Consider the following 113,728-nt stretch of genomic DNA (forward strand, 5'->3'; position numbering starts at 1 on the left):
GAGGGAAGTGGACCAGATTTTGGGTAAAGCTGTTTTTATAGCGTTTTAGTTTTTGAAAAATATTTTACCCTTTTTTCCTCCTCAATTTCAAATGAGTTGTTTTAGTTAACTTCTGGATATTTGCATTTCAGTTAGGATTGGCTAGAAAAATAAACTTTCAAGAATCCTTGAATTTATTAACAAATTTAATACAAGCAAACAAGTCAGCAGATTCAGAGCAAGCAGAGAAAAAAAGAGAGATAACTTAGAAGCCCCTACATGTTAATCCTACAGTTGCATTCTCTTAATTCAGCTCTAAGGAAACAAGCTTAGAGAGTTTAAATAATTCCCATAACGGCCATACATTATCCTTAGTGTAATTTGCCAATTATTTTTTAAATGTGCATGAGAAAGGATGATACATTTCAAATGTATAGCTGCCTCAAGCACCAGAGGGCTTGGCATTCTTTAGAAGTTGAAGATCCCATTGCATTTCTTATCAGTCTCTCAAGAGCAAAGAAAAGTCCATAAATTTTGTCAAAAGCGTAACAAGTGTACCTGGCACAGAATTCATCTTTTTATACTTGGCAGATGGCCTTTGTCCTAGTTGTCTAACCTTGGTCAAAGTTGTCTAACTTTTTTTGTGTGTGTGTGTCCCCGGTTGCACAGAAATTTTCTTGAGACTGGCCGGTGCCTCAGTGGTAATCTTCCTTGTCTGTGACCGTTTTATCCTTACATGGGAGATGTTTTCTTTGGAGACTGGAGTCCCTCATAGATGGCAGTGACCTTCCTAGTGGCATTTATTATTATTCTTATTTTGTTGTTGTTGTTTTTGTTTAGATACAAGGTCTCACTCTGTTGCCCAGGCTGGAGTGCAGTGGTGCAATCATAGCTCACGACAGCCTTGAACTCCTGGGCAAAGTGATCCTCTTACCGCAGCCTCCTGAGTAGCTGGGGAGACAGGCGTGCATCACCACACCTGGCTAATTTCTAAAGAAATATTTTTAGAGATAGGGTCTTGTTATGTTGCCCAGGCTGGTATGAAAATCCTGGTTTCATGTGTTTCTCTCATCTCAGCCTTCCAACTGGCTGGGATTACAGGCACAAGCCACCATGCCTGGTCCTAGTGGCTTTAATTGTCCACTAGAATCAGTTTATTTACCAAAGATTTACCCAAGTCATATGAAATTTTTAAAATGTGGGTTAACTACTATTTTTCTGATAAATTACTTAAATGCTTAAATTTTTTCTTTAAGTCAATTAAATAGAGCTCTTTCATATATTTTGGTAGAAAATATTATATACATATAAGATATAGACACAAGAACATACAGACAACACAAAAAGATATTTTCCCTTTAAAATTTTAGTCATGATACATTAAAACAGTAATATACTGTGCCATTTAGAATGTTTATTTTTTCTCTTGGAAGATGTTCAGAAACAAGCAGGGAAAACAAATAAAAGAGCCAAATTATTTACAGTTGCATGTAACCAAACTGACATGAAACCAAATGAAGCGTGCTCACAAAAATTTTAAGCCAGGCTTGCAGAGCAAACAAAATATAAAACCATGTTTGCAGAAAAACCAAAGCAAATTCACTAGAAAATACATGCCTCACAGAACGTAAGTTCTGTAGGAACCAGAGTAGTCTCCAAAAGAACACTTGGCCTTATACCAGAAGAGGCTTTCCAGAAAAGACAAAAAGTCTTTTGTAGTCCCACAAGCGTTGCAAGGTCATTAATTTAAGGTGGCCTTATAGCCAAACCCAGATCCTGAATAAAGTCAAAAGAACTTACCGAACAAAGGACATCTGAGAATCTAAGCGAAGATTCACTAGAGCAGAAAAGGAAGGCCATAGAAGCATGGGCTCAAAAGGGGTCAACGTTGGTATCTCACTAGGCTCCAGGAGATGCTGGCCCATTTGAGGTCAGCTGACTTCAGTCTCACTTCTTGACACAAACTTTATGTCAACCTAAATAGCAGACACAGAGAGAAGATGTCTAAAAGAAAATTGTATTTATTCAGGAATGAGTATTGCAATGGGAATATAGTGGGTGTATTCAGGGAGGTAAAGAAAGACAAGGACTTTTAAAGGAGAAATGAGGAGGGTTACATGAGTTGTTTGAAACAATTATCTTTGACTGCAAGGATCAGTAACAAAGGTGGTAGTAGTTCAAGGTTGGACAGCCAGTTGCTGGGCAGCTGTCCTAACCAAAGTATTTTTGTGTGTGTAAGGTTGTGGTGGCCTTTGTGCAAGATTGTGATTTTTTCAGTCTTTTGTGCAAAAGTTCCTCTTATCAGGCATATGTGCATGAGAACCTTCTTTTCATGACCTTCCCTGGTTCCATTTGTCCTGCTATAGTGACACCAGTCTTTTAGTCCATACATTTGACTTCATGGGGAGCTTGCTATAATCAGTTGAATGAAAGAAACATGTGGACCTGGTTTATAGGTAATTCTTCATAATATTCTAGCATCACCTAAAACTGGACAACTGGCACACTGTAGCCTCATGCTGTGGTGGCCCCAAAGGAGAGTGGTAAAAGAAAATATTCCCATTTGTTAGAATTTTGAGTAGTGTACTTCAGTTTTTTGTTTTTTGTTTTTTGTTTTTCCCCAGAAGGAAAGATGCCAGGGGAACGAATAGTTTTGCTAGATGGTCATGGACTTCAAATAAGCATGATTGATAATTGGTGACAAGGCAAATTGACAATGGTGTGTGAGTGGACTACTTTTAATGAGCAGAGTATAAAATTACTTGTGTCCTATTTAATTGTCAATAATGAGCAACCTCATAAGAAGATGAGCTTAAAAATCAGGTGATCAAGATGGTACATTCTGTGAATGTTCTTCAAGATTTTTCTCTAGCCAACCATGTCCATTCTCAGTGGGTGCATGAACAGTGTAGTCATGGTGGAGGAAATGGAGCTTATTAGTTCAGTACTATGAAATTCCATTCACTGAATCCAATCTGGCTACAATCACATTTATATGGCCAATCTATCAAAAATACAGACTAACACTGGACTTCAGATAGGCACTGTTCTTCAAAGGGGACTACCAATCTCCTGCTGGAATTTGATTACACCGAACCACTTTCATCATGAAGGAGACAGCACTTTGTTTTCAATGGAAAAAACAATTACTCTAGATAGGAATTTGCCTTTCCTGTTCCAATGCTTCTGATAAAAGCATCACCTGTGGACTTTACAAAATGTTTTATTCTCTCCTATGGAATTCCACCCAGCATTGCTTGTGACCAGGGTAGTCATTTTTCAAAAAATGAATTGCGTTTATTGGGCTCATGTTCATAGAATTCACTAAACTTACCATGATTCCTGTTAACAGTTCCATTTCAGTAGTGGGACATGCCTCAATTCTCAGAGTCCTACCATCTCTGATTTGTCTTCCCATGTTTGTGTACCTAATTCCTACTTTAAAATGTCCTTGTCCCTAAAATCCTAGTGATTCCACTTTCCTGATTGAACCCTGACTGATATTGAACCATTTCTGCTCCTTTTCAGACACTACCCCTCTCTCTCAACCATAATCACTTTCCTAACTTCTATCGTTGTTGACTACTTTTCCTTTTGTATATCTTTATATATATGAAATCATACTGTATATATCCTTTTGTGCCTCTGTTTTGCTCAACATTATGTTTGTGAGATTGAACTATGCTGCTGTTTTATAGCAATTGTTTACTTACTTCGTTACTGTAGGGCAAGTATAGGCACACTACATCCCATGGGTGAAATCTTGTATATATTTTGGGTGTGTGTGTGTGTGTGTGTGTGTTTCTGCTTCCTAGAAGTGGAATTTCTGTGTCATGGAGAATGCATAAATTTATCTCTAGCAGATACTGTGAAACATTTTCCAAAGTGATTGTACCAATTTACATTTTTACAAGGACTGTGGTAGAGTTCCATCTGCTTCATGTCCTTGCCAATGCTTGGTGTTGTCAGATGTAAATTGTTTTAAAATTATTTTTTAAATTCATCATTCTAACATTTTAAAAGAAATAGAGTATAATGCTACTCTAGGGGCACTAGAGTAGCTACTCCAACTCCAGGGATTGGAGTGGAGGGATTGGGACATATTGGTCAAAAGATATAACATGTCAGTTAGATATGAGTCTAAATTAGTCATTCTTGTGTGTCGATAGAGTTGTCTCATTGAGGGTTTAATTTATACTGCTGTAATGACTAATGAAGTTGAGCAAACAGAGCATGTATCTGAAGCCTTGTTGTACATTTGTATATTCTTCTTTGTATAGTGCTTACTTAGTCAAGTGATTTGTTGATTTGTCTATTTGGTTGTCAGTTTTATTCTTGTATTTATAGGATTTATTTATATTCTGCTTATAAGCCTTTTGACATGTGTGTGTGTATTGTGATTATCTTTTCAACTGTGGCCAGCATTTTCACTTTCCTTGTGGTACACTTGGTGAACAACCATTCTCATTTTAAGTTTCTCTATTGTATTTTTCAGTTGGTGCTTTAAAAAATCTTTGCCAACATTAGAGAAGCCCACAAAGATATTTTAGTAGCTATTTTAAAAAATCCTTTAAGATCCATATTCCATCTCATATTGATATTTACATATGAGACATGCTAAAGGTCAAGATGAATTATTTTTCCATTGAAGAATATACAAAGGACCTATCCTCACTTCTTAAGAGATTTCTCTATTTCAGTTATTATCTTTGTCAAATACCAAATGACTAGATATATGTAAATCTGTTTCTGAACTTTCTGTTATCTTCCATTAGTCTATTCATATTGCATATATAACACACTGTTTTAATTACTACAAATACATAAAAAGTCTTGATGTCTTATTGCATAAACCTACCTCTTTCTATTCTCTTTTGATGCTTTGGTTATTCTTGACTGTTGCTTTTCTTTACAGATTTTAGACTCGGCTTGCTAGTTTTCACCAAAAAATTGCTAAGAATTTTATTAAATATATAGATTATTCAAAGGAGCACTGATAGCTTTATAACATTGAATTTTCCAGTATATGAATAGCACCACGTATTTTAAATTTTCATTGAAGTATAAATAGATGTAGAAAAATGTATATGTCATATGTGTCATGATTGTTTAATTTTCAACACACTCAAAATACCAGCATCTGTATCAAGAAACTGCACATAACCAGCATGTGGTAGCCATGAAAATGTACTTCACAAATATTTTAATGCAAGTAACCAAAGACCCCTATTGTTGTGTTTTGAGGTAAATCCTGTGTTAGAACCAAGACCAGATTTTCTGGGGGCTGCTGCTCCCAATCAATGTCTGAGAGCAGTAAGGATTTTAAGGTAGACCTGTTCAGGGAGACATGGATCTTCTCTGTTGGGTAGATAAGATTGTGAATACCTGACTTTAATGGCTTTTTCTTTAATGTAACTTTTCTTTCTTTTGTTTGAGATTTAGTCTCACTCTGTCACGCAGGCTGGAGTGCAGTGGCGTGGTATCAGCTCACTGCAACCTCCACCTCCGGGGTTCAAAGGATTCTCCTGCCTCAGCCTCCTGAGTAGCTGGGATTACAGGCACACCACCACACCCAGCTAATCTTTGTATTTTTAGTAGAGACAGGGTTTCAGCATGTTGGCCAGATTGGTCTTGAATTCGTGACCTCAGGTGATCTATCCGCCTCAGCCTCCCAAATTGCTGGGGTTACAGGTGTAAGCCACTGCACCCAGCCTAATGTAACTTTTCTTAGGCTGTATGGAAGTCCAGAATGATTGTATCCAATCTTCCTTTGTTGTTGTTGTTGTTGTTGTTGAGACAGGGTCTCACTCTGTCACCCAGGCTGAAGTGCAATAGCACAATCTTGGCTCACTGCAACCTCTGCCTCCCCTGCTCAAGTGATCCTCCAGCCTCTGCCTCCCAAGTAGCAGGGACTACAGGCACGTGCTACCACACCCAGTTAGTTTTTGTATTTTTTTGTAGAGACAGAGTCTCACTTTGTTCCCTAGGCTGCCTTTTGTTCTTTACTCAGTGTTAGATTTACGTCGTGGTCTGGCAATTAATTCTTCCAGCTTCTCTCCTGTTTTCTCTCACAGTCATTTCCCCTAATAAAATTCTGACACAACTAATCCTGCCTTTGCATTTTTTTTCTTTTTCTTTCTTTCTTTCTTTCTTTCTTTTTTTTTTTTTTTTTTTGAGATGGAGTTTCATTCTTGTTGCCCAGGCTGGAGTGCAATGGCGAGGTCTCGGCTCACCACAAACTCGGCCACCCATGTTCAAGCGATTCTCCTACCTCTGCCTACTGAGTATCTGGGATTACAGACATGTACCACCACGCCCGGCTAATTTTGTATTTTTCGTAGAGATGGGGTTTCTCCATGTTGGTCAGGGTGGTCTGGAACTCCCGACCTCAGATGATCCCGCCCACCTTGGCCTCCAAAAGCGCTGGGATTACAGGCGTGAGCCACTTCACCTGGCTGCATTTTTATTTCTAAGAGGACGTGCATTAGCACGTCACCCTAAAAACGTTCATGCCCAATTCAAATCCCTACTTTTCTCTGAAGGTAGGCACTATTCTGATTTATAATAGCATAGATTTACTTTGCTGTTTTTTATACTTCATATAAATAGAAAAATAAAATACGTACAATTTTGTGTTTTCTTTATTTGTCCACATTATGTCCATGACATTTATCCATACTGTTGGAAGTGAATGTAACTGGTTTACTCTCATTAATGTGTATTATTTTAATGTATAAATATCACATAACTTATTAATTCATTTAATTGTTGATAGATTTTGTGTAGTTTCTTGTCCTTGGTTATTAAAATCAGTGCTTGTAGGCTGGGCCTGGTGGCTCATGCCTGTAATCCCAGAGCTTTGGGAGGCCGAGGTGGGCGGATCACAAGTGTTTGGATCACAAATTTAGGAGTTCCGGATCATCCTGGCCAACATGGTGAAACCCCATCTCTAGCAAAAATACAAAAATTAGCTTGACTTGGTGGCATGTGCCTAGAATTCTAGCTACTCAGGAGGCTGAGGCAGGAGAATTGCTTGAACGCGGGAGACAGAAGTTGCAGTGAGCTGAGATCGCACCACTGCACTCCAGCCTGGGCGACAGTGCAAGGTTTCATCTAAAAAAAAAAAGATACATAAATAAAAAATGATTAAAATAAAATAGTGTTTGTATAAACATAAAAAGACATGTCTTTTGCTGAACATATGAATCTCCTTCTATTGATAATATATATATATAAGCATGGATCTAAGGGTTATACGACAGTTTTAGTAATAGCACTAAAAGTTTTAGTAGTAGCATTAAAACTACTCAGCTTCAGTAATTACTGCAAAACTTTATTGCAAAGTGGTTGTATAAAACTACACTCCTACACAATCCAAGTATTTGCATTTTTGTCAACCTTTCTTTGACTAATTCCTAATTTTTTTTTTTTTTTTTGAGACAGAGTCTTGCTCTGTTGCCCAGGCTGGAGTGCAGTGGCGCGATCTCGGCTCACTGCAAGATCCGCCTCCCGGGTTCACGCCATTCTCCTGCCTCAGCCTCCTGAGTAGCTGAGACTAGAGGTGCCTGCCACCACGCCCGGCTAATTTTTTTTGTATTTTTAATAGAGATGGGGTTTCACCATGTTAGCCAGGATGGTCTCGATCTCCTGACCTCGTGATCCGCCTAATTCTTAATTTTAACCTTTCTGGTTGGAATGTAGTGGAGTTCTCACAATATTTTGAGTTTCTTTGATGACTCAGGAACATGAATATCTTTTTATTTGATTTTTGAGTATTTTTGTCATCTTTTCTGAACTATCTGTTCAGTTATTTTTACATTTTTCTTATCTGTTTGCCTGACTTTTTCTTATAGATTTTAGGATTTACGTATTCTTTATATTCTTTATATGCTCAGGATATGAATCTTTTGTCACATACATGGTTTACAAATTTTCTCAATTTGAGAATTACCTTTTCATTTTCTCATTGCTGCCTTAATTAAGAGAAATTCTTCATTTTTAAAATAGTCTAAGTCAACTAATTTTTTAAAAATTGTGGATTATTTTGGTCTCATATAATAATTTTTTCTACTTCAAGGCAACAAACAGGTTCTTTTGTTTCCCTCAGTGTCATTGCTTTACTTTCCAAAATTAGATCTACAGTTTTTCTGAAAGTTGTATTTGTGAATTCTGTGAAGTACAGACGAATATATATTTTCTCATGTGGGTATCTAATTGATGAAGAAGCACATATTATTTTATTTTATTGAGACAGAATCTCGCTCTGTCCCCCAGGCTCACTGCAGGCTCCCCCTCCCGGGTTCATGCCATTCTCCTGCGTCAGCCTCCCAAGTAGCTGTGACTACAGGCGCCTGCCACCACGCTTGGCTAATTTTTTGTATTTTTAGTAGAGATGGGGTTTCACCGTGTTCACCAGGATGGTCTCGATCTCCTGATCTCGTGATCTGCCCACCTTGGCCTCCCAAAGTGCTGGGATTACAGGCGTGAGCCACCGCGCCCGGCCAGAAGCACATATTAAAAAGAACTTTTAAAATGTGTACAGCAGCATATCCTTTTCACAAATGAAATGACAGTATTTACTTTGATCTACACTCTATTCTCTTCCTTTATCTATATATCTTTAAGCAAATGCCACACTGATATTGTAGCTTTATAATATGATTTAATATCTCATAAAGTAAGTCTTCCATTTTGTTATTCTTTCACATTATCCTGACTATTCTTAGTTCTCAGATTTTACTCCAAATTTTTTAATATTTGTACCAATTTCCAGAAAAATTCTAGTATTTTTATTGGGTTTGCATTGATACGATGGATTACTTTGGGGAAGAATATTGACATGTTTAAAATATTAAATTGTCTATCCATGAATATGATTATTATAATTATTTTTAAGGTTTTTTTTGTATATGCAGGAAAATAAAAGCAGATCCTTACCTAATAATATTTACATAGATAGACTTCAGAAGGATTAAAGGGCCTAAATAGCAAAGGTAAATTTAGAAAGTTAATTTTTTTAATGTAGGAGAATATTCTTGAAACCTAGGAATTTCAAAAGCACAGAAATTAAGGAAAATGCTTATCAAATTTATTTCCTCAAAATTAAGGATGTTTATTCAATGTGAGACACAGCATGTGAATATTAAAATCAAGTACAGGTGCCAAGACAATTCAATGAAAAAAGAACAGTCTCTTCAACAAATGGTGAATGGTGCTGAGAAAATTGGATGTGCACATGAAAAAGAGCGAAGCTGGACCCCATACTTTACATCATATACAAAAATTAAAGTGGGTAAAAGGCCTAAATGTAAGAGCTAAAACTATAAGCAACTAGATGAAATCATAGGTATAAATCTTCATGACCTTGAAATAGGCAATGGTTTCTTAGATATGACATCAAAAGCTCAAGGAACAACAAAATATAAATGAATGAATTGGAACTCATCAAAATGAAAAACTTTTGTGCATCAATGGATACCATCAAGAAACTGAAGACACCAACATAATGGGTGAATATATTTGTAAATCATATATCTGATAAGGGACTTGTAGCTAGAATGTATAAAGAACACTTGCAATTCAACACTTTAGAAAGACAGATAACCCAATTAAACAATGGGCCAAAGTATCTGAATAGACATTTTTCAAAAGAAGACATACAAATGGCCAATAGGCACATGAAAAGATGGTCAATGTCATAAGTCATTAGGGAAATGCAAATCAAACCCACAATGAGATATTACTTATCCACCAGATTGGTTGCAGTAAAAAAGACAGGTAATAAAAGGGTTGCCAAGAGAGTGGAGAAATTGGAACCCTCATACATTGTTGGTGGGAATGTAAAATGGTGCAATTTATTTGGCAAACAGTCTGGCAGTTTCTCAAGGGTTTAAACATAGAGTTATTATATTACTCAGCATTCCACTCCTAGATATACAACCAAGAGAAATTAAAACCTATGTCTACATATAAGCTTGTACATAAATGTTGAAAGCAACATTATTCATTAGAGCCAAATGTGGAAACAATCCAAAATATCCATTAATGAATAAATAAGATGTTGTGTATTCATCCAATGGCACATTATGTAGCCATGAAAAGAAATGAATAACTGATTCATGCACCAACATGGATGACCCTTCAACATGTTATGCTAAGTAAAGAAAGTTTGTTTCAAAAGACCACATATTGTGTGAGTACACTGACAGAAAATGTTCAAAATATGTATATCTACAGAAAGTAGATTAGTGATTGCCTAGGGCTGAGGAGTTTGGGAAAAATTGGAAGTGACCGTTAATGGGTATCAGGTATCTTTTTGAGATTATATAAATGTCCTAAAAATTGATTGCAGTGATAGTTGCACAACTCTGTGGATATAATAAAATTCATTTAATTGTGCTCTTTAAATGGGTAAACTGTATAGTATTTCAATTATATCTCAATAAAGTTTCTATAAGAAATATCAAAAAATACCAAGTAGCAGGTATTGCTATGTCTCAAATGCATAAGGTATTAATATTCATGGTATATAATCCAAATGAACAAGGAAAATATAGCACCCGTAACCGAAGAAAAGGGCATAAATATACAGTTTACAGAATAGGCTGTAAAGTATTTTGAAAAAATGCTCAAACTTATTAGAAATCAGATAAACTTAATTAAAAATAGTGAAATGCCAGTATGTGTTTAATCGAGTGGCAAGACATAGGATGACTGATCATGGCAAATGATGATATGGAAATGGGTGGTTACACAACAAACTCTATTCAGTGCTCATGAGAATGTGGAATGGTTTAACCATTCAGGAGAGCAATATAGCTATTAATATTATTCGTAAATGTGTAAGTATATGACTGCTATGAACCAACAACTGCACTTATGGATATGTGTCCTAAATAAATTGTCACACATTTCTATGAAGATGTATAGTGATGTTCCTAGCATTATTATTGCCACTGACAATCCAGGTTTCTGTCATGGAATAGTAAATAGATAAAATATTTTGGGTGTAGACAATTAGTCCTATAAAATAGGTTAATGTATGCTAGAAACATGAATGAATCTTTAAAACATACTGCTGAGTTTCAAAAGTCTTGACATTTATTTTTATGACATAATACCACTTATATAAACTAAAACTGTGCACACATAACCACATCACATGCACTTTGCACAAAACACACACAAAGAGAAACACAACAAACAAAATATGGGGCTGGGGGAGGAAATGAAAGTGTTCCATAGGGGAAAGAAAGGAATAAATAAATAATAAAATTATTTTGACCAAGTTGCTAGATATAAGGTTCAGTACAATTTATTTAGAAGTGGTGATATTCAGCATCTTTTCCCATTCTCATTCTCAGAGATAAATTTTCAACATTTTGTTAATTGTTGTGTATGTTTTAGTTTTAAGTGGGAATTTATATTTCTCAAATGTATCATCATAATGTTCCTCATAATATTCTCTTAATATATTTAGTGATGTTCCCTTTTACTTCTGAAATTGGTAATATGTCATTTCTGTCTTTTTTGTTTACTGTCACTGGACTTTGTCAATTTTATTGTTCTATTTATAGAATGATCATTTTGCTTTTTAAGATCCATTCCATTTCGTGTTCTATTTCATGCATTTCCTATTATCTTGATCATTTCGTTCCATCTACCCACTGTGGTTTTGATATTTGTTTACTGAATTCCTGAGATGAATGTTTTTATTTTTTTGTTCAGCTTTTCTCCTGTTTTAGGATAGATGCTCCTCAACTTACAATGGGCTTACATTCGGATGAACCGTAATTTGAAAGTATCCCAAGTCGAAAATGCATTTAATACACACAATCTACCAAACATCATAGCTTAGGCTAGCCTGCCTTAAAGGTGCTCACGACATTTACATTAGCCCCGAGTTGGGCAAGATTTTTTTTGTTTCGTTTTGTTTTGAGAGGGAGTCGCTCTGTTGCCCAGGCTGGAGTGCAATGGCTCTATCTTGGCTCCCTGCAACAGCCGCCTCGCACTTTCAGGCGATTCTCCTGCCTCAGCCTCCGGAGTAGCTGGAATTACCGATGCACACCACCATGCCTGACTCATTTTCATAGTTTTAGTAGAGACAGGGTTTCGCTATATTGGCCAGGCTGGTCTCAAACTCCTCCCCTCAGATGATCCAAGGGCAACGTTATCTAACAAAAAGAAGCTTATTTCATAACAAGTGTTGAATATCATATAATGTATTGAATAGGTATTGAAAGAGAAAAACAGAAGGGTTGTATAGGTACTGTACTGAATGTGTATTGCTTTCACCCCATCATGAAGTCGAAAAATCTTAAGTGAACCATTGTTAACTCCAGGACCTGTATATGATTTCAAGGCTTTCTGTGTTTCCTTCTAATTATGTATTAAAAGCTCTCCTGTTAATAAGTGTTTTTCTCCTTATGAGTCTGTCAATTTTTCTTTATAAAGTTTGCTTTGTATTATGTACGGCTGTTATAGTTAATAGAAAATTTTCATTATTATGAATTGTTTCTTTGTATATCTTAAAATGTTCTTTTCTTCAAGGACTATTGTACTTTGTCCAATATTAATATATTTTAAAATTAGAGAAAGAATATGAGGCCTAGGACGACAGTCTCTTTCTCTATTAGAAAATTTTATTTGTTTATGTCAGGTACCTGCAAACACTAACAGAAAAGGTTTACTTTAATCTATTTTCAGGTACGAATGTGATTTCAAGTTTTGCTTTAGTCCCCTAGTGAAGACGATCTATTTGCCTTTTATCTTTATTCCTGTAGTGTAGCTCTTTGGGTTTTACTAGGTACCCTTCTCCCGATCCGTAACTTCTTCCCCGAGGCCCTTGAACAACAGAATACCACCAAGACAGATACTTCCACTCTAAATTGCAAATCTTGGCTAAGATTCGCTCTGGCTTTCTAGGATACCCGGAAGCTCAGGTTACTCGGAAGTATTTCCGCTCCAAGGGGCGGAACTATGGCCGTTTTCCCCCTGGGGCATTCTGGGAAGTGTAGTCAGGGGTCCGCGTAGCCTGGGGCACTTCCGCTTTCGGATGGCCGAGCTAGGGAATTGTGGGAAGTGGTCCAGGGTTTCTCTTTAGTTGCTGGAAGGCTTTTTCGCTCTAAGAGGGCTCAAGGAGACAAGTGTTTGGATCCGCAGGGACCCTCCAAGTTTTCTCAACCTCGTTGGGGAGCAAGCGGGGCCCTGGGCCTCGTCTGGAGGAGGGCCTGAGAAGCTGTGGCCAGCTTCGAGGCTGGAGTTGGGAGCAGTTTGTTTTCTTTCTCCTCGGCTGAGCCTCACGTTTGGAGCAGTTCGTGCGTCCCCGGGTTGGGAGCGTCCTGGGTCGGTTGTCGCTTGGTTAGAGGGTCTCCTGGCGTTCCCCAGCCAGCCTCTCCCACCTACTGGGCAGCTCTGCCTCTTACTAGTGTTATAACGTTTTGTGAGTTAATCTTAATCTTTATGCCGTTCTCCTCATTTCTGAAGTAGAGTCATTAGTAGGAGGTCCTTATACTTTTATACGAATTATTCATTAGATGTCCAAAATAGCGTTATGTGGTAGGTACCACTACGTTCTAACAGAAAGACGAAGATAATAGACCTCTCTACACAATGTAGAAAAGAAAGCTGTCTTATTACTGAATAAGGACAACCACTGTGTAGTATTGTAGGCAATCTGAATAAAAATATTATTTAAAAATTCCGCCGTATGTGTACAGTCAAGCAGTTTTAAACTTTTTATACAGTTTTACTTTTGACTACTCTGTACATAAGTTCTCAAGATTAATGATTTTTCAATAAGAGGACTCATCATTTACTGAAAATTCTTTTATACATTTATTCTAAATTTACTTGAGAATCCAGTCTTAGTTAACTAACTTTATCCGAAGTGATAATAAAATTTCTCTTACCTCATCTGCTAGCCGATTTACAGTTTAAAGAGAGGCACCATGGTTAAACTCTTACAGTGTTAGGGACAGTGGGTTGTTATTTTCTCAGATATTTATATTCAAAAGGGACAAATCTCAGAACTTTCACAAATACTTCTATGTTGTACACCTGGCTAGAGGCTCACATAGCCTCTGACGAAATTTACATGCATATCAAAAGGTTAGAGAAAGGATTCAGAAGCACTAGGTTTCTTATGGAAATGCTCTAAGAAGAAAAGGGAAGACGAACCCTAAAACGTTCAGTTACTAAGAGAACGTCCATATGAACCCACGAATTTGAAGCCTCAAGTCTGTGTTCATATTCTCCACGCTGTACATTTTTCTTAGAACCATGCAAAATAATCTTGTATATGGTTTGTGGAAGTCTTTTTCTATCAGGTTTGGATCTGGGGCTTTAGAGTCTATGTTCTCCTTATAGAAATAATGCATGACCATTATAGAGAGATTAGAAAATACAGAAGTGTATAAAAGGAAATGAAAGTTACCCATATTCACTGCTGTATATTTAAACAATTAGCTGGGTGTGGTGTCGCATACCTATAGTCCCAGCTACTTGGGATGCTGAGGTGGGAGGATCGCTTGAGCTCAGGAGTTTGAAGCTGCAGTGAGCTACTATCACGGCACTGCACTCCAGCTTGGATGACAGCGAGACCCCATCCCTTTAACCCATAATCTCAGGATTTAGAGATAACCACTGCTAACATTTTAAATGCATTTATTCATTGGTGCCATACCACCCACATGGTATTTCTGTAATTTTTCTTATAGAAATTCCCAAACATACACATAGATAAAATAGTGTTAATGACCCCAACCCCGCCATCATTTGTCTTTAACTCTTGTAAACATTTTGCCTATCTTATTGCATCTATTACTCTTCTCCCACATATGTTTTTGGTGGGTAGAGGAGGAATTTGACTATTTAAAATCAAAACCAAATCCTAGTCAGTAGAAATTAAAAGTAACTAACATAAAGTAATTATGAATGAAGAGCAAAGGAAGCAAATAACTTCAGAGTTTTCTTTCCTGGAAACTAGGAAGAAGGTAGTTATGTGAAAAACCTAAGGGAGAGGGAAACATTGAGATTTGGAAAGGAATAGTTATGAATTTGGCTTCCTTATTTGGAATGTTTTACTTAAGGTCTTTTAGATCTGATCTGTTTCTCCCTTAGGCTGCATGTTACTTTGTTGCAGGGACTATGTCCCATTCTTTACCATGTGCTTGCACCCAGCACAAGACTGGCAAGGAGGGGTTTAGTGTTTATGGTTTGTGGAGCTGCCCAGTATCTTGAAACAGAAACCTGCAGATCATTTAGGTTGTATTTAGAATTCCCAAAATGGAGGCCGGGCGCGGTGGCTCAAGCCTGTAATCCCAGCACTTTGGGAGGCCGAGGCGGGTGGATCACGAGGTCAGGAGATCGAGACTATCCTGGCTAACATGGTGAAACCCCGTCTCTATTAAAAATACAAAAAACTAGCCGGGCGTGGTGGCGGGCGCCTGTAGTCCCAGCTACTTGAGAGGCTGAGGCGGGAGAATGGCGTGAACCCGGGAGGCGGAGTTTGCAGTGAGCCGAGATCACGCCACTGCACTCCAGCCTGGGAGACACAGCGAGACTCCGTCTCAAAAAAAAAAAAAAAAAAAAAAAAAAAAGAATTCCCAAAATGGATTTAGGAAAAAATAAAAGGAGATAATGTCAATATTAGTGACCCTTTATCTCACTTTTGGTGGGATGCACTTGCATATTCTTCTAGTTTTTTCACAGTAATCAAAAGTTGATATGTGGTTATTGATAATATTTTAATGATCAAAGCAAATTTTTGTAGAAACCTTCCATCCATAATTTATGTGTCCTGTGTTTATCACCTGAGGTTAACATTTGCTAACTTTTTATAGGGTAGTCATGAATCAGGCAGAATTTCCAATGTTTTAGGTGTATTTATTCATTTGTACCTGATATCAACCCTATTATAGTCTCCATTTTACAAATGAAGAAAAAAGGGACAGAAGAAATGGAAGCACTAGTATTTTAATCTAGGAAGCTTCATACTAAGTCTGTAATCTTGGCTACTACACACTACTTTTATTAGTTTCCAAGGCAAGAACCCACAGTAAATCTTCCTAGAGCAGGGAATATTTAAGCTATGGATGAAGACTGTCACCCAGGAGGGAAAAGAGTAGCAGATTATGACAGAAGGGACAGCAAATACAAAGAATTTGAGGCTTTTTGTAGGAGTACAAATAATCCACTATGACTGGACATGTAGAGTGGAAAGTGGATTTGAAGAGAAAAACAGCATCTGGAAAATTCCTGTTTGTGTGACTTGTTAAAGCATTTGAACCTTCTCTTAAGGGCACTGGATAGACATGCAGGTGAAAATAATCAAATTTCCATTTTAGGAGATATACTTAGCCTCTCTCTGCCTCTGGACCCCAAAGAGTAAACTAGAGGACATTACATTATTTGTCTTAAAAAAGTTGTGAAAATGGGCTAAGTGCAGTGGCTCATGCCTGTAATCCTAGCACTTTGGTAGGCTGATGTGGGTGGATCACCTGAGGTCAGGAATTCGAGACTAGTCTGGCCAAGATGGCAAAACCCCGTCTCTACTAAAAATACAAAAATTAGCTGGGCGCGGTGGTGGTGCTGGGGGGTGCCTATAACCCCAGCCACTCGCGAGGCTGAGGCAGAAGAATCGCTTGAACCCTGAGTGAGGCGGAGATTGCAGTGAGCCGAGATTGTGCCACTTCACTCCAGCCTGGGCAAAAGAGCGAAACTCCATCTAACAACAACAACAACACGAAAAAAGAAAAGAAAAAAGAAAAAAGTTGTGAAAATATAGCGAGGGTCCCAGAGTCTGAATAGTTTGGACTAGTTCCTGGCACATACTTGGTTCTTTATAAGAGATAGTTATATATAACCGAATAAAGAATATATATTTAGTAAATGAGAACTGCAAACATGTACTGTAGTGGATATGTGGATATTTTTAGGTATTGCTCTCTTCTTTCAACCCTCAATTCTTGGAAACATCAATTCCATCATACATTTAATAAGCAAATAAAGATCATGGTTTAAACACTGAAGTAATAAACTTGTTCATCTTTCAGAGTCAGAAACTCCTTGAGGAATGATTACAGTGGCCTCAGTTGCTTTGAGGAGTTGATCATACAATATGCCAAAGCTTGTGTTTTCTATGTCTAGCTATCTTCAGCAAGCAAGCTATTCTGAATTATATGACTGTGCTATTAACAAAAGTGGAAATCCACAATATATTCTGCCTTCCTTGCATTTTTTGGTTGTTCTTTCATTCTTTTTGTAACTAAAGAGTAGTTTTCCTATTAGTTGATCCTGTTAAATGTGAAAAAGGGTTTCCCCTGCCTTTTTTGGGGACGTGGTGGGTATAATTCTATTAGTACAGGATCACATGATCTGTTTCTTATAAACGTTTGTTTTATTTTTTGTTTTTCTGAGACAGAGTCTCACTCTGTCACCCAGGCTGGAGTGCAGTGGCACGATCTTGGCTCACTGCAACCTCCACCTCCCGGGTTCAAGTGTTTCTTCTGCCTCAGCCTCTCAAGTAGCTGGGACTACAGGCGCGCGCCACCACACCCGGCTAATTTTTATATTTTTAGTAGAGACAGGGTTTCATCATATTGGCCCAGGCTGGTCTCGAACTCGTGACCAAGTGATCCGCCCCCTCCAGCCCCCCAGCCTCCCAAAGTGCTGGGCTTACAGGCGTGAGCCACCGCGCCCGGCCTATAATCTTTTTTTTATTTTAGGGCTCCAATTCTTCACACATTTGCTGTTACTTTTTGTTAATAAGAAAAACCTAAATTCCACTGAAATCAGAGAACTGCTTCGGCCTGGCTAAACAGCAAGAAGCCATAAAGGGGATTCTGGATGTTGTAGTCCGGGAGCTCCGAGAATTTGGAGGTTCTTTTGTCACACTCTCGGTAACCCTCTCTCACTCGCTCTTTCTCTTCCTTTTTTGTTTGTTTGTTTGTTTGTTTGTTTGTTTTTTAAGCGCGAAGAGGGCGGCAGCTGGATGATTCTTGCTCCTGGGAATTCTGGGAAACGTATTCCAGAACTCTGTCCGGAAACAATTGGGCCTCAGGAGCGCGGGCCTTCTGGGAAGGGTAGTTCAAGAGCTCTGGGCAGGGAGAGCCACTTCCGCCCCAGAAAGCGAGGCCGCCACCATCTTTTGGGTCTGGGAGGTGAGTCAACCCGTCACCCACCACGACCCCTCTTGAACCTTTTCAGCCTCCGCTTGGGAATAGGCGCACCCCAGCCATCAGTCTTAGGATGGAGAGGTCGCGGCCGCGGCGGAGGCCGAGAGGCCGAGGGTGGAAGTTTGCTCTCCTCCTGGACTTGGCGAGCAGCGCCGCTACTTCTGTGGGTATAATAAACAGCGAGTTAACTATGATCCGCGCTCCTATTTCCTCATCTTTAAAATAGCAGTAAAGATAGTAGTTACTGGGTAGGGTTGTAATTAGAATTAAACAAGATAATACGCGTGAAACCTTAGAACAGTGGTGGCACCAGATACTGGGTTGGCTTGTGCTGGTTATACAGTGATTACCTCACAAGCGCCCTTGTTACTGGAAGCTCCAGTGAAGAGAGAAGAAAGGTCAGGGCTTTATGTCTTGACGTATCCTTCAGGAGACCGAGCTCTTTCCGAACTTTTACTGATTTTTTTTTTTTTTTAAAGGAAGGATTGAGTCCTCGGGCTCCAATGCGTGGGGATATTTACTGCCATTTATCCGGGATGGAGACTCCATCGTGCTGACAGCGTCCTTTTATTCACCGGCTCCTAATTCGCAAAGAGGAGGAAGGAGGGACTTCTTGGCTTCTCCCAGCATAGCCCCAGGTACCTGCTCTTGAACGCACTTTGTTGCTCCGTTTTCTGCCCTTTCAGTTAGTCAAGTTTCCTTCACTCAGTAAGTTACTACTGAAAAATGATGAAATATTTGTTGAATAAATGTGAGAGTGGGTAGGAAAGCTATTTGGAAATGAGTATTACCAATAACATCTTACCACTTTGATTTTAAGCCTTTCGTCTGTGGACCATAGCTATTGATGAAGTAGGTCTAGTTATTATGTTATGAGGCAATTAGGCAGAGCTTATGTTATTAAATACTTTCCCGAAGTTATTCAACTGATAGTAAGAGGTGGATTTGGGATTGAACCCAAGCATTCCTTTTCAGAGTGTGTGATCTTTTTTGTTTGTTTTTGTTTCTTCGGTTTTTGTTGTTTATTTTCTATTCCTTTTTCAGTGTCTGTGATCTTAATGATATAGTCATCTTCAGTTATCTTAAATAGTAATCCATATGGCTACAGGTGAGTCGTTGGAAATCAGCCTTGGGAATGTAGGTATAGATTTTACTGTGGAAGACCTCAAAAACTGCACTGATGAATTTTGAATTTTTTAGAAAAATCTTACAACATCTCACTTACTTAATTTCATTCCATGTCAAAATATGTCATATTCTGGTTATAGAAGTAATGAATGCTCATTATAGGATGCACTATCCAATCCAGTAGCTGTAAGCCATGTGTGCCCTAGGAGCACTTGAAATGTGTCTAGTTCAAATTGAGATGTGCTAATACACACTGGATTTCAAAAACTTTGTGCAAAAAGTGTAAGATGCCTTACTGACAATTTTTTGTATTATTTGTCAAAATGGTAATATTTTGGATTCAATGGCTTAAATAAAATATATTGTTAAAATTAACTTTGCCTATTTTTGTTTGTTTTTGTTTTGCCTTTTTTATATGTCACTGCTAGAAAATTTAAAATTACGTATGTGTCTCAGTATATTTCTATTGGACAGTGATTCAGAAAACATAAGAATAAAGAAAAAATTACTTATAATAAAACTGCTGACACTTTATAGTGTTTCTCTTTAGTATTTGATATGGATGTTTCTCAAAATAGGTTTGGTATTCTGTGTAGTTTTTTTCTTAATATATTATGAAAATTTTCTTTCTTTCTTTCTTTCTTTCTTTTTCTTTCTTTTCTCTCTCCTCTCCCTCTCCCTCTCCCTCTCCCTCTCCCCCTCCCTCTCCCCCTCCCCCTCCCCCTCCCCCTCCCCCTCCCCCTCCCCCTCCCCCTCCCCCCCTCCCCTCCCCCCTCCCCCTCCCCCTCCCCCTCCCCCTCCCCCTCCCCCTCCCCCTCCCCCTCCCCCTCCCCCTCCCCCTCCCCCTCCCCCTCCCCCTCCCCCTCCCCCTCCCCCTCCCCCTCCCCCTCCCCCTCCCCCTCCCCCTCCCCCTCCCCCTCCCCCTCCCCCTCCCCCTCCCCCTCCCTCTCCCTCTCCCTCTCCCCTTTTTTTGTGATACGGAGATTCACTCTTGTTGCCCAGGCTGGAGTGCAATGGCACAATCTCAACTCACTGCAACCTCCACCTCCCAGGTTCAAGTGATTATCCTGCATCAGCCTCTTGAGTAACTTAGGGATAGCAGGTGTGTGCCACCACCCCCAACTAATTCTTGTATTTTTGCTAGAGACAGGGTTTCACCATGTTACTCAGGCTAATCTCAACCTCCTGACCTCAGGTGATCCGTCCACTTCGGCCTCCCAAAGTGCTGGGATTATAGGCATGAGCCACTGCGCCCAGCTGAAAAATTTCAAGCATATTCAACTGTCAAATGAGTGGTGCAGTGAATCTCGTGTAACCAACACAACATTTGCTGCAGACTATCTCCACCTCCTTCCACCCCCGCTCCTTTAAAAAAAAAAAAAAAAAAAAAAAAAAACTAGATTGTCTTAAAGCAGGAGTCCCCAACCCCTGGGCAGCAGACCTGGTACTAGCCTGTGGCCTGTTAGGAACCTGATGGCACAGAAGGAGGTGATTGGGGTGGTACCACCTGAGATCTGCCTCCTGCCAGATTAGCAGGGGCATTAGATTCTCATAGGAGGGACTGCATATGCAAGGGATCTAGGTTGTGCGCTCCTTATGAGAATGTAACTAATGCCTCATGATTTGAGGTGGAACATTTCATCCCCAAACCATCTCCCCTGTCCCCATCCATGGAAAAATTGTCTTCCACGAAACTGGTCCCTGGTGCCAAAAAGGCTGCAGACGGTTGTCTTAAAGCATATACCAGACATCAGTTCAGTTTTTTTTTTTTTTTTTTTTAAATGGAGTCTCGCTCTGTTGCCCAGGCTGGAGTGCAGTGGCCCCATCTTGGTTCACTGCAACCTCCGCCTCCTGGGTTCAAGCGATTCTTCTGCCTCAGCCTCCTGAGTAGCTGGGGCCAGTTTTTTTTTCATATTTTACCATGACCTCTGAAACTGAAGCTTTATTTTGCTATTTGCTCAGTATATTATATCTTTTTTCGGTCTTTTTCTTTCAAACTTTTTGTCATTATGTTTTTGTAGTGTCTTTTAGAATATATTTATATATATATATATATTTTTTTAGTGCAGTCTGGGATAATTTGCTTTTACTATCTCTGTGTATATTTTGTTCTCCTTTCTTGTGTTTTTTTGTTCAACTTATCCCTTTTATTTGTGCTCAACTGGTCTGGGGTTTATATGGTTTTGTGTCATTCTTCTAACTTTAAAAATATTCTCTTAGCAAATACTAAATTTAATCAGCATGTGTTCTTATTCTGAAGAATATTGAGACTAAAAAAAATCTAAAAGAAGATGGGGCCAGGCACAGTGGCTCATGCCTGTAATCCCAGCACTTGACCCCAGGAGGCTGAGGCAGGTGGATCACATGAAGTCAGGAGTTTGAGACCAGCCTGGCCAGCATGGTGAAACCCCGTCTCTACTAAAAACACAAAAATTAGCCAGGCGTGGTGGCGTGTACCTGTAATCCCAGCTACTCGGGAGGCTGAGGCGGGAGAATCGCTTGAACCTGGGAGGCAGAGGTTGCAGTGAGCTGAGATCACGCCATTGCACTCCATCCTGGGTGACAAGAGCAAAACTCCGTCTCAAAAAAAAGAAAGAAAGAAAAAGAAGATGATGTACCTTTTTTTTTTTTTTAAGAAGACTAGGTTTTTATAGGTCTACTTTTTATTATAACCACCCTCAAAATTTGTCATTATAGTTCTTTGGCTTTTTTAAAACAAAGATTATATTACCAATATACTCACAAATGTTTTCTTACCATTGCTTTTTACAGTCCATCTTTTAGAGTTCACATGGTTACAAATTTTTCTTCTTTTTTTTCAGCTAAAATATTGCTTCTTTCTCATGTAAATTATCATTTAGTTGAACATAGAATTCAGGTTGACAATTTCTTTATTTTGGAGGTAATATTCATTTGTTTTAAATTTCCATTCTGTTACCCTATTTCTGTCAAGCCAATTGTTATTTCTTTTAGGTCAACTATATTTTCTTTCTAGGAGCTTTAAGGTGATTGTTGTTTCCAGTTCTTTATGTTTGTTTAGTCTTTTGAATTCCTGAGTTTTACTGTGATTTGTTTAGGAGTATGTTTATTTTTATTTATACTGTTCGGAATTTCTGTATGCGAACTTGTATCTTTTATCAATTGTGTGAAATTCTCAGCAATTGTATCTTGAAATTAAGATCTCTCAGTCATTCCCTCCATCCTGCATTCTCTTCTCCCATTCCTGTTAGACAAATATGGAACCCTCTCAATTTATCTTTCATATTTCTTGATTTTTCATTTGTATCTTTATCTTTCCCTTTGCTGTGTGTTTTTCTCTGTGCACATAAAAGAGATTTACCAATGATTGTTTCCAGGCTTAATGAAGTAAATTGACCTAGAATGATACATTTTAGAAAACTGATATCAGTGTCAGTAAAATATTACTAGCTGGGCAACAAATTAATAAAAAGAAATTTTAAGTCAGATTTTGGCTTATCAGAAATTAAAGGTGACTTTCATAGGAGAGCAATATTTGCAAGCCAAGTGTATAATGCAAAGTATCATCTGCTTTTTTTTTTTTTTTTTGAGACAGTCTCACTCTGTTGTCCAGTTTGGAGTTCATTGGCGCCATCTTGGCTCACTATAACCTCCATCTCCCAGGTTCTAGCAATTCTCGTGCCTCAGCCTTCCAAGTAGCTGGGATTACAGACGTGCACCACCACGCCTGGCTAATTTTTTATTTTTGGTAGAGATGAGGTTTTGCCATGTTGGCCAGGCTAGTCTCAAACTTCTAACCTCATGTGATCCTCCCTCCTTGGCCTCCTCAAGTGCTGGGATTACAGGCAGGAGCCATCATGCCAGGCCTCATCTGCTTTTTTGTAACTATAAGAGAAAGGGACTCCTGGTTCTTGGAACTCTCCATCTACTTATTTAGTCCTTGGAAAAACCCTATGAGGGAGGTACGATTTATGATTCTTACCATGTCCTCATTGTATACATAACAGAAGTGAGGCACAGAGAGGGTTTTTAATATCCCCAAGGTTACACAGCTGGTAAGTATCATTTCTAGGAATTAAACCCAGATACTTGACTTGAGAGCCCTCATGTTGTTACACTGCCTCTTGTTTCCTCCTGTCTCTGCCATCAGATATCCTTGTAGCAGGGATGCTGCGTTTGTGCAGACTGTTCACTGCCCAATGGCCCTGAACTATCATGCCTTTTTGTAGCTGGAATACAGTCCATGTTCTGCTTACCAAGCTGTATGTGGCTATACCTGTTTGAAGTAGGGCTATTTCTGTAATTTCCTTATATGTCCACCTGGGCTAACAGCAGGCTTGTGTCTCATGGTGTCTTTGGTCTTCCCCAGTTATGCCATCTCAGGACTATGACCTTCCCCAGAAGGAGCAGGAGAAAATGACCAAGTTTCAGGTAAGTAAAGGATTCCTTACTGTCTTTTAAGGTGTGATTTATTTCTCAAAGATTAGAGATTTATTTTTTCTCTTTCTTGGAAAGTTTAGTGGAAAACAGATCTTCAGGGCATGTTGTATGCTAACATGTATGTGTTTTGTTTGTTTCAGTTTATCACCTTTACTAATTTACAAAACAGTGTTTGAAAAAATAATAGAAGCTTTTTTTTTTTTTTTTTGAGACGGAGTCTTGCTCTGTTGCCCAGGCTGGACTGCAGTGGCCGGATCTCAGCTCACTGCAAGCTCCGCCTCCCGGGTTTACGCCATTCTCCTGCCTCAGCCTCCCGAGCAGCTGGGACTACAGGCGCCCGCCACCTCGCCCGGCTAGATTTTTGTATTTTTTTAGTAGAGACGGGGTTTCACCGTGTTAGCCAGGATGGTCTCGATCTCCTGACCTCGTGATCTGCCCGTCTCGGCCTCCCAAAGTGCTGGGATTACAGGCTTGAGCCACCGTGCCCGGCCAATAATAGAAGCTTTAATCAAAAATAATCTACAGTACTATCCTGCTTATGAACTAGCTTTTTTCATTTTCCCATGTTCCTTTTTCATAAACATTTTGCAATACTTGGGTAATTTTCAAGTGTGTATTTTCCACTTAATTGCATCACCTGCATTGTATGTGATTACATCATATGCCATTGAATTGCAGTGCCCTTAAAAAACAACAAAAAAAACTATTCCTTATTTAGCCTTTCAGATATTTTAAGAATTTTACTACTTTAAAGTAAATCCAGTGACTTTTTTTTCCTACACATAAAAACAATTCCATCAAAAGAAATTCTGATGGAATTCAATATTATTTGTCCTTAAAGTTTTAGGAACTCTGCATTGAAGAGGTTCATGTCTCAGTTTCATGTTGGTTCCCTCAGGTGTTTTGTAAACAGAACATCTAAAGAATGACATGGTGTAATTTCATTAGATGCTTTCAGAGAAGAGCTATATGTTTTTTCCTGTTTATGTTTTTATCACTCATTTATTTCTTGTATGAATTTATTTCATCAAAGTAACTACATGTACGTAAGTTTCGGGTCTAGTAGTACTTAGATGTCTTGCCAGCCCTTTCTGTCTGTCATTGCATTTTTCAGATGTGAGGATGGAGATGATTTATCTGCAGTTTAAATAGGAAGAAACAGGTTATGGGAACATTTTATGGCTGCCCCAAATTTCCCAGGTAGCTGACTCATTGGACACTGAAGCTTCCAACTATTAGGAATATCTGGCATTCTATTTTCATATAAAGGTAGACAGAACAAAAGAGTTTTCCATTCACAGACATGAGCGCATATCATAGAAGTACCTGATGTTACCTTTTTATTCTTTTGAGACAGAGTTTCATTCTTGCTACCCAGGCAGGAGAGCAACGGCATGTTCTCAGCTCACTGCAACCTCTGTTTCCCAGGTTCAAGTGATTCTCCTGCCTCAGCCTCCCAAGTAGCTGGGCTTACAGGCATGTACCACCATGCCTGGCTAATTTTTGTGTTTTTATTAGAGACGGGGTTTCACCACGTTGGCCAGGCTGGTCTCGAACTCCTGACCTCAGGTGATCCACCCACTTTGGCCTCCCAAAGTGCTAGGATTATAGGCGTGAACCAGTGCAGCTGACCCTGATGTTACCTTTTGGAGGACAGACCCCAGCAATGCCCCTCATCCAGTTTCCATCTCAATGCCTATCTCTTCTCTAGTTTTGTCTCTTAGTCATTCCATGAACGTAGATACTCAAGCACAGTTTTTATATAAATGTTTTAAATTTCCCTACAGCAAAAGCTATCAGGCAGCAAACCGGTGGCATATACGTAAACATTAGGTAAAGGTTTAATAGCTAAAATTCCTGTTAAGATTAGTAATATAGAGAAAATTCCAACTGGAATATGAGCAAAAGAAATGAGTAGGAGTGTCATAAAGAAAAGAAATTTATGAAAAAAAAGATGGTCAGTAATAAATCTGTGAAAATGTTAATAAAATAGCTTTCTATTTATATATTGGTTTTACTTACATTGTCAATGACCTTTTTAGAAAAAGGAACTGAGTCCTATTTAGCCAGGGTCTAGAGATTCAGGAATGCTTATACTGTTGCATGAAAAGTGAACTGGGAAAACCTTTGGAGAGGAAAATCTTCCATTACACTTCTAAAATTTTTAAAGTAAATATTCTGTGACTTTGCAGTTCCTTCTTCTTGACCATGATCTCTGTAAAAGGATCTTTGCAGTATTGGTTAGAGTAAAAATCTGTAATTAATTGTACTTTATTTGGATTGGTTAAAGATAAATCATCAGTTCCAAGGAATACTATTGTATGTAGTCACAAAATGGGACAAAAGAGATCATAAAGATATTCGTTGTTTGAATTTATTGAGCATGTATGGTGTGCCAGGCACTTCTAAGTGCTTTACATATATTCATTCATCTCATCCTTTCAAACACTTTATGATCTGTTTATTTTAATTTTAAACATTTATTTTTTTTAAGACACTGTCTCACCCCTGTCATCCATGCTGGAGTGCGGTGGCGCCATCTTGGCTCATTGCAACCCCCGCCTCCCAGGTTCAAGTGATTTTCCTGCCTCAGCCTCCTGAGTAGCTGGGATTACAGATGCACATCACCATGCCTGGCTAATGTTTTTGTATTTTTAGTAGAGATGGGGTTTCAGCATCTTGGCCCGGCTGGTCTCAAACTCCTGGCCTCAAGTGATTTGCCCACCTTGGCCTCCCAAAGTGCTGACATTACAGGTGTGAGCCACTGCGCCTAGCCTGAAAATGTATTTATTTTTAAAAAGTGAGACAGGCTGAAGTGCAGTGGCACAATCATGGCTCACTGCAGCCTGAAACTCGTGGGCTGAAGTGATCCTTCTGTGTCAGGCTCATACACCTTATAATTTAGATACAATGATAAAGAAGAGGAAATTGAGTTAGTGAGAGATTAAGGAATTTGCCCAAGGTCCTATAACTAGTAAAAGGCAAAACCTTGAAATTTGAACCTGGCCAGACTCCAGAGCCAGTGCTTTAAGCAGCTGTGCATCCTGTAGTAGGTGGATGTGACATGTGCCTTGAAAGCACAGGAAGAGCTATATACCCGTCCTGGGGGTTGCTGAAGGCCTGTGAGCTTTGCAAACATTAAAAACAATGATAGGGATAGGTGGGGTGGCTCACACCTGTAATCACAGCACTTTGGGAGGCCAAGAGAGCTATATACCCATCCTGGGGGTTGCTGAAGGCCTGTGAGCTTTGCAAACATTAAAAACAATGATAGGGCTAGGTGGGGTGGCTCACACCTGTAATCACAGCACTTTGGGAGGCCGAGGCGGGCAGAACATTGGAGGTCAGGAGTTTGAAACCAGCCTGGCCAACATGGTGAAACCTCGTCTCTACTAAAGAAATACAAAAATTAGCTGGGCATGGTGGTGGACGCCTGTAATCCCAGCTACTTGGGAGGCTAAGGCAGGAGAATCTCTTGAACCCAGGAGGCGGAGGTTGCAGTGAGCAGAGATCGCACCACTGCACTCCAGCATTGGTGACAGAGTGAGATTCCATCTCAAAAAAGAAAAAAAACAAAAAACACTGATAAAGTCCAGGCTTTGTGGGGACGGGCGTAGGAGATAGTGAGAGAGGGAAAAGTGTCACAACTGAAAATTGACAGATCTCTTGGAATCTGTAACAGTTTTTTTGTGGTGCTCTTTTCCTTCTTGATGCCACCCTTCTTCCAGTAGAGGTTAGTTGTAAGATTGAGGTTACATCTGTTTGATGTTGTAGGAGGCTGTGACATTCAAGGATGTGGCTGTAGTCTTCTCCAGGGAGGAACTGCGACTGCTGGATCTTACCCAGAGGAAGCTGTACCGAGATGTCATGGTGGAGAACTTCAAGAACCTGGTTGCAGTGGGTGAGGACAGGCACTGTCTGACCCTGAATTTCAGCTCCCTTGAGAATCTCTTTGCTCTCAGGTGTTCAAGGGTTTGAATCTTTTAAAACGGTTCCTTGCTCTTAAAGACGAAAGGTTTTCTAATCTCTGGGAAAACAGCATAGGTTTTTCTGGTCTTTCTGTTCAGGCAAAATTCTGTCCTTTTAAATTGCTGGTTCTCACCCACAGGTGATTTCGCCCCCAGAAGATATTTAGCAATGTCTGGAAATGGTTGTTACAACTGATGGAGGGGTGCTGTTGGCATCTTGTGGGTAGTAGCCAGGAATTCTGCTAAATCTCCTACAGTGCTCCCAAGAGAGAATTGACCAGTCCAAAATAGTAGTGCCGCAGTTGCAAAACCCTGTTTTAAATGAACCGTAAATGGACAATTTAGCTTCTATGCTTTATCTTTCAAACACCTTGTCTTTCAAATGAAACCCATCAATACATTAACTTAGTACATTATATTGGCTTTTTTTTTTTCAGTGAAATAAAACAGATAAGGATAGAAAATATCAGAGTTCCTTATCAGGAACTGCTCACATTGCATCAAAAACTGTGACAATTTTCAGTGAATGGTGTGAGATATAGTGTTGCAAACGTGATGAAAACAGACATTGGCTAAGTATAACTTGATATATATATATATACACACACACACACACATATATGTATATGAACTGGGCCACAACCTAAATTTCTTATTATAGTTCATGATCTAAAAACATCTTAAAATAAATCACTCTAGAGGTCGGGCATGGTGGCTTATGCCTTTTTTTTTTTGTTTTTTTTTTTTTTGAGACGGAGTCTCGCTCTGTAGCCCAGGCTGGAGTGCAGTGGCCGGATCTCAGCTCACTGCAAGCTCCGCCTCCCGGGTTCACGCCATTCTCCGGCCTCAGCCTCCAGAGTAGCTGGGACTACAGGCGCCCGCCACCTCGCCCGGCTAGTTTTTTGTATTTCTTAGTAGAGACGGGGTTTCACTGTGTTCGCCAGGATGGTCTCGATCTCCTGACCTCGTGATCCGCCCGTCTCGGCCTCCCAAAGTGCTGGGATTACAGGCTTGAGCCACCGCGCCCGGCCGGCTTATGCCTTTAATTGCAGCAATATGGGAGGCCAGGATGGGTGGAGCACTTGAGGTCAGGAGTTCGAGACCAGCCTGGCTAACATGGTGAAACCCTATCTCTACTAAAAATGCTAAAATTGGCCGGGCATGGTGGCAGGTGCCTGTAATCCCAACTACTCAGGAGGTTGAGGCAGGAGAATTGCTTGAACCCTGAAGGCAGAGGTTGCCGTGAGCCGAGATTGTGTCACTGCACTTTAGCTTGGGCGATGGAGTGAGACTCTGTCTCAAAATAAAAAATAAATAAATAAAATAAGTAATAAAATATCACTCTAGAGGTTGTGAGACTTATATGGTTCAGACAAAAATGTGTTTTAGTTGTGTGTTCATCTTAAATACATATAAATCTACATTTTCATAGGGCATCTTCCCTTCCAACCAGATATGGTATCCCAATTGGAAGCAGAAGAAAAGCTTTGGATGATGGAAACAGAAACCCAAAGAAGTAGGTATTCTGGTGAGAACCCTACTGTTCTTTCAGGTACTGGTTAGTCTGCATCTTACCATGTCCATTACCTCCCTGGTCCGAATGTGGTCATCTTTCACCTGGATTATAACAACAGCTTCCATGCTGGTCTCCCCACCTCCTCCCTTGTGCTCCTACAGTTTATTTTCTAAATGGTAGCCAGAGTGGTTATTTTTTTAAATATCTTTATTTTTTGAGACAGGGTCTCACCCTGTCACCCAAGCTGGAGTGCAGCAGCGTGACTGTAGCTCACTGCTGCCTCAACCTCCTGATTTCAAGCGGTTCTCCTGCCTCAGCCTCCTAAGTAGTTAGGACTATAGGTGTATATCATGACACCTGGCTAATTTTTTATTTTTTGTAGAGATGAGGTCTTGCTGTGTTGCCCAGGCTGGTCTCAAACTCCTGGACTCAAGCATTCTTCCCACCTCAGCCTCCCAAACTGCTGGGATTATAGATGTGAGCTGCCACACCTGGCCCAGAATGGTTCTTTAAAGAACACATTCGATTATGTCATTCCTCTGCTCAGAAGCCTTCACAACCTTCCCATTTCACTCAAAGTCCTTGTACTGAACTGCAAGACCCTTCCTGGTCAGATTTCACCAAGTTTCTTTTTTTTTTTTTTTTGAGACGGAGTCTTGCTCTGTCACCCAGGCTGGAGTGCAGTGGCCGGATCTCAGCTCACTGCAAGCTACGCCTCCCGGGTTTACGCCATTCTCCTGCCTCAGCCTCCCGAGTAGCTGGGACTACAGGCGCCCGCCACCGCGCCCGGCTAGTTTTTTTGTATTTTTAGTAGAGACGGGGTTTCACCGTGTTAGCCAGGATGGTCTCGATCTCCTGACCTCGTGATCCGCCCGCCTCGGCCTCCCAAAGTGCTGGGATTACAGGCTTGAGCCACCGCGCCCGGCCACCAAGTTTCTTTTTGATCTCCCATTCCTTTCCCTTTGCTTAGATCATCTCAGCCATGCTGGCCACCCTTGGAGTATTTGTTAAACCTACCAAGTTCCCTTCTGTTCCATGGCTTCTAACTAGCTCTCCTCGTTGCCTTGGTGGAGAGTCTCCCCAGCACCTTACTTATTGCACTCAAGTCATTGCTCAAATGTTGTATCATTAGAGAGGTCTTGTATGTTTAAATTTACCATTTTAATTTAAAATACCATCTTCTTTCCATTTTCTATCCCCTTACCTTTCATTTCTCTCCTCTTTGCTTTCTCTTTAATTCGCATATTCCTCAGGTCTACTTACTTAAAAATTAAAAGTAGGCTGGGTATGGTGGTGCACATCTGTAATCCTGGCTACATGGGAAGCTGAAGTGGGAGGATCACTTGAGCTGAAGAGTTCCAGACCAACCTGGGCAACACAGTGAGACTCCATCTCTACAAAAAAATAAAAAAAATTAGCCAGGCATGTTAGCATACACCTGTAGTCCCAGCTACTTAGGAGGCCGAGGCAAGAGGATCAAGTGAGCCCAGGAATTTGAAACCAACCTGGACAACATAGTGAGACCTTGTCTCACACACACACAAAATTAAAAATAAAAATTAGGTATTCCTAGATGATGTGAATTTTTTTATTTTATTTATTTATTTTTTTTGAGACCGAGTCTTGCTCTGTCACCCAGGCTAGAGTGCAGTGGTGCCTCCCGGGTTCAAGTGATTCTCCTGCCTCAGCCTCCCAAGTTGCTGGGATTACAGATGACCACCACTACGCCCAACTAATTTTTGTATTTTTAGTAGAGATGGGGTTTCACCATGTTGGCCAGGCTGGTGTCGAATGTCAGATCTGATCTACCCACTTTGGCCTCCCAAAGTGCTGGGATTACTGGCGTGAGACACCGCGGATGATGTAAATTTATATGCTCTCCCCACCCCAAAAACAAAACAAGTAAGCTTATCTATTAACATGATAGACTAGGCTCTGAATTCTGTGAGGAGTTGATGGATATAATTCATCCTCTTTGGTTCATCTCCCTTTTTAGGTCTACATGCTGCTTCATGTTTGATGTGTTTAGGAATGTTAGATATTTGCTTCACTTTACTGGGTCTCATTTTCATATGCAAACTTAACCTCGGGAATTATCCTAGGTATTGTTACTTTTCATTTTTGCATAATTTAAACAAAGTCCTTCTTTTAACAAATCTTGTAGCATTTTCTGCCACCTTATCTCAAAGGTTTTTCTTTGATACCTTCAACATGTTTCAGGATTTTGCAACCATGCTCCATGTACAAGTAATATTCTGAAACATTCTTCATAAGTCAGAGGAACACATGTTAAAGGGCTTCCCCTGCCTCCTCACCCCCGCTCCCCGAGATGTAGTTTGGCTGTGTCACCCAGGCTGGAGTGCAGTGGTGTGATCTTGGCTCACTGCAACCTTTGCCTCCTGTGTTCAAGCAGTTCTCCTACTTCAGCCTCCTGAGTAGCTGGGATTACAGGCACTTGCCACCACGCCTGGCTTGTTTTTGTATTTTTAGTAGAGATGGGGTTTCACCATGTTGGCCAGGCTGATCTCGAACTCCTGACCTCGTGGTCTGCCTGTCTCAGCCTCCCAAAGTGCTGGGATTACAGGCATGAACCATCATGCCCAGCCAAACGGTTTATTTTTATAAGAATTATTAACAAAAAACTTAAAGAGAATGGAGACAAGTAGATATCACATCCCTTTTACTCTGAGAGTTAACTCATAGATTGAGAGCACGGCAGTGTGATTAATTATTTGGGAACACTGTCTTCTAGTGGATGTCTAACATAACTCGTAATTTCTAAGACATTTTTGGATATATAAATATTCAAACCTACTAACCTTAGAAGATAAAAGCTATTCACAGCTGTTGGAATGTGTAACTACACTATCAAAAATTATCAATGGCAATATGGCAGGTATTACAGTTCATCAGTTTCCTTGTATCAGTATCAAGTTGACTTTACTCCTTGGTGAAAACTGCCTTATCCATACAGCTGACTTCCCACTTTCCCATTTTCCCTTCCCTCTAATACCCAAACAGTTATATAACTTACATACAGTAGTTCTTAAGCAGTTTTGAATTGGACATTTCCAGAAGTCCAAAGGCACTGACATACCTGTGGAGTTGAGGTGAGTCTTGATTAGGCAAAGAAAATTCCAGAATTTCTAAATTGGTTTTCCTGTGTAATTTGCATCCACATGTATTAATCTTAGCTTCCACCACAAGCAATGTGAGAAGCACTTTACATGTTGTGGTGACTTCTGGTACCAAACACCTGAAGTTAGTCTGGACTTTCAGAGTAAGGGCATAGTCTTCCACAAGACTGCTCTCTATACCAGCTCTAAGTTTAGGGATTCCCAGATAATTTTGCTCACCTCTGACCAAGTAGCTACAAATTTGAGAGTTCCATGATAATTTGTTAGAATGACTAACAGAATTCGGGAAGGTGCTGGACTTACAGTTTGTTTTTTTTTTTTTTTTGAGATGGAATCTCGCTCTGTCACCCAGGCTGGAGTGCAGTGGCACGATCCTGGCTCACTACAGCTCCGCCTCCCAGGTTCTCGCCATTCTCCTGCCTCAGCCTCCCGGGTAACTGGGACTACAGGTGCCCGCCACCACGCCTGGCTAATTTTTTGTGTTTTTTAGTAGAGACGGGGTTTCACCATGTTAGCCAGGATGGTGTCAATCTCCTGACCTTGTGATCTGCCCGCCTCGGCCTCCCAAAATTGCTGGGATTACAGGCGTGAGTCACTGCACCCGGCCTGGACTTACAGTTTTATTATAGCAAAAAAGATACACATTGGAATCAGCAAAAGGGTGAGGTGTATAGGGTGAAATCTGGGAGGGTTCCCTCTTCCCTTTTGTAAGGACTTGTGATTACTTCGGGCTGATTGGATATTCTAGGATAATCTCCTTAAGAGCTTTCATTTAATGATATCTATAAATTGCTTTTTAAAAAAATTTTTGTAGACAAAGAGTCTTGCTCTGTCGTCCAGGCTGAAGTGCAGTGGTACAATCTTGGCTCACTGCCACCTCCACCTCCTGGGATCAAGCGATTCTCACGTCTTAGCTTCCCTAGTAGCTTACAGGTGCCCACCACCACGCCAGGCTAATTGTTTTTGTATTTTTTTTTTTTTAGCAGAGACAGGGTTTCACCATGTTGTCCAGGCTGGTCTCGAACTCCTGACCTCAAGTGATCCACCCGCCTCGGCCTCCCAAAGTGCTGGGATTACAGGTGTGAGCCACCTGGCTTGTAAATTCCTTTTTGCCATGTACATTAACTATTCACAAGTTTGAGGGTTCAGGATGTGGACGTCTCTTGGGGGTCGCGTGTCATTACTCAGCCTGCCATATCCAGAAATGTGTAGATACCTGTCGATATTTTTTTTTCAGTTTGTATTATTAGAATGTAACATTTCATTTAGGCAAATTACTTGATTAGGACTTGGTAAACCACCCCCTAAACATTTTAAGCCAAAGTCTTTCATATGTTTCTAACCATGACCCTCAACATAAGTATAATTTTACATCTTGACTAAGCATAAATATGTTTATATTTATGTGTATGTTTACAAACTACTTTTATTGCTTTTAATACACTAAGCATGTTCTTATTCTGGTTTTTCTTTTTTTTTTTGGTCACAAGTTATATACTTGGTTTCATGGTGCACTAATGCATTGCAGCAATTTGAAAACCCTTGTTACAGTGGGGATAAAGCAATGAAGAAAACAAAATGCGTGTTTTTTTCCATGACCATTACATTCTAGTGGGTCTAAAGAGACAAAGGAAAAAAAAAGAAAGTATATAGTAAATCAAATAATAAGTACTGTGGGGAAAAGTCAAGCAGGGTAATCGAACTGGGAAGAGTCGAAGGTGTATGGCAGGCCAGGTGTGGTGGCTCAGCCTGTAATCCCAGCACTTTGGGAGGCCGAGGTGGGCAGATCACTTGAGGTCAGGAGTTCGAGACCAGCCTGGCCAGCATGGCAAAACACCATCTCTACTAAAAATACAAAAATTGAGGGTAGTGGCATGCTCTACATGTGGCAGTAATCCCTGCTACCTGGGAGGCCGAGGAAGAGAATCTCTTGAACCTGGGAGGTGGAGGTTGCAGTGAGCTGAGATTGTGCCACTGCACTCCAGCCTGGGCGACAGAGCGAGACTCTGTTTAAAAAAAAAAAAAAAAAAAAAAGTTTATGGTGGTACTGTTGATTTATTTTTAGATCATGTGTTATGGAAGGCATCATGGATAGAGTAACATGTAATATGTGAGCAGAGACCTGACAGGAGCAAGAGAACAAGCAAGGCTCCCTGCTTTCTGGGAGGAAGTTTCCAAGCTGAACATACCTCTCCCTCTCTTCGTCTTCTGTGTTGGCTTTGAGAGTTTGCATTATGCTCTATTTCTTTCCTCTCCGAAGTTCTCTCCTAGTTACACAAGATTAACTTTCCCTTTTCCACTTCTTGTCCAGAGACCTGGATTTCTACCAGATTTTAGAACAATGATCTTATTCCAACTGCTTTCCCAAATTTCCTGTTGGATAATAGTTTCTAACAGGATCTAAAATACTATTTTATGCCTACAGTCTGAACTTTTCTAACCTAACTGGTTATTAGAATCCCACTTATCATAAGCCTACTGAGGAAGAGGTGAGTAGGCTATTAATTGATGTTATTGTAGGTCGCAATGTGGATTGTCTTTTTGTTGCCTTGCAGCTACCTGATTTTAGCTTTTAGCTCTCATATTAAATTGTTAGACTTACGGTTCTAAATGGATCATGTTTATACTTAGTGAATGGGAGCCTGTGGACCCCATTCTTTGTTTACACCTGTATGAAAAACATGACAAAAGAATACACGATGCTGTAAGGACAAGGTCACTTTTTCCCTGGTTTATCAAGGCTTTCTCCCATGACCTAAGTGTGAAATTCTGATATTTCTGAAGAAAGCATTTACTGCTCTCATCTCTAAATATTGCCTTTTTTTTTTTTTATATATATAGGCAGCAAGCATCAAAATAAGATGGAGACGCTCCAAAAATTTTCATTAAAATACCTTTCAAATCAAGAGCTATCCTGCTGGCAAATCTGGAAACAGGTTGCAAGGGAATTAACCAGGTGTCTTCAGGGGAAGAGTTCCCAGTTACTACAAGGTGACTCTTTTCAGGTTTCTGAAAATGAGAACAATATAATGAACCCTAAAGGGATTTATATTGAAAATCAAGAGTTTTCATTTTGGAGAACCCAGCATTCTTGCAGGAATATATATCTGAGTGAGTCACAGATTCAGAGTAGAGGTAAGCAAATTAATGTGAAAAATAACCTGCATATACATGAAGACTTCATGAAAAAGTCACCATTTCATGAGCATATTAAAACTGACACAGAACCGAAACCCTGCAAAGGTAATGAATATGGCAAAATCATTAGTGATGGCATCAATCAGAAATTACCCTTAGGAGAGAAACCCCATCCATGTGGTGAGTGTGGAAGAGGCTTCAGTTATAGCCCAGGGTTTCCCCTTCATCAGAATGTTCACACAGGAGAAAAATGCCTCAGTCAAAGCTCACATCTGCAAACTCTTCAGAGAATTCACCCAGGAGAGAAACTCAATAGATGTCATGAATCTGGTGATTGCTTCAATAAGAGCTCTTTTCATTCTTACCAATCTAATCATACAGGAGAAAAGTCCTATAGATGCGACAGTTGCGGCAAAGGATTCAGTAGCAGCACGGGTCTTATCATTCATTACAGAACTCATACTGGAGAGAAACCCTATAAATGCGAGGAATGTGGTAAATGCTTCAGTCAAAGTTCAAATTTTCAGTGCCATCAGAGAGTCCACACTGAAGAAAAACCATACAAATGCGAAGAGTGTGGTAAGGGCTTCGGTTGGAGTGTTAATCTCCGTGTTCACCAGAGGGTCCACAGGGGTGAGAAACCCTATAAATGTGAGGAGTGTGGTAAGGGCTTCACTCAGGCTGCACATTTTCACATCCATCAGAGAGTGCACACTGGAGAGAAACCCTACAAATGTGATGTGTGTGGTAAGGGCTTCAGCCACAATTCACCATTAATATGCCATCGGAGAGTCCACACAGGAGAGAAACCATACAAGTGTGAGGCGTGTGGGAAAGGCTTTACCCGTAATACAGATCTGCATATTCATTTCAGAGTTCACACGGGAGAGAAACCCTATAAATGTAAGGAGTGTGGTAAGGGCTTCAGTCAGGCTTCAAATCTTCAAGTCCATCAAAATGTCCACACTGGGGAGAAACGATTCAAATGTGAAACATGTGGGAAGGGCTTCAGTCAGTCCTCAAAGCTTCAAACCCATCAGAGAGTCCACACTGGAGAGAAACCATACAGATGTGATGTGTGTGGTAAGGATTTCAGTTATAGTTCAAATCTTAAACTACACCAAGTAATTCACACCGGAGAAAAACCATATAAATGTGAGGAATGCGGGAAGGGCTTCAGTTGGAGATCAAATCTTCATGCGCATCAAAGAGTTCACTCAGGAGAGAAACCCTATAAATGTGAGCAGTGTGATAAGAGCTTCAGTCAGGCCATCGATTTCCGGGTACATCAGAGAGTCCATACTGGAGAGAAGCCATACAAATGTGGTGTCTGTGGTAAGGGTTTCAGTCAGTCCTCTGGTCTTCAATCCCATCAGAGAGTCCACACAGGGGAAAAGCCATACAAATGTGATGTGTGTGGAAAGGGCTTTAGATACAGTTCGCAGTTTATATACCATCAGAGAGGCCACACTGGAGAAAAACCTTACAAATGTGAAGAGTGTGGGAAAGGCTTTGGTAGGAGCTTGAATCTTCGCCATCATCAGAGGGTCCACACGGGAGAGAAACCCCACATATGTGAGGAGTGTGGTAAGGCCTTCAGTCTCCCCTCAAATCTTCGAGTCCACTTGGGTGTTCACACCAGGGAAAAACTCTTTAAATGTGAAGAGTGTGGTAAAGGCTTCAGTCAGAGTGCACGTCTTCAAGCCCATCAGAGAGTCCACACGGGAGAAAAACCATACAAATGTGACATATGTGATAAGGACTTCCGTCACCGTTCACGTCTTACATATCATCAGAAAGTCCATACTGGCAAAAAGCTTTAGAAATGAGAAGTGTGTTACCAGCTTTTGTCTGAATGCACCTTTTCAAGTTTTTGGAGAGTGCATGCTGGTGGTAAACCCTATAAAAGTATTGAGAGTGGAAGGGGGTTTATTCACGTTTGGAATCTTTCTAACAAATCCATCAAGATGATGACATAGAACCATGAACAGGAATAGAACTCGTATTTAGGGGAAAAATGGGGCTTGTGGCTCTCTTGGTAAGATCTAGTTAATATAAATGATCACCTTTCAATGTGAATATATGCCTGAAGATAATGTGTGGAAGGATATTTGCCATATGCTAACTGGTTTTTTGGCCAGGGAGAGTTTTGAGTTATTATTCCTTTTCTTTAATTTTAATTTTATACCTACAGTGATCATTATTTTCATGAAAGCTGTAAAGCTATGAATAATGAATAAAATTACTGACTAAAAATTTTCTGTAACTAAGGACTCATAATATGATTATTTTATATGGTACATAGATTTAAAATTAAGGAATATATCCCAGGGATGAATCTTTGATCTTCAGAAGTAAATATATGTCTGCCATAGAGGTATATTAAAGGATAGTATGGCCGGGCATGGTGGCTCATGCCTGTAATCACAGCACTTTGAGAGGCCAAGGCGGGTGGATCACGAGGTCAGGAGATCAAGACCATCCTGGCTAATATGGTGAAACCCCGTCTCTACTAAAAATACAAAAAAATTAGCCAGGCGTGGTGGCACGTGCCTGTAGTCCCAGCTACTTGGGAGGCTGAGGCAGGAGAATCGCTTGAACCCGGGAGGTGGAGGTTGCAGTGGGCCGAGATCACACGATTGCACTCCAGCCTGGTGACAGAGCGAGACTGCATCCCAAATAAATAAATAAAGGATAGTCAGTGCATCATTGTTTTAATAGCAAACAGAAATAGTTGGATTGCCAAAGTATTTTGTGCTTTACCAATCCAGCAGCACGCTATGCAGACATCAAATGGGAAAAGGTAAATTTTTAGCTGTGGATGTTGGAAGATGTTCAGAGTATATTAACTTGAAAAAAAAAATGTGAGATTTTTATGTGATCCTATTTTGTAAAAACGCATAGATGAATAAGTATTTATAGTTCTCTCTAAATAATGAGATTTTACTTTATGTATATTTTTATATTTAAACATTTTGAAATAATTTAAAACTTTCAGAAAAATTATAGAAATTATATAAAAGCTCCCATATACTCTTTACCCAGATTCACCAGTTGTTAACATGTTTGAATTATTCTCTCAATAAGTACGAGCATATCTATACCCATACTTATACATGTTATATGCATTTATACATAAAGTTTTGCCATATGAATATGTTATATCCTTCTCCCTACACTAAATACTTGTGTGCTTTCCTAAGAACAAGGATATCTACTTAGCTTTAATACAACATTCCAGTGATTTATTTACTTAGAGACAGGGTCTCATTCTGTTGTCCAGGCTGAGTGCAGGGGGGTGATTATAGCTCACCACAGCCTTGAACTCCTGGGGTCAAGCGATCCACTCCACTCAGCCTTTCAAGTAACTGGGACTGCAGGCATTGACCACCATGCCCACCTAATTTTAAAGATTTTTGTAGAGATGGGCTCTCGCTATGTTGTCTAAACTGGTGTAGAATTCTTGGGCTTAAGTGATCCTCCCACCTCAGCCTTGCAAAATGCTAGGATTATGGGCATGAGCCACTGTACCCAGAAAGAAAATTTATTATTGATACATAACACTATGTAACCTATAGACCTTATTTAAATCTTACAGTTATCCCAATAATATATTTATTGGTTTTCTGCTCTAGAGTCCAAAGATTACACATTGCATTTAGACTGCTTTAATCTGAATTGCTACCTCTTTCATTGTTTTTAATGACCTTGATATTCTTGAGATTATTTTGTAGAATGTCTCTTAATTTGGATTTGCCTGAGGTTTCCTTACAATTGGATTTGAATTACATTTTTTTCCCTGAGGACTCTAAGTGGTGTGCAGCACATCAGGAAACACGGTATGTTTGTACCTTTATGGGTTATGTTAACTTGGAACACTTGATTGGGGAGGGCCGTGCTGGGTTTTTCCACTGCGAAATTACTATTTTTTTCTTTGTAATTAATAATTACAAAGGCAACTTGTGGGGAGACACTTCCTGACTCTATAAATAACTTGTTTTTCGTAAATTTTCCTCCACTAGTTTAAGCATTCTCTAAGTCTGGCCTAAATCAGTAATTGCTCTGATGGTGTAAAAGGGTGATATATTCAACCTTCATCATTCCTCCAACACTTGTTAGACTGTTGTTCTACTCTAAGGAAGTTTCCCTTCTGTCCTGTTTGCCCGTCAGGTATTTTCAAATAAATTTGAGCACATCTACACAATACAATGTTCCAAGCTCATCTGGTATTCTTCCTGCCCCATCCATGGAATTTGCTGTTTCTTTGAGAACTCAGATTCTTCTGATTGGGGGATGGTAGTTAAACATCAAGATCTGGGTAATAGCTGTAATAGATGTGCCTTTTCTTTTTTTTTCCACTAGGGGATGAAGGAGGGGAAAGAGGTATATAGACAGGAAGAGAAGTAGAAAGGTAGAAAGAATTAATGATGAGTTCCTGCTTTTATCTCCAGTTCTTAATATCATAGTGATTTTTTTTTTCTAGCCTTACCCCTATTCTGTGTTGCATCTTCATTCTTCAAGAATCAGAAATTTGTCTCCCAGTATCATTCATATATTTACTGGGGAATGTGGACATGCATCCAACTAGAACTTGGGGGTTCTGTCTTTTGGAGAGAATGGGAATATTGGATGACTGATGCCAGAGATGATTTTTGAATGGCATAGTCTCCCAAACATTACAATTTTTCGCATTCTCAGGGTATTGACCCTTTAAACCAAATAAAATGTTCCCGTAGGATCATGAAGAAAAGTATCTGATAGAAATATCCAAAGATAGATATATTCAGATGAGAGCCTTCCAGTCAATGTTTCCTTGCAGGTACTAGCACAGTTAATGTTAAGGAATGGTTTCTTGTGAACTGTTGTGGAGCTCTCCTAGCCTGTGAGTGTCACTGATGCCACTGATGAATATTGCTTTATTTACCTCTCATTCTCTTCGTAACCTTCTCAGAGGTAGTTTGACAAAGTCTCAAACCGCATCCCTCTACTGCTTCTTGAGAGGACCAAGACATTTTAGGAGAAACTAGTGTTAAAGAGACCAAGTCAGAAGATTGGTAACAAAGTAGTATAGTATAATAGCAGACTCTCAGCCAGGCACAGTGGTTCACACCTATAGTCTCAACTACTCAAGAGGCTGAGGCGGGAGGATCACTTGAGCCCAGGAGTTTGAAGCTGCAGTGAGCTGTGATTGCACTACTGCATTGCAGCCTGGGTGACGGTGAGACCCCATCTTGAAAAAGCTGGCTGGGTGCAGTGGCTGCCGCCTTTAATCCCAGCACTTTGGCTGGCCAAAGTGGGTGGATCACCTGAGGTTAGGAGTTCCAGACCAGTCTGGCCAACATGGTAAAACCCTGTCTCTACTAAAAATACAAAAAGTTAGCCAGGCGTGGTGGTGGGCGCCTGTAATCCCAGCTATTCGGCTGAGGCAGGAGAATTGCTTAAACCCAGGAGGTGGATGTTGTAGTGAGCTGAGATCGTGCCACTGCACTCCAGCCTGGGCAACAGGAGTGAAACTCCATCTCAAAAAAAAAAAAAAAGGAAAAAAAGAAAAAGCCAACCCTGGAATTAGACTTTCTTGTTCAGTGTAGCCATTTGCTAGTTGTGTAACTGCAGACAAAATGCTTAACCTCTCTATTCCTCAATTTGCTTGTGTTGTCAATGTTTGAGGATAATATCTTTTAGTTCTGTGGTAAGGGTTAAAACTATATGCCTGGCATATAGTAAGATCTGTATAGTGTTAACTATTATTTGCAACATAGATGTCACTATTACTAGATATCTGCTAACTTATACTAGAAATGTCTAAACAAGGGATCAGTAAACTATAGCCTGCTGGCCAAATCTAGCCTGTGTTCTCTTTTTGTACAACACGAGAGCTGAGATTTTAAATGTTTAAAGAGTTAAATATTTAAAGATTTTAAATGTTTAAATGTTTAAAGAGACCATCTGTGGCCCACAAGACCCAAAACGTTACTGTCTGGCCCTTTTTAGGAAGTTTGCCATTCCCTGGTCTAAGCAAATTTTAGTTTCTCGGAAGCCTTGCTTCTGAGATGCATACGTACTACAGATATGTATTATCTCAATTCAGCACTTCTCAAGTCTTTTAGGTTTAAAGAAATGCTCAAATTGACATAAGAAAACACAAGCATATTTTTTTAGAGAAAATTAGGACCATGTATGAAGCAATGTGCTGTGTGTCCAATGTGTAGCTAATCTGCAATTCTATGAATAAATGTTATGTTTGTTTGTTTTTTTTTGTAAGTAAACTTAGGTTTTACAGGTTTAAGTACCTTCCCTAAGTCAGTCAGTAGTAAATGCCACAACCACAGTTTGAACTCAGGTCTATCTTGCTGACTTCAAAGCTACTCTTAAATGCTATCTGCATAAATTACATTGCAAGGCCAGAATGCCTAAGTTTACATTCTGTAGAGCATGCATCCCATTTCACATGAATAAAGTACAAATATAAGAATGGAATATCCTTCAAAAAGTACCAAATTTGCCTAGGAAGTGTTTTGCTCCATTTCAACTCAGGCTTTTCCTATAATAAGTTAATAATCTAAGGCAAGCTTGTCCAATTTGCAGTCCAGGACAGCTTTGAAAGTGGCCCAACACAAATTCATAAACTTTCTAAAACATGAGATTTTTTTTTTTTTTTTGAAAATTTTTAAAGCTCATCGGTTGTTTTATGTATGACCCAAGATAGTTCTTCTAGTGTGGCCCAGGGAAGCCAAAAGATTGGACACCCCCATCTAAGAGATATGTTTTGTATTTCCTACTTCCTTGATTACATTTCTGACCTTGTTGATGCCATTTTAAAGTATTTCTTCTTGTTTGATGATTGAACCAATACTGAAAAATTAACTCAAATGTTGAAAAAGCCATGTTTGAAGCTTTAACCTAGCAGCTGTAACCTAACTGAATGTACCTCTTCCAACTATAATTTTGCAGTCCACTTGAGGAAGGAATCCTTTTTAGGACTTATCTGAAACTATTTACTTGGTAGTTCCTCCACAAAATCAGGTTTATTTAAAAATATGCAGCTTTTGCCAGGCATGGTGGCTCATGCCTGTAATCCCAGCACTCTCAGAGGCTGAGGCAGGAGAATGGCTTGAGCCCTGGAGTTCAAGAGCAACATGGGCAACACAGTGAGACCCCATCTCTACAAAAAAAAATCAAAAAATTAGCCGGGCATGGTGTCACGTACCTGTAGTCCCAGCTACAGGCTGAGTGGCTGAAGTGGGAGGATTGCTAGAGCCCAGGTGGTTGAGGCTGTAGTGAGTTGTGCTGTTGCACTGCACTCCGGCCTGGGGCCCTGACTCAGAGATAATAATCATCTTAAAAATGCAGGTTTTAGGATAGCCATTTACTTGAAAATTGTAAGTTGGAGAGCCCTTCAGCAATTTATACCCATATTTCTCTTCTCTTTTTCCCTCCCCCTTTTAAGTTTTGAGGTATAATTAACATACAATAAGCTGTACATATTTAAAGTGTTCGATTTTTAAAGTTTTAATATGTGTATCTTTGAAACCATCACCACAATCAAGATAGCAAAAATACCCATCATTCTTCAAAGTCACCTCATATCTCCTTTTTAATCTCCATTCTGCTCCTCCCCAATCCCTGAGCAACCACTGATCTGCTTTCTGTCACTGTAGAGTAGTTTGCATTTCCTACTATCCTAACAAATGAAAACCATACAGTATATACTCTTTTTTTCCCTAACTTCTGGCAGAAAGAGATTCATCCTTGTTGTCTGTATATAATTAATTCTTCATTATTGATCATTACTGTAATTGTATAGATATACCACAATTTTTTTTTAATCCATCTATTGATGGGGATTTGAGTTGTTTTCAAACTTGGCTATTATAAACGCTATGACATGCTGTCAACACTTGTTTGTGTACAAGTGTTTGCATGGAGAATGTATAGTCCAGAAATATATATATATACACACCATATATAACTCTAGACTATATATTTTATCTTGGATAAATAGCTAGGAATTGGATAACTGGATCATATGGTAAGTATATGTATGACTTTTATTGTATTTTTAATTTAGTATTTTTATTTATCACAGTTATACAAATTTGGAGGAGTACCTGTGGTATTTCAGTACATGTGTACAATGTGTAATGATCAAATCGGTGTAGTTGGGATGCCCATCACCCCAAACATTGTGTTTAACTTTTTTTTTTTTTTTTTGAGATGGAGTCTCTGTCACCCAGGCTGGAGTGCAGGGTGTGGCAACCTCTGCCTGCTGGGTTCAAGCAATTATCCTGCATCAGCCTCCCAAGTAGCTGGAACTACAGGCATGCGGCACCATGCCCGGCTAATTTTTTGTATTTTTAGTAGAGACGGGGTATCACCGTGCTGGCCAGGCTAGTCTCGAACTCCAGACCTTGTGATCCACCTGCCTAGGCCTCCCAAAGTGCTGGGATTACAGCCACTGCACCCGGCCGTGTTTAACTTTTTAAGGAATTTCCACTCTTTACCAAAGTGAGTGTGCTGTTTTATGTTTTCATCAGCAGTGTACATGTTTTCTTCACATTTTCATCAAACTGTATAATGGTCGGTCTCTTTTAGCTATTCTACCCTAGTAGTATCTTACTGTGTTTTTAATTTGCATTTTTCTAAACATGTTTTGCATGTTCTGATTTTCCACTATCATATCTTTGGTAAAGTCTATTTAAATACTTTGCCCAATTTTTTTTTATTGGGTTACTTGTTTTCTTATTGAGTTTTATGGGTTCTTTGTATATTATTGATACAAGTGCTTTATCAGGTATGTGATTTGTAAAATTTTTTCACTCTGTGGTTAAGCAGAAGTTTAAAATTTTTATGAAGTCTAATTTATAATTTTCTTTGATGTATCATGCTTTTGGTGTCATATCTAAGAAACCTTTGCCTAATCCAAGGTCTCAAAGACTTTCTCCTATGTTTTCTTCTAATTTTATGAGTTTAGGTTTTACATACAGATGTATGGTCCATTTTTAATTAATACTTGCATATAATATAAAACATGTTTATTCATCTTAAAACTATGGATGTACAGTTATGCCAACACCATTTATTGAAAAAATGATCTTTTCTCCATTGAATTGACTTTGCATCTTTGTCAAAAATCAGTTGACCATATACGAGTGGGCCTATTTCTGAACTCTCTATTCTTGCTTGTTGATCTTTATGTCTGTTCACCATACACAGCCAGTTGTTCTTGATTACTAACATAGCTTTATAGTAACTCTCTCTAAATCAGGTAGCACGAGTCTTCCAACTTTGCTTTTTCAAAATTGCTTTAGCTATTCTAGTTCTTTTGCTTTTTCGTGTAAGTTGTAGAACCATCTTGTTGATTGTTTTAAAGAATATTTGCAGGGCTTTTAATGGGAAGCGTGTTAGAAGATTTGACTTCTTTAGTCTTCCAATCAGTGAACATGGCATGTCTCTTCTCTTATTTAGGTCTTTTACTTCGTCAGTGATTTGTATTTTTCAGTACACAGATATTGCCTATGTTTTGTTAGACTTGTACTTAAAAAATTCCTGAAAATTTTGTTCTATTGTAAGTTTCTATTTGTTCATAATAGTATATAGAAATGCAACTTATTTATGTTAACATTGTATGTTAACATTGCATCTCAGGACCTTTTGAAACTGATTAGTTCTGGTAACTTTTTCATTCTTTATACATAATCATGTTGTATGCAAATGGAGACAGTTATTTCTTCTTTTCCAATACGGTTTTTGTTTCTTTGCTTGTTTCCTTAAGAGCTTTTTCTGCATCTACTAAGATGATTAAAGAGTTTTCCTTCTTTAGTCTATTAATATGGTGAATTACATTCATTTTAAAATGTTTGAACAACATTGCATTCCTGAGATAAACCAATTAGTCATGGTGCAGTATTCTTTTCATATATTCTACTTGCTGGTATTTGTTGAGGAATTTTGTGTCTATGTTTATGAGGAATATTGATCTGTTGCCTTTCTTCATGCATTTTTCTAATTTTGGTAACAAGATAATGCTAGCCTTATAAAATGGAAAGTATTTTTCTCCTCTTTATTTTCTTCTTTTTCCTCAAAATGTTTGTGTGGTGTTGGTAGTTTCTTTTCCCTTAAATGTTTGATACATGTAAGAGGCCTAAGCCTGGTGGTGGTGTTTCTGGAGGTGTTTTAACTTGAATTCAATGTCATTAATAGGTATAGGAACATTCAGGATGTCTATTTCTTCTTGAATGAATTTTGGTAGGTTTTCTTTTTTAAATAAATTGTCTATTTCATCTAGATTGTCACGTATGGCATAAAGTTTTTCATAATATTTATTTTCATTTTAATGTCATTAGGATCTGGTGTGTGTGTGTGTGTGTGTGTGTCTCCCAGGCTGGAGTGCAGTGGCGTGATCTTGCACTTATTTGCAACCTTTGCCTCCCAGGCAGGTTCAAGCGATTCTCCTGCCTCAGCCTCCTGGGTAACTGAGATTACAGGCACCTGCCACAATGCCCAGCTAATTTTTGTATTTTTAGTAGACATGGGGTTTTGCCATGTTGGCCAGGCAGGTCTCAAACTCCTGACCTCAAGTGATCCACCTGCCTCAGCCTCCCAAAGTGCTGGGATTACAGGCGTGAGCCACTGCGCCTGGCCTATCATTAGGATCTGTAATCATAATACAGTCCTACAATTGGTAATTTCTGTTTTGTTTTCTTGTTCTTTTCAAAGTTTATTTTATTTTTTCACCATTGTTCCCCTTTTAGTTTGGTTGATTTCTGCTTTCTTTTTTTGTTGTTGTTTGTTTGTTTTCTTCCTTCTTGCTTAGGGGTTTTTTTTTTTTTTTCTTCTTTTTTCATAGACAGGGTCTCACTCTGTCACACAGGCTAGTCTCAAACTCCTGGGCTCAAGCAGTTCTCCTGCCTTGACCTCCCCCAAATCCTGGGATTACAGGTGTGAGCCATTGAACCCAGCTTTTTTTTAAAATTAAGTTTATTAAGCTTAAAAAAGCTTAGATAATTGATGTAAGTTCCTTCTCTTCCAATAGAAGCATTTTCATGCTGTAAATTTTTCTCTAAATGCTGCCTTAGTGGCGTTCTACAAGTTCTGATATGTTATCTTTTTATTTTTATTTGATTTAAGTTATTTTCCCTTTTCTCTTGTAACTCATGGGTTATTTTTTTCACCCATGGGTTATTTAATTTCCATGAGTATTGGGGGACTTCCCTGAGATTGGTTTGTTATTGATTCTCATTTAATTTTGTTGTGATATGAGAATATACTGTGTGTGGTTTCAATTCTTTTAAATTGGTGCAGTGAATTACATGGCCCAGAGTATGATCCATCTTGGTGTATGTTTTCTTTTTCATTGTGGCAAGATTTCATCATGACTTACAGGTTTTCTTCCTATTTGTTTTATTGATTAATGAGAATGAAGTCTCCAACTGTAATTGTGGGTTGTTTAGTCTTTGTCTTTATCAGTTTTGGCTTTGTATATTTTGAAGCTTTGTTGTTTTGTGCATACACATTTAATTTTATGTCTTTTTGGTAAATTTGCCTCTTTATTATTATTTAATGCCCCTCTTATTTCTGGTAATAATCCTTGTTTTGATGCCTACTTTGTTTGCTTTGAATATCACCACTATAGCATTTTATTCATGTTTGCCTAATAATAGTATAGCCACTCCAGCTTTAATTTGATTATTGTTGCTTTATTCTCCAATCTGATGATTTCTGTTATAATTGGTATGTTTATGACATTTATATATCATTTAGTAATTGATATGGTTAGATATAAATATGTTTTTGGTTACCTTCTGTCTTCATTTCTTTTCCTCTTGTTATACATTTTTTGCTAATTTTAAAAAATGATTTCATATTGTATCCACAATTAGCTTATTTATACAGGTTGAATATCCCTTACCCAAACTGTTTGGGATTAGGAGTGTTAGGATTTCAGATTTTTTCGGATTGTGGAATATTTGTATTGTAGTTATCAGTTGAGTATTTGCAGTCTGAACATCTGAAATCCAAAACACTCCCATCAGCATTTCCTTTGAGTTGTCATGTCAGCACTCAAAAAAATTCAGATTTTGCAGCATTTGGATGTTCAGATTGGGGTACTCAACCTGTACCTCTTTTCATAATTGTTTTAGCATTTACTGTAGAATTTACAATATACATCTATAGTTAATGACAGCCTCTCTTTAAATAATATATACCATTTTATTTATTTTATTTCACTAGGTTTTTGGGAAACAGGTGGTGTTTGGTTACATCAATAAGTTCTTTAGTGGTGATTCCTGAGATTTTGAATATGTACTACTTATACAACTGTACACTCCCAATTCCTCCCTTCAAACTTTTGTCCAGTTGTTGTCAAGCATTTGTCTTTTGCATATGCTATAAAGCCACAGTACATTGCTATTATTTTTGCTTTAGGGAGTCAAGTGTCTCTCAGAGCAATTAAAAGTTAAATTCTTAACTGCTTCTGGAAATCTTCATTACTTTACATGTTTACCAAATTTTATTTAGCATCCTTTCTGTTTGAAGAACTTTCTTTAATGTTTCTTGTATTGCTGGTTGGCTGCTACTGAATTTTCTCAGTTTTTGTCTTAAAAAGTTTTCATTATGTCTTCATTTTTGAGGGATATATTTGCTGGGTATGGAATTATGTGTTGATTTTTTTTCTTTCTATACTGTTTATATTCTAGTTTGCATAGTTTCTAATGAGAAGTGTCCTGTAATTCTCATCTTTGTTTCTTTGTATGTATTGTGTCTCCCCACCAATCCCCTGCCTTTGGCTGCCTTCAACATTTTCTCTTTATTTTGAATTTACTGCAGTTTGAATGTGATGTGTCTAGGTGTGATTGTTTTTAAACAATCTGTATTTTTAATTTTAAAAAATTAAAATAAAATAAAATTTTATTTTAAAAATACAGATACTACCATTGAAAATCCCCAGAAATATATTCATTCACCTAGAAACTCTTGTTTCTTACTACACTCTTCATGTAATAAACCAAAGGATGGAAGGGTGTATATTTTAATACATTAGAAAAAGCTCATTTGTATATCTTTTGTCTTTGGTTATATTTTGTTGTTCCGTAATGTCATTCATATTCAAATCTTTGTACTTTAATTTGCAATTAAAGATCCAATTGAGAAAAAATAAATCACACTTTCACATAGGACAGTATGCATTATTAAGAGTTTAATGTTAGGTTTTAACTTAAGTAAATATATGCTTCTTGAATTTTTCATATGCACAAAGACCCACTGAAAGTATACATGAAAAACTAACACTGGTCGGGCATGATGACTTACGCCTGTAATCCCAACACTTTGAGAAGACGAGGCAAACAGATCACTTGAGGTCAGGAGTTCGAGACGAGCCTGGGCAACATGGTGAAACTCCGTCTCTACTAAAAATACAAAAATCAGTCAGGCATGGCTGTGCACATATGTAATCCCAGCTACTTGGGAGACTGAGGCAGTAGAATCACTTGAACCCAAGAGGCAGAGGTTGCAGTGAGCCAAGATTGTGCCATTGCACTCCAGCCTGGGTGACAGAGCAAGACTCCATCTCAAAAAACCAAACCAACAAAAAAACTAACACAAAGATTACATGTGGTACATGGGCTTTTGGTATAGTCAAACAACCTTGGGTCAGAATGGGATGAGTTCTCAACGTATATTGTTTATATTATTTTAATTTTGTACCATGTAAATGTATTAGTATAGAAAAAAATTTAAAGCAAATTGCGCAGATGCATTAATGTGCCTTATTTTTTCATTTGCCTAGTTTAATTATTTGATTAGAGTCTCAGTATTATCTCATTTATAATACATATAGACAGTTACACATCCATATTTTTATATTTATACAATTTTAGAAAGTATTACATTTCCCTACAGCCTCACTCCATGGGAACAGTATTGTTAATCGGCCATTGTGTTTTGACTCACCACTGGAAAAGAAAAATTAAACACACGTTTAACAACACAGTTTTAAAACCTAACAAAGACCCAGTCCACAGACCCCATATATGTTATTTGCTGCTGCTCAGGATGGTATTTTCATCCCTGAGAGACTGCAATGCTGTTTTATTTTTTCTTGTCAATGGTTGTTTCCCTTGTCCTGCTTTCATCCAGAATAAAGTTCTTAAAAGCCTATTTCTATCATTGACTAACTCTAGCCTTCACAATGAGAACAGTGAAGATACAGTTTCTTTTTCCTGAATTCCATAATGAGAACTATCTTGTAGTTCATATTGTGGACTTTTGTTCATTTTCTTCTCTCCAGCATTAGCTCACTGATCCAATCCTCTGTTATCCCCAGTTGTCTCCATCTCCCCTGTACCCCCTAGAGTTACAGAGACCTCATTTTGCCAGGTATTTGAACTACAGGAGTTATTGCTACATTTTGCTCCCCATTCCAGTCCAATTGTACCTGACAATATTCCAATTTCAAATCCATTAAGGATAAGCTGTTTTAAGAATGGCAAAGTATAGGCTCAAAATAAAGGGATGGAGGAATATTTACCAAGCAAACAGAAAAAAAAAAAGCAGAGGTTGCAATCCTAGTCTCTGATAAAACGGACTTTAAACCAACAAAGATTAAAAAAAAAAGACAAGGTCATTACATAATGGTAAAGAGATGAATGCAACAAGAACAGCTAACTATCCTAAATATATATGCACCTAATACAGGAGCACCTAAATTCATAAGGCAAGTTCTTAGGGACCTAAAAAGAGACTTAAGACTCCCACACAATAATACTGGGATACTTTAACACCCCACTGCCAATATTAGATCAACAAGATATAAAATTAACAAGGATATTCAGGACAAACTCAGCTCTGGACCAAGTGGACCTAATAGACATCTACAGAACTCTCCATCCCAAATCAACAGAATATACATTCTTCTCAGTGCCACATAGCATGTATTCTAAAATTGACCACATAATTGGAAGTAAAACATCCCTCAGGAAATGCAAAAGAAGAGAAATCAAAACAAACAGTCTCTCAGGCCCCAGTGTAATCAAATTAGAACTCAGGATTAAGAAACTCACTCAAAACTGCACAACTACATGGAAACTGAACAACCTGCTCCTGAATGACTACTGGGTAAATAACAAAATTAGGGCAGAAATAAGTTCTTTGAAACCATTGAGAACAAAGACACAATGTACCAGAATCTCTGGGACACAGCTAAAGCAGTGTTTACAGGGAAATTTGTAGCACTAAATGCCCACAGGAGATAGCGGGAAAGATCTTAAATCGACACTGTAACATCACCATTAAAAGAACTAGAGAAGAAAGAGCAAACAAATTCAAAAGCTAGCAGAAGACAAGAAAGAACTAAGAGCAGACCTGAAGGAGACAGAGACACAAAAAACCCTTCAAAAAATCAATGAATCCAGGAGCTGGTTTTTTGAAAAGACTAACAAAGCAGACCACTAGTCAGACGAAGAAAAGAGAAGAATCAAATAGGCCCAATAAAAAATGATAAAGGGGATATCACTACTGATCCCACAGAAATACAGACTACCATCAGAGAATACTATAAAACACCTCTGTGCAAATAAACTAGAAAATTTAGAAGAAATGGATAAATTCCTGGACACATATACCCTCCCAAGACTAAACCAGGAATAAGTTGAATCCCTGAATAGACCAATAAAGAGTTCTGAAATTAAGGCAGTAATTAATAGCCTACCAACCGAAAAAAGCCCAGGACCAAATTCACAGCTGAATTCTATCAGAGGTACAAAGAGGAGCTGGTACTATTCCTTCCAAAACTATTCCAAACAATAGGAAAAGAGGGACTCCTCTATAACTCATTTTATGAGGCCAGCATCATCCTGATACCAAAACCTGGCAGAGATGAAACAAAGAAAATTTCAGGCCAGTATCTTTGATGAACATCGATGTGAAAATTCTTAATAAAATACTGGCAAAGCAAATCCAGCAGCACATCAAAAAACTTATCCACCACGATCAAGTCAGCTTCCTCCCTGGGATGTAAGGCTGGTTCAACATATGCAAATCAATAAACGTAATCCATCACATAAACAGAACCAATGACAAAAACCACATGATTATCTCAATAAATGCAGAAAAGGCCTTCAATAAAATTCAACACCCCTTCATGCTAAAAACTCTCAATAAACTAGGTATTGATGGAACGTATCTCAAAATAGAGCTATTTATGACAAACCCATAGCCAATATCATACTGAATGGGCAAAAGCTAGAAGCATTCCCTTTGAAAACTGGCATAAGACAAGGAAGCCCTCTTGCCACTCCTATTCAACATAGTATTGGACGTTCTAGCCAAGGCAATCAGGCAAGAGAAAGAAATAAAGCGTATTCAAATAGGAATAGAGGAAGCCAAATTGTCTCTATTTGCAGATGACATGATTGTATTTTTAGAAAACCCCATTATCTCAGCCCCAAATGTCCTTAAGCTCATAAGCAACTTCAGCAAAGTCTCAGGATACAAAATCAATGTGCAAAAATCACAAGCGTTCCTATACACCAATCATAGACAAACAGCCAAATCATGAGTGAATGTCCATTCACAATTACTACAAAGAGAATAAAATACCTAGGAATAAAACTTACAAGGGATATGAAGGACCACTTCAAGGAGAACTGCAAACCACTGCTCAAGGAAATAAGACAGAACACAAACAAATGGAAAAACATTCCATGCTCATGGATAGGAAGAATCAATATCGTGAAAATGGCCACTATACTGCCCAAAGTAATGTACAGATTCAATGCTATCCCCATCAAGCTGCCATTGACTTCCTTCACAGAATTAGAAAAAACTACTTTAAATTTCATATGGAACCAAAAAAGAGCCCGTATAGCCAAGACAATCCTAAGCAAAAAGGACAAAGCTGGAGGCATCACGCTACCTGACTTCAAACTATACTACAAGGTTACAGTAACCAAAACAGCATGGTACTGGTACCAAAACAGATATACAGACCAATTGAACAGAAGAGAAGCCTCAGAAATAACACCACACATCTACAACCATCTGATCTTTGACAAACCTGACAAAAACAAACAATGGGGAAAGGATTCCCTATTTAATAAATGGTGTTGGGAAAACTGGCTAGCTGTATGCAGAAAACTGAAACTGGACCTCTTCCTTATACCTCATACAAAAATTAACTCAAGATGGATTAAAGACTTAAACATAAGAACTAAAACCATAAAAACCTTAGAAGAAAACCTAGGCAATACCATTCAGGACATAGGCATGGGCAAATATTTCATGACTAAAACATGAAAAGCAGTGATAACAAAAGCCAAAGTTGGCAAATGGGATTTAATTAAAGTGCTTCTGCACAGCAAAAGAAACTATCATCAGAGTGAACAGGCAACCTACAGAATGGAAGAAAATTTTTGGAATCTATCCATCTGACAAAGAGCTAATATCCAGAATCTACAAGGAACTTAAACAAATTTACTAGGAAAAAAAAAAAATCAAAAAGTGGGCAAACAATATGAACAGACACTTCTGAAAAGAAGACATTTATGTGGCCAAGAAACATTAAAAAAGCTCATGATCACTGGTCATTAGATAAAGGCAAATCAAAGCCACAATAAGAGACCATCTCATGCCAGTTAGAATGGTGATCATCAAAAAGTCAAGAAACAATAGATGCTGGAGAGGATGTGGAGAAATAGGAATGCTTTTACACAGTTGGTGGGAGTGTAAATTAGTTCAACCATTGTGGAGGACAGTGTGGTGATTCCTCAAGGACCTAGAACCAGAAATACCCTTTGACCCAGCAGTCCCATTACTGGGTACATACCCAAAGGATTATAAATCTTTCTGCTGTAAAGACACATGCACACGTATGTTTATTGCAGCACTATTCACAATAGCAAAGGCTTGGAACCAACCCAAATGCCCATCAATCATAGACTGGATAAAGAAAATGTGGCACGTATACACCATGGAATACTATGCAGCCATAAAAAAGGATGAGTTCATGTCCTTTGCAGGGACATGGATGAAGCTGGAAACCATCATTCTCAGCAAACTAACACTGGAACAGAAAACCAAACACCACATGTTCTCACTCATAAGTGGGAGTTGAACAATGAGAACACATGGACACAGGGAGGGGAACATCACACACTGTGGCCTTTCAGGGGTTGAGGTGCTAGGGGAGGGATAGCATTAGAAGAAATACCTGATGTAGATCATGGGTTGGTGGGTGCTGCAAACCACCATGGCATGTGTATACCTATGTAACAAACCTGCACGTTCTGCACATGTATCCCATAACTTAAAGTATTTAAAAAAAAAATGGCAAAGTAATGTCAGGGAAAAGATGGATTAGGTAGCTTCAAGGGCCCATCCTTCCACAGAAACAAAACAAAAATGATCTTAAAAAACCTGTCAGATTCAATGTCATCAGAACTCTGAAAAGTAGTCCAAGGTTTACAACAACCCAGGGAATGTTGAATAGAGAAAACAGCAGCTTAAAAATAGTAGGGGAGCTTTGTGGTGCTTTCGTTTGCCCTTGATTTACTTTTCTCTGCAGCTGGGTGATGGTCTTGAAGGTGACAGCCTATATTCCCAGTGTAGGACACTGATCCCTCGCTCCAGCGGCAGTGGAGCAGACCTTGTTCTCAATTGTATTTGTCTGTTTTGAACTGTCTGAGGGCTACTTGAAGGACTGTTGCAAGTCACTTGGTTTTATCTTATCTGACTTGGAACTCTATCATGGTGGAAAAGTGGCTAATTGAAGAGTACATTCCTCTAAATCACTGAAAGGCAAATGAACAACCCACTGTCACTTAAGGTGAGAGATTACTGTTGAAGCAAACAGTATACAGGATGACAACTTGGGAGGAAAATCTGGGGAGAGAGATTCTGTGAGGAAGTAGGGTATTGAAAAGCTCTCTACATACACCAGGAAATTTAGAAAGGCACGCACATGCTCAGAGGAGAACATATGTTCAGAAATGACCTGAAAAGACTGCAGGCTTTTACCACTGACTGATATTCGGCTTAGTGCAAGCAATAAGAGAAGGCTTTGGCAGAGTTGTAAATGGCCTGGTTAAGCATTGAAAGAGGGCTCCAACACAGAGTCATTGCACAAAGAGTGGGCAAATATTTTTCCTTTTTTGTTTGTTTTTCATCCAGACATTCAAGGAAATCCCTGTTAACACAATGGGTAAAAATAAGTGAAAAGAATAGAGGCCTTAGATACCACACAATACAGGAAATGTCAGTTTTACAAAAAAAAAGTCATTTAGAAAACTCACTATTCATTTCCCGGAGCTGCCGTTACCACATGGCACAAAATTAGGTGGCTTGAACAATAAAAATTTATTTTCTCCCAGTTTTCTGCAGGTTAGACCTCCAAAATCAAAGTGTCAGAAGGGCCATGCTCTCTTTCATTACCTCTTAGTAGCTTCTGGTGGTATCCATTCATCTTTGATACTCCTTGGCTTTTAGCTGTATCACTTCAAGCTCTGCCCCTGTGGTCACATGGCATTCTCCCCATGTGTTTCTGTCTTGATATGGTATGTTACTCTTCTAATAAGGACATTGTCATACTGAATGAGGGTACACCCTAATGCCCTCATCTTGACTGCATCTTCAAAAACCCTATTTCAAAGTAAGGTCGTGTTCACAGGTTAAGACTTCTACATATCTTTTTGGGAGACACAATTAAACAGTCACTAAACAAACCATTATAATCCACAATAAGATAAAAACAAACTGAGCAGGAGGAAGAATCTGACTTTAAGAGATACCACATTATAAAACAACAACAACAACAACAAAAAACAGAGCATGCAAATAAAAAATTATGGTCCTTTCCCAGAATAAATGAACAGAAACTGTCCCCAAGGAAACATAGACACTGGACTAGACAAAGACTTTAAATAAACTGTCTTAAATGTTCTCAAAGAGCAACAGGAAACCATGAACAAAAATAATAATAAAACCAGGAGAATGATGTCTGAAAATAAGATACTGAATAGGTAGAAATTATTTAAAAACCATGAATTTTGGACCTGAAGAGTACAATAACTGAAATGAAAATTCACTAGAGGATTTCAACAGCATATTTAAGCAAGCACAAAAACCAGTGAACTAAGATAAGTAAATTGAAGTTATTCCATCTGAGGAGCAGAAGGAAAAATAAGTAGAACTAAGATATCTGTGGGATGCCATCAAGCATATCAACATATGCACAATGGGAGTCATGATAAGAGAGGAGAGAGAAAGGAGTATAAAGAATATTTGAAGAAATAATGTTCAAAAACTTCTCAAACATAAAAACGTGAGTCTACACATATAAGAAGCTCAAGGAACTCCAAGAGGAATAAATGCATAGAGATCCATACCAAGACACATTATAATCAAACCATAAAAAGACAAAGAGAGGCTCAAAATCAGCAAAAGGAAGTGACTCCTCATGTACAAAGGCTCTATAAAAGATTAATAACCCACTTTTCATCAGAAATCATGATCTCCAGGAGCCAGTATGATGACATATTTAAAGTAACGAAATAATTAAAAAAAAAAAAAAAAACAAAAAAAAACCTGTTAGCCAAGAATCCTATATCTGGCAAAACTATCCTTCGAAAATTAAGAAGAAATTAAGATATTCCTAGATAAACAAACACTGAGGGAGTTCATTGCTAGTTGGCCTGCCCTACAAGAAATACAAAATACTTCAAGCAGAAGTGAAAAGACAGTAAATAGTATCTTGAAGCCATGTAAACGAATAAAGAACACTGGTAAAGTAACTACATAGGCAAACACAAAAGCCAATATTATTGTATTATTGGCTCATAACTCCTATATGATTTAAAGAAAAATGAGTAAAATAATTATAAATCTATGTTAATGGGGCACACAATGTATAAAGATGTAATTTTTTCAAATCCTAAAGGGAGAAGGACAGATATATGGGGGCAGGATATTTTATACTGTAGAAACTAGGTTAGTATTAATTCAGACTATATTAACTTCTTTAATGTATTATAATATAGTTTGAATTAATACTATTCAACACTTTTGCATCTTTAAATTTTTTCACAGTAGTATTTGGAAAAATAGGCCAGCTGTGGTGGCTCACATCTGTTATCCCAGCACTTTGGGAGGGTGAGGCAGGAGGATTGCTTGAGGCCAGGAGTTTGAGAACAGCCTGGGAAACATAGAGAGACCCTGTCTCTACATTTTTTTTTTAATTAGCTGGGTGTGATGGCACATTTCTGTAGTCTTAACTATGCAGGAGTCTGAGGCTGGAGGACCACTTGAACCCAGGAGTTCGAGGCTGCAGTGAGTCAAGATCACACCATTGCACTACAGCCTGGGTGACAGAATGAGACCTCATTTCAAAAAAGAAAAAAGATGTTAACTGTATTCCAAGGTTAATCACTAAGAAAATAAAATATGCAGAAAAGGGAATAAGAAGAAAATTTAAATGGTACACTACAGATCAGGCATGTGATTTATGCCTGTAATCCCAGCATTTTGGGAGGGCCAAGGTGGGTGGATCACTTTAGGTCAGGAGTTTGAGACCAGCCTGCCCAACATGGTGAAACCCCATCTTTACTAAAAATACAAAAATTAACTGGGCATGGTGGTGCATGCCTGTAGTCCCAACTATTTGGGAGGCTGAGGCATGAGAATCACTTGAACTCAGGAGGCAGAGGTTGCAGTGAGCTGAGATCACACCACTGCCCTCCAGCTTGGGTGACAGTGAGACCCTGTCTCAAAATGGAAACAAAAACAAAACAGGTATGCTACAAAAACGTCAAACAGAAAAGAAGGCATTAATCGAGAGACCTAAGAACAAAAAACATAAGCCATGTAGAAAACACATCACAAAGTGAAAGAAGCAAGGCCTTTTCTAAATCAGGAATTAATTTAAATGCAAATAATTAAGCTCTCCAGTTAAAAGGCAAAAGTTGGCAGAATGGATAAAACAGCACGATCCAACTATATGCTGTCTATAAGAGACTTATTTGCAATCCAAAGACAAAAATAATGTTGAGTGAAAAAATGGAAAAAAAATTATTCCATGCAGGATGTAAAAAAAGAGAACTGAGGTGACTGTATTAATATTAGACAAAATAGACTTTAGGTAAAAACTTGACGAGAGACAAACAATGATATTATATATTGACAAAAGAGTCAATGCATCAAGAAGATATAACGGTACAGATATTACACAGCTAGTCCCCAAATATATGATGTGAAAATTGATGGAACTGAAGGGAGAAATGGATATTTCTACAATGTTTTCAGACTTCAGTGTACCACTTTCAATAATGGATAGAACAACCAGACAAAAGATCAATAAAGAATTAGAGGACTTGGAAAGACATAAACCAAACTCCTAGCAGATATATACAAAGCACCCCACCTAAAATCAGCAGAATACACATTTTTCTCAAGTGGTCATGAAACATTTTCTGGGATAGATCATACATTATGGCACAAAACAGGTCTCAATAAAAATTAAAAAAATCACGTATCAACAGAAAGATAAAGTCATATGAAATGTTCTCAGGTCACAAAAAAATGAAACGGGGAAATCAGTAATGAGAAAAACGAAAATTCACAAATGTGTGGAAATTAAACAGCACACTCATAAAAACCAATGGGGATAGAAGTTACAGGGACGTTAGAAAATACTTTGAGATGAAAACATGATTCAGAATTCCTTTGGTACTAAAATAATAACAAAATTCTGTTGAGTGAACTAAAAAAATTGTAGTAGAAAATATCGAAGACAGTTTCCTACCCATCCTATACACAATACCCACCCCCTATAACTTAAATAAAACAGAACAACTTTCTCCTTTCTAGAGAAAACCACATTGGAAAGAAAGTCTCTGCAAGAAGTCTTGATACACGTGCTTTTACAAGGCTGTTAGATATTACTTCATTTTGGATTCCACATTGACTTGATCTGTTGATGATCATTCTATTGTATTTATCATCTCAAGAGCAAGCTGAGTGGATATAAAAAAATATAAGTTGAAATAAGAGAAGAAGCATTTTCAAGATATAATTTAGGTTTTTTTTTTGCAAATTACAATACAGTTGGCCCTTGAACAACACAGGTTTAAACTGCACGGGTCCACTTACATGTGAAAAAGCTCACAGATAAGCCATGTAGCCTAGAAATATCAAACAATTAAGAAAAATGTAGGTATATCATGAATGCATAAAATATATGTAGATATTAGTCTATTTTATCATTTACTACCATAAAATATATATGAATTTATTATAAAAAGGTAAAACTTATCAAAACTTACACACACAAACACAGACTGTACATTCACAGTGAAATGTAAAACAAAGATGCAATATTAAATCAAAACTGCATAAAGTTAACTGTAGTACATGCTGCACTACTGTAATAATTTAATAGCTATCTCCTGTCACTATTGTGGTGAGCTCATGTGTGTGAATATCTGCTTAAAATTCCAAGTGATGCTAATCATCTCAAAATGAGCAGTTCATCTCTCCAGTAAATTGTATATTACAGTAAAAAGTGATCTCATGGTTTCCTCTTATTTCTTATTATGTTTAGTGCAATACCATAAATCTTGAATAATACCATGGGACCTATGTGAACTGCCACTAGTGATGTTGGAAGTGCTCCTAAGATGCATAGAAAAGTCATGACATTATAAAAGTTGGATTGCTTGATATGTACTGTAAATTGAGGTCTGAAGCTGCAGTTGCCTGCCATTTCAGAAAGTTTCTTAAACAGATGGTGTAAACTTACAGTATCAATACAGTACAGTACTGTAAATGTATTTTCTCTTTCTCTTGATTTTTTCTTCTTTTTTTATTTTTAGATGGAGTCTCGCTCTGTCACTCAGGCTGGAGTGCAGTGGCACAATATTAGCTCACTGCAACCTCTGCCTCCCGGGTTCAAGCAATTCTCCTGCCTCAGCCTCTGGAGTAGCTGGGATTACAGGCATATGCCAACAAGCCCAGGTAATTTTTGTATTTTTAGTAGAGATGGGGTTTCACCATGTTGGCCAGGCTGGTCTCAAACTGCTGACCTCGTGATCTGCCCCTCCTTGGCCACCCAAAATGCTAGGATTACAGGCATGAGCCACTGCACCTGGCTCCTCTTGATTTTCTTAGTAACATTTTCTTTTCTCTGGCTTATTTCATTGTAAGAATATAGTATATAATACATGTAACATACAAAATATGTTTTAATTGTTTATGTTATCTATAAGGATTCTGTTTAATAGTAGGCTATTAGCTGTTTTTTTGAGAGTCAAAAGTTTTACGTGCATTCTTTTTAACTTTTTTTTTTTTTTAAGGTTAGTCAAGTGAAGCAGTTGGAGTGAAGAAGGAACAAAGAAATCTGGAACTGGTTGTGATCACCAGTTGTAACACTACTGCACCCAAACCAGCCTATAGATGCATTTTTGACTGTGATGGGGGTGACTGTCCCAATCCCAGAGTTATTCAAGGGTTGACTGCATTAATTCTTCCAATCAATAAATATGGAATATCTTTCCATTTTTCTGTGTCATCTTCAATTTCTTTCATCAGTGTTTTATAGTTATCAACCTGGAGTTCTTTCACTTCCTTGGTTAAGTGTAGTCCTAGGTATAATTTTTTTGTAGTGTTTGTAAATGGAATAGTTTCTTGATTTCTTATTTTAGATAGTTCACTGTTAGCATATTTCCTTCACTTCCCTGCCAGCTCCTTTCATTTGCCAAAAATCCCTGTATTTCAAAGTGATCAATTAAACCCAACAAAAATGAGAAAATTTTGTTGTTCTGTGACCCGATCAAAGGTTACTTTTCCTTCTTGTGAGTCTTTAACATCTTTGAATTGCTCATGATAGATATCATTGTCTAGATATATCCAGGCACATGTAAAGAATGCAATAAGATAAAAAAAAAAGTTTGAGATTCTCTGTTCACCTTTCTCTCTATACAGCCACATTTACTTCATTTTTTAATTTTCTTTTTTCTTTTTTTTTTTTTGCCTCTCCACTCTTTGAAACAGCCACATTTAACTTTCCAGTCACACTTAGTTGTAGTGTCACTTTAGAAAGGAAACAAAGAAAACAGAACAGGGAAGGAACAGAAAAAGGGTCAAGCGCTAATAGCCCCTGAGAACAGTTAACTGAATCCACTTACATATTTAAAAATAAATAAATTATTTAAAGTGGCAAGGTCTGCCTTGCGGAAGATTTTAGGAAGCGTAGTGCGTGAGAACCAGGTAGCTAAGACTACTTCCGCTTGACGGGGCGGGACGGTAGCCTGTTTCCGCTCGGGCATTCTGGGAAGTGTAGTGCAGGAGTCGTTGCAACCTTGTGCACTTCCGCTGCAGGAGGGCGAGGCAGCCGTCATCAATCCCCTCTGGGAGGTGAGTCAGCGCGGAACCTCTGCATCTACAGCGAGCTTTCCTGGCCTGGGCGTGGGACTCGCAGGTGCCTGCCTTCGCCCTCAGTAAAGAGAAGCCACAGAGGGCGGGGTCGATGTTTTGCTTGCTCTTTGCTTTTAGGGCGGTGCATGGGTCTCCAATTTGGGAATGGCTCCTGGTCGCACGTCTGGTTTGAGGGTGTCCTGGGCGCTCAAGTTCCCTGGTTTTCCCCACCTTCCACACGCTCTGCCGCCCTCTGGAAATATAATCTTGGCATATAATTTCTCCGTTTCTCCTCTGTAAAGTGAATTTCATAGTAGTACCTATCTGGTAGGAGTTTCGTGAGATTTACGTAAGATAGACGTAAAAATGCTTAGGACCGATCCTGGCACACACTGAAAAGGTGGCTGGTTGTTGCCAATCTCTTATTTCTTCCCGGAGAGGAGAGGCGTTCAGTCTCTGAAAGGTTCTGTGAGCCCGCGGTGGGTTCTGAGCTCCAGGTGCAGCGCCACTCACCCTTCTCTGATCCTTGCACTCCGCGGGGCTGTTCCTGGCTTCCTAACGGGGGGAGGGGGGCGTCAATTTTCTCTCCATCTTTTTTATTTTTCCTTCTCCTTTAAGGCATGAGTGTGTCTCACCTCCATGTGGTGCCTGGGGATGTCCACTGTCATTCATCCTGGACCAGAAACACAGTTTGGATATCTTCCAACCCCCTTTCCTTCCTCAGCCCTGACTAACCGGAGGGCTGCAGAGAGGAGGGTGTCGACCCCCTGACTCTTTGTAACATTGTCCCAACGTGAGAGGACTTAATACATGCTATTGCTATTTCTGCTCAGTTGGAGAACAGATTTCCTTCACTCATTAGCGATATTATTTTTCCTGCTGGGCAAAAGCTCAAATATTTATGGAATAAACGGGAGGTTGGATTAGGCATGTGTTCATGAATGAGTAATAATTGTTAATACAATGAGTGCCAGGGTCTCTTCTATAGGCTTTACATGCATTAGTTAGCTTAATCTTCATAACAATGATAATATTATCATTCCTATTTTACAGATGACAACACTGATGGGTAAAATATTTATCTTCCCAAAGTAAAACAACAGGAAAGAGCCTGAACTGGGAGTTTGAGCTCAGGCAGAGTGGGTTCTTGAACTTTGTGCCACACTCTCCTTCAGCCCTGAGAAATGTCAGTTCCATGGGGGTGCAGTGGCTCATGCCTGTAATCCCAACACTTTGGAAGGCTGAGGCAGGAGGGTGGCTTGAGCCCAGGAGTTCAACACCAGCCTGGGCAACATAGTGAGACTCCATCTCTACAAAAAAAATTAAAAAATTAGCTGGATGTGGTGGCACACACCTGTGGTCCCAGCTACTCGGCAGGCTGAGGTAGGAGGATCGCTTGAGCCCAGGATGCAGAAGTTGCAGTGAGCTGAGATCATGCCACTGCACTCCAGCCTGGAAAAGAGAATGAAAGTGTGTCTCAAAAAAATTAAAAATAAAAATAAAAAGAGGAAAAGAAATGGTTTCACAGCTTAGGCAATGACTGGGAGATGCTCAAGAGTAATAATCAAAGAAAAAATTTTTAAAGGATTTGCAGGGAAGAACTCTGAGGAGATGACATTTGAGTAAATACCTGACACTGCTATTAAAATAAATAAATAGATAGGGTTTACATTATCCACAATCTATGACCCTTTTATGAATGATTTCACTTTTTTTTTTTTTTTTTGAGATTGAGTCTCCCTCTGTCTCCCAGGCTGGAGTGCAGTGGCACGATCTCAGCTCACTGCAACCTCCCACTCCCAGGCTCAAGCGATTCTTGTGCCTCAGCCTCCTGAGTAGCTGGGATTACAGGTGCCTGCCACCATGCCCGGCTAATTTTTATATTTTTAGGAGAGACAGGGTTTCACCATGTTGGCCAGGCTGGTCTCAAACTCCTGACCTCAAGTGATCCACCCACCTCAACCTCCTAAAGTGCTGGGATTACAGACGTGAGCCACTGCGCCCGGCTTAATGATTTCACTTTTAAGGATGACCTTGATGTTAATTGAGCAAAGCAAATGAAATTAAAAAGCAAGAAGAAATTGACAGATAAAGTTCATCTTCTCCTCCCAATTAGGAATAGCCTCAGAATTTTGTAGCTCAAGAGAATCTTGGAGATCAATTAGTACAATCCTTGTCTGTGTGTCATTCTTTGATTCTGTGTGCATCAAATACTCACTATACTCTAGGTGCTTGGGATAAAAAGATGAGTAATTGTTCATTATCTCACAGGCAAAACAGATGCTTGATTTACTAATTATACCCCAAATGCCCCAGCTACTCAGAATGCTTCCAAGAGGAGGGATTACAGAGAAGGACAGGGAAGCTGGTCCTCTCTGGAGGCAGAGTGGCAGGAGCAAAGGCACGAGAGGACTTGACAACCTAGGAATGAACAAAGTCTGGAAATTCAGGTCTAGAAAAGTGGCCCTGGTACATATAGTGAGCAGAGCTGAGCCAGGCACTCCAGACCCCATTTGCTTTTTTCTACTAAATGTTGTGAAATGTCAAGTCTTGCAAAATCCTGTTACTGAGCAGAGCAGGAGGGTGCAGGGAAATATAGGACCAGAACAAAGGGAATTGGATGTTAAGAATTGATCTCTCCCTAGCTTTGAGAAGAGAATACATTGCTCTTTTCCCTACTAGAGTGTTTCTGCCTGAAGTAGGAGGAGCCGTGAACGGGAGTAGCTATCTGTATTGAACGCTATCTTGTATATACTCACTGAAACCTCTTAATAACCCTACGAAGTAGATGCTGTTGTTGTCCTCACTTTATGGGCAAGGAAACAGGCACAAAGAGCTAGTACGTCAGAAGAGTCAATTAGGATATTAGGTTCCTCATCATCTGGCTCCAGTATCTCTCAGCAGATCATTTTCAGCAGTTCACACCCTCCAACTCCCCTTTCTCTGATCTCTAAGACATGACTCCTTCCATGTCTTCATATTTCTGATTAGAGAAGGAGACACGATTAAGAGACAGGCTCCGGACTCAGCTGGATTTAGATGCAGTCTCACCTCACCAGCTCTGTGACCTTGGGTAACTTAATCTCAGTAATCCTCAGCTTCCTCATCCACTAAATGGGAACAACAGTCATCATATGTCATCACTTACTGAGAGCTTATATAATGTGCCCGACACTGAATCAACGCTTTTCCCCACTATTTTAAAAATTGAGTCATAATTCATATACCATATAATTCACCCTTTTAAAGTGTACAATTCGGCAGCATTTAGTGTATTCACAATGTTAGGTTGTACAACCATCACTATTTTCTAATTCAAGAACATCTGTATCACCCCCAAAAGAAACCTCCTATTCCCTAGCCATCATTCTTTACTATCTCCTCTCTCAGCCTCTGGCAACTATTAATTTATTTTTTGTCTCTATGGATTAGCCTAGCCAAGACTATTTGATTTGCTCACTTAATCCCAAAAGCAACTCTGTAGATTAGGATCTATTATTAGTACTACAGTATTTTTCACTTAAGTGAGACACATACTGTCAAACTTTCATTCAAAATTAGAAAAAACAATCGCAGAGACACATTTTAAATTAGTATTTCCTTACGACAGTGAGCATGGGAAAGGGAGATACACCACTAAGACTCTCCTGTCTACATGAAGAAAATTCATAAATATTTATACCTTTTATAAAACTGAACACTGATATCAATTAAATATTACAGGACAACAAAGTAGTAAGTAATGTAGCCAATCAGAATTATAGACTTTTCAGAGGTAAAGGTGAATTTCATAAGATAAAGCATTGTACAGTCTTTGAAATCTGGATGTTATAAAAGACTCTTTTGTTGGAAATGATGGCAAAAGACATTTGTAACAACAATTTTATGATGCATAATATCATCTGCTTTTGTGCAACTACAGGGAAATCATTTATAAGAGTTTCCATCTGTTCACACATTTGACCCTTATAATAATCTTGCAAGAAAGCACTATTTTTCTCATTTGCAGGTGACGGATTTGAGGAATGGGGAGGTTAATGAGCTTAAAGAGTTAGTAGCCAAGCCAGGATTTGACCCCAGACCTTGTGACCCCAGAATCCACTTTTGTAGCAAGTACATTCTGCTGCCTTTCATTTCCCACAGTGTCCAGTATGAGAATGATAACCCTGGAAACTACAAAGGGCTCTTATGTTAGGCTTGCTACTTAGAATCGGGCAGGTTGTTTACTGCAGAAAGGCCCCTGGCTGAGCGGCTAGTGATATGTGCTGAAGAAAGGGTCTTTTTTTTTTTTTTTTTTTGAGACAAAGTTTGGCTGTATTGCCTAGGCTGGAGTACAGTGGCACCATCTTGGCTCACTGCAACCTCCACCTTCCAGGCTCGAGCCATCCTCCCACTTCAGCCTCCAGAGTAACTGGGATTACAGGTGTGTGCCACCACACCCGGCTAATTTTTGTATTTTTTTGTAGAGATGGGGTTTCGTCATGTTGCCCAGGCTAGTCTCGAACTCCTGAGGTCAAGCAATCTGCTTGCCTCGGCCTCTCAAAGTGCTGGGATTACAGGTGTGAGCCACCATGCCCGGCCACCTTTTAAAAATTCACCCAGGACGGCCACGTGGGCTATGGCCTATTTCTCATGGCTTCTTTCTTTTCCCAGTTCTGCCTTCGCAGGACCCTGCCGTTCCCTAGAAGGAGCAGGAGAAAATGACCAAGTTTTGGGTGAGTTGAGTTTTGATTTTTATCTCTTAAAATGACATCTCTTTCCCTCAAAGATTAGACACTTTTTTTTCTCTCTTTCTTGAGAAAGATAAAGGAGGAAAACAGGTATTTGGGATCTGCTAGTTACTTGATTGTCGATTGGTTCAATTTTTTGTTTATGTCTTTAGCTTTTGTTTTGTTTTTAGTTTTGGTAGTTTATCTTCTTTATTTCATAAGTAGTGGTACAAAAATTCATAGATATCAAAAAATGGGAGAAAACGTCCACATTACTACACTAAAATACAAATCATCTATTTCCTCCATACTATTTTATATGTATTTACATATTGTGTGTCTTATATGTATACTTATCAGTGTATTTTACAGAACTACAGTCGCATTCTATATATAATTTTCTTTTTTCAGTTAATGTTATCACTAGAGTTTTGTATGATTTAGTGTTTCTTTATGTATTTGTCTGAGAAGGGTTTTCATTTTGTGTCTAATTTTTCAGAGGCTATGAACAAACATATACAATATTGTGTCTCTAAATGTTATTTCAATTTGCAATACTTTTTCATGAGGCTTTAAAAATGCAATACTTACTTACAAAATTACATATCTCTTAAGTGGTCAGGTCAATAACAGTTGTATATCCCACTCTGACAGTTGTATAATTGCATTAGCCCACCACTCAGAACAAGATATAGGACACTTATATTACCCCAAAAAGGTCCCTCCTGTCTCTTTCAAGTTAGTTCTTTACTCCCCAGAGGCATCCTCTGTTATCCCTCAGCTGAGGCCCTAAAGTCCATTGTGTCATTCTTATACCTCTGGATCCTCATAGCTTAGCTCCCATTTATGAGTGAGAACATACGATGTTTGGCTTTCCATTCCTGAGTTACTTCATATAGAATAATAGTCTCCAATATCATCCAGCTTGCTGTGAATGCCATTAATTCATTCCTTTTTATGGCTGAGTACTATTCCATCATATATATATATATATATATATATATATATATATATACACATACACACACCACAGTTTCTTTTCCCTTTTTTTTTTTTTTTTTTTTTTTTTTTGAGACAGAGCCTTGTACTGTCGCCTGGGCTGGAGTGCAGTGGCGTGATCCTGGCTCACTGCAATCTCTGCCTCCCAGGTTCAAGCAATTCTCCTGCCTCAGCCTCCCGAGTAGCTGGGATTGCAGGCACTTGCGACCACTTTTTTGTATTTTTAGTAGAGATGGTTTCACCATGTTGGCCAGGCTGGTCTCAAACTTCTGACCTCATGATTCACCCGCCTCAGTCTCCTAAAGTGCTGGGATTACAGGCGTGAGCCACTGTGCCTGGCCACACAGTTTCATTATCTACTCATTGATTGATGGGCATTTGGATTGGTTCCACATTTTTGCAAATGCAAATTGTGCTACTATAAACATGCATGTGCAAACACCTTTTTCGGCGTTGGTACTAAATTGACCCAACATTTCTAGGACAATTTCGTAGTATCAGTCAAGTTATAAAATACATATTCCGTGTGAGTCAAGGTTTACAGTGCTGGGGCATTTACTGCTGGAATACTTACAAATGTCACCAAATACACAGGGGTTATTTTTTAGTAGTATACACTTTTGATGTGACTGTGGAAAAGGAGTCTATGAGACTGGCATGTGGGATGGAGAAAAGGAGGAAGCTACTTAAAGTTGATTTGAGGCCTTCACAATCCAGAACATTTTCCTGCCTGTTCTTTCTACCTGCTTAGTGCTGCCTCTCTCCCAGTAGATATTGGCCATCAGATTGAGATTACATCTGCTTGATGTTGTAGGGGATGGTGACATTCAAGGATGTGGCTGTGGTCTTCACCAGGGAGGAGTTGGGGTTGCTGGACCTTGCCCAGAGAAAGCTGTACCAAGATGTGATGCTGGAGAACTTCAGGAACTTGCTGTCAGTGGGTGAGCACAAGCGCCTCAAATTGTAACTGAAAGTCAGCCCTCTGGACCGTCCTGCTTTGAATTATTTAAGACTTTGAGATGCTTAAAATGCTTCCCTGAACTTGGGGATGTGAATTTCCTAATTCCCCAGGGATACCTTGTCTATACTTTGTCTATTTTTCTCAAACTGCTGTTGTGAAATCTTGGTGGGCTTTGAAATCAGTTGGTGAGTTATATTGTGTTTAATGAAATGAAGTAGAAATATTATAGCTCCTTGTCAAGAACTGCACTCAGTGCAGCAAAAATTGTAAGCAGAAACAGGAAAGATGTGATCAAAGTAGACAATGGATAGGATCAGATTATCTGATCACTTGATTCAGTGATTGACACTTATGTATTTGTGTACCAGATCACAAATTAAAAGGTATTCAGATAGCAGTTCATGATCACAATTTTGAAAACTACTACTTAGAGCGCATGAAGATGGTAGTGTTGGAATTAAAATTTTTTACTATAATGCATTCACTTTATATATATGCCATTTCTTTTTCACAGGCTATCACCCCTTCAAACTAGATGTGATACTACAGTTGGGAAGAGAAGACAAGCTTTGGCTGATGGAGACAGAAATCCAAAGAGATGGCTGTTCAGGTGAGAACCATGCAGCTCTGAGTCTTTGCACGGTACAACCCAGTCCTCTCCTCCTCACCACCTCCTAGGCCACCCGCCTGGCCCAAGCCCTCAGCATTCATCACCCCGGTTTACTGCAGCAGCTTGCACATGACCTTCCTCCTTCTGCCTCCCTCCAGTCCATTCTCCACATAGCAGCCAGATCATGTAAGTCAGATCATGTTGCTCCTTGGCTCAAAACCCTTCTGCGACTTCCCATCTCACTCATTAATTCCGAAATCTGTATGAGCCTTCAGGGTCCTATGTGACCTGGCCACCCACTCCCTGTGAATTTATTTCCTATCCTTTGCCTTTCACTCACTTCTTTCCAGCCACACAAGACTGCTGTGTGTTTCTTATACATGCCCAGTGTGCTTTTGTTTTTTATGTTTTTTTAAAGACGGGTCTCATTCTGTGGCCCAGGCTGAAGTGCAGTGGTGCAATCATGGTTCACTGCAGCCTCGACCTCCCGGGCTCAATTGATCTTCTCACCTCAGCCTCCTGAGTAGCTGGAATGGGACTACAGGCACATGCCACTAAACCAGGTTAATTTTAAAAATACATACATATATTTTTTATATATATGTATGTATTTTTTTGGTAGAGATGAGGTCTTACCATGTTACCAGGCTGGTTTCAAACTCCTGAGCTCAAGCAATCCTCCCACCTCAGCCTCCCAAAGTGTTAGGATTACAGGCGTGAGCCACTGTGCCTGGCCTGCATGTATTTCTCTCTACCTGAAGCCCTGCTGTTCTGTCTGCATGGGATGTTCTTACCTCATACATCCTCTTGGCTCCCTACCTACTTCCTTTGTGTCTGGTCAGATGTCATCTCATCATAGAAACATCACAGAAACCTGCTTTGACTACCCTGTTTAAAATACCTATCCTTGGTTGGGCGGGATGGCTCATCCCTGTAATCTCAGCACTTTGGGAAGCCAAGGTGGGAGGATCACTTGAGGCCAAGAGTTTAAGACCAGCCTGGACAACACAGCAAGACCCCACCTCTACAACAAATAAAAAAATTAGCTCGCAGTGAGCTATAATTGTGCCACTGCACTGTAGCCTGGGTGACAGAACAAGACCCTGTCTCAAAAATAAATAAATACATTTAATTAAATACCCATCTCTTTATTCTGCCTTTGTGATTAACCATCAATCACCAGCTGACATATTCATGTATTATATTTTGTTTACTTTTTTATGATCTCTTTCCCCACTAGAGTGTAATTTCATGAGTGTAAGAATTTTACCTGTTTTCTTTTCATTTTTCTTTTTCTTTTCTTAGAGATGGGGGTCTGGCTTTTTCACCTAGGCTAGAGTGCAGTGATACAATCATAGCTTGCTGCAGCTCAAACTCCTGGGCTGGGACTACAGGAGTACACTACTGTGCCCAACACTAATTTTACCTGTTTTAAAACTGCTGATCCTTATTGCCTTTCATAGGCTTGGCACATAGTACACGTTCATTCGATATTTGTTGAATGAGTGACTGAATGGGTTAATGGACTGATGTCAGTAACGTCAGTTAATGGACGAATGGATAGGTGTTTTCATTTGAATAGTAGTGAAATGGCTCCCTCACAGCTCTCCCTAACCTGTGTTATCTGCGTGACCTTTGGTGAGAGTTGCCTTATCCATACACCCAGGGACAACCTCCCTGCGCTGCTTTCACCCCTCTCCTTCTATTCTTTCTCTTCCTTATTTCATTCCCCCTTTTCTTCACTCCTTCCTTCATTTATCTTTAATTTGAATATACATCATAAATACCTAAAATATACGAATTAAAGTCATTCCTACTTGACTTTACCCACCAAAACCCAAAACTAAATCAAACAAACAAAAAAGCAAACCAAAAACCCAAGAGAATCTCTCTGCTTAGCTGAGAGAGACAGACCCTGGATTTTGGAAGTAGCTGGGGTAGTAAAATCTTTTCAATCTTATCTTTTATTTTCTTGTATCTCCATGCTGCATGAAAGTTTACTGCATTGCAATCAGGAATGTTGGATGCTGACTTCTTTGGCTGACTGCCTCATTTTTTAAAATTTTCTTTTTTTTGTTTCTGACTGCCTCATTTTTGTGTACAAACCTAAACTTGGGAATTTGATCCCAGTTATTGCCATTGTCCTTTTTTTTTTTTTTCTTAATAGGTAGCTTCCCAACTTCTTCTTTGCCTCCTTGAGCAAATCTTTACTTTTTTTTCTTTTTTTTTTTTGAGATGGAGTCTTGCTCTGTCGCCAGGTTAGAGTGCAGTGGCACAATCTCGGCTTACTGCAACCTCTGCCTCTCAGGTTCAAGCGATTCTCCTACCTCCGCCTCCCAAGTAGCAGGGACTATAGAAGCACGCCACCACACCTAGCTAATTTTCGTATTTTTAGTAGAGATGGAGTTTCACCATGTTGGCCAGGATGGTCTCCATCTCTTGACCTTGTGATCTGCCTGCTTTGGCCTCCCAAAGTGCTGGGATTATAGGCACGAGCCACCATGCCCAGCCACAAATCTTTATTTTTTTTTTTTAATTTTTGGCCAAATTTTTATTGAAATATATACAGAAAACTGTACAAATTGTAAGTGTATAGCTCCCTAAATTTTCAGAAAGTAAAATGGCTTGTTTTACAGTTCTTTTTTACTGAGTTAAAATTTACATGTGCACACCTTAAGCGTGCAATTGGATGAGTTTTGACAAAAGGATATAACTATGTAACTTACAGCCCTTGGAAAACTGAACAAATCTGACAGTGTATTCTACCCTCACCTCTCTTCAGAGTGAACATCAGACTTTTTCAGGGTTTCACACTCTGCCTGTCCATCTAGGTACCCAGCTCCACCTACACAAAATATTCCTGAGGTCTATTTTCACTGGACAGAAGTACAAATTAAAGGGCATCTTCTCCCTCAAGGATCAATAAACAAAACCTTACAGAGAAGGGTGCTGAGTGGATCTCACCATCTTTACTTCTCCTGGAGAAAGTTCACAGGCAGGGAATAAAGAGGTGTCATTAAAGGACTATTTCAGCACATAGTTACTCTTCTGACGTATGTTCAGCCTAGTTATAATTTTTATGACACCTATGTTAGTCATCAATTATTGTATAACAAATTACTGTAAAACTTAGCACCTTGGCCAGATGCGGTGGCTCCCACCTGTAATCCCAGCACTTTGGGAGGCTGAGGCAGGCAGATCACCTGAGGTCAGGAGTTCGAGACCAGCCTGGCCAACATGGTGAAACCCCATCTCTACTAAAAATACACACACACACACACACACACACACAAATTAGCCAGGTGTGGTGGCGGCTGCCTGTAATCCCAACTACTGGGGAGGCTGAGGCAGGAGAATCACTTGAACCCCGAAGGCAGAGGTTGCATTGAGCTGATATCATACCATTGCACTCCAGCCTTGGGAACACGAGCGAAACTTCGTCTCAAAACAAAACAAAAACCTTAGCACCTTAAAACAACGAACACTGGTTTACAGTTTCTGTGGGTTAGGCATACGGGAGCAGCTTAGCTGAGGGGTTCTCGCTCAGGATCTCAAAAAGCTGTTGTCAAAGAGTGACGCAGCTGCAGTCCCCAGAAGGCTTGACTGGGACTGAAGGACCTGCTTCCAAGGTGGGCTCGTTCACATGGCTGTGGCAGGAGGCCTCGCATCCTTGCTAAGTGAGCCGTTCCCTAGGGCTGCTGAAGTGTCCTCAAAACATGGCAGCTGGTTCCCCCCAGACCCAGTGATTCAGGAGAGAGGAAGATAGAAGCACAGTGTTTTTATGACCTAGCATCAGAAGTGACACATCATCACTTCTGCCATATTCTATTGGTTTCACAGACCAAGCTTGATACAGTGTGGGAGGGGACTTCAAAAGGGAGTGGATTCCAACGGGGAGTGATCACTGGGGACCATCTTGTATCAGCCATTTAGGTTTATCAGAAAATTCAGTCAAACCAAGTGGCAACAATTTTCAATGCCTTTACTCTCCTATAGGGTGTGTCAGCTATGGGAATATGTTTTCTCATTTTTTTTTCACTTATCATGTTCACTAATTGAATATTATATACTTAGAACCTCATTGAAAAGGAGAATTCTCCCAAATCTAGCTCATCAAATGTATATTTTAAGAACTAAATTAAGGAAATAATGGTACTATCTTATGGGTTCATTCTCAAGACAGAGAAGATATTTTTCTATATTCTCTTCACTTTTGCCAAAGATTCTCTTTCTCTGAGAATTCTTGGCATCACTTAATAATCCACTTGTAAATGCTGAAGGAGAGATTCAGGCTTTTCTAACCATTTTGGACTTTTTATCATATACAGATGCAGGTTGTACAATGTAACCATGATTCTGAGGCTTACATATAGCCAGGATTTTGTAGATTTTATACATCTGCCATGGAAAAGAGGAGAGGATTTTTAAGTGATTATTCTTATGGACAAGGAGGTAAAGTTACTCTTCTATAACATCTTTCTAGGACATCTTTTTGTTGCTCTGTATGTGTATTTGACCACATACATAAGTCTTGGTATTGGCCAGGCATGGTGGCTCACACCTGTAATCCCAGCACTTTGGGAGGCCAAGGCAGGCAGATGACTTGAGGTCAGGAGTTCAAGACCAGCCTGGCCAACATGGTGAAACCCTGTCTCTACTAAAAATACAAAAAAATTAATGGGGTGTGGTGGCATGCACTTGTAGTCCCAGCTCCTCCAGAGGCTGAGGCGGGAGAATCACTTGAACCCCAGTGGTGGAGGTTTCAGTAAGCCGAGATCATGCCACCACACTCCAGCCTGGGTGACAGAGTGAGATTCCGTTTCAAAAAAAGAAAAAAACAAACAAAAACAAAACAATCTTGGTATACCTCTAAATGAGTCTCATTAACATTTTGTATATAGAAACCAGCCTTTTTTGTTCCCATAGGCATGAAAAAAACCAATGATAGGCCGGGCACGGTGGCTTGTAATCCCAGCACTTTGGGAGGCCGAGGCGGGCAGATCATGAGGTCAGGAGATCGAGACCATCCTGACTAACACAGTGAAACCCCATCTCTACTAAAAATACAAAAAAAAGAGCTGGGTGTGGTGGCGGTTGCCTGTAGTCCCAGCTACTCGGGAGGCCGACACAGGAGAATGGCGTGAACCCAGGAGGCAGAGCTTGCAGTGAGCCGAGATCACACCATTGCACTCCAGCCTGGGCGACAGAGCATGACTCCGTCTCAAAAAAAAAAAAGAAAAAAAAAAAAAACCAATGATAAAGTCAAGCTGAATTCTCCACTGGTTTATTAAGGTTTCCCAGTGTGGTCAACCTGTGAAATGTTTTTTATTTCTGAACAAATATTCACTTGTCTTCATTTTCATTTCTGAGTTCTCTTTATCATTCCAGGACACAGGAATCAAAATGAGATAGATATCCTTCAAGAAGTAAGATTAAGATTCCTTTCATATGAAGAACTTATATGCTGGCAAATATGGGAACAATTTACAAGTAAATTAACCAGTAATCAAGACTTCATAATAAATCTTCAAGGCCAGAGGTCCAAGTTGCTAAAACAAGGTGATTCCCCCTGTCAGGTATGGACAGGAGAATATTCAGGTCTCTGAAGATGAGAACTATACAATAAAGGGGCAAGGGGAGAGTTCAAATAGCATCAAAAATCAAGAGCTTCCAATGAGGACCACCTGGGATTTCTGGAGGAAAATGTATCTGAGAGAACCACAGAATTATCAGAGTAGGTGTCAGCAAATTGATGTAAAAAATAATCTCTGTAAATGTGACCATTGTGTTACGCAAAGGATTGCTCATCAACATGATGGTCATGGAGTAAACAAAAGAGAGAAAGCTTTTAGCCACAATAATTGTGGAAAAGACTGTGTGAAGGAATCATCCCAACATAGCATAATCCAATCAGGAAAGCAAACCTCTAATGAGAATGGAAAAGGCTTCAGTGTTAGCTCTAATCTTGAACTTCACCAGCAACTACACTTAGAAGACAAGCCTCAGGTAAGTATCGAGTATGGGAAGGGCATAGGTTACAGCTCAAGGCTTCCCAGGCATCAATGTGTCCACATAGGAGAGAAATGCTATCAGAATGGTGACAGTGGTGAGGGCTTCAGTCAGGGCTCACATGTGCAACCTCATCAGAGAGTCAGCACAGGAGAGAACCTCCACAGATGTCAGGTATGTGCCCAGAGCTTCAACCAGAACTCCTGTCTTCCCTCTCATGAGCTTACTCACCCGGGAGAGAAGTTGTGTACATGTGGCACGTGTGGGAAGGGCTTCCATCATAGCTTAGATTTTGACATTCACTGTGTAGATAGTGCTGGAGAGAGAGCCTGTAAATGTAAATGTGATGTATATGATAAAGGCTTCAGTCAGACATCACAACTTCAAGCCCATCAGAGAGGTCACTCTAGAGAGAAGACATACAAATGGGAAGTAAGTGACAGGATATTTAATAGGAATTCTGGTCTTCATCAGAGAGTTCACACTGGAGAGAAACCATATACATGTGAGGTATGTGATAAGGGCTTCAGTAAGGCCTCAAATCTTCAAGCCCATCACAGAATCCATACTGGAGAGAAACCCTACAAATGTGATGTGTGTGATAAGAACTTCAGCCGTAATTCCCACCTTCAGGCCCATCAGAGAGTCCATACAGGAGAGAAACCCTACAAATGTGACACATGTGGGAAGGACTTCAGTCAGATCTCTCACCTTCAGGCCCATCAGAGAGTTCACACAGGAGAGAAGCCATACAAATGTGAGACATATGGGAAGGGCTTTAGTCAGAGTTCGCATCTCCAGGACCATCAGCAAGTCCATACTAGAGAGAAACCCTACAAATGTGATGTGTGTGGGAAAGGCTTCAGTTGGAGTTCACATCTTCAAGCCCGTCAGAGAGTCCACACAGGAGAGAAACCATACAAATGTGAAGAATGTGGGAAAGGCTTCATCTGGAACTCATATCTTCACGTTCATCAGAGGATCCACACGGGAGAGAAACCCTATAAATGTGGCATGTGTGGTAAGAGCTTCAGTCAGACCTCACATCTTCAAGCCCATCAGAGAGTCCATACTAGAGAGAAACCATACAAATGTTTTGTGTGTGGTAAGGGCTTTAGTAAGAGTTCATGTCTTCAGATTCATCAGAGTCCATGATGGTGATAAATCCATTAATCATGATGAGTGTGATAGAGGTGCTCTTCAAGACTTAGACTTCTCATTTTCCTAGAAAATCCGCACAGCAGAGAACATTTATAAAATGTCATGTTTTAAGAATTCACGAGTGAGCTGAGTTTTTATAGTCATCCGAATTCCATTGAAGAAAACCTATTTTTTGTATGAATATGACCAGTTTCAAGCAGAGCTCAAAATGTCACAGTTGTCAAGAGAACACAAAACAGAGAAACCCTATAAAGAATGATACAATACATTTCAATCAGAACCTTCACATTCAATAAGCAATATGCAGGAGTGAAGACTTCAAAATGATAAGGTCAGAACTTTAGCAAAAGTATAATGAGGGACATGATAAAATCTGTGTCCACTAGAATCTAAGCTCCATGCAGGAACATTGTTTGCTGCTGTATGATCATGACCTTGAACCAGTACCTAACAAGTAGTGGCTTCCCTGGAATTGTTTAATTTGATAGGAAAAATCTATCATATATAGGACATATATTTGAACATTTTAGTGAGCTCAGCCCCAATTCGTCATTATAATTGTACTGGGAAAAGGATTCTTGCAAGAAGCCTTAAAATAAATTCAAGGAAATGACATTTAATTAAAACACAGAAAACCATGCAGTCTACAATTTGAGTAATATTTTAGCAATTGGCTTTTGTCCTCAGTTCAGCTTCATTTTTCAAGCAGTAACAGGCCAAAGTTTCTATCTGATCATTTAAGACTTTTTCCATACAGTGTACAGCTGTGCTATGTTTCTTTGGTGGGGGCTTTGCTATCTTTCTTTCTGGGAGCTTTTGTGATAGAAAGAGACTGAATGAAGAAAAAAATCCCAACTGGTTTTTAGTTCCATAAAGCTTCATGAGAAACGTTTTGCAAAAAAGGGGAACATCATATGGCATGCATTTTAGATGTTAGACTAACCTGTTAAGGACACAGCATTTTGGACAACACCCCACACTTCTCAGACACCATTACACGTTATGCAGTGTATAATGATCAAATCATAGTAATTGGATGAAGGGTTTACTCAGGTGTATTATTTAGTGGAGGTGGGAGAAAGTTTCCCACTGGTTTTTTTTGTCCTGAACCTTACCTTCCAGGACAATGAGTACTTAAGTTCCATGATATCTTGTTTCATGCTACCATCAGAAATACAGGGCCAATAAATGAAAAAGAAAAAATAAATAAAAAAGATAAAAACAAAGAAATACAGGGCCAATAATGCTCTGCTTTGTCACCACCAGATTACTAGGGTGGGCTGCTGGAGCTCATGGTTGTTTAAATCAAGATGTTTTCAATTGTGAGAAATAGAAAATCACACTCCAACTAGCTGGAACAAAATTTATTGGCATGCATAATTAAAAAGAAGAGGCTGGGCACGGTAGCTTATGCCTGTAATCCCAGCACTTTGGGAGGCTGAGGTGGGTGGATCACGAGGTCAGGAGTTCGAGACCAGCCTGGTCAACATGGTGAAACCCCGTCTCTACTAAAAATACAAAAATTAGTCAAGTGTGATGGTGGGTGCCTGTAATCCCAGCTACTCAAGAGTCTGAGGCAGGAGAATCGCTTGAACCCAGGAGGCGGAGGTTGCCATGAGCTGAGATGGCACCATTGCACTCCAGCCCAGGCGGCCGGTGTGAGACTCCATCTCAAACAAAGCAAAACAAATAAAAAGAATACAGGTAGGACAGGACTAGGTCTGGTTGAAATAGGGCTCTGGGTCAATTCTTCTGTGATTCCCTCACCTCTGCCCTTCTGGTTGAGTTGATTCCCATATTTGTTCATTCCAACCTACTGAGGAAATTTACTTAAAGAATAGATGCTCAGTTAACATTCTTATATCACACTCCCTTTTCTGTGCACTTCTAAACCAGCTATTTTTTGAACCTCTTTTTGCTCTTAGTCATGTAGAGACTTTCATTTTCCTAAATATATCATATCTAAATAAATATTCATAGAGGTACTGTGGGTTATGGTTTGCCATTTGAACCATGCATCAACCTTCTGGAGAATCTTTTAAAGTATATACATTTTTCCAGAGTAAAATTAATATTTTTTTCTAAAAATAAACACTTGAAATAGTTTTTATTAATATATTAATAGTTGTATATATTTATGGGATGCATGTGCTATTTTGATTTGTGCACATACAATGTATAATGATCAAATCATGGTAATTGGGATATCCATCACCTCAAACATTTATCATTTCTTTGTGTTGGGAACATTCTAAATCTTCTATTTATTTTGAAATATACAATAAATTATTAACTGTAGTTGCCCTACCTTGTTATTGATTAGATAGAATAAATAAGTTCTAGTGTTACTGACACTGTTCTATCTAATCATATTTTTGTACCCATTAACTAACCTCTCCATCTTTCCCTCACCCCTGTCCATCCCAACCTCTGATAACCACCATTCTAAATCACTTCCTCCTTGGGATCAATGTTTTTAGTTCCCATATAGGAATGAGAATATGTAAAATGTGTCTTTCTATGCCTGGATGATTTCACTTAACATAATATCCTCTGGTTCCATCCATGTTGCTACAAATGACAGGAGAAAGAAAATGTGGTATATACACACACAATGGAATATTGTCCAGCCATTAAAATAATAAAATCCTGTCATTTGCATCAGGAGATTGTCTGGCTTTTGTTTTTATTTATTTATTTATTTATTTATTTATTTGAGACAGGTCTCAGTTGACCGGGCTGGAGTGCAGTGGTGCAATCTTAGTTCACTGTAGTCCCAACCTGCCGGACTCAACCAATCTTCCTCAGCTTCCTGAGTACCAGGGACTACAGGCATGCACCAACATACCCAGCCAATTTTTTATAAAGACGGTCTCACCATGTTGCCCAGATTAGTCTGAAACTCCTGAGCTCAAGCGATTCTCCTGCCTTGGCCTCTCAAAGTGCTGGGATTACAGGCATGAGCCACTGCACCTGGCCTGAATAATTTTATCTATATATACTTGGTCTAAAGAGAAAAAGACCTGCAAACAAATCATGAACACTAACAAAGTTTGTTATGTGCATTCATGTTATTTGGCAACTCCAAAACTACTTGCCATGTACTGGAGAACTGAACAGATGAGTAAACATACTGATGATGCTGGGGGCCGATTTCTGACTCTTAGAGAAAGAAGTAAATATGGAATGGGAAAATACCTTAGCAAGAATCCTGCAATACTTATTTAAAATGAGAGGGATCATTATTTTGCACAGACACACACACACACACGACTATTATCCCAATAATGATTAGTATGCACAGCACCCAGATCTGGGTTTCTAAGTATCATTCCCCACTAAAAGCAATCAGAGCTCTACAGAATCTGTGGCTGGGACAGGGAATATACAAGATAAACCTAATATATTATTGTACCAGAAAACAAAGGTTCATATGGACAACAGACAGGTAGAGAGATATGGGGGTAGGGGAAGGAAAAGCTCTTCTAACAAACAGTAGGATGCCAATTCCTAAAAATAGAAGGAATGACAGAGTCAGAAGGTCATCATTTTGCAGTCATCACAATAATAATTGATTCAGACAAGAATCATCAATGAACACTAAAACTAGTGGGTGAAAGATGAGATCTTCCACACAAATTGCTCAAAGATCTTCCCGCAAATTGCTTACCAATTTCAAAGCCAAAATAGCCATTTTTTAGTGGAAAAACCTGGGAGACACCAGTTTATACAAGTTATCAATGCTAACACCAACAAAACACATCATGTGTTTCCTATTGTGATACACTGAGAAGTATGCATTATTCATGCAATACTCAATCTACAAACATTTAACTTGAATCTAATCATGAGGACTCAAACGCAAATTTAGGGTTGTTCTACAAAATAGCTTATTGTCTTCAAAAAGGCTCATGAAAGAAAAAATGGCTATGGAACTGATCTAGGTTAAAAACTAAAGAAATATGACAATGAAATCCAGGGCATGATACATTTTAGATTGGACCCTGAACTAGAAAATGCTATAAACATTATAGGACAACTGTGGAAACTGAATAAACTCTGTAGATTAGGAAACATTACTATATCAACCTACAATGGTCTTAAAATATGTTTACAGATTATTTTCCTACCCTCTTGATTGTGGATAGGGTTAGAACTGAGGCAGAAGTGATGTTGGAACTTCCAACGCTAGATTAGAAAAGGCCATAGTACATGTGCTGGCTTTTATCTGGATACTAGCTTTGAGCCACCATGTAACGTCCAGTTTCTGTGAAGTCACCATGCTGAAGAGGTCACATGCCTGAGGAATCAAAGCTGTGTCGTCCTCTCAGTTCAGGCAGTAGACGTGGAAATGAACAGGTTTAACTGCAATCACATTAGAGACCCCAAGAATATGTGGGATTCTTTTGTATTATTCTTGCATCTTTTCTTAATGTTTAGAATTAATTCAAAATAAAAGTTTTAGAACATTTAAAAAACATTACAAAAATGTTAAAAATTACTACACTGGCCCCCTTAAAGTAACAAGATCATATGCATACATACATATATACACACATCAAATACACATATATACACATTCATACAAAATCCTGTCTCTGCCCACTTTCCTAAACATATTCTGAGTAACTACCAATGTCAATAATTATAAATTTACCTCCTCTCATTTCACTCTGTATTCCACTGAATGGATAAGTCATCAAATATTTTGTCAGTCCAACTGATAAATGCAAATTTTGCTATTATCAACAATGCAACTGTGAATATCGATTTACATACATCTGTAACCGAGTGTCTCAGTCTTCAAATGCATCTTAAAACTTTTTTCCCTTTCCTTCCTGATATGGTTTGGCTGTCCCCACCCAGATCTTGAATTCCCATGTGTTGTGGGAGGGACCTGGTGGGAGTTAATTGAATCAAGCGGTCAGGTCTTTCCTGTGCTGTTCTCATGATAGTGAATAAGTCTCACAAGATCTGATGGTTTTAAAAAGGGGAGTTTGGCTGGGCGCTGTGGCTCACGCCTGTAATCCCAGCACTTTGGGAGGCCATGGCAGGTGGATCACGAGGTCAGGAGTTCGAGACAAGCCTGACCAACATGGTGAAACCCCGTCTCTATTAAAAATACAAAAATTAGCCGGGAGTGGTGGCACGTGCCTGTAATCCTGGCTATTCAGGAGACTGAGGCAGGAGAATTGCTTGAACTGGAGAGGGGGAGGTTGCAGTGAGCCGAGATTGCACACTACATTCCAGCCTGGGTGACAGAGCGAGACTCCATCTCAAAAAAAAAAAAGGTGGGGGGTTCTGCACAAGCTCTCTCTTTGCCTGCTGCAATCCAGAGACTCTGACTCAAAAACAAAAAAAAAAGAAAAGGAAAAAAAGGGGGAGTATCCCTGCACAAGCTCTCTCTTTGCCTGTCATCCATGTAAGACATGACTTGCTCCTCCTTGCCTTCCACCATGATTGTGAGGCCTCCCAGCCATGTCAAACTGTAAGCCCATTAAACCCTTTTTCCTGTATAAATTACCCAGTCTGGGGTATGTCTTTATCAGTAGCATGAATACAAGCTAATACACTTCCCAATCTCAGAACATAGCCTTGTACTTTAAAACTCTTTGTATTTCCCTTTCCCACCAGGTACTTTCACGCACAGTGCTCGCTTATCTAATTATGTGTTTGCTTGGAAATTCCAGGGCTAATTATAAAACAGCCCAGACATAGAGACCCAGCTGCACAATCCTCTCACTTAGGGAGAGTTACAGTTAGTTCACCACTAATTGGGCCAAAATCAGGATGACACAAACTATTTCTCTGGATGGGCAATTACTCAAGATATCCACTGGAACAAGACATACAGATCTGCATTTTCCTGTGTCACTCCCACACATATGTCCCACACCAAGTTTTCCTTCTTAAACCCCCTCAGTCAACCCAAAAAGTAAGACTGGACTTTTTAAGGCATGAGCTTGGCCATTCCCCAACTACTTGCATTTAATTAATAAAACTGCGTTTCTTTCACTACACCTCACTTGTGTTTTCAGCCTTTGAGTGGCAAGCAGTGGATTTTAGCTGGTTACAAGTTTCGTGCCCCATGTGAAGAACTGTGTGTTTTGAGCAGCTCAGCCTGTACACCTGGTTTCCAATGAATGGAGCAATTGGGCACAGCAGATGCCAGAACTTACCCATTCATGCTACCAGGCAGTACAGCAGTCACTTGCAAATGCTAGCTGCTTATGGCTAGCTGACCCTGCAGTTGGGACCTTACAGAATTCCCAAGTGTCAATACTCTTTGTCTTGGGGATTTGCCCTTCCCTCTTCTTCATGGCATCAGCTGCTATAATACTGTGTTGGAGTGAGGAAAGCCACATCTGGGAAGCTGATGGGCTTCAAGAACTGGGCAACCAGAGTGCATCCAAAAATCCTCTGTCTTTGCCATCTGGGCTTTCAGCCATCAGGACCTAATGCAGGTCACTCTATGGTCCCATCTGGGTTTGAGACAAGATCTCAGGACTTTTCTCTAAAATACCCTGAGTACCAGTCTCGAACACTGTCTACACTGGATCCATCTGTGGTTTCTGTTTAGTGGTACCTATCCTTCTGAGGGTGCTTTGGCAGTTTCCATCCCACCAGCCAAGACCAGGTCCAACTGATTATCAGAGGGTAGCAAGATAGGCTGCTCCTCTCCTTGCTAGGGGAAAAGCAGGTTTTATCATGTTGGCCACCAATTTTGTAACTCTGAGATTTTAGCATATTTTAGACACTTGTGTCAAGCTTTGTGGGGAGGAGAATGTGTGAGAATTCCTTTCTAGACTATCTGGGAATCCAGCTGGCTACATATCTATGGCCGTTTTTGTACACATTTTAAATTGATGGGAAAATTACAGCAATAAAAATTCAGAGCTCAAATGATTAACCTGCAACTATAAAGTTAAGCAGAATCTTCTAAAGCTCTCTATTTATGTCTCTCTTTTGTTTTCAGCCTGTGTTGACTCTACTGTTAGTAAGCTACTGATGTTGAGATAAAACTCACTGTTTCAAAGTAATGTTGATAATTTTTTATTCTTATACAGTTCAGCTAGTTCTGGCTAAAATATAAACATTGCAAACTCCTTTAAAACTTAATTTTAAAAAGGTAAAAGAGGTTTTTAAAAATTAAAACTGCCATAAAAACTGTTTTACCCAAAATTTTGATCCACTGTTCTTCTTGGATTACCTATCAGGGCAAACAAAGTTTAGCCATGTAAACAGATTCCATTTCATAAAAAAAAAAAAAAAAATTTTGGATACAGCTTCTTTTATAAAATGGTGAGTGTGTATTGCTATCTTACGGCTAGAACTCTAAGGTAAAAGCTATTGGATCTTTGTATATGTGTGTACATATTTAGATGTTTTTTCGACCGCATTACATGTATGTAACATGTATTGTTATGTGTTGCTCTAGCATGCTACCAAATGGCCTTGTAAGTAGATGAGTAATTATAAATTAAGTAAGTACAAATGCTTTTCAAGTTCACATAGATCTTCAGTAAATAAAACTGGTTTTAAAATCATTAGTAAGATTAAAATGTCTTCAGAATTGTCAGCATACATTTTTGTCTGGGTAAATAAGTTTTATAGCTTTATAGTTGCCTTGGCTAAATGTTTTAAGGTGTCACAGTTTGGCACAAAGGTTCTGAGACTATAAACCCAACTGAAAACAGAGTAATCTTTGTGCAATTTTTTTTTTAAAAAATAAACTTTACAACTGTTAGTTTAACGAAAACAGCTAAATCTTCTGAGTTACTGGCAAAATGCCCAGTGTTTAAGGTTCTTAGTTAGATGTATATCTGATATTCAGACTTTAAAAATGGTTAACAGGGAAATAACTTTAAATAATGACCAACTTTATGTGATATCTCAGTTTTCAATAGTAATCTAGATAGGCTGTTAAAAATGAGAAAATATTGAGTACATATAAATGAGATAAATGCTTATAGACTTTTTGTGTAATTTAAAACCCTAAAAATTTTAAATTAAATAATACTCATTCACCCTTTCTACTTTCCCATACATTAAGGCATAGAACGGTTGAGGACAGTGTAAATCCAGGTAATGGGTCAAGACCTTTACGAACTGAAAATAAAGTGCTACTAAAATCCTAGAGAAACCAAGGGCCAGACCAACAGCTAGCCAAAAAGTAGACAGTAACTCAACCATCCATTCATCTGTCAGATTGGACGGAATAAGACCATGGATACATCACACTAAGGTGAAGGCAGCTCCTCCTCAACCTGATGCCTCAGACAACCGGACTGCTTGGTCATGTAAACCAAGAGGACCTAAAGTTATTTATTAAAGAAAAATCATACAAATAAGTAACACCCTTCTGTTAACATGAATTGTTAATGAATTGTACAGTTATAAGTACATTCTTTATCTTTGCTAAAACTAACCTGTTTGCTGAATGGGCACAGCTGGTGAGTTACCCTAAAATAAGACTGTTGGGTCTGCGGGGTGCCACCCCTTTCTTTAATCACAGGCTTGCCATGGTGCATACAAACTGCTAACCTGAGCACTTGAGTATTTTTATACTTGGGGTAAAAATACTCACCTGTTTCCCTTCTATGATTAGAGCAGCACTTACCATGAGTTCCCCACCTCTGAGAAAACACATAAACATATTTTCCTTCTGTTTCATAAACAGGTTAACGCCACCCCCACTACAGGATATGCCATACACGATGGCATAGGATGGCTGATGGCAGCGTAAATCCAGGTAATGGGTCAAGACTTCTATGCACTGAAAAACACAGTAACAGTACACCCTGCACTATCTCCCACGATATGGGATGATTACCTCTTCAACAATGTGGCCAAACCCTTGGACTGACTAATAACATGTGACCAGGACGCACAATCAAAATAGCATCCACCTCCATAACAGAGCCTTATCCTTCCCCCTGGGGTTTGCTATGGGTCTGCAGCACTCATGGTTGGCCTTACTGTTGGGGACCAGCCTTACCACCACCCGTAGGGTACCCGAAGTCCAGTGGCAAAGTGGCGACAAAGGAATGAGAAGACACAGGTTAAGAGTTCATAAAGGTGGGAGCCAGGGGGCCAGAGCAAATCAGAAGCTGCAAAGGCCCAGAGGTCTCTACACTATTTATTGAGTATAATCACTTAGATCTAAGATGTTCAGGGCAAACCAGTGAAAGGGAGGCAGTGCGTTATACGCGTGATCTATAGCAGTGGTGGTTTAAGTGAATCTCCTTTGTGCTTAAACAGTGTTATCTTTAATTTATCGGAGAGTAGCTGGTGGGAGTGGGCTTAAATAGGAGCCTGCATATCTGTCTACACTTCAAGGCTTTAAAGGAGTGTCTTTTTTCTTGAACACAGTGTTTACAGGTAAGACAGCAGGTCTCGCTCTGAGTATGGGAACATGATGGCAATTAGGAGGCTTTCTTCCTCAGAGGCCTCTTGTGGCTTTCCACAAATTATTGTCCCATATTTTTATGGCCAGTTTATGTAGGCACCCCACAAGCCCTTTTCCCAACACTTACAACTGGACTGGTAGGCGCACCTTCCCTACCAGGATGTATCCTTTCCCATTTAGACTCTCTCCATGCCAACTGGGAAAGTGTAAAGGCTAGACAACCCCATCAAAAATAGGCATCAAGGTAGTTGTACCCACTAGGCTTTCCCCCCCCCCCCAGGCAGTGGCCATAGATGTAAAATTACAAATAAAAGACCTGGTTAAACATACGGCTGCTACTTTTAATAATATCCATCATGCCATTCCCTTTCTCACTGAAAGACCCTCACAAGATTAGACAAGTGGCCCTGCACTGGCCTGGCCAACATAGTGAAACCCTCTCTACTAAAAATACAAAACTTAGCTGGGCATGGTAGTGTACACCTGTAATCCCAGCTACTGGTGAGGCTGAGGCATGAGAATTGATCTTGAGAGGCAGAGGTTGCAGTGGGCCAAGATTGTGCCATGGCACTGCAGCCTGGGTGACACAGCAAGACTGTCTCAGAAAAAAAAAAAAAAAAAAAGACTAAGTATTATGTATATATACATTATTCTCACAATATGACCCAAGCTATGCATGCATTGGACACCCATATTTCTGATACAGATATAGGATCCTCTCCCAGGACCCTTGAACAGTGTGGTCCAGCTGACTTCCTCATAAAAGACTTTCATATACAGTATGGTTGGTATTCTTCTCATTGTCCTCATCAGCTGCTGTGGATTTTACCTCTGTTATACACTGAGGACAGACTTTCTCAAAAGTTCCTAGGTCCTTGGTCCTCCCACTGTTAAGGCTCCAGCAAGTTCCTGCTACAGATCTGGGAATGCAGATATATTTCCAACTCCAAGTGAATAGATTCCATTCTGGTACTTCCCAACTACGCCCCCTTGCAGCAGGAAGCAGCCAGATTAACTGTGTTGCCCACTTTCCATAAAAATAGGATGAAGTTCGACAGTGGGGAATTCTAACAGAGTATTCCAGCTTTGAAATGCATTTAAAAACTTTTCTCCCTTTCCTCCCCAATCTCAGAATGTGGCCTTATATGTTAAAACTCTTCATCTCTCCCTTTCCCACCAGGTACTTCATGCACAGTGCTCCCTTGTATAATTGTGCTTACTTAGAATTCCAGGGACTAATTTTAAAGCAAAACAGACACAGAGACTAAACAAATCAGCCGCGCAATCCTCCCACTTAGGGGCAGTTATGAACAGTTCATCCACCACCCCTGGGCCAATATCAAGATGATGCAAACTGGACTCCAGATGGGCAGATTACTCAAGAAAACCATCAGAAGACGACATGCAAGACCTGCACCTGACTGCACCGCTCCCACTTATTTCCCACACCAAGTTTCCCTCTTAAACTCCCTCACTCAGCCCAAAACGTTGGAATGGTCTTTTAAGGCATGAGCCTGGCCATTTCCCAATTGCTAACATTTGATTAGTAAAACTGCTTTCCTTTCACTACATTTTGCTTTTCATGTTTTCAGCCTCTGAGTAGCAAACAGCTGGACTTAAGCCGGTTACACATCCATAACACAGGATTACATGCCATATAATGAGATAAAGCAAACAAGATTTAGCTGTAAGGGATTATCATCAATTTTATCAAAGTGAATCACTTTTACTTTGATAAAATTGAAGTCACCATAATTTTTTGAACAGTTAAAATATCATCCCAACCTTCCATGTCACAGTAAACAACTGTTAGCATATTAATATCCTTCTATTATTTCTATGCATATAATCACATCATTAGGTGGACAGACTTCTATTAATTGGATCCATCCCAGGAAGGAGCTAACCTAGTTTTCTCATGAATAATGTTTTCTCTAGTCATTATAGACCTCTGATCATCTTAATGGCTGTATATTATAAGGATTTATCAAGACTTACTCAAATATTTTACTGACATTTTCCTTTTTGAATTCAGGATAAAGATCCTTGTGTACAATCTTTCTCGCTTTTGTCACAATCTCCTAAGTGAAATTTCTAGTGCTAGGACTGCCAGGTCAAAGAGTATTTATTGTCCACTAATACCAAGAGGTGTTAAGCATAGAATGCTGTGTAAACAGTAATCCATCTAAATCATTACATTGAATACAATTTCAAGGTTGGGCACAGAGGTTCACATCTATAATCTCAACACTTTGGGAAGCCAAGGTGGGAGGAATGCTTGAGGTCAGGAGTTTGAGAACAACCTGGGCAACATTGCAAGGCTCTATTCAACAGAATAAATAAACAATAAGATAAAATTCCAATAAAGACCCAACAGGTTTCTTGCCCTGCCACTTCCTTTTAAGGGGATAAATGTGACAAATTAATGTGCTTGAAATCTGCCAAAGCTCCTTCTAAAGTGGTCTAGATGCAGGAAAGACTATACGTAGAAAAGCAAGTAGACCTGAACCTGAATGAAAATAATGAAACCAATGATTAACAATTCAAGTTTACTAAGAAACTTTTTGTCATCAGTAACTACTTTTAACACTTTCAGAGTTACAGTAAAGCTTAGTGTCCAAAAATTCTAATCACGTAAATTGCAGGGTCACATTAGATAAAAACAGTATTGTTCAGTCTACAAACTAATGACGCTAAAAATCATACTGTACACAACTGATACACTGTACAAAGAACTAAGGCTGAAGGATGGGAGCCAGTCGTGTCTTTTTTCCAAATCTGTATTAGTATGGATGGCAGTATTACACACTTTTCAGTACTTACTGAAACTAACGTTATTAAGGCTACTTGCAGGATTCCTCTTGAATATAAATTAATATAAATTTACGGTACAAAACAGACTAGAATTTTCAAGTATTTGTCCTAATTATAGGTATTTTCTTCACTTTCTTCAGTAATTGCTGGGCCCTATTATGAGCTAAGCACAATTCTACATGGTAGAGATACAGTGGTGAAAAACACCTCCTTAAATAGAGGTTACATTTTAGTTGACATCAATTTTTTCTGTCAATCATATTTTTGTTAAAGGAAGGCCTCTCTGCTGCGCAGACTCTGACAAGACTTTTCTGCTGTGTTACATCTTGAGAACTGGGACACTTGGTAACTCTGATATAAACATGATCATATTTACAGAACAAAGTTTTCTCTCATCTGTGAAATATGACGTTTGTAAAGAATTCATGTCCTGACCAAGTCTAAAACACAGCATTTGAGAGACTTCTTTCCCGTCAAGATTCTTTGAAGCTTCTAGTTTTACAAGAACTTTTCACAATCATCAGCATGGACTTCCCAACGGCGACAAAGATGTGAGCTCTAACTGAAGGCTGAACCACACCTCTCTCATTTCTACAGATTCCCTCCAGTGTGGACTCTCTGATGGTAGACGAGATGTGACCTCTGACTGAAGCCCTTACAACAGACATCACATATGTAAGGCCTCTCTCCAGTGTGGACTCTCTGGTGTGTGTGAAAATGTGAGGCCTGACTGAAGCCCTTCCCACACTGCTGACATGTATAGGGTTTCTCTCCCGTGTGGACCCTCTGATGAGCACTGAGACCAGCACTCCAACTGAATTCTTTCCCACATTCCTCACATTTAAATGGTTTCTCTCCAGTGTGAATTATCTGATGGACTTGAAGATTTGACCTCTGGCTGAAGGCCTTACCACAAGTGTCACATTTATATGGTTTCTCTCCGGTGTGGACTCTCTGATGGGCTTGAAGGTGTGAGGCCTGACTGAATCGCTTCTGACATGCATCACACTTGAATGGTTTTTCCCCAGTGTGGACGCTCTGATGGGCTTGGAGATTTGAGGCCTGACTGAAACCCTTACCACACTCTTCACATTTGTAGGGTTTCTCTCCCGTGTGGACTCTCTGATGATTGTGAAGATTCAAGCTCCAATTGAAGCGCTTCCCACACACTTCACATTTGTATGGTTTTTCTCCAGTGTGGACTCTCTGATGTGCTTGAAAATATGAACTCTGACTGAAACCTTTACCACACACGTTGCATCGAAATGGTTTCTCTCCTGTATGGACCCTCTGATGGCTCTGGAAACTTGAGGCTGAACTAAAACCCTTACCACACTCTTCACATTTATATGGTTTTTCTCCTGTGTGGACTCGCTGATGACTATGAAGATTAAAGCTCAAACTAAAGCACTTACCACACTCATCACATTTGTATGGTTTCTCTTCAGTGTGGACTCTCTGATGGGTATGAAGATTTGAGCTACAACTAAAGCGTTTACCACAATCCCCACATTTATAGGGTTTCTCTCCGGTGTGAATTCTTTCATGGGCCTGAAGATGTGATCTCTGAGTGAAGCCCTTCCCACACACCTCACATTTATAAGGTTTCTCTCCAGTGTGAACTCTGCAATGAATGTTAAGATCTGTGCTACGACTGAAGCCCTTCCCGCAACTGTCACATCTATAGGGCTTCTCTCCTGTGTGAATAGGCAAATGAGCATAAAGATGTGAGCTCTGATTAAAGCTCTTACCACACTCGTGGCATGTATAGGGTTTCTCCCCTGTGTGGACTCTCTGATGAGTTTGCAGATTTGAGCTCTGACTGAAACCTTTACCACATTCATGACACCAGTAGCGTTTTTTTCCAGTACGAACACTTTGTTGAACAGGAATCCGTGAGCTATGACTGGTGTCCTTCTCGTGCGTACTATACGCTGGAGACTTCTTTCTCAAGTGTACCTGCTTATGAAATTCGAGACTGGAGCTATCATTGAAGGCTTCTTCACATTCATTACCCTGGTAGCTTTTCTGTCCTGTGTGAACACTACACTGGGTAAGAGGTGATACCTTTAGGGTATCTTTACCACAGTCACTATTGCTATGAGCTTTATCTCTTTTGTGCAGTATCTTATCATCACGGTGGTGTGAAATGCAACTGAAAATGTCAACATATGGAGCGAATATACATAATTGGTTTTTCATCTGAGTCTGCTTACAACTTCTCTGATAATTCTGTGTCTCATTCAGATATATTTTACTCCAAGAATTCGGAACTTTCCCAGTTGGAAATTCTTGATTTTCAATGATCCTGGAATGATCCCCTACGTGATTCACTAGAAGGCTGTCATCCACAGAAGCTTGAACAGATTCTCCTGCTCCCACCTGACAGGGGGAATCATGGTGCTTGGGGAACTCAGAGCTCTTTCCTTCAATATTTATCATGGAGTCTTGACTTCTGGCTAATTTACTCACAACATGTCTCTTGATTTGCCAGCATGAAAGCTCTCCCAGTGAAAAGCACCTTAATCCTGCTTTGTGAAGAGTCGCCATCTCGTTTTGATTCCTGTCTCCTGAAAGGATAGAGAGAATAAGGAATAAAGGACCAGAGACTGACATTAGCAAAGTAGAGAAATTAAGAAGATCTAAGCTCTAATTTTCCCCATGGAAATGTTAAAAAAACAACTAGACTGGCTGAAATAAATTTATAGGAGCTCCGAAAAGCAGCTGCAACCAAGAGAACACTAATTTTTTTTAAAAGCCATATTTAAGAGAGAAAATTTGAGATCAGCCCAGGGTGAGTGCTTAAGGTATATCTTGGGTCTTTTCTGAGTATGTGTCTTGCTGTCTGTGTGTATTCTCCAGTATACACAACTCCAAAATGAATGCTTTGTCCAGATGTTTCCAAATTTTACACATAGTTCCTTCGGTATCGGGCTTTAGTTCGTGATGGAAATTTTCAGCTTATCTTTACCATCATGGATTTTCTTGGATTTTATGGCCTGTGGAAACACAGAACTACAGATCTAAGAATAGGACAGGGGGTAGAAACCAGCCAGCTGCAGAGCAACAAAATGATATCTCAGTAAGTACTTGGAAAGGAAAAATTGACTTCCTTGCCTATAAGAATGGTAAATTAAAAGTCACCTCTTCTTTGGCTACAGGAACTGAATCATAAGTAGCAACTACATAAATCAGGCAAAATACATGCCTCAATTATAGGCTCTCATTATACAACCTGCACAGTTAGAAATGTGCTCAAAATAACTGATAGACAAATCCATATTTATAGCTGGAGATTTCAATACCGCTTTCCAACAGCTAGCAAAGCAAGTAGGAAGATGCATGGTGGCACTCATGTAACCCAGTCCATGCTGTGAAATGGACAGCTGCCCTGGCCCCTTGGGGGTCAGAAGTCACCATGCCAAGGACTGTGTGAAGGGCACTAAGTTCCACTGGGACCCAAGCTCCAGTTCTTGAGAAGCCAAGAGGAGGGAACACCAGACTTCCTTCAAACAGTGGTGCTGGTAGCCTCCAAGTCTCTTCCTCCAGGCCGCCTGTGGATATGCCATCCAGAAACCAGTCCAGCCCAGCCAAGATGATGACCTGTGCCCTTGTACGCTGCTCAAAGACTACCAGAACTTTCCCAGAATTGAGAAGGTTGATGACGCTGTGAAGACACTTGTCTTTGGAGATGGCTAACCAGTAGAAGCCAAAAATTAAGCCGAATAGTTCATTAAAAAGGACATGGCAAGCCCTGAGGACACCAGTTCCCCAGAGACTAGAATTATTGACTTGAACATCAAGGTCCACGGTTTTTTTTTTTTCTTTTGAAATGGAGTTTTGCTCTGCCCCTCAGGCTGGAGTGCAGTGGCACGATTTCGGCTGACTACAACCCCTGCCTCCTGGGTTCAAGCGATCCTCCCACCTCAGCCTCCCAAAGTGCTGGGATTACAGGCATGAGCCACTGCGCCTGGCCAAGATCTGCAGTTACGAAAAACACATGCCGATACATTGAAAGGACAAAGCCCACAAATGCTATCTGCTGATGAACATCAACCAGAGGAAAAAGATGCTCAAAAACCTCCATAAGACCTATTATGACAACTCTGGGAAGACACGTAGGGAACTGGGAACTGAAGACACCTTTCCCCTCTGAATTATTAAACAGCCCACTGACCGTGGCTTTTGACTAAGAAGGCTCTGTGAATCCAGGTTTTCCAGAATGCACAAAAGCTGAAGAAACAAAAAAGGTCTTAGCTGCAGCAGCGGCAGCAGCAGCAGCCAGAAAACAAAACAAAACAGAAACAATCAATTATGTTAAAAAATAAAGCAAACACAACTGAAAACAAGTAGGTAATAAGTGAAGATATAGGCTTGAAGCAATATTACCAACCAAGTTGACTACTTGGCCTTTACAGGACACTCTATCCAGTAAGAGCAGAAAATGTTATTTTCAGGTGTACCTGGAACATACTCCAAGATAGACCATATTCTAGGCCATAAAACAAGTTCTAACAGAAGCAAAAGGAGTCAAGTCATACAAAGGGTATTCTAACCACAACTGATTTAAATCAGAAATTAAGAATAGAAATATCTCTGTAAAATCTTCAAATATTCAGAGAATAAACAACATACTTCTAAATAAACTGTGGATCAAAAATAATTCAAAACTTTAGAAACTGAGTGAAAATAAAAACCCAACATATAAAAATTTCTACTTAAAGCAAAATTTATAAAGCAGAAATGTGTCAAAGAAACTAAAAACACAAGAACAAATTAAATGCAAAGTAAGCATAAACAGAAAATAAGAGAATTAAATAGCTAGTTCTTTGAAAAGAACAATAAAATTAATAAACTCTAGCATGCATGATAAAAACAGAAAGAAGATACAAATTACAAATATCAGTAATGAAAGGTGACATAATTATAGATCCTGTACACATTATTAAAAAGATAAGGGACTTATGAACTTTATGGCAATAAATGCAACAATGCAGATGAAATGGACAAATTTCTTTAAACACACAAAATAAGTTTACTTGAGAACATACAGATAATCTGAATAGCCCTTATCTACCAAAGAAATAGAATTCATAGTTACAAACGTTTCCACAAACAAAACTTGAGGCTTACAGAGCTGCATCCATGAATTTCGCTAAACATTTAAGGAAGAAACAATACCAATGCTAGACAAACTCTTCCAGAAAAATGAAAAGCTGTAAATACTTCTCAACACACTTTAGGAAGCCAGCATTATTCTAACACCAAAATAAGACAAACACATTCCAAGAAAAGACAACTACAGACTAATATTCCTAATGAACATATTTATAAAATTCTTAACAGAATGTTATCAAATCAGATCTAACAATGTATAAAAAGGATAAATCACGACAAAGTAGTGATTATCTCAAGATAATCACTACTGATTTAACATTCTAAAATTAGACCTAAATGCTTCCCTCAGAAAATCAGAAACAACGCAAGTACATCCACTCTCGCCACCTTTATTCAACATTACTGAAAGTTCTAGTTAGTGTAGTAAAACAGGAAAAAAACGACATAAAATAAATACAGATCATAAGGGAAAAAATAAGCCAGATAAATAATTTGAAATACTAATTTTAAGGAAGCTCAATGAGATACAAAAGAAATTTGAAAAGCAATACAAAAAATCAATTCAGGATATCAATGAGAAATTTACCAAAGAGAAAGAGATAGATATCTTTTTTAAAAAGCCAAACGAATAAAAACTTCTGGAAATGAAAAAATCATTGAAGAAATTACAAAATACAGTTGAAAGCATTTACAATAGACTAAACAAGCAGAAGAAAGAATCTCAGTACTTGAAGACAGGTCTTTTGAATTAATTTAGTCAGACAAAAGTAAAGAAAAAAGAATAAAGAAGAAAAAACAAAGCTTTAAGAAGTATGAAACAACATAAAGCAACCAAACCTACGAATCATAGGTATTCCTGAGGGAGAAGAAAAAGTAAAAAGTTTGGAAACCTAGTTAAGGAAATAATTGAGGAAAACTTCCTAATCTAGCAAGAGCTTTAGACATCCAGATAAAAGAGATCTAATGAACTCCAGGAAAATACATTGCAAGATGGAACTCACCACAGCATACAGTCATCAGACTAAGGTTTATATAAAGGATAAAATCCTAAAATCGGCAAGAGAAAAGTGTCTAGTCACCTATAAAGGAAGCTCCATCAGATGATTCAACTTGTAGAAACCTTACAAGCCAGAAGAGATTGGGATTCTATTTTCAAGTTACTTCAAAAAACAAAAAAATTGTGTATCCTACTAGAATAAGCTCTATAAATGAAGGAAAAATAAGCCTTCCCCAAATAAACACTGAGGGAGTTTGTCACCACTAGACCAGCTCTACAGGGAATGCTCAAGTGAGTTCTAACCATGAAAACAAAAGGTTGATACTTGCCATCATAAAAGACACAAAAGTATAAAACTCGCAGGCCTTATAAAATAATTACACAAAGAAAGAAGATAAAGAAATCAAATGGCAACATAACTCATCTTACTGATAAAGACACAGACTGAAGGTAAAGAGGTAGAAAAAGATATTCCATACAAATGGAAACCAGAAACGAGCAGGAGTAGCTATTTTTAGATCAGATAAAAAAAAGACTTTAAATCAACAGCAGTAAAAAAAAAGACAAAGAAGGTCATTACGTAATGATAAAGGGATCAATAAACAAGTAAGATATAACAATCCTAAATATATACACACCCAACATCAGGGCACCCAAATTCATAAAACAAGTATTATTAGACCTAAAAAAATACACAGCAATACAATAACAGTGGGGGACCTCAACACCCCACAGACACCACTAAATAGACGACTGAGACAGAAAATCAACAAAGAAACACTGGACTTAAATTTTAGGTCAAATGGAGCTAACAGATATTTACAGAACATTCTACCCAACAGCAGAATATACACTTTTCTGATTAGTGCATGGATTAGGTCACAAAACAAGTCTCACTACATTTTTAAAAACCAAAATCATACCAAGTATCTTCTCATACCTCAGAATAAAACTAGAAATCAATTCCAAGAAGAACTCTAGAAACTATACAAATACATGAAAATTAAACATGATCCTAAACAATCTTTGGGTTAATGACAAAATTAAGACAAATTTTTTAATTTCTTGAAATGAATGAAAATGAAAATACAATATACCAAAGCAAAAGCAGTGCTAAGAGGGAGGTTTATAGCGTTAAATGTCTACATTTAAAAAAAAAAAAAAAAAAAAGATAAAAAATTAACAACCTTATGTCTCACCTCCAGGAACTAGAAAAACAAGAACAATCCAAACCTAAAGCTAGCAGAAGAAAGATAACAAAGACCACAGCAGAATGAAATAAAATAGAGAACCAAGGAACCATACAAAGGATCAATGAAATGAAAAGCTTGTTTTTATCTTTGAAAAGATAAAACTGATAAACTGACAGTAAGACTAGCCAAAAAAAGAGAAGATCCAAATAAACATAATCAGAAATGAATAAGGAGACATTACAACTAATACTACAGAAATACAAAACATGATCAGAGACTATTACGAACAATACACTTGAAAACTAGAAATTCTAGAGAAAATGAACTAATTCCTGGAAACATACAACCTCCCAAGATTAAACCAGGAAGAAACAGAAATCCTCAACAGACCAGTAATGAGCAGTGAGATTGAATCAGCAATGCAAAACCTCCCAAGAACAAAAAAGCCCAGGACTAGACAAATGTACAGTGGAATTCCACAAAAGGAACAAAGAACTGGTATCAATTCTACTAAAACTCTTCCAAAAAATCTAAGAGGAGAGAATCCTCCCTAACTCATTCTACAAAGCCAGTATCGCTCTGACACCAAAGTCAGACAAAGACACAACAAAAAAAGAAAACTACGGAGCAATATCCCTGATGAACGTAGATGCAAAAATCCTCCAAAAATAAACACAACCCCCACCAAAACACCCCAAACCAAATATAATAGCACATCAAAAAGATAAGTCACCACGATCAAGCGGGTTTTATTCCAAAGATGCAAGAATGGTTCAACATACACAAACCAATAAATGTGATTAAGTCTATAAACAGAATTAAAAACAAAAATCACATGATCATCTCAACAGATATGGAAAACCATTTGACAAAATTCAGCGTCCTCTCATGATAAAAACCTTCGACCAACTAGGCACAGAAGAAACATACTTCAAAATAATAAAAGTCATATATGACAACCCATAGGTAACATGCTGAATGGGGAAAAGCTAAAAGCATTCCCCCTAAGAACTGGAATAAAACAAGAATTGCCCACTTTCACCACTCCTATTCCACATAGCACTGGAAGTCCTAGGAAAAGTAATCAGGCAAGAGAAAGGCAGAAAACTATCTAAATTGGAAAAAAGAGTAAGTCATTTAGTATCTATTTTCTGACAATCTGATCGTATACCTACAAATCCCTAAAGACTCCTCCAAGAGAATCCTAGATTTGATAAATGACTTCAGTAAAGTTTCAGGATTAAAAAAATCAATATACAAAAGTCAGTAGCATTTCTATACAACAATAATGATCAGGTTAAAAACCAAATCAAGAACATAATCCAATTTATAATATCTACAAAAAAAAATTAAAATACCTAGGAATGTATTTAACCAAGGAGGGGAAAGTGCTAACCAAGGAAAATTATGAAACAATAATGAAAGAAGTTGCAGATGACATTAAGAAAATGGAAAAATATCCCATGCTCATGGATCAGCAGAATCGATATTGTTAAAATGACCATACTGCCCAAAGCAATCTACAAATTCAGTGCAATGGCTATCTAAATACTAATGTCATTTTTCACAGAATGAGAAAAAACAATTCTAAAATTCATATGGAAACATAAAAGAGCCTAAATAGACAAAGCAATCCTAAGCAAATAACAAAGCTGGAGGCATTACATTATTTGACTTCAAATTACACTACACAGCTATAGTAACCAAAACAGCATAATGCTGATATAAAAATAGATACATGATGCTGATACAAAAATAGATACATAGATCAATGGAACAGAAAGGAGAACCCAGAAATAAGTCACATACCTACAGCCAACTGATCTTTGACAAAGTTGACAAAAACATACACTGGGGAAAGCACATCCTATTGAATAAATGGTGCTATTTAATCCATCTTGAGTTCATTATCTGAGATCTCCTGAGATCCATGACAGATTTTAGTAATAGCCATTCTGACAGGTATAAGATGATATCTCACTATTGTTTTAATTTGCATTTCTAGAAATCACTGGTGATTTCAACCACAGGAGGCAACCTGAAAAAGCTCCAAGTGGTCAAAGTAGAAACAACTTGGTAACAAAATAAACAATGCAATACTGGATTATAACACAAAGTATACAATAAATACATACGAGCCCCCATACTGATTACAGAATGGATATTAAGTGACAATAAGGAGTTACTGTTGTAGACAGACACTGATAAATCTATGGGTGATAAGACAGTCTCCAGAAAAAAATAAGACATTCTCCAGAAAAAAACAGAAGGGAATAGATAAAACAGGAACAGTGGAAAGTTAATAACTGCTAAGACAGTATGGATATACAGTTTGTGGCATTATTTACTTTTCTATGTTTTTTAAGTTTTCAAAATAAAAAGTTTAAAGTCATAGAAAGGAAAACAAATAGGTCATCCAAATTATGTGTATGTTGGGAGAAGGGTGGAGAAGCAGAAATTATCCATTTAAACTATCAAGTCAATTTTCATTAACAGAAAAAGATGTAAAATGAATGTTAAAACTGAACTGAATGGTGGCATTACAAATGGTATCCTACTAAGTCATTTTTATCACATATCTCCCTCAGTTTGGTGGATTATATGATATCTTAACAAAGGACATAAGCAATTTTAGAATTAAAGTTCTATGTTTTATACATTTTTGAAGTATATGGAAATATATACATGTAGACTATGATTATACAGAACACTCCACCCAGTAACAGCAGAATACACATTTTTCTGAAGTACATGCAGAACATTCTCTAGGATACTCCATATGTTAAACTACAAAAAAGCTTTAATAAATATAAAAAGATTAAAATCACACAAAGTATCTCTGCTGATCAAAATGAAATGAAACTAGCAATGAACAGCAGAACAAAACCTGAAAATTCCATAAATATGTGAAAATTAATACACAACCAATAGATCAAAGAAGAAATCACAGGGGAAATTAGAAAATATCTTGGGATAAATGAAAACAAATCCACTGCAAAAACAATGCTAAGGGGGAAATTTATAGCTATAAATGCTTACAAAGAAAAGGAAGAAAGGTCTCAAATCAACATCATAACCTTACACCTTAAGGAACTGAAAAAAATAACAAGCCATTGCCATTGCCGAGACCAAGATGGCTGCAAGACTTGCTGCCTTCTTCAAGAATGCCTGGGCCAAAGAGTCGGTGCTGGTTGTGTCCTTCACCATTGCAGGCCATGCTATAATTCTGCCCCCACTCAGCCCCTACACCAAGTACGCCATCATGATCAACCAGGCCACACCCTACAATTACCCAATGCCTGTCTGAGATGACGGCAGTGTGCCTTACGTGTCCAGCCAACCCCAGGACTCCTAGGGCTCAAGCCTGGAGTGGCTGAAGAAACTGTGAGCACCTCCACTGACAGGGAGGAGGACCCTCCCCAGTGGCTTCCAGTAAAAATGTGAAAACCAAAAAACAAAACCAAATTAAACCCAATGTTGACAAAAGAAAGGAATCTAATCTTTTTTTTTTTTTTTTTTTTTTTTTTTTTGAGACAGAGTTCCGCTTTTGTTGCCCAGGCTGGAGTGCAATGGTGTGATCTCAGCTCACCGCAACTTCTGCCTCCCGGGTTCAAACGATTCTCCTGCCTCAGCCTCCCGAGTAGCTGGGATTACAGGCATGTGCCACCATGCCCAGCTAATTTTATATTTTTAGTAGAGGCAGTGTTTCTCCATGTTGGTCAGGCTGGTCTCAAACTCCCAACCTCAGGTGATCTGCCTACCTTGGCCTCCCAAAGTGCTAGGATTACAGGCATGAGCCACCGTGCCTGGCCAGGAATCAAATCTTATGAAGATAAGAGCAAAAATAAATAAAATTGAGAATAAAGGATAGAGAAAATAAAACAAGAGTTGGCTCCTTGAAAATATCAATAAAATTGACATTTAGCTACATTGACTAAGAAAAAATAGACTCAAATAACTAAAATCAGAAGTGAAAGTTGGTATATTACTACTGACTTTATAGAAACAAAAGGATAAGAGAGTATCATGAACAATGTACGCCAACAAATTAGATAACCTAGATGAAATGAACAAATTCTCAGAAACCCACAACCTAACACTGAATCAGGAAGAAACAATATATGAATAGACCTATACCTACAAAGGATATTGAATCAGTGATCAAAAACTTCCTAGCAAAGTCCTGGACTTTCACTAGTGATTTCTATTAGACATCTGAAGAATTATTAGCACCAATCCATTTTGCTCTTCCAAAAAACTGAAGAGGGGGGAATACTTCCTAGTTCATTCTATGAGACCAGGATTCCCCCAATACCAAATACAAAGATACTATAAGAAAAGGAAACTACAGACCAATGTCCCTTATGAACACTGATATAAATATCCTCAACAAAATCCTAGTAAAGAGAGTTCAGCAGCATATTAAAAGAATTACACCATGACCAAATGAGATTTAGTTCTGGAATGCAAGGATGGTGTAACATATGAAAACCAATTAATGTAATATACCACACCAACAGAATGAAGAAGAAAACACATGATCATCTCAATTGATGTAGAAAAAGCATTTTACAAAATTAAAAATCCTTTCATGATAAAAATATTTAAACCAGGAATAGAAAAAATCTAACTCAACATAATAAAGGCCATACATTAAAAACCCACAGCAAACATTATATTCAATGGTGAAAAATGGAAAGCTTTTCTTCTAGTACCAGAACAAGGCAAGGATGCCCACTTTTACCATTTCTATTCAACACAGTAGTACTGAAAGTTCTAGTCAGAGATATTATGCAAGAAAAATAAAGAAAAGGCATCTAAATTGGAAAGGAAAATGTAAAATTATCTTTGTTCACAAAAGATGTATGTAGAAACCCTAAAGATTACAGAAAAAACCTGTTACCAATTAAATATTGTTACCAAAATCACCCAAAGCAATCTATAGATTTAATGCAATCCCTATTAAAATCCCAATTTCTTCTTTGCAGAAATACAAAAACTCATCCTAAAACTCACATGTAATTGCAGGAGACCACAAATAGCCAAAACAATCTTGAAAAGAAGAAAAAATACGGAGGAATCTTTTTTCCTTTCTGATTTCAAAACTTATTATAAAGCTGCATTAACCAAAACTGTCATAAAGACATATAGGCCAAAGGAACAGACTAGAGAACTCAGAAATAAACTCTTGCATGTAGGGCCAAATCATTTCTGATAATGCTGCCAAGACCATTCAATGAGGAAAGGACAGTCTTTTCAACAAATGGGGCTGGGAAAACTGGATATCCACATGCAAAAGAATGAAGGTCAACCCTTACCTTACACAAAGATCAACTCAAAATGCATCAAAGCCCTAAATGTAAGAGCGAAAACTGGCTGGGTGTGGTGGCTCACGCCTGTAATCCTAGCACTTTGGGAGGCCGAGGCAGGTGGATCATGAGGTCAGGAGTTCGAGACCAGCCTAGTGAAGATGGTGAAACCCCGTCTCTACTAAAAGTAAAAAAACAATTAGGCAGGCGTGGTGGCAGGTGCCTGTAATCTGAGCTACTCGGGAGGCTGAGGCAGGAGAATGGCTTGAACCCAGGAGGAGGAGGTTGCAGTGAGCTGAGATCGTGCCACTGCACTCCAGCCTGGGCGACAGAGTAAGACTCCGTCTCAAAAAAAAAAGAGAAAAAAAATGAAAACCACACAACTTCTAGAAGAAACCATATGGCGAAAGCTTCACAATGCTGGATTTTATAGTCTCTTGGATGTGACAACAAAAGCACAGGCAATAAAAGAAAAAAACAGACAAACTAGACTTCATGAAAACTAAAAACTTTTTTTTTTTTTTTTTTTTGTTTTTGAGATGGAGTCTCACTCTGTAGCCCAGGCTGGAGTGCAGGGGCATGATCTTGGCTCACTGCAACCTCCACCTCCTGGGTTCAAGCAATTCTCCTACCTCAACCTCCCAAGTAGCTGGGATTACAGGTGCCCGCCACCATGCCTGGCTAATTTTCTTTATTTTTAGTAGAGACAGGGTTTCACCATCTCAGGCTGGTCTCCAACTCCTGACCTCGTGATCCACCCACCTCGGCCTCCCTAAGTGCTAGGATTACAGGTGTGAGCCACCGCGCCCAACATAAACTTTTTTTTTTTTTTTTTTTTGAGACGGAGTCTTGCTCTGCCGCCCAGGCTGGAGTGCAGTGGCCGGATCTCAGCTCACTGCAAGCTCCGCCTCCCGGGTTCACGCCATTCTCCTGCCTCAGCCTCCCGAGTAGTTGGGACTACAGGCGCCCGCCACCGCGCCCGGCTAGTTTTTTGTATTTTTTTAGTAGAGACGGGGTTTCACCGTGTTAGCCAGGATGGTCTCGATCTCCTGACCTCGTGATCCGCCCGTCTCGGCCTCCCAAAGTGCTGGGATTACAGGCTTGAGCCACCGCGCCCGGCCACAACATAAACTTTTTATATCAAAAGACACTGTATCCACAGGGTAAAAAGGGCAACAAACAGAAAGGAGGAAAAGATTTTCAACTCATACATCTGATAAGGAACTAACATCCAGAATATATAGAGAACTTCCAAAACTCAGCAACAAAAAAACCTGATTCAAAAATGGACAATGGACTTGAACACATATTTCTCCAAAGAGGATATATTAATACAAATGGCCAATAAGCATATGACAAGGTGCTCAACATCACTAATCATTGGGGAAATGCAAATCAAAACCACAATGAGACACCACTTCAAACCCATTCAGACGGATATCATTTAAAAAAAAAACAGAAAACAACAAGTGTTGGTGAGGATGTGGAGAAATTAGAAACCTTGTGCACTGCTAGTGGAAATGTAAAATGGTGCTGCTGTTGTGGAAAACAGTGTTCAAGGGTCAACTGTACTATAATGAAATATTATTCAGCCATAAAAAAGAGGAAAATTCTGACACATGCTACAACATAGATGAACCTCAAAGATATTAGGCTAAGGGAAATAAGCCAGACACAAGAGGGCAAATATATAATTCCACTTGAGTACGTGGAATGGTCAAATTCAGAGTCATAAAGTAGAACAATGGTTAATTGGTGCTGGAGAGAGGTGGAATGTGGAGTCATTGTTTAATGGGTACAGAGTTTCATTATGAACAACGAAAAACTTTTGGAGATGGATCGTGGTAATGGCTACACAACAATGTAAATGTACTTAATGTCACTATATACTCAAAAATGGTTAAAATGTTAAAAGTTTTATGTTATATATATTTTACCACAATTAAAAAATAAATATATGTGAATAAGCCTTGCTGGTACAGTGTTTACACACAAATTCAGGCAAATTAAGGACATGGAGAGTGAAGGGAAGATGGAATTTTTTTTTTTTTTTGAGACAGAGTCTCGCTCTATTGCCCAGGCTGGAGTGCAGCAGCGTGATCTTGGCTCACTGCAAGCTCTGCCTCCTGGGTTCATGCCATTCTCCTGCCTCAGCCTCCTGAGTAGCTGGGACTACAGGCACCTGCCACCACACCCAGCTAAATTTTTTTTGTAGTTTTAGTAGAGATGAGGTTTCACCGTGTTAGCCAGGATAATCTCAATCTCCTGACCTCGTGATCTGCCCACCTTGGCCTCCCAAAGTGCTGGGATTACAGGCATGAGCCACTGCACCCGGCCAGAAGATGATATTTTAAGAAAGCCTCTCATGAAATGACTTCTGAGCAGAGGTATGAATGAAATAAGGAAGAGGGGCTGGGTGCAGTGGCTCACGTCTATAATCCCAGCATTTTGGAGAGGCTGAAGTGGGCAGATTGCTTGAGTCCAGGAGTTCAGGAGCAGCCTGGACAACATGGGGAAACCCTGTCTGTACAAAAAATACAAAAATTAGCCGGGTGTGGTGGTGCGCACCTGTAGTTCCAGCTATTCAGAAGGTTGAGGTGGGAGGATCACTTGAGCACAGGAGCTGGAGATTGCAGTGAGTGGAGACTGTGTCACTGCACTCCAGCCTGGGCAACAGAGTGCGACCCTATCTCAATCAATCAATCAGAAAGAGGACAGAGGTTTAAGAAAAAACAGCATTCCAGCCAGCGAACAGAAAGTAAAAGGCTGTGATGCAGATGTCATATTTGAGGAACAAGTGAGGATGGCAGAGACAAAGGGAGGGGAAAAAACAGAATAATAAAGCTAGGTGAGTAGGCAAACATTATACAGTCTTACAAGCTCCTTAAATACACTGGATTTCAGTCAGTGAAATGGGAAGCCAGTGGAGGGTCTGAAGCAGAGGAGTGACATGATGTGACAGATGTTTTTATTCTTTTTTTTTTTTCTGAGACAGAGTCTTGCTCTGTCACCAAGGTTGCAGTGCAGTAGCGGATCTCGGCTCACTGCAACCCATACCTCCCAGGTTCAAGCAATCCCCCCATCTCAGCCTCCTGAGTAGCTGGGAATACAGGCACATCCATCACATCTAGCTAATTTTTTTATATTTTGTAGAGACAGGGTTTTGCTATGTTACCCAGGCTGGTCTTGAACTCCTGACCTCAAGTGATCCACCTGCCACAGCCTCTCAAAGTGCTGGGATTAGAGGCTTGAGCCATTGCGCCCAGCCATGACAGATGTTTTTTAAAAAAATCTCTCAGCTGGGTGGAGAAGAAATTATCCTGAATAAAGGAAAAATAACAGCTGTTAACTATGATTCCAGCTGCACAGTTCTCACCTGAATGCTTACCTCTTTGGGTCTGAAACTCTTTCATCCAAAGCTTTTCTTCCCTCTCCAACTGGGATATCATATCTGGTTTGAAGGACTGATGTCCTATAAAAAGATAGTATTTAAGTGAAAATGTTGAAGTGTTAAAAGCAAAGAGTACTGAAAAATTCTGGTTCCAATCACATGATGTAAATCTCCTCCCTGCCCCTCCATGCAATGTTTAGGAAACATTTTTTTTTTTAATCACAACACATTATAAGAAATACATTTACTATCATTGGAAATACATTACCCTATGTAAACTATTGAAATAAAATATTAAAGGACCTGTTTCTAATCTGTATCTGTTTCCATCACATCCCTTACTGCAAGCAGCAGCAGTTATTGCCACAACGTGCACCATTCTGGCTAAGGGGCTCTGATATTGTTACTCTATTACAGAAATGCTGATGCAACTTACTAATTTCCTGACCCACCAATGGATCATGACGGACAAGTTTAAAGAAAGCAGGAGGAGCCAAGCTCAACTGTTCTTTTATAGTTCATTTCTAAAAGAAAATCATTTGTCTTGGAACAAAGGCCAGAAACATCTTGTCTCTATGCTCTAAAGAGACAGAAAAACTCTAGTCTCTGAGCAGTCCCAAAGCCTTAACAAGGGGACAGAGGCCAGGGATGCCACTAACATCCCAAAATACACAGGACAGCCTGATACAACACAGAATTATTTGGCCCAAAACATCAATGGCATGGAGGTTGAGAAACCCTGCTGAATTACAGAGGGTGCCTGTCCTTACCCACTGAAACCAGGTTCCTAAAGTTCTCCAGCATCACATCTCGGTACAGCTTCCTCTGGGCAGAGTCCAGCAGCCCCAGCTCCTCCTCAGTGAAGGCCACAGCCACATCCTTGAATGTCACTGCCTCCTAGAACATCAAGCACACATAACCTCAATCTCGTACCCAATGGCCACTGGCACCTAAGCAACTCTTTCTGTAGAGTTACTATTCTTTCCTTTCCACAATCACACCAAAAATGCTAGGGGGAAAAAGGAAAATACCTTGTACATGTAACGTGGTGCCCTTTATATAATTAAATCCCTAGAACTGTCATTGTTAAATCATGGCATACACACATTTTACCATTTGACTGATAGCGCCAAATTTTATAAGAAATTTTGCATTAATTTCTTCCCAACAGTGTTTGATGGTACCTATCTTCTCTCATTGGATAGTACCACTATTTTGTCAATCCAACAGGCCTTCATGAAGCTCTGGGACAAGTATGCAGTTCATTCTCTGGGTTCTCAGGAACATGCTATATTGGTCAATTGCAGCAGCATTTAGGGTCAAGGTTAACAGTGCAGGCTCTTGAGTTTGACTGCCTTAGTTCACATTCCAATGGTATATCCACTGTTAGTTTTGTGACATTGCTCAAGTCACCTAACTTCTCAATACCTCAATTTCCACATCTGTATAAGAAGACCTCTATCATAGGATCCTTGAAGGGATTAAATGAGTGAATACTATAAGGAACTTAGGACACTGTGTGACATACAGTAAGTACTCAATAAATGTTAGTCATTACTCTTATTATCATCACCATCATCTCTTTCATCCCATTCATGGCTGCATGATAGCTCACAAACATGATCTACAATATATTTAACCATTCTAAATAATGCACATTCGATCATTTTAAATTAAAAAATGACAACGCCACAAAAAACATATTTTTACATAGATCTCGGCCAGCTCATATGGTTATTTCCTTAAGATAAGTTCCGGCTGGGCGCAATAGCTCACTTCTGCAATCCCAGCACTTTTGAGAGGTCGAGGTGGGCGGATCACTTGAGGTCAGGAGTTCGAGACCAGCCCAACCAACATGGTGAAACCCTGTCTCTACTAAAAATACAAAAATTAGTTGGGCATAGTGGCGCAAACCTGTAATCCCAGCTACTCGGGGGGGCTGAGGCAGGAGAATCGCTTGAACCTGGCAGGTGGAGGTTGCAGTGAGCCAAGTTCATGTCACTGCACTCCAGCCTGAATGAGAGAGCAAGATTCTGTCTCCAAAAAAAAAAAAAAGATAAGTTCCAAGAAGTGGTAATTACATTGTAAAAAATATATATATACACCTTTGTTTTGCTGGTCTTTGTTTTGCTGGTATAATGTTAATTTTCTCAACTAACTCTTCCTGTAAGAGATTGTAGGTACTCCCGATTCTCTGTACTCTGGCCAAAACTGGACTTTATGTTATTTTTTTAAAATCTTGAACAATTTGGTGAGTGATATAAACAGCTATTTAATTTTTTTAAAGATGATCTGATATTATTTTTCTTCACATATTGCCTTTGCTTAATCCTATTGGGATTTTTCATGTATCAATAACATTACTATTAAGGATATTAAGTCATTTTCTAGAATATATAAATTCCTACCCCTGCACCTGTTTCCTATTTGTCTCATAAAGTCTGTATATGGCATTTTTCTGTATGGAAATTAACATTATTTATCTGAAGACACTGCTCATCCCTACATTTGTTTTGGCTGGAGTTCTGATCATCCATGTACTAAACAACTTGATGACATACCTGGCAAAGAGTCATGCACTGAGAAAGGGAATCTGGTGAAGAGCAATGTTATTTTTGGAGCTCTTCATCCACCAGGACATGCCAGGGACACATACACGTGTAGCGTAGCCTCAGGTCCCTGAACAGTCTCTTCTGTTTTTTTCCTTTTTTGAGACAGTCTCACTCTGTCGCCCAGGCTGGAGTATAGTGGTGTGATCTCGGCTCACTGCAACCTCCGCCTCCCAGGTTCAAGCAATTTTCCTGCCTCATCCACACGAGTAGCTGGGATTACAGGCACGTGCCACCACACCCAGCTAATTTTTGTATTTTAAGTAGAGACAGGGTTTCACCACGTTGACCACGCTGATCTCAAACTCCTGACCTCAAGTGATCCACCCACCTCAGCCCCAAAGTGCTGGGATTACAGGTGAGCCACTGTGTCTGGCCTTCACCCAAATGAAATACCTGAAACTTCTGGCTTAGGCACTGAAAGCTTTAACTTCAGCTGGGCATTGAGTGGACTTCACTAAGTCTAAAGGTTCACACCTGTCTATGTTTAAAATACAGGTAAGGCCATCTACATCCTCACAAAGCTGTTCCATGGAGCAAATTTCCTGGCGAATCTCCAAGTGCTATAAAACTTTTAAACTAAGTATGTACATCTTTAAAATATAATAACATGTTAATGAATAAAACAGATACTTAACTATAATACAAGGTTTTACTTAGAATTAAAGAAAGAAATCTAGCTCTTGTTTGAAACTAAAATTACTTTCTCTGAGTTTGGCATCAGTCAGATGCTACTGCACCAAGCTATACTTTATTCTTTCCATAAAATGAGGTGTCGTGTACGAGAAAATGTGTCTAAAACTTTAAAGATTTAAAAAAATGGTAGAATTCTCAAAATTCCTATTTGGGAAGAGAAGTTATATGGGGAAAAACTGCTATTGTCAATGTCCTTAAAATGGCAAAATTCATAGATTACATAAACATGGAGAATGAGGAAAAATAAAATCAGATAAAAGATGGAAAATGACATGATAAAACGTAGGTGATATAAAATTAAATTTAAAAAACTCAAAATTGTACGTAAAGTACGATTATATATATTTGTGAGTGCAAATGAAAAGGAAGGTGGGAAATTATTGGTAAACATATTTGTAATGTGAGAGTTGTTTTCCACTTAAAAAATGTATCTGTTGGCCAGGCGCGGTGGCTCAAGCCTGTAATCCCAGCACTTTGGGAGGCCGAGACGGGCGGATCACGAGTTCAGGAGATCGAGACTATCCTGGCTAACACGGTGAAACCCCGTCTCTACTAAAATACAAAAAAAATTAGCCGGGCGAGGTGGCGGGCGCCTATACTCCCAGCTACTCGGGAGGCTGAGGCAGGAGAATGGCGTGAACCCGGGAGGCGGGGCTTGCAGTGAGCTGAGATCTGGCCACTGCACTCCAGCCTGGGCAACAGAGCTAGACTCCGTCTCAAAAAAAAAAAAAAATGTATCTGTTAGGCCAAGGCAGGAGGATCGCTTGAGCCCAGCAGTTCAAGACCAGCCTGGGCAACACAGGAATATCCCCTCTCTATTAAAAATAATTAGCCGGTTGTGGCGGTACGTGCCTGTGGTCCCAGCTACTCAAGAGGCTAAGGTGGGAGGATCTATTGAGCCCAGGAGGCCCAGACTGCAGTAAGCCACTGCACTCCAGCCTGGGAAACAAGGTGAGACTCTGTCTCTAAATATATATATTTAGAAATTTATATTTACATATATAAATATATTACACAGAAATAGATTTTAAAATATTTAAGATATATATATATATCTGTTAATGTTTATACTATTATTTGGAAATAAAAGGCAAGAGCCCGGCATATAACAATCTTTCAAGCACCTTTCGTTCCCTTTACTCTTCCAAATGGGAAAAATGTGTCCAATCTTTGTGCAATGAGATGTCATTTTAAGAAACAGAAAGGCAAAATAAACTTACCTGGAACTTGGTCATTTTCCCCCTCTTCCTTCCGGGAAAAGGCAGAGTTCCGGGGGAGTGAACCTGGGGGAGGCAAAGGCATCATGAGATAGGTTAGGGATGCCACTAGTCAACATGGCACTTTATGTGGCACTTTAGAGAAAGGTCTCCCTTTCTCTAGGCAGGCACAGTTACACACAGCTTAGTGAGAACGGGAGCTGGATCCCAGCTACCACTGGGCCCCCTCACCCAGCTGCTTTTGTTCATGAACATTTCATATTAACAGACCTAAATCAAATGCAGCTCCCTGCGTACTCCTTCTGAACCTTAGTCTCCAAGGAAATGAGACAAAGACAGGCAGGGTAATGTAACAGAGCCAAAATGCCTGGCTTCAAATTTTGGCATTTCTACTTATTTTCTACTGATCAGTATAAACAGTATAAGCAGTATAAACCTTAAGCGAATTATTAATCTCTCTGTGCCTTAATTCAGTCACCTGTAAATGGGGAAAATAATGCCTGTATTCTCTATTTCCTGCAGCTTCTGACAAGCAAGTGCTATTATGCTTCATAAAACTGCCCTTTTGAGTATGCTTTCTAGAAAATGAATCTTTCAAGAAACCCAGAACTCAAAGATAATTGCTCTGTCCTGTGAGTTACCATGACCCTCAGAAAAGTCTGTAACTGTGATTGGTTGTCTAACATAATTAGGTCCGTTGGTAATGACAGTTAAACTGCTACGGATTTTTTTTTTCTCCAATAGATGTAATTACTTGCAAATGTTACTCAGCTGGAGGAGCCTCAAGAAAGTCTCTTTTTCCATATGCATGAAAGCAATGACTACTAAAAACCTAAAACTCTCTAAGAAATGCTGTTACACTTAAGTTAACCACACGGGATTACTGGTTACAACCACATAATACTGAACATTTATTAGCGCCTCAGGACACCTCTGGCACTCTGCAAATCTGTAATGACGATCGCTTCTCTGAGATAAAACACAGAGGACATTCCCCAGGCTCCGGCTGGAACTAATCTCCTGTCAAGAGGCTAGAAAAGTACAAGAATCCAGGAACGGCCCCACATCAGGCAAGGATTAGAGAAGGGACAGCGGCTCCGTAGCTGGATCTCCGACCCCATCCCAGGTTCAGAGGAGTTTCCAAACAACAGGCGTCTTTTTGAGTATAACAGAATTAACGGCGGCATCCAACATTTTCCTATGCACTGGTTTTAAGCTTATTTCTATAAAATCTCATTTAATTCTCACAAGAACATCACTGGGAACGCACTAACCCTTTACAGGCACGAGGAAACTGAGACAAGGAGAGATTAAGTAACTTGCCCAATATTTTGCCGCGAGGAGCAGGCAGGACTGGCTCGTAAGTGCGTGAGGCTGGCTAGGGCAGCAGAGAGGGCGGGAGACCCTCAACCTCGAAGCACGACGCGAGCCCGCCCCCAACGCAAGAGGTTCCGCCGAGGGGACGCAAACTCCCGCAGTCTCCCAACCCTGCCCTCGAGCGCTGGCCACAGCTTCTCTTCCCCAAGCCAAGGACCGGTTCATCGCTGGCCCCACGCCCAGGCCAAGAGGGCTCGGAGAAGTCTTGGAGACCCGGAGCTGACTCACCTCCCTGGGAGCTATCTCAGGTCCGACCTCGCCTTCCTGGAGCGGAAGTGCCTGCGAGTGCCCACGGTTCGTGGACTCCACTTCCCAGAATTCCTAAGCGGAAGCGTCTCAGAGTTCTCTCACTCCTGGACTACAGTTCCCAGAATGCTCCAAGGGTCGCGCTTCCCACCAGCTGGGTTTTGTTTTGACTCAAGCCGGTTGGGTTTGAGACACTTCTCTGGCGCTACTACTGTCAGATTCCTTTTAGTTTTATTCATTTTAAAAATTCATGAGAAAATAATTGTAAAATTTTTAAAGTGATGGCATATAAAAGTGAAAAGTTCAGCTTGTATTATGAAAATAAGCTAGAAACCAAAATTTTTAGCAGAAACAAAGGGTAGGCTAAAAATGGGAAGCGTAAAAGTGACTTAGGCTGAGCTCCGATGGACGCCGAACGTTAAGGAATACCAGATCTCAAACTTGTGTCAAATGCCGGCTTCCCGAATATCATCAGCTCAACCTGTTGATAAGACAAACAACGGAATTTGTTGCTGATTGCAGCAATGGAGGACAACACTTCGACGGAGCGTTGGCACCTTCACAGAGCAAAGTGTCAAGGCAAGGTTGGAACTGATTGAGAACTGGATGTTTAAGGCGGGTCTTTCATTGCAAGGGATTTTATTAGTATTGCATAATGATCATGATACTACAGTCCGGGATTGGTGGATATAGCAAGGATTTTTGAAACAAAAAATCTTAAGGTGCAATCTATTGGTACTTTCTTTGGAAGAGATTGAAAATTTGATGGGTCTCTGCGGAAGCATAATGAACAATTAAACAGTTTGCTTGGGCAGGAATCTCCTCGAATAAAGGCCTGCTGATGAAGACAGCTGAACAATCATGTTAGTGCCGAAAGTAAATTGTGATGAAACGGGAAAAGTTCGCTTGTCCCCCTCCCAGGGCATGTAATGGGGGTGTGGCTCGTTTCTTCGTGCCCAGCTGCTCAAACCTCTAGGGGGAGCCTGCACACGGCAGGTTGCAGAGCTCCAACCCAACGACAGTGTCTAGGGGTGAATGTTTACAGCTCCTGAAGCCCCAGTGGGCGTATTTCACAGGGTACTTTTTTAGTTTAGCCATCCATAGGAGGCTTGTGTTAGCTCAATTAGACCCCTGCCTTATCGCAAGCACAAGAGGCGTCTTGTATCCCAGAGTTTCTTGCCTTGGTGTACCAGAAGAATCGTATCACACATGGGCTTGGAGAAAGACTGCAAGGTTTTACTTGCACATAAGTTTACTTATGAATGATCTATGGGGAAAGCTCTTCCCAAATACCTGAGGCTTTTCACCTTTCATGGGGATCGGGCTAATGCATAGCTGTTCATTTGGAAGAGGGTATTACAATTCATGAACTCCAGGGCTTAATCGCCACATTTGCCTAAGTTTGGAGGATCCTGAGATTTTTATTTTCCTTTACATACCCAATCTGCTTTAAAAATTTCCTGATTACCTAAAAGTATCTTATGACTGGTTTGTCAAATCAATATCCAGTCTATTCATTTTATTTATCTACTTAGGTGTATTTATTATTGAACACTACTGCATCATCCCCTTTTTCAGACCCTGGCCTGTTGAAGGAATTAGGTCAGTTGTTATGATGTTACACATTCTGGATTTCTCCAACTTTTTTGGCCTCTGTCCCTAGTTCCTGGGAGATGGCATTTAAACTCTTAAAATATCCTGAATTATAGAAGCTGTTTGTTATTCATGGTGGGCCACTCACACTCTATCTGACAGATTGTCTCTGACAGAGACACATCATGGGCCTCTAGATAAGTTATGCTAGTGAGATTACTTCAGATAGGTGCTGGTTACACCAGACAGATCGATCATGTGATTTGAAGTTTAGGACTCTGAGCCAAATAACATCAGCCTGTGTAGAGGATGGGGGCTAGAGATTGAGTTACACGTCAGTTCTTCAATCAATCACACCTATGTAATAAAGCCCTAATAAAATCTATGAACACAAGCTTGGATAGACTTCTTTGGTTGGCAAGTATTCTCATACAGCTGTGTGCTGGGAGGGTAATGTGTCCTGATTTCAAGAGAAAGAACCATGGAATTTTCTATCTGGAACCCTCCCAGACCTTGCCCTATGCATTTTCTACCTTTGGTTGGTTTTGATTTGTATCCTTTTGTTATAATAAAGCTGTAATTAATAAATATAATTTTCCTGGGTTCTGTGAGTTGTTTCAGTAAATTATTAAACCTGAGAGGCTAGTGATCAGAAGTGGTCAGCTAGTCAGAAGTGAGGGTGGCATGGAAACCCTTGAACTTGCAGTTTGGAATGAAAAAAGTCTTATGAGGACTGTGCACTTAATCTGTGAAGTTTGACCTAACACTGGGTAATTAGTTCCAGAAGTAATTACACCACTTAATAATATGGGCTAATACCTTTATGAACCTCAGGGCAGAAAGTATTTTGTTTAGAGACAGGGTCTCATTCTGTTGCCTACATTGGAGTGCACTGGTGAAATCATCATAGCTCACTGTAACTTTAAACTCCTGGGCTCAAGTAATCCTCCTGCTTCAGCCTCTTGAGTAGCTAGGACTACAGGCATGTACCACCATGCCTGGATAATTTTTTAACGTAATTTTTTTGTAGAAATGGAGTCTTCCTATGTGGCAGAGGCTGGTCTCTAACTCTTAGCCTCAAGCAATCCTAATCCTCCCACCTCAGCCTTCCAAAGTGCAGAGGATTACAGGCATGACCACCTTACTTGACCAAAGTTTTCTTAATATGTGCATACCTGGGAGATATTGCAGGTTTGGGTCCAGACCACCGCAATAAAATGAATATCTCAATAAAGTGAGTCACATGATTTTTTTGGTTTCTTAGTGCACATAAAAGTTATGTTTATACTATACTGTAAACATACCATTTACCTGTGTAATAGCATTATGTCTAAAAAAAAAGGCAATGTACGGCCAGGCACGGTGGCTCACGCCTGTAATCCCAGCACTTTGGGAGGCTGAGACGGGCGGATCATGAGGTTAGGAGATCGAGACCATCCTGGCTAACATGGTGAAAGCCTGTCTCTACTAAAAGTACAAAAAAATTACCCAGGCATGGTGGCGGGCACCTGTAGCCCCAGCTACTTGGGAGGCTGAGGCAGGAGGATGGCGTGAACTCAGGAGGCAGAGCTTGCAGTGAGCCGAGATCGTGCCACTGCACTCCAGCCTGGGCGACAGAGTGAGACTCTGTCTCAAAAAAAAAAAAAAAAGAAAAAAGAAAAAAGAAACAAAAGCAATGTACATACCTTAATTTAAAAATACTTTGTTGATAAAAAAATGCTAACAATCATTTGAGCCTTCTGTGAGTTGTGTAATCTTTTTTCTGGGAGAGGGTCTTGTCTTGATGTGTATGGCTGCTGATCAGGGTGGTAGTTGCTGAAGGCTGGGGTGGCTGTGGAAATTTCTTAAAATAAGACAACAATGAAGTTTGCCCCAGTGATTGACTCTTCCTTTCATGAAAGATTTCTCTGTAGCATGTGATGGTGTTTGATCGCATTTTACCCACAGTAGAACATCTCTCAAAATTGGAGTCAGTCTTCTCAAACCCTGCCACTGCTTTATCGACTAGGTTTACATTATATTCTAAATCCTTTGTTGTCATGTCAACAGTGCTCACAGCATCCTCACTAAAAGTAGATTCCATTTCATGAAACCACTTTCTTTGTTCATCCTTAAGAAAGAACTCCTTATCAAGTTTTATCATGAAATTGTAGCCATTTTGTCACATCTTCATGCTCCACTTCAAATTATACTTTTCTTGATATTTGTAATACATTTGCACCACCTGAGTGCTACTGTCCATTTCAGAGTCTACTTCCCAGGGAATGCAACCTGTAACAATGCTTCTCTTTGGGCAAAAGGCTCCTTTCTCTAAAGGCTGCTAATCTTTGACACATCACCCAGTCAGTGCATATTTCTCTTGGTACCATGCTTAGCTAAGCAATACTTCTTTCATGGATTCCGGATTGAGAAATTGCATTTTCCACTTCTATCATATAACTGGGTATT

At 39.4% G+C, this 113,728-nt stretch overlaps 3 protein-coding genes and 1 pseudogene across 12 annotated transcripts; 3 read left to right on the forward strand and 1 right to left on the reverse strand.

Moving 5' to 3' along the window:
* Window positions 1-18,018: 18,018 nt before the first annotated feature.
* On the forward strand, window positions 18,019-60,004 carry LOC105463821 (zinc finger protein 227). 9 transcript variants are annotated; one of them, XR_011617620.1, is made up of 7 exons: window positions 18,019-18,140; window positions 18,635-18,793; window positions 23,632-23,693; window positions 27,477-27,603; window positions 29,103-29,186; window positions 35,165-39,300; window positions 59,803-60,004. XR_011617620.1 is itself a non-coding variant. In XM_071087070.1 (6 exons), the coding sequence occupies exons 3-6, from the start codon at window positions 23,634-23,636 to the stop codon at window positions 37,282-37,284; spliced, it is 2,391 nt and encodes a 796-aa protein (XP_070943171.1). In that variant the 5' UTR covers window positions 18,019-18,140; window positions 18,635-18,793; window positions 23,632-23,633; the 3' UTR covers window positions 37,285-49,621. The 9 variants fall into 9 exon arrangements, 7 of the variants coding, with proteins under 7 accessions (XP_070943171.1, XP_070943172.1, XP_070943174.1 ...); XR_011617619.1 differs by lacking the exon at window positions 59,803-60,004 and adding an exon at window positions 59,323-59,349; XM_071087070.1 differs by lacking the exon at window positions 59,803-60,004 and having other exon boundaries at window positions 35,165-49,621.
* Window positions 60,005-60,786: 782 nt separating this feature from the next.
* Window positions 60,787-80,114, forward strand: LOC105463822 (zinc finger protein 233). Its single transcript, XM_071087077.1, is given in 6 exon segments — window positions 60,787-60,862; window positions 67,385-67,511; window positions 68,046-68,141; window positions 73,530-73,731; window positions 73,733-75,276; window positions 75,279-80,114. Coding segments are annotated over 5 exon segments (2,049 nt in total). The 5' UTR covers window positions 60,787-60,862; window positions 67,385-67,387; the 3' UTR covers window positions 75,362-80,114.
* Window positions 80,115-87,255: 7,141 nt separating this feature from the next.
* LOC105463823 (zinc finger protein 235) lies at window positions 87,256-109,760 on the reverse strand. 2 transcript variants are annotated; one of them, XM_011711174.3, is made up of 5 exons: window positions 109,670-109,760; window positions 108,068-108,130; window positions 104,313-104,439; window positions 103,540-103,623; window positions 87,256-90,104 (listed from the first exon to the last, which is right to left on the reverse strand). In XM_011711174.3, exons 2-5 carry the CDS (start codon window positions 108,080-108,082, stop codon window positions 88,126-88,128), a joined length of 2,205 nt encoding a protein of 734 aa, XP_011709476.2. In that variant the 5' UTR covers window positions 108,083-108,130; window positions 109,670-109,760; the 3' UTR covers window positions 87,256-88,125. The 2 variants fall into 2 exon arrangements, with proteins under 2 accessions (XP_011709476.2, XP_011709475.2); XM_011711173.3 differs by having other exon boundaries at window positions 103,528-103,623; window positions 109,670-109,759.
* On the forward strand, window positions 97,803-98,285 carry LOC112423494 (NADH dehydrogenase [ubiquinone] 1 alpha subcomplex subunit 3 pseudogene; annotated as a pseudogene).
* Window positions 109,761-113,728: the final 3,968 nt, after the last annotated feature.

The sequence above is a fragment of the Macaca nemestrina genome, chromosome 20 (genome assembly GCF_043159975.1).
Source record: "Macaca nemestrina isolate mMacNem1 chromosome 20, mMacNem.hap1, whole genome shotgun sequence".
NCBI lineage: Eukaryota > Metazoa > Chordata > Mammalia > Primates > Cercopithecidae > Macaca > Macaca nemestrina.

What these genes read in the sequence shown, in the direction of transcription:
- LOC105463821 (XM_071087070.1), top strand. Translation starts at nt 23,634, where the DNA reads ATGCCATCTCAGGACTATGACCTTCCCCAGAAGGAGCAGGAGAAAATG. An exon ending in CAAGAACCTGGTTGCAGTGG is followed by an intron (nt 27,604 to 29,102) that starts GTGAGGACAGGC and finishes ACATTTTCATAG; the next exon opens with GGCATCTTCCCTTCCAACCA. An exon ending in GGAAACAGAAACCCAAAGAA is followed by an intron (nt 29,187 to 35,164) that starts GTAGGTATTCTG and finishes TTATATATATAG; the next exon opens with GCAGCAAGCATCAAAATAAG.
- LOC105463823 (XM_011711173.3), bottom strand. An exon ending in TAGGAACCTGGTTTCAGTGG is followed by an intron (nt 103,624 to 104,312) that starts GTAAGGACAGGC and finishes ATCTTTTTATAG; the next exon opens with GACATCAGTCCTTCAAACCA. An exon ending in CCAAAGAGGTAAGCATTCAG is followed by an intron (nt 90,105 to 103,527) that starts GTGAGAACTGTG and finishes CTATCCTTTCAG; the next exon opens with GAGACAGGAATCAAAACGAG.